Consider the following 121,896-nt stretch of genomic DNA (forward strand, 5'->3'; position numbering starts at 1 on the left):
CAAAATCTTGCCAATGATTTTATTTTGGCTATTCAACCCCCCTCCACCCTGGAACATCAGCTGCTTCACTGGGTAGTTTTGTGTCACTTTTTCCAGGGCTGGGGCATCACTCAGGACCAGGTTTAATCAACCAGATACTCCTCAGAGCTGCTCTTGGGTGCAGTTCCTGATGCAGTCTGAGTGAGCCTTCAGGTTGAGTCTTCCTACTGCAACCTCTGGGGAGTGAGCTGGCAATCTGGATGCTAGGTTTTTACAGCAGTTCTCCAATGATCTTGTTATGCTAGAAGCCTGTACATTTCTCAGGTAAGTTCATGTGTGAGGAGATTAACAATTCTTGTTTTGTCAGGACTATTGGCTTCCTCATAACCGAAGAAAGTGAAAAGTTCCTTCCTTCTGTGGAACCCCAAGGAGTATAGTATATGTCTCTAACTTGACAGGTTTCTTGCAAACTACCTTGATGTTTATTCAGCTGTCTCAGTGGAATTTTCCCTGAGTAAATTCGCTACTCAGATACTTGCTATGTGAATGGATTCAAAAGTGGATAAATACATAGTATCAGAGAAACAGGTTGGAGCCACTAACTCAGTTATTTCAAAAAACCAAATGAATAAGATTATAAAATACAAACCAAGGAAACTGCAAGAGAAAGCCCTGGGTTCAGCAATATATACTAAAGAAAGTGATGGAATAGAAATGACAGATGTGGGATGAAGTAATTTGTACACATTACCAAAGAAACCAAAAGTTGCTTTTGATTAAGAGGGAGTGTTGAATGAGAATTTAACCTTATTAGGAAAACATGACAAAATGAAGGAAGACTGTTGTTTTATTTTTCACTATTTATGAATCATCTTAGACTGCATTTTTTGAGGATGTGTATTCATAAGGCAGTTTCTTTGGGGAGAAAAAGCCTTCCAAAATTCAAAGCAGATTTGTTTGGTACTATATTCTACCATTGTTAAAAATCAGGTTTTTCTAGTAATAGTATTTGGATGGCATCAAAACATTTTTTGACTGTTTTATTTTTTTTATTTAGTAAATATAAATTTCCAAAGTACAGTTTATGGATTACAATGGCTTCCCCCCACATAATTTCCCTCCCACTCGCACCCCTCCCATCTCCCACTCCCTCTCCCATTCCATTCACATCAAGATTCATTTTCAATTATCTTTATATACAGAAGATTGATTTAGTATATATTAAGTAAAGATTTCATCAGTTTGCACCCACACAGAAACACAAAGTGTAAAATACTGTTTCAGTACTAGTTATAGCATTACTTCACATTGGACAACACATTAAGGACAGATCCCACATGAGAAGTAAATACACAAAATACACAGTGACTCCTGTTGTTGACTTAACAATTTGACACTCTTGTTTATGGCGTCAGTAATCTCCCTAGGCTCTAGTCATGAGTTGCCAAGGGTATGGAAGCCTTTTGAGTTCGCCAACTTTGATCTTATTCCAACAGGGTCATAGTCAAGGTGGAAGTTCTTTCCTCCCTTCAGAGAAAGTTACCTCCTTCTTTGATGGCACTGTTCTTTCCACTGGGATCTCACTTGCAGAGATCTTTCATTTAGGTCTTCTTTTTTGTTTGTTTGTTTGTTTTTTTCCAGAGTGTCTTGGCTTTCCACTTCTAAAATACTCTCATGGGCTCTTCAGCCATATCTGAATGCCTTAAGGGCTGATTCTGAGGCCAGAGTGCTGTTTAGGACATCCGCCATTCTATGAGTCTGCTGTGTATCTCGCTTCCCATGATGGATCATTCTCTCCCTTTTTGATTCTATCAGTTAGTATTAGCAGACACTAGTCTTGTTTGTGTGATCCCTTTGACTCTTAGACTTATCAGTATGATCCATTGTGAACTGAAATTGATCACTTGGACTAGTGAGATGGCATTGGTACATGCCACCTCGATGGGATTGAATTTGAATCCCCTGGCACGTTTCTAACTCCATCATTTGGGGCAAGTCTGATTGAGCATGTCCCAAATTGTACATCTCCTCCCTCTCTTATTCCCACTCTTATATTTAACAGGGATCACTTTTCAGTTAAAATTTAAAGACCTAAGAATAGTTGTGTGTTAATTACAGAGTTCAACCAATAGTACTAGAATAAAACAAAGAAAAAAATACTAAAATGGATAAAGTATTACATTGTACATCAACAGTCAGCACAAGAGCTGATCAAGTCACTGTTTCTCATAGTGTCCATTTCACTTCAACAGTTTTCCCCTTTGGTGCTCAGTTAGTTGTCACTGATCAGAGAGACCATATGATATTTGTCCCTTTGGGACTGGCTTAATTCACTTAGCATAATGTTTTCCAGATTCCTCCATCTTGTTGCAAATGACCGGGTTTTGTTGTTTTTGACTGCTGTATAGTATTCTATAGAGTACATGTCCCATAATTTCTTTATCCAGTCTACTGTTGATGGGCATTTGGGTTGGTTCCAGGTCTTAGCTATTGTGAATTGAGCTGCAATAAACATTAATGTGCAGACCGCTTGTTTGTTTGCCAATTTAATTTCCTTTGGGTAAATTTCAAGGAGTGGTATGGCTGGGTTGTATGGTAGGGTTATCTTCAGGTTTCTGAGGAATCTCCAAATTGACTTCCATAGTGGCTTAACCAGTTTGCATTCCCACAAACGTTGGGTTAGTGTCCCTTTTTCCCCACATCCTCTCCAGCATCTATTGTGCACAAAAATCAACAGCCTTTGTATACACAGGCAATGCCACAGCTGAGGAAGAACTTCTAAGATCAATCCCATTCACAATAGCTACAAAAACAATCAAATACCTTGGAATAAACTTAACCAAGGACGTTAAAGATCTCTACGATGAGAATTACAAAATCTTAAAAAAAGAAATAGAAGAGCATACCAAAAAATGGAAAAATCGTCCATGCTCATGGATTGGAAGAATCAACATCATCAAAATGTCCATTCTCCCAAAAGCAATTTACAGATTTTAAAGCAATACCAATCAAAATACCAAAGACATTCTTCTCAGATCTGGAAAAAATGATGCTGAAATTCATATGGAGGCACAAGAGACCTCGAATAGCTAAAGCAATCTTGTACAACAAAAACAAAGCTGGAGGCATCACAATACCAGATTTCAGGACATTCTACAGGGCAGTTGTAATCAAAACAGCATGGTACTGGTACAGAAACAGATGGATAGACCAATGGAACAGAATAGAAACACCAGAAATCAACCCAAACATCTACAGCCAACTTAATTTGATCAAGGATCTAAAACCAATTCCTGGAGTAAGGACAGCCTATTCAATAAACGGTGCTAGGAAAATTGGATTTCCCATGCAGAAGCATGAAGCAAGACCCCTACCTTACACCTTACACAAAAATGCACTCAACGTGGATTAAAGACCTAAATCTACAACCTGACACCATCAAGTTATTAGAGAACATTGGAGAAACCCTTCAAGATATTGGCACAGGCAAAGAGTTTCTGGAAAAGACCCGGGAGGCACAGACAGTCAAAGCCAAAATCAACTATTGGGATTGCATGAAATTGAGGAGTTTCTGTACTGCAAAAGAAACAGTCAGGAGAGTGAAGAGGCAACCGACAGAATGGGAAAAAATATTTGCAAACTATGCAACAGATAAAGGGTTAATAACCAGAATCTACAAAGAGATCAAGAAACTCCACAACAACAAAACCAACAACCCACTTAAAGATGGGCCAAAGACCTCAATAGACATTTTTCAAAAGAGGAAATCCAAATGGCCAACAGACACATGAAAAAATGTTTAAGGTCACTAGCAATCAGGGAAATGCAAATCAAAACCACAATGAGGTTTCACCTCACCCCGGTTAGAATGGCTCACATACAGAAATCTACCAACAAAAGATGCTGGAGAGGCATCAAAACATTTTAAGGCTGTATTTCTTTCACAAGTGGGAAAACAAGTGACCAGAAATTTGATATCATTATTTCAAATTATTTCTGTGGTGTAAATGTTCTGCATTTTACATTTCCAGTTTGATATTTTACGTTAGAATCTCTACCTTCCTGCATTTTGCATTTCTGTCTTATAAAACCTCACAGCAAATAAACTCTGCATGAAATCATTAGGTTGTCAATCTTCAGAAACATTTCATATTTAGAATTTGTATTTTAAAACCACTTTGCCCTCACATGGAATCCACTTAAGAGTTATAAGATAGGTCTTTCCAAATGTAATGGCTTATCTTTCAGATTATACCATTTTATACCACCAATATTTAATATAAGAAAAATAGCCTAATATTAAAAAATTTTATTTTAAAGATTGATTTAAAATATCTAGTTGTTGAAATAGCAGTATTGACCCAAGTAATGGTGGATGAAATTAAAACCATTTTGTATCTGGCCATAAAGTAACCTACAACTATTTCAGTATTTTAATATTTAATGACTATAATGCCCAATTGTATACTCTCCTTAATATTCATTTTAAAAAGAAGAAAAGCATTTTTTTTCTTAGGGAAATAATGTTTTATAAATAAGAAAATACTAAACAATGTTTTGCTGGAAATATTGAGCATAGAGTTTAAAAAAATGTCGAACATAAGAAAGTGGTATTTTATTGAACCTAGTAATCTACAAAGAAACATCCTTGTCTATACTCTTGAGGGACAGTGGTTTTCTGCTTATTATTTGTTGAATTCTTTATTTAGTGGAAGATTAAGCTTGTGATTATAAAGTAAATTGAATATATGTCATTATAAAAGTTAAAGGAGGCTGGCACTGCGGCTCACTAGGCTAATCCTCCGCCTGCGGCACTGGCACCCCGGATTCTAGTCCCGGTTGGGGCGCCAGTTCTGTCCCGGTTGCTCCTCTTCCAGTCCAGCTCTCTGCTGTGGCCTGGGAAGACAGTTGAGGATGACCCAAGTGCTTGGGCCCTGCATCTGCATGGGAGACCAGGAGGAAGCACCTGGCTCTTGGCTTTGGATTGGCACAGTGCACCGGCTGTAGCGGCCATTTTGGGGGTGAATCAATGGAAGGAAGACCTTTCTCTCTGTCTCTCTCTCTCACTGTCTAACTCTGCCTGTCAAAAAAAAAAAAAAAAAGTTAAATGAAAGAGGAAGAAAAAGTTGGAAGTATATTATGTTCTTAAAACTGAATATATGAGATACATGAAATTTGTTCTCTTTATATAAATAAAACATTTTTAAGATATCCTTGTAATTAAGTGATACATACGTATATAAGCAAGAAGGAAGGGAAAAACTTAAAACATTATTAGAGTCTTGTATTACCTGAACACAAGTATCAGTTAGCTTCAGAAAACATACTTAAAATAATTTTTCAGGTAACCACCAAGAGACAGAAACAATAAATATTCCCAAACTGACCTAAATCATTATTAAAAATATTCCACAAGTCCAAGAAATGCAACAAAGTAGCATAAGAGAAATTTAGAAGAGGTCCAACAAATGGAAACACCTAAATAAGGTGATAGATGTCACTGTACACAAATTAGTAATTACAGGAGATCTATATGTACTGAATGCCCAGTGAAAAACAACAATAATTATGCTGGATTAAAATTTTAAAAATCTTGTACCATTCTTGCAAGAAGTACATCAAAGCCACAAAGACACAGAAGTGTTGAAAGTAAAAAGTAGCCGTCGCCACGGCTCACTAGGCTAATCCTCTGCCTTGCGGCACCAGCACACCAGGTTCTAGTCCCGGTCATCGGGGCACCGGATTCTGTCCCGGTTGCCCCTCTTCCAGGCCAGCTCTCTGCTGTAGCCCGAAAGTGCAGTGGAGGATGGCCCGAGTACTTGGGCCCTGCACCCCATGGGAGACCAGGATAAGTACCTGGCTCCTACCATTGGATCAGCGCGGTGCACCGGCCGCAGTGCGCAAGCTGCGGCGGCCATTGGAGGGTGAATCAACGGCAAAGGAAGACCTTTCTCTCTGTGTCTCTCTCTGTCCCATCTGCCTGTCAAAAAAAAAAAAAAGTAGTATTTGTATTGGTATTTGGTTAATACTTTTTCAATAAACCTGAATACATATATTTTATACATTTAAAAAATATTTTAATTGAAAAAAACAGTATATCCTTATACTATACAAAATTGTTTTTTTAAAAAGATACAATTCTAATTTTTTAAAAAAATTTCAGAATAAACATATTACATAATATATTCAGAATACATTTTGATGGATTTTTTCTTCATGTTTTATATTTCTTTTTTTCAATGTTTTATTCATTCATTCATTTATTAAAGACTTACTTATATATCTGAAAGGCAGTTACAGAGAGTTAGAGATGTTCCATCTGCTGGTTCACTCCACATATGGCTGCAGTGGTTGTAGGTGGGCTGCTCCAAAGCCAGGAACACACAGGAGCCTCCCGCAGTCTCCTATGTGGGTACAGAGGCCCAAGTACTAGGTCATCCTCTGCTGTTCTCCCAGGCACACCATCAGGGAGCTAGACTGGAAGTGGAGCAGCTGGGATACAAACCGGCACCCCCACGGGGTGCTGATGTTGCATGCTGTGCCCTTACTCACTATAGCACAATTGCCAACCTCTATTTTATTTTATTAAATTTTTTTATATGAGATGGACAAATTTCATTAATTCGCTTATACAAATTTAAGAACATAATGATAGTACTCACCCTACCCTCCCTCTTACCCATGCTCCCAACTTTCCTTGTCTTTCCTTTCTTATTCTACTTTTAATTTTTATAATAATATACTTTTTGTTTATTGTCTAATCACAGGCTTAACCTTCCAGTAAATAAAGGACTCAACAATTAGTAAGCAGACAAATCACTGTTCCTTAAGATAAAAGACAAGGACTGTAAACAGTAAGTCCCAAAATGTCAATTTTGCATATATGCATTACATTTTTTGTATTCTGTATATTACCACAAATCAGGGAAAACCCATGATATTTGTCTTTTTGAGACTGGCATATTTCACTAAACATAATGGTTTCTAGTTGCATCCATTCCATTGCAAAATACAGGATTTCTTTTTTCATGGCAGAGTAGTATTGCATAGGGTATATTTACCATAATTTCTTTACCCAGTCATCAGTGTATGGACATCTGGATTGATTCCATATTTTAGCTATTGTGAATTGAACTGCAGTAAACATGGGAACAATACAGGTAACATTTTCATATGCTGATTTCATTTCATTTGGGTAAATTCCCAGGAGTGGGTCATATGGGTCATATGGCTAGGTCATATGTTACATCTATTTCCAGCTTTCTTAGGAATCTCCATACTGTATCATGGTTGTACTAGTTTGCATTCTTACCAACAGTGTATTAGGGTACCCTTTTCCCCATATTCTCTCCAACACTAATTCTTTTTTTGATTTTTGGATGATAGTCATTCTAACTAGGTAATATAACTGGTATAGTATAACCTCATTGTGATTTTTATTCTTTTATTCTCATATCCTGGATGGCTAGTGATCTTGAGCATTTTTCATGTGTCTGTTGGCCATTGGAATTCCATCCTTTGAAAAATGCCTATTCATATCCTTTGCTCATTTCTTAACTGGATTGTTTGTTTTGTTGATGTTGAGTTTCTTGAGTTCTTTACAGATTCTGGATATTAATCCTTTATCAGTTACATAGTTTGCAAATATTTTTTCCCATTCCATTGATTGCCTTTGCTGAGTATTTCTTTTGCTATAAAGAAGCTTCTGAGCTTGATATAATTCCATTTGTCTATTTTTGCTTTGTCTGTGCTTCTGGGGTCTCTTCCAAGAAGTCTTTGATTATACCAGTGTCTTGCAGTTTCCCCAGTATTTTTTGTGTAGTAATTTGATGGAATCAGATACTAGATTTAGATCCTTGATTCATTTTGAGTTTGTTCTTACATAAGGTGTAAGGTAGGGGTCTTGTTTCATACTTCTGCATGTGGAGATTATATTTTCCAGCACCATTTGTTGAAGAGACTGTCCTTTCTCCAAGGATTGATTTCAACTCCTTTGTCAAAGATTAGTTGGTTATTGATGTATTGATTAATTTCTGTGTTTTCTATTCTGTTCCATTGGACTACATATTTATTTTTGTGCCAGATTTTTATTATAATTGCCCTGTAGCATGTTTTGAAATCTGGTATTATGATGCCTCTGGCTTTGTTTTTGTTTAAGATTGCATTAGCAATTCAGGGTCTCTTGTGTTTCCATATTACATCAGATATGGGCTATTTGAAAATTATTTCACCATCACCATTCATTGCAACCATTTGTAATTTTCATTTCTTGAAAAATGCTGATATACAAAATTATGTGTGGCTTTGGCTATCTCATAAGGGTTAGAGTATTTGAAATTTCTTTTTTCTTTGGTAAAACCTAGATGTTCATAGAGTTCTGGAGATTTATGCTTGAGACAATTTTTTTTTCTTTTTCTATAGACCAGTGAAGGAAAATCACAATCTATTCATATATTAGCTATTTTCCTTCAAATTTTTGCTTGTTTCTGAATTCCTTCTCCTTTCTGAGCTTTTACTGAAATATCCATTTCTTCTTATATCACTCTACTGATGGTACGTTTTGGAAAATAGAATATTTTTGTCTTTTAAAATTTCTCTCCTTACTTTTCTCAAATGACAAAAACTGACATTTCAAGGTTCTTTTACCAAAAGTATAGCTGTTCATTGCTTCAGCAACCACGTGGCAATACCTTTAGACCCAAACTCAACAAAGGCACAGTCTCTGCTATTACCTGTTTTTCTTTCTGAGTAATATTCGCAGACTGGGAGAAATACAGCAGGACCTGAGGTTCAAAAAGTTCTCCTGTAGGCATCCTAAGAGATAACTCCAGAACTCCAGGAGCAAGTTTTTTTTTTTTTTTTTTTTTTTTTTTTTTTTTTTTTTTTTTTCTGGGTGCATGGCGTGTAGCCTTCCCTACTAAATCTCAAGGTCCAGTTGCTCCTGCAGGCTTGATTACTACAGCATCTAGTTGCATCCCTACATACCTGCCATATTTGTAGAATCTATGGTACTTCTGGAAAATATTTTTATACTCTTTTAAATAGTTTTGAAACAATAATTTGCAAACTGTTTCTACCTAATATAAAGAAACATTTAATTTATGTGTTAGACTTCCATCTTATGACCTTGGAAAATTTTTCTAGTAATTAAATGTTTAGATCAATTAGGATTTTCACATAAACTATTGGGTTGTCTGTGAACAGAGATAGCTTGAATTTTTCTTTATCAATTTGTATGCTTATATGGTTATAGTGCACTAGCTAGCATATTTAGTGGAAACTTGAAGAAAACTTGTAAGGGGAAACATCCTTTCTTAGTTCCTTAGGTGAAAATGTTCAGTGTTTCATCATTACCTCTTCTGTTGTCCATTGAATTGTAGAATTTTCATTCTAATTCCATGTTCTGAGAGTTTTTACCATAAGTGGATGTTGTGTCTTGTAAAGTGTGTTTTCTGCTATGATGGAGACAATTGCATGCTTTTCTGCTCTTTACCCGTTAATGTACAAACAAGTAAAACTAGCTTAGTGTGTAGAAGACATGGTTTCATATACAAATTCCTGAGAAATCTGCTAAAAACCTGTTAGAATGAATATTTGCTTGGTGAATGGTTTGACTATTTTAGTAAAATGTACTTACTCTGCAGTTGGAACCTTCTTATAATGCTTTTCAGGAAACAGAGTTTGGGTACACACACAAGATCCTTGGACACAGAAATCACTCTGGGATGTACACATTCCCCTGTACAGGCACACAGTCCCTCCGGGATGCACACAGCCATCCTGGGATGATATCATTCTTGGCAAGGCTCTCTCTGATTCTCTTTCCCAGATCACATACACCAGATATTAAACTTTATTAAAAATAATTTCAGCTGATTGTACTTTTGCTTTTGGCAATGCTGTGGGAATAAACTGCTTCGCAGATTGGTCAAATTAAGTGTGGGCTCATTTGACAGTTTAGTTTTTGAGTCAGTCTTTGAGGTTTGCTTTGACCCCAAGATGGCTCTTTTTAGCTGTCTGTTGCTGGTTCTTGCTGGTCAGTTAACTGGCCAATGGTTTAGCTGAAACTTCCATGAGGTTATCAATTTGTAGGCACCAAATTTGTTGCTTTTGAGAGTTCTATTAGACATTGACTTTGCCATACTAATTCCAAATAAAATTGCATTTGGGAAGATTTTGGGGGAGATTTCTGTTTTATAGCTGCCTCTACCTCAGGAAAAAAATGCATGAGCCATGGCTCCGGGTCTGGGACCAGACCATTGCTCTTCTCTCAAAGTGACAGTCTTGCATTGAGATTAGGGCACTGAAGAGTCCGGGAGCCTCTGGTTCTCTTTGTTTGCCTCTCCAGGCGTTGGATCTTCTTCACCCTACCAATAAGCTGGGCTGAGAGCAATGAAGCTCTTGGTATACTTCTGAGTGGGGCCTCTGTCCTGTGAGTGTGGCTTTGGTATAAGAAGGGATTCCTGAACCCTCCTCTTCAGTCATCTGAAATTCAGCCTCTACAATGTTTATCTGGAGATGGTGAGAAATGCTGGTGGCCTGTCCATCCAGTATATAGTCCTCAACTGAAACCTGAGAGAAAAAGTAACACTGTGTTCTTTTCCTCAGCCATCTGACATGACATTTCCATCATATTTAGTTGGAAGTAGTGAGGGGAGAGTTTTGTTTCTAATGCCACACACCTTCTCTGTTCTATAGAGCTTTTGATTTTCTTTTATATATATTTTGTTGTTGTTAATTTTCTGTGGCCCTTAGGATGATTTCCCAAGAATTTAAACAATTTTTTTTCTAGTAGGGCTCACCAGTTACATTTATTTCTGTAAGAGTTGTCCACAGTTCTCCTTATGCTACAAGCTTGGAACTGGAATTCCACAATAGACTCAATCCCATCTATTATTTCTTTAATTTTTAGGTTTTTAAATATTTTAATTTCAATTTCTTCCTGTTGATAGTTAACATTACTCTAGTGATATTTTCTTTATGTTCTTTTAGATCCTTAAACATAATTATGATAAGAGTTTTAATACTCTGCTAATTCTAACAATATGGTCATTTCAGGGTCTGTTTTTATTGCCTGTTTTCTTTCTCCTGTCAGTCACATTTTTCTCATTTTATTTTCACATCTAGCTTTTTTTCCTGTATGTACAACTTTTTGGATGGTTTGTCTTTCTTTAAGAATTGTTTTTCTTTTTTTGGGGGGGGTGGGTGGGACAGCAGTTAAATTGCTAGAACATCCTCATCAAATCTTCTGTAGTATATACCTTATTAAAGCAGACCTATATTGGACTTGCACTTTGCCTTATTTTGTTCTGTGGAGAATCCTGTGGTTCTCCAAGCATCACCTTTTTTGGTTCTCTACCTAACGTCCATGTTTTTTAATATTGTCCTTCTACTCTGACAGGACTGGAGTTTTCTCACCATTGTTGGCACGGCCTCTTTATCTCTGTATCCCTTTCATTCTAGGAACTGTTGTCTGCTGGGCATCATGCAGAGATCTTGCTCTGTGCATGCGCAGCTCAATCCCAGCCAGTTATTGAAGTGAAACCTCTCTGTAGACTGCAAGGTTCTACATACGTCTCCCTCTTGACTGCCGCAATACATAAAATTTCATCTGACTTAATGGCCAGGAATCCCTATCTTTTTCTTCTAAGCTTAGGATAACTCTTTTTTTTAAAAAAAATTTTTTTTTGGCATGAGCACCACTCTCTGTGTCGTGGCAAAGTAAGTCTAAAAGCTGAAACAAATGTGGAATTAACTTTGCATATTTTTCCTTTCTCAAGGATCACTGCACTTCAATGCCAATTGCTTCATGCCAGAAAATAGTTTTATAATATGTCTCAATCATTGTTTAATTTTGATATTGGAAGAATAAATATGAAAACACCTTCCCTTCATACCCAGAAACACAATTCTTGCCTTCTGACACTCAGTGTGTATTTTCAAAGATATCCTAAAATTTACTTATGAAATTTTACTATTTGTATTTACATATTTAATTTAAATTTATTTAGATATGAGTATCAGACATTTTTATGATTTTAGTCAATTAATGATTACTGGTAATATCCTACTGCAGAGAATAAACCAAAGCAGTATATAATTCAGTATATAAAGATAATTGAAAATCAATCATGATGAAGAATGGGATGGGAGGTAGGGTGGGAGATGGGATGGTTGTGGGTGGGAGGGAGGTTATGGGGGGAAAAGCTGCTATAATTCAAAAGTTGTACTTTGGAAATTTGTATTTATTAAATAAAAGTTGAAAAAAATAGTATACAAGGAAATTCGAATAGATGGTGCCATTGACTCTAAAACTCTTTTTATTCCTTGGGTATAAATCAAGGTCTAGGCAAAACATGTCTCACCTTTGTACACAAGAAGAGATATTTGAGAGGGGCACACATTTCGGAGAATTTTAAAGAGTATATTTTAGGCTGGTGCCACGGCTCAATAGGCTAATCCTCTGCCTGCGGCGCCAGCACACCGGGCTCTAGTCCCAGTCAGGGCGCCGGATTCTGTCCCAGTTGCTCCTCTTCCAGTCCAGCTCTCTGCTGTGTCTCAGGAGGGCAGTGGAGGATGGCCCAAATCCTTGGGCCCTGCACCTGCATGGGAGACCAGGAGAAGCACCTGGCTCCTGGCTTCAGATCAGCACGGTGTCCCGGCCACAGCATGCCTGCCGTAGCAGCCATTAGAGGGTGAACCAATGGTAAAAGGAAGACCTTTCTCTCTGTCTCTCTCTCACTGTCCACTCTGCCAGTCAAAAAAAAAAAAAAAAAAAGTATATTTTAATTCAGGAAGTTGGAAATGTAAGAGTAAGCTTAGCGAAACATCCAAACAAGTTCTTTTTTTTTTTACTTTTATTTAATGAATATAGATTTCCAAAGTACAGCTTATGTAATTACATTGGCTCCCCCCACCCAATGACTTCCCTTCCACCCACAACCATCCCCTTTCCCGCTCTCTCTCCCCACCCATTCTAATCAAGATTCATTTTCAATTTTCTTTATATACAGAAGATCAGTTTAGTATACATTAAGTAATATTTCAACAGTTTGCACCCACATAGAAACACAAAGTGAAAAATACTGTTTGAGTACTCGTTATAGCATTAAATCTCAATGTACAGCACATTAAGGACAGAGATCCTACATGAGGAGTAAGTGCACAGTGACTCCTGTTGTTTACTTTACAAATTGACACTCCTGTTTATGGCATCAGTAATCTCCCTATGCTCCAGTCATGAGTTTCCAAGGCTAGGAAGCCTTTTGAGTTCGCTGACTCTTATTTAGACAAGATCATAGTCAAAGTGGAAGTTCTCTTCTCCCTTCAGAGAAAGGTACCTCCTTCTTTGAAGACCTGTTCTTTCCACTGGGATCTCACTCACAGAGATCTTCTTTCATTTAGGTTTTGTGGTTTGTGTGTTTTTTTTTTTGTTTGTTTTGTTTTTTTTTTTTTTTTGCCAGAGTGTCTTGTTGGCTTTCCACGTCTAAAATATTCTCATGGGCTTTCAGCCAGATCCGAATGCCTTTAGGGCTGATTCTGAGGCCAGAGTGCTGTTTAGGACATCCGCCATTCTACGAGTCTGCTGTGTATCTCGCTTCCCATGTTGGATCACTCTCCCCTTTATTTATTCTATCGGTTAGCATTAGCAGGTACTAGACTTGTTTATGTGCTCCCTTTGACTCTTAGTCCTTTCATTATGATCAATTGTGAACAGAAATTGATCACTTGGACTAGTGAGATGGCATTGGTACATGCCACCTTGATGGGATTGAATTGGAATCCCCTGGTATGTTTCCAACTCTACCATTTGGGGAAAGTCAGCCTGAGCATGTCCCAAATTGTACATCTCTTCCCACTCTTATATTTAACAGGGATCACATTTCAGTTAAATTTCAACACTTAAGAATAACTGTGTATTAATTACAGAATTGAACCAGTAGTATTAAGTAGAACAGACAAAAAAAATACTAAGAGGGATAACGTATTAAGTTGTTCATTAACAGTCAGGGCTATGCTGATCAAGTCACCATTTCTCATAGTGTCCATCTCACTTCAACAGGTTTCCTTTTTGGTGTTCAGTCAGTTGTCACTGATCAGGGAGAACATATGATATTTGTCCCTTTGGGACTGGCTTATTTCACTCAGCATGATGTGTTCCAGATTCCTCCATTTTGTTGCAAATGACTGGATTTCATTGTTTCTTACTGCGGTATAGTATTCTAAAGAGTACATATCCCATAATTTCTTTATCCATTCTACCGTTGATGGGCATTTAGGTTGGTTCCAGGTCTTGGCTATTGTGAATTGTGCTGCAATAAACATTAGGGTGCAGACCGCTTTTTTGTTTGCCAATTTAATTTCCTTTGGGTAAATTCCAAGGAGTGGGATGGCTGAGTTGAACAGTAGAGTTATCTTCAGGTTTCTGAGGAATCTCCAGACTGACTTCCATAGTGGCTTGACCAGTTTGCATTCCCACCAACAGTGGGTTAGTGTCCCTTTTTCCCCACATCCTCGCCAGCATCTGTTGTTGGTAGATTTCTGTATGTGAGCCATTCTAACCGGGGTGAGGTGAAACCTTATTGTGGTTTTGATTTGCATTTCCCTGATTGCTAGTGACCTTAAACATTTTTTCATGTGTCTGTTGGCCATTTGGATTTCCTCTTTTGAAAAATGTCTATTGAGGTCTTTGGCCCATCTTTAAGTGGGTTGTTGGTTTTGTTGTTGTGGAGTTTCTTGATCTCTTTGTAGATTCTGGTTATTAACCCTTTATCTGTTGCATAGTTTGCAAATATTTTTTCCCATTCTGTCGGTTGCCTCTTCACTCTCCTGACTGTTTCTTTTGCAGTACAGAAACTCCTCAATTTCATGCAATCCCAATAGTTGATTTTGGCTTTGACTGTCTGTGCCTCCCGGGTCTTTTCCAGAAACTCTTTGCCTGTGCCAATATCTTGAAGGGTTTCTCCAATGTTCTCTAATAACTTGATGGTGTCAGGTTGTAGATTTAGGTCTTTAATCCACGTTGAGTGCATTTTTGTGTAAGGTGTAAGGTAGGGGTCTTGCTTCATGCTTCTGCATGGGAAATCCAGTTTTCCCAGCACCATTTATTGAATAGGCTGTCCTTACTCCAGGAATTGGTTTTAGATCCTTGATCAAATTAAGTTGGCTGTAGATGTTTGGGTTGATTTCTGGTGTTTCTATTCTGTTCCATTGGTCTATCCATCTGTTTCTGTACCAGTACCATGCTCTTTTGATTACAACTGCCCTGTAGAATGTCCTGAAATCTGGTATTGTGATGCCTCCAGCTTTGTTTTTGTTGTACAAGATTGCTTTAGCTATTCGAGGTCTCTTGTGCCTCCATATGAATTTCAGCATCATTTTTTCCAGATCTGAGAAGAATGTCTTTGGTATTTTGATTGGTATTGCTTTAAAATCTGTAAATTGCTTTTGGGAGAATGGACATTTTGATGATGTTGATTCTTCCAATCCATGAGCATGGATGATTTTTCCATTTTTTGGTATCCTCTTCTATTTCTTTTTTTAAGATTTTGTAATTCTCATCGTAGAGATCTTTAACGTCCTTGGTTAAGTTTATTCCAAGGTATTTGATTGTTTTTGTAGCTATCCAAACAAGTTCTTAACATTAAAGCATTAGAGGGAGAAAATACAAAATGTTTAGGTATCATAGCATTACTACAATGGGATAAGCTTTATTTATTATTTCAGTTACAAGTATGATGGAATTGATAGTGTCCAGACATGCTAAATGCTGGAAAAATGTTATTAGTGATGGAATTGAAGTGAATTGACTAAAAATTCTCTCACTTGTATATGTTAAAAATATTGCTGAGGAAATGTCAAAGCCATATAATCTCACTGCATCTTTATAAAATATTTCAGTATATAACATTGCTGCACACAGAGTGAAATGGAGTAGAATTGGAGTAGAAATGTTAAGATTGTGAAAGCCAATATTCTTTTATTTATTTTTTAACCTAGAAAACTTTTATTTAGGGTGTATTAACTTCATATAGAAGTTTAGGAACATAGTGATTCTTTTTTTTCCTGATTTATTTTATAGAAAGCTTTTATTTAATAAATATAAATGTCTTAGGTACAAATTTTGGCTTATAGTGGTTCTTCCCCCCAGACTCACCTTCCCACCTCCAAACCATCCCACCTCCTACTCCCTTTTCCATCCCATTCTTCGTTAAGATTCATCTTTAATTATCTTTATATACAGAAGATCAACTCTATACTAAGTAAAGATTTCAACAGTTTGCACCCACACAGACACACAACATGTAAAGTACTGTTTGAAGACTAGTTTTACCATTAATTCTCATAATACAACTCATTAAGAACAGGGGCCCTACATAGGGAGCAAGTGCACAGTGACTCCTGTTATTGATTTAACAACTGACACTCTTATTTCTTATTTATGATGTCAGTGATCATCCTAGGCTCTTGTCACGAGCTGCCAAGGCTATGGAAGCCTCTTGAGTCCACAAACTCTGACATTATTTAGACGGGGCCATAATCAAAATGGAGGTTCTCTCATCCCTTCAGAGAAAGATGCCTCCTTTAAAAAAAAAAGATTTATTTATTTATTTGAAAGTCAGAGTTACACAGAGAGAGAAGGAGAGGCAGAGAGAAAGGAGTGGGGGGAGAGGTCTTCTATCCGCTGGTTCACTCCCCAGTTGGCCGCAATAGCCGGAGCTATGTCAATCCGAAGCCAGGAGCCTCTTTCCGTGTTTCCCACATGGGTGCAGGGGCCCAAGGACTTGAGCCATCCTTCACTGCCCTCCCAGGCCATAGCAGAGAGCTAGATCGAAAGTAGAACAGCCAGGACTGGAACCTGTGCCCATATGGGAGGCAGGCACTGCAGGTGGTGGCTTTACCTGCTATGCCACAGCACCGGCCCCTGTACTTCCTTCTTTGATAGCCCCTTCTTTCCACCAGGATCTCACAGAGATTTCTTTATGTAGGTCATTTTTTGCCACAGTGTCTTGGCTTTCCATGTCTAAAATAATCTCATGGGCTTTTTAGCCAGATCCAAATGCCTTAAGGGCTTATTCTGAGCCCAGAGTGCTTTTGTCATTCTATGAGTCTGCTGTGTGGCCTGCTTCCCATGTTGGATTGTTCTCTCTTTTTTAATTCTATTATTTTTTTTTTTGACAGGCAGAGTTAGACAGTGAGAGAGAGAGACAGAGAGAAAGGTCTTCCTTCCATTGGTTCACCCACAAAATGGCCAACGTGCTGTGCCAATCTGAAGCCAGGTGCTTCCTCCTGGTCTCCCATGCAGGTGCAGGCCCAAGCACTTGGGTCATCCTCCACTGCCTTCTAGGGCCACAGCAGAGAGCTGGACTGGTAGAGGAGCAACCGGGACAGAACTGGTGCCCCAAATGGGACTAGAACCTGGAGTGCCGGTACCGCAGGCAGAGGATTAGCCTAGTGAGCCGCGGTGCCAGCTCTCTATCTATTATTATTAGCAGACACTTGGTCTTATTTATGTGATCCCTTTGACACTTATTCCTATCTTTATGATCAGTTAAGAACTTAAGCTGATCACTTTAACTAGTAAGATGTCATTGGGACCTGCCAACTTAATGGGATTTGGAGTCCAAGACAAGGAACATAGTGATTCTTCCTGCCTGCACTCCCACCCTTCCTCCTCCGTCTCCTATTCCCATTCTTATTTTTTACTAAGGTCCATTTTCAATTAACTTTATACACATAAAGATTAACCCTACACTAAGTAAAGAGTTCAACAAATAACATTAAAAAAAACCTGTTCTTCAGCATTCAAGACAAGGGTTATTCAAAATCATTGCATTTTGAATTATCAGTTTCACTTATAGGTACTCTTATTTACCACAGATCATGGGAAACATATGGTATTTTGGGGCGGGGGGACTGGCTTATTTCACTACGTATATTTTCCAGTCACATCCATTTTATTGCAAAAGACAGGATTTCATTTTTTAACCACTGTCTAGTATTTCATGGTGTGCATATACCTTAATTTCTTTATCCAGTCTTCAGTTGATGGACATCTTGGTTGATACCTTTTAAAGGAGTACTTTGTGGCATCTTTGCCTCTTGCTATAGATGAGTTGAAATGTCCTCTCTTTTTTGTTGTGTTTATATGAGAGAGAGGCAATTTTAGTTGTCACTTTCTAATTTAGGTACCAGATTTCCCATAGTAAAGAAAGAGTAGTTTTGCTAGGAACACTATCTCCTCCTAAAATGCTCTACCTTTGGTTCTCAATTTCACCTGGCTCATAAATTGCATCAGCTACTAATACTGTTAGTCACACAGGTGAAGTTGATATATAGGTAGTGAAAACACAAACTAGAACTTCTCATTTCAGAGCCATGGAAACAATCCATTTAACTCTGATTTTTATCTATTGGGTAGAGTATTTACCCTTTAATCACATAGAATATTCCATGCTAGAAGACTCCAGCATGACATGATTAATCAACTTTTGCAAATTGTTTTAATAATAAGCCTGATATTTGAGGAAGTTATTTTTCAAATTGCCCAAGTGCCAACTCTACATTAAACAGATGTGCAGATTATATTATCTTAGACTCCTCAATAAACACTTTTGCTAAGTAAAAAATACGTAATTATGTCCTCAGCCTATGAAAGTTACAAACTGAGAGGCATGCACATTGATCAGATAGATTTTCTGCATATTCAGCACATATGTAATCTAAAGTCCCTGTTTAATAACTCATTTGGAGTCTCCTAAAGAGGAATCTATCTTTTTTAGCCACTGGCAAAATGTGAGTCCTTGCAAGGTGTTCACAAATTTCCTTTGCCCAACAATGAATAACAGATCATGCCATGGATTTAATTTTCGTATGTGCTTCTCTTCCTACCTGCAACAACATAAGAAGGGCCCAAGAATGGTCAAGTGGCCATCTGATATTTTAGGAAGAGCAGCATACATAGAATCAAAGGCCCTGGGTTCAGTTCTTGATTCTGCTATTTACAATTAGAAGTTTTGAAGGAGTCACTTATTCTCTAGGTGTTTTCTCATCAGTATATATTTCTCATCAGTATATGTACTGATGTTTTCTCATCAGTAATATATGGATCATCATGTGGATCCTACAACATTTATAGCACAATGACTGGCACCCCATAGATGCTCCTTAAGGGTTTTGTGAATGTGCAAAATTAAAATGGCCCCAGATTAAGTTGAAAACATGTAATGATTGGGGTTTGAGAGAAAGGGGTACATGTTGGATTGTAGGCTTCAGAGTCTAGGTAGATCTCCTACTTTTGTTCCCTCCAGAACACTGGTAATGTTATTAGGAGACAAAAGAGACAGAGACAGCCTTATCTTCAGTAAAAGTACCCATAAAGCAAGAGGCAATCACCTACATTGAAAGAGTGAGTGTACTTTGCTTATCGGTGCAGTTTTGATGTATTCTAGAGTAAAGTAAAAATCTGCTTCACAGGTAAGTACCCTGTGGACAAAAAATCTAGCTCACAAAATAGTGATTTATTTTACCTGAGCCAAAGTAACTTATCATTTAATCTTGGTTTTTCTAATAATATCTATTCTGCTCCTGGAAGACAAAACCCATGCTAGTCCTTTTTAATAAAAACATACAAGAGTAAAAACAATTTATTAGGCTCATGAGAGAAAGCGAGAGGAATAGCGTGGACATCACTTGGTAACATGCAAGCAGTTTGTCATTCCAAAATGAGTTTTCAAAGACTAACACTTTCTACACAGAGACAAATGATGGACTACATAGAAAAGAGAACTTTACCAACAAAAAGTCAATTATTTAATTTCTTGGCTGTGGCAGCATGGGAACCTAGCTTGTATCACCCTTCCTCATTTTCTCTTAGACACGAATTACAGAACAAGAATGCTGTGAACACCTGGCTACCCACTCACTCTGAAATACCTGATTTACTTGAAAAGGAGCAAAAAAGCATCAGATGTCTTCAAGGGCATTTCCAAATGCTAGGGATGAAGTAAAGGATGATGGCACATCAGCCACAGAGAACTGAGATTTCTGAATTCCAGAATTTCACACTCATCAACCTTTTGTCCAGATGCAAACACGACCTGCAAACACATTGAACACCAGGAGAAGACTCCTCACAGCTCCATGCTGCTTGTCCTTACACTGCTGCTCCTCCCAGCAGCACAGATGCTTCCTCACCTGGTGCATTGGAAGAGGTGAATTCCCAAGCAGCCTGGGACTTGTGTACACTTTCCAAGTTTGCACAGGGCAATCCATTTGCCTGAAGGCATCTTAGAAGGAGCTGAGCAGGCATTGCAAAAGGGCATCTGCAGTGTTGGGAGCAACCAGATACAAAGAGTAAGAAGAGGCCGGCGCCGCGGCTCACTAGGCTAATCCTCCGCCTAGCGGCGCCGGCACACCGGGTTCTAGTCCCGGTCGGGGCGCCAGATTCTGTCCCGGTTGCCCCTCTTCCAGGCCAGCCCTCTGCTGTGGCCAGGGAGTGCAGGGGAGGATGGCCCAGGTGCTTGGGCCCTGCACCCCATGGGAGACCAGGAAAAGCACCTGGCTCCTGGCTCCTGCCATCGGATCAGCGCGGTGCGCCGGCCGCAGCGTGCCGGCCGCGGCGGCCATTGGAGGGTGAACCAACGGCAAAAGGAAGACCTTTCTCTCTGTCTCTCTCTCTCACTGTCCACTCTGCCTGTCAAAAAAAAATAAAAAAAAAAATAAATAAATAAAAAAAAACAAAGAGTAAGAAGAAATTGAGGGAAGCAGCATTAGCTTCAAAGTCAAAGCAACAGCAGCAGACACTTGAACTACACTCACATGTTTGGGTTTGTCTTCTTACATCTGTGCTGTCACCATGCAAACTCCCCCTCTGCATCCACCACCTGATTTTAGACCTCAGAATAAAAAAAATGGGGCATACCTGATTCAAATCTACAGTGGAACAGTTCAAAATGTATCAATTACGGGACTTCCATTTGCAAAAATCTTGGAGTTAGGCTTGATTCAGGCCTCAAACAGTGTCAACAGGCCCTAATTTCTCTTGATTCCTCTTAATGGTAGCTCTATTTTCTGGCTTCCTTAAATGAGTGGTAAATGATTGTCTTAGAAACAAATTTATTGAACACCATTGTGTGTTGTCAACTCCAGATTCCAAGTACAATTCCAACACAAATAATCTGCCTTTTCTAGGTACACCAACATACCCATTAGAGAACCCATTATTTCTGCTAGAGGAACACATAAGCAATACGCAAACCCTTGGGACTAACAGCAGAATCAACAACCCTTGAACAATAGTAGGGTGGAGAAGCACTGTTCCCCAAAGGGAAACTGAGGAACTTTCTTCCTGAGTGCTTGGTATAGTGCTGAAGACAAATCCTGTGGATCTACTCTACATAAACTATTAGCATTCTTGTTTTGTGGGGTTCTTTATTTAAGAACTTGCCCCACGTGTGCCATGTATTCAGGCACAAATGGTCACATTCTGGCACAAAATTTGTACTCATATTAAGTCACAGTGGCAATCAGAAGGGGGGCCACAATCTAAATGCTGAAGTTCAAAGTACCTTGCAGCTTGTTACCTAACTGTGTTTTCAGGGTTATACACTCCTGAACACATATGCAAACCTTCACTTCACTTCAGTGGCACTGGTAGTTCTTCATTTCCCCTAACACACCCTGCAACATTTCTGTCTCCATCATTGCGTTTGACATGCCGTCAGGGCCCCATCCAAATTCCAACCCTCAAATTGTACTTCTACCATGGCTTGTACCACAGTCAGCCCAATGTTGTGTCAAACACATATGTATTCACCAGATGGCTACCCTCTGGAGGATATAGGTAAAAATCCATCTCTGTATTCCCCAGAGTAACTTACACAGAACCTTTTGAATAGTCAATAAATGTTTGTTGAAATGTTGAGTTGTGGAATTACCTAGCCTCAGGCTCAAGAGCAAAAGTTGAGATTGGCATGGAGCTCAGTATTTTTAGCAAGTAATCTCTTTAGGCCCCTACAGGTGGCCAAATCCTGACAAACTGCTGGACAGGAAAGGTGATTTAAATTACTTATTTAAGGGGAGGTATAATTTAGCCCATATGTTGGGATGAAAAAAGAAAAAAAACAGGCAGCCAGAAACTTCACACAAATAACAAAGAGGCCCAGATTTAGCAGTGGGGGCCCAACTGAAATGCTTTTAAAACATACAGTCCAGTAGAATGGGGAGCGTCTCTTGTATTCAGAAGAGTCCTGGGCAGTTTGGAATTAACCAGTTGGGAGCTAGACCCTGAGTAAGAGATGCAGAAGCTCTCCTGCCTCATAAAAATCCCTTAATTCACGCAAATTCCTAGTAGCTCGAGGGACACTTGAACTACTTGAGAGGGGAGAGTGAAAGTAACCAGAAAATTTAGCATTAAGTTGCTTCTAAAATGCTTGCCTTTTATTCACTGCCATTTTTATGCACAAAGTACAACCAAAGAACTATAATAATTAGAGTGGTTAAAAAAGGAATAAAACATAATGAAGTCACATACACATAAATATGGGACAATATCACTTTTAGATAAAAAGAAAAATAGAGAGCTTCCATCTGCTGGTTCACTCCCCAAATGCCTGTCATAACTAGAGCTGGACTGGGCTGAATCTGGGAACCCAACCCAAGTCTTTCACATGGATACCAGGGACCTGACTACCTACTGCCTCCTAGGGTGTACATGTACACGAAGCTGGAGTTGGCAATGGAGCCATAACTTAAACTTGGGCACTCTGTTATGAGATCAGACATCCCAATCTGTGTGTTAACTGCTAGGCCAACTGCTCACCCCAGTATCACCTTTTGAAGTGATAGAAAGTACATTGATGGGGCCGGTGCTGTGGTGCAGTGGGTTAAAGCCCCAGTCTACAGTGCTGGTATCCCATATGGACACTGATTCAAGTCCTGGCTGTTCCACTTCTGATCCAGCTCTCTGCTATGGCCTGGGAAAACAGTAGAAGATGGCTCAAGTCCTTGGGCCCCTGCACCAACTTGGGAGACCCAGAAGATGATCCTGGCTCCTGGCTTCGGATTGGCACAATTCCTACTATTGCATCCATTTGGGGAGTGAACCAGCAGATGGAAGATTCACTCTCTCTCTCTCCCTCTCTCTTTCTCTCTCTCTGCCTCTCTGTAACTGCCTTTCTTTTTCTTTTTCTTTTCTTTTTTTTTTTTTTTTGACAGGGAGAGAGAGAGACAGACAGAGAGAAAGGTCTTCCTTTTTCCATTAGTTCACCCCCCAAGTGGCCACTACAGCCAGCATGTTGCAGCTGGCACACTGCGCTGATCTGAAACCAGGAGCCAGGTGCTTCCTCCTGGTCTCCCATGCAGGTGCAGGGCCCAAGGACCTGGGCCATCCTGCACTGCATTCCCGGGCCACAGCAGAGAGCTGGACTGGAAGAGGAGCAACCGGGACAGAATCTTGCGCCCTGACCGGGACTAGAACCCGGGGTGCCAGCACCGCAGGTGGAGGATTAACCTAGTGAGCTGCGGCACCAGCCCTGTAACTGCCTTTCAAATCAATAAATTTAAAAAAAGAAAGTACACTGAATAGAGAATCCTGGTATCTGGTCTAGCTGGAATAGTAGAACCAATTAGCTGTGTGGCCATAAAAGCATTTCTTAAATGCTCTGGGCCTCTCAACAAAATCTGAGAGGCTAAGCCATGGTTATAATTATCTTTAAAGTAACTTTTTGTATTTGAAAGGCAAAGCACACACACACACATCATCATCATCATCATCATCATCATCCATTTGCTGGTTCTCTCCCCTAATGGCCATAACAGACTGGGCCAGGCCTAGCCAAAGCCAGAAACCAGGACCTCCATCCTAATCTCACACATGGGTGGCCTTCCACTGCCTTCCCAGGTGCATTAGCAGGAAGCTGGATCTGAAGTGGATGGAGCAGCCATGACCCAAACCAACACTCCAATATGAGCTGCAGCCTCAACACACACAATGCCAGCACTTCCAATGTTTTGAGATCATGTGATCCTATATTTGATGATATTACAGATAAGATATATGAAATACCTTATTAAATTCTTAGGTGTTGGACCATATGTGACTCACTTGAGTGTCCTGCTTTCTTATTTATATCAGACAAACCATTCATCAGCAATTTGAGTGGCAGCCAAACCAACAAACTGTGGAGGAAGTTCTCAAGCAAGCTGTAGCATGTTCCTCTCACCATCGAGATCCCATAACCCCAATGACTCCTTTGAACTGTAAATCTCTGCAACCAATGATTTTATCATCTGGCATCAGGGGGCAGTCTCTGCTTGTATGTACGTCTTAGAAGTCTGAGCTTACTGCCTCCTTGACACAGCTACTAAACCTTACTTGTCCAATAGAAATGCAATGTTCAAAACATACTTGGCTGATACACTGGCATCCAAGTTTTCATGAAGTTGCAACAGGTGAACTTGTTTGTAAGCAAGATTAAATTTCAGATCCCTCACACTTCTTAACACACAGTAAGCAACATGCCTTCTGCTCTGGATGGAGATGCTATCTGTACCTTCTGAGGAGGCTAATGTATGAGCATCTTGAAAAGAGTTCTAGAGCAAAGTCCGCGAGTGACTATGCTCATGAGCCAACCAGAAATGCAAACAACCCACCCAGAATTGTTCCCCAAGAATATACTGTAGTTGGGTAAACATGGATGGCTGCATTGCACTTGATGGAAGGTGAAGGGAAGCCTTCCCAGTGAGCAGAACTTTGAAGATGATACCTGATTGTTTATCTTGCTGGGAAGCAGAGACCTCAGATTCAGTAGACTGGATGGTCAGAGACCTGGAAAAACGATTAGGAAAATGGTGACAAGAGGTTTTATGAAGGAGCTAATTTGGATAAATTTTTCTGGATGGACATGCTGTAAAGATGTTTTTGTTCCAAGTGAATGCTTGACAAAGAGCAGTGTGAGAGCTTAATAATCAGGTGAATTAGATGACTTGGGTTTTAGACACCAAGCAAACTCTTCCTCTGGGGTCTTAGTCTTTTGTTCCTCCATAGAAGAAAACCAGGTGTCTCAGTGTGTTAAGCTGCCACTTCAGAATGCTGATTCAAGTTCCATTTTTGCTTCCAGTCAAACTCCTGATCATGTATACCCTGGGAGGCAGCAGATAATGGCTCAAGTACTTGGGTATCTGCTACCCATTTGAGAGATCCAAAATTCAAGTCCTCACATGCAAAATATATTTATCCCATCCCAATAACCCTCAGTGTGTTAACTCTTTAGCATCCAAATCAGATATGGATTAGACCTAAGGTATGACTTATGTTGAGGCAAACTTCCCTCAGTTATGAACCTGCAGTGAAAACAAGTCCTGTGCCTCCAGAAGACAATGGTGGGATAGGGAGAGGATACACATTCTGAAGAATAAGCTAATCATCAACGATAGTTGTAGTAGTTAGCTTTTGGCTACTACAATGAAATACCTGAGACATGCTACTTATGAAGGAAAGATAGGTTCATTTAGTTCACTGTTTTAGGGGTTCAGGTCTAGGGTCAGGTGGCCCCACTTGTTTGGACTCTGTTGAGCGTGAGAATAGTAGAGCATGGAGCATGCAATGTGAAGTACACTGAATGGAGGATCCATTCATATGAAGATCCAGGAAACAGAGGTCAGACCTGGGCTTTTATAACAAACCTTTGTAAGCACTGTGTTCCTAGTGCTCACCCCCAGTGACTTCAGGACCTCCTATTAGGACCACTGCCTAAACACTGTTATTGGATTAGGTTTCCACCCTCTTAGTACTTTTAGCTTATAACATTTAATTCTGTTAGTTTATGACTTTGGAGTTTAAATATCTGCACGCGTTCAGGAGCTGAATCTTTCTCAAACAATAGCAGTAGTTTAGAGTGGATGTCTGTCTCCTTTGTTGTTACATGAAATTGATTTGTGTAAGTGAAAACTTTGGAGGTTAGTGATAGAATGAAAATATGGGTGAGAAAAGTTTTAGTACATAGCATAAATGATGACTTAATTCATAGTTCCTTGTAGCAAGAGGTAGACTCTATTTCCTTCCCTCTTGAATCAGGGCCATAATACTAACTTGCTTTGGCCAGTAAAATACAGCAGAAGTGAAACTGCACAAGTCCTAGGTCAAAACCTCTAAAGGCTTTCAGCTCCTGTTTTGGAACTCTGAGAGCACTATATTAGGAAGCTTGCACTAGTCTGCTAGATGACGAAAGACACAGAGCCCACTTACTACTGTGACACTGCATCACCAGTGCTGACACCAAGCACCCAGGAAAGACAACCAGGACCATCCAGCTGCCAGCTGACCATCTTGCTGGTAACGTAGGTGGGACGTGTTCCAGCACAGATCAGCCAACCCAGCTGTGATCAGAGGACTCGTCGAGCATCTGACCATGAAGTCAAGACTCTGTAAATGTTGTTTTAGGCTAATAGATGGTGAGGTGGTTTATTATACTGGAAAAGCTAACTGACACAGTGCTGTTTTTAACAAACTTGGTGAGCTGTAGAAGTCAGTAAGCACACGCAAGTTGTTAACACACATACTTCGCAGCCCCTGGGCAAACTCGGGAGGTTGATAATCAGACTTCTATGCTCCTGTAACTCATATTAAAACTATTTCTTGATATGGCCCATGTGTTTGATACTTATGAAGCCTAGAATAATTTTCTGGGGTGAATTTCAAAAAAATATCAAATAGTAAAATGAGACATTATAAAACTAAAGAAGATAAACTAGTCCCTGTCTGTTCAGGTGAAGAACAGGGTATAAATCCCAACATCTCAGAAGCAATGCAATGCCTCTAGTAAATCATATCAATACTTAAAAGCTTAACTTCATACATGCAGATATCAAGGCAAGAAAAGGTGGAGCCAGGGAAGCATTAAAAATGTTTATTTTTATTACCTTTGTAATTCCAGGAAGAATAATACTATTTGTAATGGATTTTTTTTCTTCACACTCTGAAAAGTTGGAAGCAACTTTCTAAAAGGAAATCAAGATATTATGAATCCAAGACTACATTTGTTTGAGTTGCTCACTTACTATATGACCTTGAACTAGTTTCTTATCATTTTCTCACCTATAAATTGAGGATCATGATATCTATTTAACAGGATCAAGTGAGGATTAAATAAGATATTGTGCATTAAAGGGACCAGCACATTGTAAATATTTAATGTGTATTAACTACCACTCTGTAATTCTGAAAGTCTTAATACTTGTTCTTTGCTATCTTTGGACAAGGAAAATGAAGGGTGAATTGATGTCAGAGCATTGCTAGACTGATAATTATAAATTAAAGAAGCAAATGTGTTCAAATTTCTTTATTGTTTTTATTAATAATGACCACAATTACCAAAAGTTGTAATTTTTGCAAAATTCTCTGTTCCACAGTAATAGCAAACATTTTTATTATTGTACCTTAAATAAAATGCAATGAAATAGTATTTTATATTTTTCAAGGGGCTTTCATATAAGTTATTTGATTGTGTCTTCAACATTTTAATATATGCAGGACAAATCTTATAATATCCATATTCTTTTTTTAAATTTCATTTATTTATTTGAAAGAGAGAGAGTGCTAATCTGTAGATTCACTCCAAAATGCCAGTGACAGGGCTGGCATTGTGGCATTGGGGGTAAAACTGATGCCTGCAACACTGGAATCCCGTAGAGACGTTGGTTCAAGTACTGCCTGCTCCACTTCTGATCTGGCTTCCTGCTAACGGCCTGGGAAAGCAGTAGATGATGGCCCAAATACTTGGGCAGCTGCCACCCCTGTGGGAGACCTAGAAGAGGCTCCTGGCAGCTGGCTTCTGCCTTGTCCACTCCTGGTCTTTTTTGGCCATATGGAGAGTGAACCAGTGGATGGAAATCTCTCACTCTCTCTGTAACTCTGCCTTTTAAATCAATCAATCAATCTTAAATAAACAAAATGCCAGTGACAGACAGTGCTGGGCCAGGTTGAAGTCAGGAGCCAGGAACTCAACCCAGGTCTTCCATGTGGGTGACAGGGATCCAACTACTTGAGTTGGGATCACTTGCTGCATTAGAAGGAAGCTAGATCTATACACCTATGAATAATTCTATGTTAAGTAAAGAGCTCAACCAATGGTATTAAACAGAAAAAGAAAATAATAAAAAAGTAAAATAGAATTGGCAACAGAGCTGGGGCATGAACTCAGGCACTCTGACATGAGGTATGGGCATCTCAAGTGGCATATTAACCACTAGGGCAGACACGTATCCCAAACTCCATATTCTTAATTGGGAAAGACAGAGACTATTACATGACTTACCTAAGGTCACCCAACAGTAGAAGGTCCTAAGACTTCTGCCTAGTTCCATACCATGTATCCAATATCTGTTTACAAATTAGTTGATCAGCTGATACATGCTGCCTATTGTCATTAGGAGTGCCATGTCTTGTTAGTTATTTTAGATCTGCTTCTACCTGGTATTTTCTGCTTATTTTGGAGAGCACAACTTATTTTGTTAATGTTTCTTTAGACACAACACAGAGATGACAGTTTTGGAGTTTGGACTCAAAATGGAAAATCTGGGTGTGTAAAATTTATTTACTCTTGGCAAATCACAGCTTCCTGTTATTTGCCTTTTCTTTAGAGTGTTCCCCCCCCCCCAAGGAAAGTACTTTAAAAAACTAATAAAAAAAACTTCTTGGACATTAGATAACTATGAAATAAACCAATTTCTAATGATTGAAGTGTAAATGAACCAAAAACATATGGGTGAAATTTTGTCTAAAATGCACATGGGTTTAAAAACAATAAAATTGCTTAGGGCCAAATACATCTGGAATTTTATTGAACCCCAAACATTTGGAAAGTAGTTTGTGACCTTCAACAGGCTGTTGCCATAGCTCAGTTCTAAACTCCTTTTTGCACGTATACAGTGGAATCTGGGGCAAGGGTGAGTTGCTCTCTGGTGAGGTTCAGTGTTCTGAGATAATGATCTCCCCCTCCCCCAAAGGACTTTCCGGGCTGCCCCATTCCAGTGCCTGAGATTTCTTTTTAGTTAGCTTTCACTTTCTGCTGAAGAGATTCATCATCTGAAAAAGCCAGATATCTTAAAAAGTTAATATTATCAGGAAAGAATAATAAAGCAGTTAACACTGAAATAGCCCTTAGAATGAATAAACCTTTCATATACATAACAACCTGAATGCTATTTTGAGAACTCACAAAATACATGAAAAATGCTTTGTCTGAGGCTCAGAAAGAGAAATGATTTAGCCAGGACCCTTAGCGGTTGATCCAGAATAAGAACTAAGCACTCCTGTATCTAGGACTTCTCTGTGCCAGGCTCACTCTTAGAGCGCAGATCTTTGCACTTGCAGAAGTACCATCCATTGGTTTGGCTTCTCTGCTTGTTAGCTGCCATCTCAAAACACTTAGAGCAAAGACCTGAAAACAATGGGACATGGAAAAACAGTTTGAGCAGGATTAGATTAGAATAGATGGACTGGATGGGTTCCAGGACAATAGATGGACACCCACCATGCCAGAGCTTCATTGCCATAGTGTTCACAACAACCCTTCCATGCAGGCTCCATTATCTTCTTTTTACAGAAAATGAAATTCCAAAAAACAAAGCTCAAACAACTTAAACATTTCCAGTTGGTGAAGCATAGGATCAAGATTCCTCCCAGTTCCACTGGGCTCTGAATCCTGTGACCATTCACAGGGTCTCTCTATTCAGGATCCCTGAGGTATTTCTCAATATCTTTCAAATGTTGATCTGAGTTATTCCATTAGAATGTAAACTTCATGACTGAAGTACTTTGATATGGTTCATTGCCTTATCCCTAGTGTTATGGGTGACAGAGGGGAGGATGGTTGTGAATAGAGTTTTGTGGGTTCTTTCCCTCAGCTAAGTATAGAAATAAAAAACCAGGAAACAATTTGCAAAAAAAAAAAAAAAAAAAAAAAAAAGCGCAGAACTATTTATTTGATTGGCAAGCAACAGAAAAGCATCTGGTCCAAGAGGAGACAGGCAGAGTGCCTGAACAGTACACTGGCTTTCAGGAAGTACCCTGAGTTTTTAAGGTATTTCTGTTCATTGTATCATTCTATGGAGGTGTCTGTTGGACAAGGATGTCAGATATAGTATGTTGACTGGCTTGGGGCTCATGGAGATAGTAGTCTTTTGGAGACAGCTCAATTTTCCTTAGGGTCTCAGACCCCTCCTCTGGTAGCTCTGGGTGGAAGAATGCAACTAACTTGAAGATGTGATTTAAAACCGCAAGGTCACAGATGCAGCACGTGAAGCTACAGTGGGGGAGATGCCAGCGGGTCTGGATACAAGCTTTCTAGCCACAGCTAGCAGCCCACTTGTGAAGGACATTTTACCTACATCTGAGGGGACCCCAGCCCTAAGACCCACTGAATGGGATCACCTAGTTACCAGCACAGTTCCTGGTCACAGCAAGTGTTCAATGAACATTTGTTGAATGAGTGAATGATACAATGACCCAATGGCTTTAAAAATTGCACAGAAGTGCTTTCAGGGCATTTGTGCCACATAGCCTCACCATGAGAGGGACTCACTTTTGGTTTTAAAGATTAGTTTTTTGTTTTCTTTCCTTTTTGGATCAACTCCCTATCTCTAAATATTATACTTTTATAATGTTATCTCTTGGTTTACATATCTTAGGTGATATTCATTGATTGATAATTGAAATAAAGATGAAATCTCTTATGTCAACTCTCCTCTAAATAATTATTTAGCATTTGAAGTCTTTCAGTTACCTTTGTATTACAACATATTGTGCTAATGCCTTTGTTTTTTCTTTAATCAATTATATACTATATATTTTAACTCTCCTGTTTTTAAAGTGGAAATATTGGCGACTTATTCTTTCTCCTATGTCATTTCTATTCTCTGTCCTAATCGCTACCTTTTACATATACAAAGTTAACAATATTTACATATTTTAATCATTAATTTAATGTGTCCTCCAGAATTCCTGTATTTGAAACTTAATCCGCAGTGTGACAGCTCTGGGAGGTGAGGTTCAATGGGAGGTGCTTGGGTCATGATGCATTTGGAGAAGGACTCCTGGGAACAGCTTTTCTCCTCCTGCCTTCTACCAGGAGATGATGCAACAAGAAGGCCCTTTCCAGATGGAGCAATTTAATCTTCCATTTCCCAGCTTCTGGACCTGTCAGCCAATAAACTACTGTTCATTATAAATCACCCAGTCTCGCTGTTCTGTTAGAGCATCACAAAATGGTCTAAGACACTTAACCTTTCCTTTCTTTGCCTGTGGGTTCCCTGTAAAGGGTGGACTATATAGATACTATTTGCATTCTAACAATGGTAGACTCTGGCTCACTGCATATTGCGAAATATATTTTTCTTATATATTTTTATTTTTTTCTGGAGTTTCTAATTTCCTTTTCTTTTCTTTGTGTTTGTGTATCATTCTCTTTTCCCAGACTTAAGTATATCTGACATCTCAAAAAAATATCAACACTCTGAATCCTTTGTAATTTTCTTTGGATGTCTCTCCCTAGCCAGAGCATATTTTCAAAGTCAGTATGTAGGCAGAAAAATTTCTTCAGTTTAAATACATGAAAATATATCTAATATGTTGTTAGAAAATCATTAATGAGCAAGTTAAACTGGAAAGGAAATTCTAGGTGAAAAATACATGTTTCTTTTCCCCTCCATTGGTTCATTTCCTTCAGAGCTGGTGTTGCTGGTGGGAAGCTGAATGCTAATATGATGCACATTACTTTGTAGTTGACTTTTTGGTTCTTTTTTTGGGAACTTTGAGGAATCTCTGTTTATTCTTGGCTTTTGGTGATTTTGTAATGATGTTTTTATGTTGGAGGTGACTTCCACTCATTTGTTCAACATTGAGATGAACTGTGTAGTTGAAAATCTCTCATCCTGCTTTAGGTTTAAAATTTCTAGTATTTTTTCTTTCTAAGTAACTGCCCTTCTGTGTTTTCTCTGTTACCTCCATTTAGAAATCTGATTAAGTTAAGTTCTGGGCTTTCATAATTGATTCTCTTCGGTTTTATCTTCTTTATCATATTTTCAAATTTTCTCCATTAGATTGACCCTTTCAGAAAGATTTCTTTGATGTTACCTCCCAACTCTTCCATAAAAACCCTTAGGAAGTATGGCAATAGTCATAAGTGATTTAAGGGGTGGTTGTAATCACTAAATATTTGGTAAGCATTTAGCACAGTGGCTATCACATACTAAGTATTTGTTGGGGAATAATGGAGAAGAAATCAAATCAGAAAAGCAAATGAAAGGGAAAAATCAACAATTTGAATACATCAATATGGAGTATGTAGAAAGGAAGTGATTCAACTATACCAACATTTTAAACTGGGTCACAGGAAACATGTTAAAATGAAGAAGTGGGCAGTGAAAATAAGACAGCGGGGAATGGGTGTTTTGAGATGAAGAGTGTGAATTATTTTAAGATGTCTGAATGTCCCTAAGGTAGTTGGGAATGGAAAGTTGGCCATGGAGTGAGAGTACAATATAGTCAAACATCTGCCTGCAAGGCAAGACAAGTGGTGAATTACTCTAAGAGATAAAATTGAGGAAATTGCACTTCAATGCACATGTGCTTTCTGTATCTCATCTGTCCTCTGGCTTTGCTCTATAGTTCTCACAAGTTCAAAAATCACAAATTGTTTAGGAAGGGTTGCCTTCCTCTTGGCAGGAATGACTATACTCAAAGGCTAATCTGAGTGTGCCCTCTGTTTTCTTACAGTGCAGACTGATACACATTTATATTTGCTTAAGAGAAATATCTTCCTATTTGTAATACACAGTTTGTTCCTTGTTTCTCCAGCTATAAAAAAGAGTTAACCTATAGATAGTATAACTCCTTGCCCACTCCTTGGCTCCCAGTCTGCTACTTCTTGCCATTGACAGGATAAAATATTTAAGTTCTTAAGTCGTAAATGCTACTTTTCCCATCAGTGAGCAAACTGAGATTTTTTTTTTTTTTATTCACAGCAACAAAGATGTAAGTATTCTGGCTGGATCCGATCTTACAATAAGTTATGTATTAAAATCACAGTTTAAAAGTTTTTATTATTTTATATTCACAAGACAGAGACCTTGAAGTGTACCTAGAGTCTGGGTAATAGGAATGAATCATTCTAAGGATATGTAGACTAATTAATTGAAAAATGTTTTTTAAAGATTTTATTGGGCTGGTGCCATGGCTCAATAGGTTCTAGTCCACCTCCACCAGGTTCTAGTCGTGGTCGGGGCGCCGGATTCTGTCCCGGTTGCTCCTGTTCCAGTCCAGCTCTCTGCTGTGGCCCAGGAGTGCAGTGGAGGATGGCCCAAGTGCTTGGGCCCTGCACCCGCATGGGAGACCAGGAGAAGCACCTAGCTCCTGGCTTCGAATCAGCGCAGTGCGCTGGCTGCAGTGTGCCGGCCGCAGCGGCCATTGCGGGGTGAACCAACTGAAAAAGGATGACCTTTCTCTCTGTCTCTGTCTCTCTCTCTCACTGTCTACTCTGCCTGTCAAAAAAAAAAAAAAAAGATTTTATTTATTTGAGAGGTAGAGTTATGGACAGAGAAAGGGAGAGTCAGAGAGAAAGGTCTTCCTTTCATACGGTTCACTCCCCATATGGCCACTGGGGCTACACCAATCTGAAGCCAGGAGCCAAGTGCTTCCTCCTGGTCTCTCACGCAGGTACAGGGTTCCAACGACTTGGGCCATCTTCTGCTTTCCCATGCCACAGCAGAGGGCTAGATTGGAAGAGGAGCAGCCAGGACTAGAACCAGTGCTGGCCCCCAATTGAAAAATATTTATTAAAGGGTATTATAGGATGAGCTGTGTCAGCTTTTTAAGAGGTAGGTTGGAGTACCAACCCTCAGGATCTTAGAAGGTGATCTTATTTGGAAACAGAGTATTCCAGAGATAATCAAGTTAAATGAGTTCATTAGAATGGTCAATAATCCAATATGATTATAAAAAGGAGTGTCTTTATGAAAAGGAGACAGACAAGGAAAAGCAATGGGAAGATGCACAGGGAGAAGACATCCATGTGACAAGAAATACACAGCTAGAAGCCAAGGAATGCCAGGGACTGCCAGAAAATACTAGAAGCTTGAAGTGGCGAGGAGGCATTCTCTCCTGGAGTTGTATGACCTGGCTGATGGAGTGATTTCTGATTCCATGTCCCCAGAACTGTAAGATGATAATGCCTACATCCCATATCAGAGTGCCACTAATATGCACCCAGGGAGGCAGCAGGCAATGACTCAAGGACTTGGGTCCCTGCCACCCACTTGAAAGAGTTCTGAGTCCTGGCTTTGAACTGGCCCAACCCTGGCTGTTGTGCACTTCGGAGGATTGAACCAGTAGGTGGGAGATCTCTATGTGTCTGTCTGTCTCTGTTTATCTGTGCCTCTATGACTTTTAAATAAAACAAACAATTTTTTTAAAAATTATAAATTTCTGATGTTTTAAGCCACTCAGGTTTTGGATGTCACTGCAGCCATAGATAACTAGTAAGGGGACCACTGTGATTCTTGAATAGGGTGAGAGGGAAGAGGGGAGTAGGGGGAGAAATTGGAGCTAGTGGTGGTATTAAATGGAAATGCAATGAGAAGAGGGGCTCTGACAGCTAAGTCCAGTCCCTCCTGCAAGGACTAGTCAGCCCATGAAGACCCTGGGGCTCTATTGCAATTCTCACTATTCACAAGGGTGTTGGTTGCATTTCCCATCTCTGCTATCTTTCAGCAACCCACTAGCCTCCTTGGCTCCCAGTCTGCATCTTTCTTCCCCCTGGAAATTCCACATTTTTGATGGAGATTTGGCCTCCTTCTGCAGACTAGACCTGATCTTTAGTCATCCCAACTTTACCTCATTGCTTTTCTCCTTATATATCTGTTAACCCCTCCACTCATAACTGCCTGCTTTAATCAGTTCCGCACATCTCTTTTCCCAAGAGTGATCATTCCATTGGCCTCATATCCCTGTTTGATCATAATTTTTTGCTCTAGACCTTGGAAAATGGATACCATTGATTATAGCAGGGACTCCACAAACACCTAAGATCTGCTTGTCAAATTGCACTGGGCAATGTATTAGAAACAAGAATTTCCTTTCTCAAATTAAAGGCAGAGTAGTAGGCTTAAGCAATACTCACCATGTCTCATCTCTCTTGATTTTAGTGTTTGCCCTTAAAAGTCAAGGAGATGCCTGTTCTTACATGTACAGCCACTGATACTCTATCTGAACAATGAGACAAATAAGAGCAAAAGCAAGCAAAAAAAATTTTTTTTAAAAGATTTATTTATCAATTGAAAGTCAGAGTTACACAGAGAGAGGAGATGAAGCAGAAAGAGAGAGGTCTTTCATCCACTGGTTCATGGCCCCAACGGCCAGAGCTGTGCCGATCAGAAGCCAGGAGCCTGGAGCTTCTTCCAGGTTTCCCAAACGGGAAACCTGGGTCATCTTCCACTGCTTTCTCAGGTCACAGCAGAGAGATATTGCAGGTGAGTGAGCTAGTGGATGGAAGATCTGTCTCTGTCTCTTTTATTCAGCTTTTCAAGTAGATTGAGAAGGACCTGGCACCATTACATATTCCTATCTTTTCCTTTGCTGTTTATTAAAGCCTCCTATAGGTGCCTGCCTGCATGCTTCCTGCAGACTACTAAGCAGCAAACATGAATATCTGAACCATGTTACTTCCTAGTCCCTCCTAAATAACCTCTCTCAGTGGCTTAGCTGACCCATAAGGTCTCTGAAACTGAAGGGCTACTGAGGACTTTGTGAAAAGAAAGGCCCCTTAAACTTGGAACTGAAGTCCAAGATTTCTCCATGAAAAATTTCAGTGGCTTAGGTATTGTTGTAATATAGTCAGCTCATCAATCTTTTATAATCTCAAAGTTATCACAAATTACACTAGGCAAGGAAATCCAACCAGGAAGCAGATGGATGGTGTAATTTATCAGATTTTAAATTAAACAGTAAAAATTATCTCTTCTTGTCCACTCAATCTTTAGTTCCAGAGATAAATTTCTTAATGTGTTTCCTGTCCTTCACTTGTATTTTTCTTAGGTTTCTCAGTTACACCAGAAGTCTCCTGGTGTCAGATAAGCAAGTACTGATCGGAGCTTTATATTTTTTTGAATAAGCATAGCCTGAAAATTGCTACTGGGGCCCAAGCTATCCCCTGCAGCACCTTCGATTTCAGGTTGCTCCATTCCAAGTATCCGATATCTTTTCAAGGTCCCTGTAAGTTTTGATACAAAACAATATCCTAGTATTTCTATGCAACATTGCTAAAGAAGTATTAGAGACCCCAAATTCTAGAAATATGACTAATACAAAAATAAACAATAAAAACACCAATTAGTTTAATAGCAGCTTCTCCAAGATTCAGTGCACCTGAAAACCAAAACCTGAACAATTGTGTATGTTGTTCTGAACCATGGACTTGAGCCAATGTTTATTGCATCAGACAGAATTGGTAGACCAAGGGAATGTTTTCCTGGTAGGGGAGAATATGTCCTTGAAAGTGAAACTATGGGTTGTCACCCTTTAGATGATCTGGCTCCATCTATGGAAATCATTTTATAACACAGGAAATTTTAACCAATAGAGATGCAAATGACTTTTACCAATAGATGTGCAAATTCTGCCCTCTTTGGTAATTGATTTCAATTGGAAGAAGCTAGTTTAGCTCCCAATCATTATTCATTTCAGCAATTCTTTGCTTCATATAACTATTTTTCTATTCTCTCTTCTGCTGTGCTTATACCAGCCGTCTGTTTCCTTCACTGATTAATGAGTTCAATAAAATCTTCAACATGTGCTCAATTTATATTTCATATAATTGTACAGTTGAAAATTATCTTTTAGGAAACTTCACAGGGTGCTGGACAATGCATAATAGCAACATTGATATACCAGTCACAGAGTACAGTCTCTGGTCCAGGAGATTTTACATACTAACTCAGTGAATTCTCACTTGTCTCTTATAAAGTGGGTACTGTCATTATTCCCATCAGAGAGGGGAGGAAACTGAGGAGCAGAGAGATCATATATCATGCTAACATCACATAGAAGTACCTGGCTAGTGCCAAGGTCGGAATTTGAAATCCAGCCTATTTCCAGGGCCAGTGATTTCAATTCTTCTCCTTCTCTTGCCAGATATTTAGAAATTATCATTTTGAAATTTAAAATTGACATTATGTTGTTTCTGCGTGTGTGTGTGCGTGTTTGTGTGTGCAGTGTGCCTACTAATTGGAAAGATTCTGCCCTTTGTCAGAAAATGACTTTTAATTCATTCTGATTTTCTTGACAACATGAGAATTGGCTATAGTGTTTCCCTGGTTTCTGGCTCTTTGCTGAGGCTCTTTTCTGACCTTAATTTTATATAATAAGCTTCGAAGTCTTTACATGTTCTCTCTGACTCTACTTTCCTGGCACTGGAGGAGTACTGAGGTGTATGTTGGCTATGTCTGGACAGTAATTTCCTCTCCTAATTTTAAGTAGGGTGATTAATACACATACTAGGAGGTTCTCCAAGCAAGATGTTTGATTTTGGTTTTCCTAGAATCCATCAATCATACATACCCTTAAAAGTTTCATTTCAGATGAATCTAAACATCATTCTCTGCTCCTATGAGTACATTGCTGAACACTGGTTGGAAAAAACCATTTTCTCGGCTGCAAAGATGCTAGCCAGAACTTAAACAACTCCATCCTCAGCAGAGTGCATGGGCTTTCTTGACCTGTGCTGCTGGTGGTGGAGCTTTATAAATGTTTTCAGCAATGCTAATGATGTATGTCATAGCCCGTAGGATCTTCCAAACATATTTGTTTAGTTGTTATCTTTCCAGTAAGTCATTATGTTTCACTCCTTTAATAATAGCACAAATTACCCCCTCTCAAGCCGTCTTTTTTCTTGAAGGCACAGAAAAGAAACTTGGCTGCTTCTGTAGTAACAAGCCAGCACAGGATGAGAAATAGGAGAAAAGAGGAAAAGGAATTCAGGAGTTGAGAACACCAAACCCCCTGTGTACCACAGCTCCAGACCAGAACTCTGTCCTTGAGTACTGCCTTCTTTGAAGGGAGGTTTGCCAAACTCTATACCAAGAACCTGATGGTCTCTGTTGCCTCCATAGAGAAACCCAGATCCTCTTCTAGGATGGAAGCCTGTTTTACCCACTGAGAGCTGTGTCTAGCATTGGACCCTTGCTCTGGTCATGTTGAATTCTGTTATTCAGAATCAAAACTATTTTTCAAATTTGATGACTGTGAGTGATCTCAACTCCAAATTCTCAGTGTATTTCAAATAGGATATTAATAATTTTGGCATAGAAAAAAGGTAATTTCAAAGGCAACACTTTCTTAGCCTTGAACTTATTTTTAAAAAGATTTATTTATTTGAAAGTCAGAGTTACACAGAGAATGAGAGGCAGAGAGAGAGAAAGAGAGAAGGAGGTCTTCCATCTGCTGATTCACTCCCCAATTGGCCACAACAGCCGGAGCTATGCTGATCTAAAGCCAGGAGCTAGGAATCTCTTCCAGGTCTTGTGGGGAGCAACTCAGACTAGACTGTTACTCGAATTAAGACTTATTCTATGCATCTGCTCTCCCACAATATGGCGCTGGGAGAGGAGTAAACAGCTTCTACACAGCTGCCTCCAGTTCAACCAATAAACTGTAGGACCTGCTCCTGATTGGAGGAGAGCAGCGTACTCGGCGTGTGGGTAGCAGAGTTGGGATTGGTGGAAGAGGACTATAAAGGAGGAGAGAGACAACATGCACTGGGGAACATCTAAAGGGAACATCTGAGCAGCCCCCGAGAGAGCCGGTCGGCGGTGTGCCGCTCCCCCGCGGAAGTGGGGAAAGTGGCAGGGGGGCCCTCCCTTCCACGGAGGTGGAAGGGACAGTGCCAACCCGGGAAGAACCAGCAGCAAACCCGGGGAGGGCCGAGCAGACAAAAGAACAGCGCAGGGTCCTGTGTCGTTCCTCCACAAAGAGGGGGAGCGACAAAGTCTCCCATGTGGGTGCAGGAGCCCAACGACTTGGGCCATCTTCTACTGCTTTCCCAGGCCATAGCAGAGAGCTGGATTGGAAGTGGAGCAGCCAGGACTTGAACTGGCACCCATATGGAATGCCGACATTGAAGGCGGTGGCTTTACCCTCTATGCCACAGTGCTAGCCCCAGCCTTGAACTTTTGGCCAGCCCTCTGTTAACAATCAAGTATACCTCCTGTAGGCCCAAGGACACATTTAAAAAAAAAAAAAAAGTTCTTTTTCATTGTGGTCTCTTTGACTTCCAGTGTGTGGGGAGCAACTCGGACTAGACTAAGTTACTGGAATTAAGACTTATTCTATGCATCTGCTTTCCCACAATATGGCGCTGAGAAGGGAAACAGCTTCTACACAGCTGCCTCCAGTTCAACCAATAAACTGTGGGACCTGCTCCTGATTGGAGGAGAGCAGCGTACTCGGCGTGTGGGTAGCAGAGTTGGGATTGGTGGAAGAGGACTATAAAGGAGGAGAGAGACGGCATGCACCAGGAACATCTAAGGGGAACATCTAAGGGGAACACCTGAGGAACACCTGTGCAGCCCCCGAGAGAGCCGGCCGGCGGTGTGCCGCTCCCCTGCGGAAGTGGGGAAAGTGGCCAGGGGGAACCGCCCTTCCACGGAGGTGGAAGGGACAGTAGCCAACCCGGGAAGAACCAGCAGCAAACCCGGGGAGGGCCGAGCAGACAAAAGAACAGCGCAGGGTCCTGTGTCGTTCCTCCACGAAGACGGGGAGCGACATAATGGTGCCGTGACTCGGATATGAAGCCTAGGCAGGGTTTAGTGTCGTTCCTCCATGAAGAGGGGGAGCGACACAGTGGACATTTTAACAGTATTTAGAGACATTTCAGTGTTATAACTGGGGGCAAGGGATATTACTGGCATTTAGTGATTACAGGGTATGGATGGTACTAAACACCCTATAATGTATATACAGGACAGTGAAAGATAACAAATTATCAGGCTCAAATTGTCAATATTACTGAGGTTGAAAAATTCTGCAGTAAACCTGTTCTCTATTACTATCAGAAGCTATATGGATATTGCCTCTTATCTCATGCATTGGACTAGACCTCTGTGAGTTCCAATCTTCCATTTTGCCAACCCAGAGCTAGCTTAGGGACATGTTGTGTGTGGCCTCTACATCTTTTCTAAATTTGGAATCCACTGTGGACCCCACTGGTGGGGTGGGCAACGTAGGGTGAAAGGTCATTTCAAACCACAAAGGAAAAGCTTTGACCCTTCTTATTCTGCAAGTTGTATTGAAGTAAAGCACAACTGAAGAGAAATTATTTACAGAGGGAAAGATCATCTAAAGAGCAGAATCTTATTCTACAGCATGTGACAGCATTTGACTTCTTTACAACTCTCTCATAAAGTTCCCTACCCAGCCCCATATATCAGATATGATTACCCCACTAGAGTTCTGTCATTGCCATCAAAATGATACACTCTATTTGTAGCATGTTGACTCAAGGACTCTTCCTTGAGTAATCCAAGTGAACAGTTAAATTTGGGATCCAGAAATCTGAGCTATGATAGGAGGTCACTGAAGGTAGAAGTAAGTAAGTTCAGAACAGTGAAGGGTATATAAAGGACTATGGGCACAGCATATTATTAGAAGTGGAAAAAGAGGTTCCCCAGGGGTAAAATCAAGAAAGAACAGAAAGAGAGAGAGAGAGACAGAGAGAGAGAGAGAGACAGAGAGAGAGAGAGACAGAGAGAGAGAGAGACAGAGAGAGAGAACGCAAGGGAGACAGGATGATTCCACAGAGTCAAGTACCGCAGTATCCTAAGTAAAGAAAACTCCCTTGATCTGGAATTGTGATCACTGGTCACAAAGTTAGGGTCATTTTGGTGGTGTGAGAGCTTCAAAGCCAAGTGGTGGGAGCTTGAGGAGTTAAATGAGAAAAGCCTATGGAGATTGCAAGCAAAAATTACTCTTTATGTCTGTGCTGCAAGGTTGGAGATAGGGATGTAGCCTGAGGTGTTTTGTGTGTTGATGTGGAGGAGTCAATAGAAAACAGAATTTGAAGGCCAAGTATAGAATTGGGACAGCTGGTGGAACAAAATCCCTGAGGAGATGTGGGGAGCAACTCGGACTAGACTAAGTTACTGGAATTAAGACTTATTCTATGCATCTGCTCTCCCACAATATGGCGCTGGGAGAGGAGTAAACAGCTTCTACGCAGCTGCCTCTCGCCAACTTGAGTGATGACCTGCAGGAGCTGATCCTGCTCCTGATTGGAGAAGAGCAGCATACTCGGCATGTGGGTAGCAGAGTTGGGATTGGTGGAAGAGGACTATAAAGGAGGAGAGAGACAACATGCACCAGGAACATCTATCTGAAGGAACACCTGAGCAGCCCCTGAGAGAGCCAGCCGGCGGTGTGCCGCTCTCCCGTGGAAGTGGGGAAAGTGGCAGGGGGGCCCGCCCCTCCACAGAGGTGGAAGGGACGGTAGCCAACCCGGGAAGAACCAGCAGCAAACCCGGGGAGGGCCGAGCAGACAAAAGAACAGCGCAGGGTCCTGTGTCGTTCCTCCGCGAAGAGGGGGAGCGACAAGGAGACAGAGATGGGAACAGGCTGAGGGATGGCTTTGCCTTATCCTGAATCAGCAGAACATGAGCAAGGATATTTCTACATGCATGAATACTGATAAGATAGATGGGGAGTGGGTCATGGGCGTTACTGACTGGTGGGAACTTCTCACAACAAGCCAAGGATATCGAAGAGAGTAGAAAGAAAAGGTTAGTATGCAATCATAATATGAATTTTTTAAATGTTCACTTACTTTCATCTACTTGAAAGAGTGACAGTGAGAGGGAATGAGGAAGAGAAAATGAGACAGAGAGAGAGAAAGTGAGAAAGAGAGAGGTTTTCCAGTCACTGTTTCACTCCCCAGATACCCACAATGGTCAAGGTTGCACTGGGCTGAGGTCAGGAGCCCAGAACTCCATCTGGGTCTGCCACTTGGGTGGCAGGAGCCCAGTCTCCGAGCCAGCATCTGCTGCCCCCTAGGCTGTATCGGCAGGAAGCTGTCATTGGGTCTAGGGTTCTGAGCTCAAAGATGGTTTTGAATGATGATATAATACCATGAAAGCAGCTTTATGGCCCGAGAACCCTGCCACCACTTCCACATCCTGAGATTCATGGTAGGTAATAGAAGCACATTCTCAGGAGGCAATAAGGAAGCAGGCGTAGGAGGGGGATTCCCAAAATCAGGCCAAAGGGTGGTGACTCCAGACGATGTGACACAAGTGTCACAGATATGGCAGCCTTGGTGCAAGGACAGGGAGAGGAAACAGAGGGCAGAGAAGACCAGCCTGGATGTGTATACATGTTCAAGGCTGCCTTTCAGGGAGCAACGTGGAACTCAGCTGCATTCACAATTCTGCTTGAAACTCTGAGTGGCATTCTTCTGGTGACCATCTGACCAGCAGTCCTGATCCTTTACTCAAAGTTCTAGGTGGAATGTGGGTGCAATCTTGTTTTTTGTCTCCATCACAGGTATGGATACAGCAAGTGTAAAGTTTACAGCATCCTGTACATTGTTTATTGTTTTTTTTGTTTCTGGGTTCTGTGTATGTGTGTGTTCTGTTTTGTTTTTTTTTCCCAATCCCTCAACAAAGTAGAAACTCAAGTACTGTTGAATGATGTGTTGTATTTTTTGTTAGGTCACTTCCTGATTTCTTGTTCTATATTCTGAAGAGCTGAAGGGATTTTTAATCTTTCCTATTTAAATAATTTCACTCTCTGTCCATTTCTAGGAAACCCAGTTTGATATCTTTTCCCCTGGGATCTTACAGCTACTCGTTTTTCTAAAGAAATAAGACCTTCCTTCCTTCCTTCCTTCCTTCCTTCCTTCCTTCCTTCCTTCCTTCCTTCCTTCCTTCCTTCTTCTTCCTTCTTCTTCCCTCTTCTTCTTCCCTCTTCTTCTTCCCTCTTCTTCTTCCCTCTTCCCTCCTCCTCCTCCTCCTCCTCCTCCTCCTCCTTCTTCTTCTTCAATAGGAGCTTTTAATTCTGAAATGGTTGGGCTTTGTGATGCTTTATACATGAACATTTAGTTCTACAATTTAGTTGGATCCATTTTTATAAAATATTCATAAGAAACATGTTTTTAGGAGTATGTTTAGAAGTTTGTCCAATGTATTTTTGTATTTAACATTTATAAAAGCATTTGCAAATATCATTTACATAGAAAATTTGTCATAAAATATTTGTATATGAGGCAATGTTAATTTTTTCTGTGTGGCATGCATTTGTTTCTTTGGGCTGTTCATTCCTTAGGACTTAGCAATCCTAGAAATAAAGTATTATATGCTGATATTGCCAAGAGTTCATTGAAACATATTGCTATAAAGGAATCAGCAGTAGCTAGTGTTGTGGCACAGCAAGCCTAGCTGCTGCCTGCCATGCTGGTATCCCCATATTGAAGTGTTGGTTCGAGTCCCAGCTCTTTTACTCCCAATCCAGCTCCCAGATACTGTGCCTGGGAAAGCCATGGAAATTGGCCCAAGTTCTCTCCATGTGGGAGACCCAGATGGAGTTCCTCGTTCCTGACTTCAGCATGGACCAGCCCCAGCAATTGTGGCCATTTGAGGAGTGAACCAGCAGATAGAAGCACCCTCTCTCTTTCCTTCAAACAGATGGATAAATCTTTTTAAAAAAAAAATCAGAAAAAATATGAAAACCCTAAATAATTCACTTCTAATTTATGATAGAAATGGCATATTTGGAGAATGTTACATTGCAAACTACAGTTATAAAACAGAGGGAGTTTTATCCCACTTCCAAATTATTTACAAATTATTTGAGAAATATTTCCTGAACACCAACAATGAAGATACAATAGTGAACAAAATAGACAAAGTCCTGTTTTCATAATTTGTAGTCTAAAGAAAAACAGGCAGGCTTTTTTAAAATTTTACTTTTTTAAAAAAATATTTATTTATTTATTTATTTGAAAGTCAGAGTTACTCAGAGAGAGAAGGAAAGGCAGAAAGAGTCTTCCATCCACTGGTTCACTCCCCAGTTGGCCACAACGGCTGGAGCCGCACCGGAGCAAAGGCCAGGAGTCAGGAGCTTCTTCCAGGTCTCCCACACGGGTGCAGGGGTGCAAGGATTTGGGCCATCCTCTACTGCCTTCCCAGGCCATAGCAGAGAGCTGGATGGGAAGTGGAGCAGCTGGGATTTGAACCGACACTCATATGAGATGTCGGCACTGCAGGCAGCAGCTTTACCCACTAAGCCTGGAGGTTCAGGATCTCCACTGGTGCCAGGGCTGGTCAGGAGACTAGATTGTAGGGGCCTGTCTGGCGTTGAGTTTTACTGTAACAAGGTACCCTAGGCTGGATGTTTTAAACAACTGATATCTATTTTCTCATGGTTCTGGTGTGCAGTGAGGGCACTCTCTTCTGGTTGCAGGTGGCCCCCTTCTTGTGTCTCACACAGCAGGGAAAGCAAGTGAAACAGCTCTGATACCTCTTCCTGTTATAAGGGCCCCAGTCCTACTGGTGCCCTTAGTACCTCATTTGATCTTGTTTGCTTCCTCTTAGGTTTTATGTCAAAACATAGTTACAATGAATGCTAGGGCTTCAGAATATAAGTTTAGAGCACACAAATATTCCGTCTATAACAAAGTAGAGGCTCACCTCTTTGGGTTTACTAAGTGTGTCCAGCTAGTACAAAAGAAGAAAGAGCAGTTCCTCAGTACCAGCCAAAGAGATGAGGCAGTGCACTCATTCATCCCGTGGGACTGGGTGAGTGGCTCTTGTTCCCGAGAGGGTCGGTGCTATGCACAAGGTCATACAACCAATGGCTCAGACTCAGTTTTGAACCAGTTTTTCTTTTATTCTTTTTAAAAAATATTTATTTATTTATTTGAAAGGCAGAATCACAGAGAGGTGCAGAGAGAGAGAGAGAAAGAGAAAGTCTTCCATCTGTTGGTTCACTCACCAGATGGCTGCAACAGCCAGAGCTGTACCAGTCCGAAGAACCAGTTTTTCTAACCGTAAATTTCATGCTATTTGCAGACCAAATACATTAAAAATTCTACAGACTCTTCCTTCCCTGTTCAAAAATCCTATGAAAGTCTATTTGCCCTCATGGCATGGAACATACTCAAACAGGGAGAAAGTCTTTGTGTTTGATCAAATCATGATTTTTTTATATAAAAATATTTCTCACAGATAGAACAGCAGCAACCCCGTGCATTTATCTTCTTCCCTGCATGCAAGACTTTCAGGCTCTCAGCTCCCAGCTGTATGAGGGAAGGTATCAGACCCACCATCCCAACTGAGAAAGAGAAAATGAGTAGAGGTTTCCAGTATACAGAAGTTGTAGAGGAACATTTCATTACAAGAAATCCTGGAAAATCATATTTTAAAAATATGTGCCACAGTGCTATTCCATTCTTTAAAATAAAACACACCTGTTCTTGCTAGTTAGAAGACTTGGGCTCTATAGCTCAGAGGAAGGCAACCAACTCTAACTCCCTCCAGGGCTTTCATGCACCTACCCATCTCACAGAGCACAAGAAGGATGCCTTTCCCAGCTCTTCATCTTCCTATCGGTTGAAGATTAATGTGTAGATAAATATTCCAGCAAAGATCAGAGATTTCTTAAGGCTCTGCTCAATTTGATGAAACTCACGAGTCATCTGTTAGCTGGAGTAGATGAGTCTGTCTGCTTCCCCTGACATGGAACAATCCCCTCTTTTCATCTTTCTGGCACGCAATGGCTCTGAACCTCTGCAGCGCGGGTCTGGGGATGGCTGATGTCATTGCAACACATGGGCGAAGCCCACTCAGCATACATTATGGAAAGCAGCTCGTGTTAGTATTTAAATTCGCCTTGTCTCCCTGCCAAGAGAAATGCAGGGCCCCTAATAAGCCCCATGTGTGGGGGAAACTTGTTTGGAAGTTTGGAATTTGCCAGTCTCTATAGAGGAATGTGCTATGAAAACACAGTTCTGTGTTTGTCTCTGCGGCATCACCTTGTCACAGTACGAGTGCATTTGGGGGTTTAAGATTCTTTGAGGAATGCCTTTCCTTTTACACTCATATAGCATGGTGCCAGACCAGAAGGAGGTGACCAGTTCGTCCCGGTTTGCTAGGGACTCCCAGTCTGAGGTCATCTCTGAGCCTCACTGGCTTCACCTGACTCCTGTAGGGCTTTTAGCTAAATGAGCTTTATGGTTTGTTAGCCATAATTGGTTTCAACTGCTTTGCTAACCATTACTCTTAAAAGTTCCAGTTCTCAACTGTTTACTCTGTCTTGTGCACCTTCAGCTCTCAGTAAAATGTTCCCTTTATTTTCCTACACTTTTGCCCCAGCATTTCTACCTGGTAGGGAAAATTGTTGCACCTGGCTGGTGGCTCTGTTAGCAAGCCCCATTCACTTCTCCTGGAGCTCTAGAGAGCTTTGTAATACAGGACTTCTGTCTGTAGAAGCCTTGTTCAGGTCACTTTTAGGCTAAGCCTAAATGTTTGCCTAGTGGAAAACCAAGCAGCACATAAGGTCCTCCCCACCCTCCTTTTGCACCACAGACAGCCACAGATCTTCTAGAACAGACCGAGAAGAACAAAGCTAACAAGCACAGCAGCACAGATACCTGAAGCAATGGCAGATGGGAAATTAAGCAGGCATTGTGCAGAGAGCACCCACGCTGGAACAAGGCAAACTTCTCAGGTGATAAAGTTTCACTACCTCCCTAAAGAGGAAGGATTTAAGTTAATGCTAGCACCACACGTATTACTTGCTGTTTGTTATAGGTAGATTTATGGTTATATTAACAATTTGTACACATGTTCCATGTTTAGGTTTAGACATTCTAAATTAATCCTGTTTTCTTTAAAATTTCTAGATTAGAAATGTGTTTTCAATATCAAGCATTAAATTTTATTGAGCACGTACTCTAAGCCAGGCACCATACTTACTGCCTTACATTTCTTGGCAGTTAGGGCTGAGGAGAGAGGAATAAACACAACCCTGTCTTCTGGCTTTGTCCCTGGCAGAGACCACTCACCCACTAGAACCCTAACTTGTTCTAGCCCCCACAGCAGAAAGTTTTCATTTAAGCTACCCATAAACACATTATAAGCTTGTGAATTCTTGCTCAGCAAGCCTGATCATGTTTTCCAAATGAATTCCAAACAGTTGCATGGTACATGAAGGGCTCCTGTGGCTTCTCCGTCAATCTTCACTGCTGGGCAGAGACCAGTGGGTCCGCACACAAGGCCCCGTTGGTGTGCTAGGGGATGAGTTAGTGTTGTCACACGTTGATAGTGTTCAGAGGCAGGGTCTTTGGGAGGTAATTACGGTTAGATGAAGTCATGAGTGTAGGACCCCCATGGCTTTTTAAAAAAGATGTATTTATTTATTTGAAAGGTAGAGTTACAGAGAGGAGAGACAGAGAATCCTCCATCCACTGGTTTACTACCAAATGGCTGCAACAGCCAGGGCTGGGCTAGTCCAAAACCAGGAGACAGGAGCTTCATCTGGGTCTCCTGTGTGGGTGCAGGAGCCCAGGGATTTGGGCCATCTTCTGCTGTGTTCCCAGGCACATTCGCAGGAAGCTAGAACAAAAGTGGAGCAGCCAGGACTTGAACCAGCACTTCAATATGGGAACAGCGGCCTGTCTTTGCTGGCCACACTGCCGGCCCCCACAGCTTTTTAAGAAGAGGAAGTGAGACCAGACCTAGTACACTTATTCTGCCTGGTGACACGACATTTTCAGCAGTGCTGTGTTGCAGTAAAAGGCCCTCACCAGATGCCAGCGCCAGGCTCCTGGACTCCCCAGCTTCTAGAACCGTGATCTAAATAACTGTTCGTTAGTTCTTTCTTTCTTTCTTTTTTTTTTTAATTTGACAGATAGAGTTAGACAGTGAGAGAGAGACAGATAGAAGGGTCTTCCTTCCGTTGGTTCACTCCCCAAATAGTCGCTACGGCCAGAGCTTTGCCGATCCGAAGCCAGGAGCCAGGTGCTTCTTTGTGGTCTCCCACGTGGGTACAGGTGCCTAAGTACTCGGGCCATCCTTCACTGCCCTCCCGGGCCACAGCAGAGGGCTGGACTGGAAGAGGAGCAACCGGGACTAGAACCGGCACCCATATGGGATGCCGGCACCACAGGCAGAGGATTAACCAAGTGAGCCCCGGTGCTGGTCCCTCTATGTTCTTTCTTAAAAGTTACCTGGTCTTGGATATGTTACAGAGACAGACGACGGACTAGGATGGTGGACCAGTAGAAGGAGGCTGGGAGAGAAATGGCACCCTGACCTCCTCCTGTCCCTGTGTCTGGACCTTGTCCAGAGCACACAGCAACACTTCCTGTATCCTTTCACAACTGAAATTTCTTGCTTTTTAAAAAACTTTTTAAAAAAATTATTTGAAAGGTACTGTTACAAAGCGAGGGAGGGAGAGAAAGAAAGAGAGGGAAAAAGAGAAATATTTGCCATCCGCTGGTTCACTACCCAAAATGGTCACAACAGCCAGGGATGTGCCAAGCTGAAGCCAGGAGCCAGGAGCTTCTTTCAAGTCTCCCACGTGAGTGCAGGGGCCCAAGCACTTGGGCCATCTTCTGTTGCTTTCCCAGGCCATTAGCAAGGAGGGGGATAGGAAATGGAGCAGCCAGGACTCGAACCAGTGCCCAAATAGGATGCTTGCATTGCAGGCAGCAGCTTAACCCACTGTACCACAGTGCCGCCCCCTGGAATTTTGTTTGTAAAACACTTTCAATCTTAAAGAAAAAATAAACTCACAAGATAATAAAATGTTCTTGGATAGATTAAACTGATGATTTTCTGTTGTATGGAAGAACAAATACAAGAGTACTTCAAAATGGTTTGCAGAAAAATGGAATTAAATGATCACATGCATTTTCCATGAACTTTCCAAGTCCCCCCCCCCCTTTTTTTTTCAAGTCACTCATTTGGAATGACAAAAACATGAATGATCTACACTTCTAATTAAGACACTGAGAATGTCTACTATACATTTTCTTTTCCCTAGGACCTTGAAAAGGGTAAGATTTGCTGTGGTAATTGCCCACACAGTATAGATTCAATTTGTTTTGAAGGGAGAATTTAAGAACCCAAGTTCAGCAGGCCAAACCTCACAAAAGATTTAAATCTTGAAATAAAGACCCGGGCTGCAGCCATCTCATTAATGCTGCTGGGCTCTTTGCTTGTGCCTGTGCCTTAGGGACAAGCACCACGAAATCAGCTATGAGCTCCCACCATTAACCTCTGTGCCTGGTTATTTCACTGGAGGGGGAAAATAATAAGGGGCTGCTGGTTTTAGGGAAGTCAATGGAGCAGGTACTTCCAAAGGGAGCCTCGACGGTGCAATGTGAGGCACAGGGCCATTCATGGAAATGACATGTCCCCAGGAGGACAGGACAAAAGGGCTCAGGAGTGAGAATTCTCCCAGGGTGTTTTTGCATGAATTACACGGCACCTTAAGTGTTCCTAAGGCACCCACAAATAAGAATTATTCATGCTTCCTTGATCATGTCAGCCTGACAGCATCAACCAGGACAAAAACAAGGGGTGGGGGCTGTGGTGCAACGCCATGGGCCTCGAAGACTTGGCTGGGTATTTTAAATTCTCTAAAGGGCATTGGAGTTGGGGAAATTGCTGCGCATTAATTGTGAAGCCATTCCAAGAATTAGAATTGGCAGGCAGAGGGTGCCGGAGGGACAAAGATTAGGTGGGGAGGTGCCTGGGCTGGCGAGGGGGAAAGCTGAGTATAAAAGCAAGGAGGTTGCCAGGGGTTCTGCTCCTTGCCAGGAGCTCTGAATGTGAGAAAAGGATGCACTCATAAGGAAGAAAATCCTTCAGATACTAAGAGCAAGAAAGCGTGCCATTCAAACCTGAAAGAAAATTTGCGGACGGAGGTATGAGACCAACTCTGGTACCGTTCAAAGCATTGCGGGGCAGGGGGAATCAACGGGAAATCTCTTCCTAGCAGTTGGTGTCTCTCGGTGGCTTTTCAGCAAATCCATCTTAGTGATTCAGCTCTGTAGCTTTCTTTTTAAAGCCGCTTTCTCTAATACCTGACGCTCAACAGTCCTGTCCATCAACTAGACTATTTAGAGACAATCTATTCTTTGGAACAGTCCATAACTATTTTAGGGTCTAAAATCCTGTGTCTCTTAGATTATATTTTGTGTGTTTGCAAAGTAATTTCCATTGTTTATCAAGCTGGAACAAAAATAAAGCATATGAGAATCGATTGCACTGATAATCAAATCAGCGAGTTTCTGTTTGGAGAACAAATACTCTTTAGAGCAAAGCTGGGAAATAAAAAACCTTCAGAGAGAACTAATTTTTATAGAACATAAAGTGAATTAATTATAATCTTTTCATGCACATTTTCCAGCAAAATAATATGATGGTAAGGTAGACAATTTTTATCTCTCATTTAACTTATGAATATTTTCAAATCAGATGACACCTGCAACTTTCCTCCTGCCTGCATTGATCTGGTTGGCCCCTCCTAAGATATACTTTCCTCCTTTTTCTCCACATCCAGGTCTGTTTAGCTCTCACTGACTTTCCCCTCCTAGATAAAACTGTTCTTTGTAAACTCTGTCTATAGTGAGCTATCACTTTCTCTGGTTTTATTTTCTCCTATAATCTTTTAACATATTATAAATAAATGCTTTGTCTTCATAACTACAAAAAGCTATTGGTAGAAAGAGAACCCTTTGAAATGATAATTCGTTGAACCTCTAAATTCTCCTCTCCATTTAGCCTTGCAAATTGTTGATAGGGAGGTAAACTTAGTTAATTGATTGAATTGGAAAACTAACAGAATAGGAATGCTAACAGAATTTCCTTAATAAACTGGTATAAATCAGCATTTTCTCTACCAAAATGAACGTTTCTATGTATATGATTCATTTTATTGCCTGAGGTTAAAAAGGTCTCATTTTCCCCCCTTGGGGAAGTCAATGAATTACAGAGTAATATGCCTGTCTTCTCTGATCTAAGTATTGGGAAAGTTTCATGGCATCCACATTGCCTGGAATGTGTAACTCTGTACTGGTTTCCACTCAAAAATAATGAGCAGGTTTAGAGGTGCCCAGCTCTAGTAACAGCATTTCTTAGTTTGTAGATTTCACTTGCTCATCACTTCATATAATGTTGTACTCAAGTAAGAAGCATGAAATTCAAGTATGAAATGATTACACCAATGAGAAAGAAATAATCCCAAAAATACTGGCTAAAATACGGAGACTGAGAAAAATGCTTTCCAATATTGCTCTCTTTTTGAAATCATTCATACTGTAATTATATCTCTATCTCTATCCCTCTTGGCTCTTCTTTGCTGAGAGGCAGGAGCTAAGCATCCTTCAAAATAAAATATAAACATTATACAAGTCAATTTTAGTGAAAATTGCAAGTCTTGCAAAAGATTCAATATTTCATGAAGTCAATGAAAGTGATGTTGAAGAAAGTATGATTCAATCCCTAGCTCTACCCTACCTTATGGAGTATACCTCACAGAAAAATAAATTCTCCTTGGACGTAATGTTTTAATTTTAAGAAGCTTAAGTTAGAAAATAAAAAGCAATCTTTCATAATTTGGAGATGGTAAAGAGTTCAGTGATACAGAGAATCCAGAATGCATAAACATAAAGACTAAGACAAGCCGGCACCGCGGCTCACTAGGCTAATCCTCCGCCTGTGGCGCTGGCACCCCGGGTTCTAGTCCTGGTTGGGGCGCTGGATTCTCTCCCAGTTGCTCCTCTTCCAGTCCAGCTCTCTGCTATGGCCCGGGAAGGCAGTGGAGGATGGCCCAGGTCCTTGGGCCCTGTACCCACATGTGAGACCAGGAGGAAGCACCTGGCTCCTGGCTTCAGATCAGCACAGCGCGCCAGCCATAGCAGCCACTTGGGGGGTGAACCAATGGAAAAAGGAAGACCTTTCTCTCTGTCTCTCTCTCTCTCTCACTGTCTAACTCTGCCTGTCAAAAATAAATAAATAAATTAAATTAAAAAAAGACTAAGACACTTCACTCTGCTAAAATAAAAACAAATACCACTAGGCAATTAGGGACACAAAAAAGAGTAGGACATGGTATTAGAGATGAGTTATTTAAGGTGAATTTTACATGATTTTAAACCCCCCCCCCTTTATATGGTGGTTATACAGAAAAGCTATTTCTTTTCCTTTCCAAAGTCTACAGAGAAAAACTCTAAGAAATGCACCTGTAGAAAAGCCATTTGCAAGAAGAGAAACATGTTGAATTCCTGGTTGGATTTGGGCATGGGCATTATGCTTGCTAACTGTCACCTTGCTACTCCTTCAGGAAAACATGCACTGGTGAGAAATAATAAGGAAAATGACCAGATGGAAGAGGAGCAAGGTTGCTTTTCAGGTCTTTGCTGTTGAGAAATATGGAAGATTTGTCCTGCAAATCATTGATAGATACAAATCTAGAGATTGTAATGGCAAGGAAGACTTGAGTGTGTATAGATCCTCAAACAGCATGAATATTTTTCACTGACTGATTAGAATATCTGGACTGAGAGTCATTTGGGCTTCAGACAGTGACCTTATGGAGTATAGTTTTGAATACCACTAGAAGGTGTTAAGAATGAGTAACTCAGAGTCCTTGGAAAACAAAAAGTGTTGGGGATAAAAGAGTTTATTTGAGTTGCTGAAGCCAATTTTTCTATGACCATCAACATGTTTTATGTGATAATAGTGAAGGTGAATAGATAGAAAAAATATTTTTAACACCCTCATCTTAGATCATTGCACTGAGCTGGGAATGTCCATCAGAGACATGGCTATCACACTGACAGGGGATCTAGGTAAGTCATGTTGTCTTCACAGGAAATGCCAACATACCAGAAATGGAAGGTACTCAAGTGATGAAACAGCGACCCTGGGAGAAAAGACATTTGAACCTTGGCTGACCCAGCCTAACAGAAATCTGCGCAAATGACAGTGAGTGGATGATGGGACTTGTGGAAGGATTTCATAGTCTGCATTACCTGCATCAACCACCTAACATGCTAAGTGTTTTAAAAAATTATCAAAGGATAAGAAGGAAGGCAATGACTTTGCAGAGGTTTGGCTCCATATTGTTGTTGAAAGTGTTGTTTTGCAAAGCAAGTAGGGATTATTTGTCACTGGAGTACTCTCACCAAAAGGTTGTCTTGCAAATCTCGTTAGCAGAAAAAGTTCCTGATCATTATCTAGAACTTGGGAGTCAATTTGGCTATGGCTTAGCAAATCTGACCATTGTTCAGTCATGAACTTCAAAGACCCTTAATAATCAGCAGACTCACTGTCCTGCCTTGAAAAGTATTTCTGTGATAACTGTTGGGAGTTTAAGGGAATAAAACTGTCCATGTAGGGCAAACAGAAATGATTCAGTGTTCTTTGAATGATCCTTGTAGGAGGGAGCAGGAGGGTCAAGGCTGGAAACAGGAATGTGACACCAGAATATTAGAGTGGAGCAGGGCTCTCAAATCTGGAAAAGGCAAGGATATGGCTGATGTCCCAGAGACTCCAGAAGCAAAGCAGCCCTGCTGACCCACTTAGGACTGTGGCCTCCAGAACTGCAAGTACATACATTTATGTTATTTCAGGCCAGTAAGTGGGCATTAATTTGTTACAGCAGCAGAGCAGGAATCTAACGAAGGTAGAAGAGACCAGGATGCTCAGGAAGTGAACAGAAACTGCTGCTGAGAGGGGCGGAGCTCGTCCTCACAGACCACCTTTCCTAGCACCCCTCCAGGTAATCTGAAAGTAAATCTCACTGCCTATGCCCTGAGCCCCACAACAGGGCCCCCACATAGGGGCAAGAGCTCCACTGCTAGATGCCGTTCCTGGGCCTGTCACTCTGGAGCTGACTCTGACTTTGACTACAAAAAGGAGGAAGCCAGAGGTTCACTGGGGACCAATCCAGTCCACAGGACACAGCGTAGTCCTCAGACAGGGGGCTGGGACTCCAGGAAGCAGCACGCCCTCATCCCCCTTGGCTTATATAATCGCCTTCATGCCAGGGGAATCTGAGCAGAAGCAGCCAGAACCGGGGAGCTCTTGTCACCATGAAGAAAGAAGTGTAACCCTGAAGAGCTACCTGCAGAGGCACTGGGGAAACCCCAGATAGGAGACCTGATACTGCTGTGCATGTGAGAGGTGCCATGGACAGGTGGCCAAGGACCTCCTAATGCACAAACAGCCCGGGCACATATGGAAGCTGAACTAAGGCTGACTTCCTGATGAGTCATGCCCTGACTCTCAGGTTCACCCCAAAGCCCAGCTTCCCACCCTCCGACTCGGAGTCTGTGAAATCTGCTCTATATCCTACCAAATCTAGCTCTAGGTTGAAACTTTGTGACACACTCCACAAAACCCAGCTTCTTAGAAAGCAGCACCACCAATTTCCCTCTAGGGCACCTTATATAACACTTTGTGTCTCCCTTGACAGAAATGGACTAGACTTGAAATGTGGGGTACTCTGTGTGTAGGGACTGGGGAAAGAAAGAGGATACAGAGTCTTTGGGAATGCCTTTTATGGAAGAGTCAGTTTAAGGTTTGCTATGTGATATCTACTGACCTGATAAAATCCTTGGGAAAATCTACTCATGAATGGATTTTGGATTTAGGTTTCTCTTTGGAAGCTACAAAAATTGCTGGATCTTTGTCTTGTCAAGGCTATGTTTGCTTGGTATGAATATTGAAACTCTGAAGCATAGCTTAAAACATTTATCTGTTACATGCTTTCAATGCACACTTGTCATCTCCAAAAATAAAGAGGTGTTAGCAAACATTTGCCTTTTTTAAAGAACTCTTTAAATAACCTAAGTGTTCATCAATGAATGGATAAAGAAGATGTCTGATACACATACAATGGAACAATACTCAACATTGAAAAGGAAGGAGATCCCATTTGCAACACTATGGATAAAGCTGAAGGACATGCTCACTGAATAAGCTACAGTCAGAAAGACAAATATTGTATGTTCTCTCATGTGTACAATCTAAAGAAGTCAAATTCATAGAAGCAGAGGGCAGAATGAGATTGCCAGAGGTGAGGCATGGGAAAAATGGGGAGACCCTGATCAAAGAGTACATATTTTCAGGAATAAGATGAATATACTCTGGGAATCTTATATACAGCATGATGACTATAGTTCATAACCACATACTGTATTGTTTACTTAAAATTGTAGGAAAGTAGATATTTTAAGCATCTGAGTCTCTGCTCCCTCCCCCTCCCCCCACAGAGTGGTAACTGTATGGTGATGAATATGTTTATTAGTTTCTCTGTGGTAATCAGTATGCAATATATATATGTATATTAATTCATCACATTCAACACCTTAGTATTGTAATTTTGCCAATTATAACTTTGCCAGTCATAACTTAATAAAGCTGGAGAAAGGAAATAATTATCAACTGTATACTTACTGAATTGAATAAATATCTACCAAGCACTAAGAAGTAAAAAGTGTTCCCTGCCCCCTCAATTTAAGTTGATCAAGGTTTTAAAAACATAGCATGATTCACTTGGCTGTGCATTTCCGTCTCCCCATTGCATTTGTACAGCCAAGGCCATCTTAATATTGAGAAGCCAAGTTTTGGGTCAAAGTCACTTTGCATGTCTGGTTCAGCCTTCAAGAAAGCTAGTGTCTAACCAGACATTTCTCATTTCCTATTTTCAAATTGCAGGGCTTGCATATGTTTTTAGGAGCCTTAGCACACCAATGTTATCAATTGAAAGAAGCATTTGTTTTGTAAAGTCAACCAAAAACCATCAAAAATTGAAGTAGAAAGAAATAATCACATGGTGTGTGGCATGTGAATTGGCACAGTCTTCAGAGGCCAGTTTACTTGTCACAAAATATCTTCCAAAGTGCCTATTATCACCCAAATGCCTGTGTTTTTGTAGGATATAAATACAGGCAGAGCACCCTCCAGGAAAAAGAATAAAGCAAACTCAGACAACTCCTGAAATAAAAATACAGTTATATGAACTCCAAGAAGGACAAGGAAGGGAGGAATGGAGGAAAGAGAAAACCCAAACTTTTTTCTTCAGAACTTGAAAAGACCACTTAAACTTTAGGAGTTAAATACAAACATAAAAATAAACATATACAAAATGTATGCTCTTTCTCCTAAGTAGACAAAGCAATGGATTCCGATCATAGTTGAAAGGTGATACTGGTTTCTTACTAGGCAGAACTGAAGTTTCACAGTATATATATATATATATATATATATACACACACACACACACACACACACACACATCCAATGCTAAACATATTTGCACAGAGAACCAAAATCAGAGAAACACATAGGGGCTCGCCTCCCACAGAACAAGCCAGTTGAGGTACATAAACTCCAAGATGCTGGTTTACATACATTGTGATTGAGAGAAAGCTAAATGCAGTGTGTTCCAATTTGTCATGGGAGGAGATCTCAAAAGATCCAAGCAGCAGCTCAGGTCAAGCAGCGACATCTTAGTTTGTAGCCACCAGAAGTGACAATGCCTCCAATGACAAGGCTGACAGAAATGGAATGTTAATCAAGAAAGATTGTAAAAGGATGTGGCTACAGTGATTTGTTGCTGACCTTGTTCTCTGCCTCATTGCCACCAGATCTGGCTACAGCCAAAGCCCCGGAACCACCTGTAAGATGAGATCAGACGACCTGGAAGCAGTTGCTAAGCAGAGTTTTTCAGTCTCTTCTGTGTGGAAGAGACTTTGGTGGATGCTCTGGGTAGGGGAGGGAGGTTATAATGCAGTCTGCACCTTCAAGGAATTTATGAAACCAGATTTCCATGCTTGCTCCTGGGCACATGCACCTTGGTTAGAAAGCAGAGCCCATTCAGAATTGTAGAAGAAAAACCAAGTGGTCTATGAGTTGAGGACATTCTTAGTCTCCCCAGGCTTTTACACTCTCCTCTAAATTCCACTAGCATTTCATGCCTGTCTTAGATCTCTTGATTTAGAAGAAAAACAACTGTTTTGGCCTTATGGAACAGAGGATGAATGTGTGAAGCATGTTTATGTAGAATATGAAAAACAGAATCAGATGTGAATGTCACCAAGCTTAGTTTAACTGAGCATTAAGGAGTATCTGCTATCTGTCAGGCACTGCCTCAGGTGCTGGGCACACTGCGAGTTTTCTTGTGTACTCTTTGAGCTCTCTTGTGTATTCTGTGATACAGTCTCCTAATAGAATCCAAGTTTACTGATGCCAATACCTCCTTATTGAACAATGGGAACATGCAATAATTGGAGGGCAGCACATTCACTTTGTGAAGTGAAAGTAGTTTCTTTCTAAAAGGGATAACATATTCCCATATCATGGAGACCACCAGCATGCTTCCTGCCTGAGGTCCCCAGCCTCTTAAGGACTAAAAAAACAAGGAAAGATAGCCTAGCATTGATTTCCTGTATTGGAAAATTCCTAAGAGAGACCATCCATTTATCCACCATCATATCAGCAGATCCCTTGGCATAGCCATATAATGTGGAAATGAATTATTAGTAACTGCAGGTCCTTTGATGACACAGTCCATCTGCCATTAATATCTGAAGTCAAGCCTCAACGCAGTATGAGTGAGGGCACCCACGGGAATGTAGGTCCATGAGAGGATTTCAGAAAGTTTGTGGAAAAATCAAAAGATAAATTTATTTTTGTTCAAAAAACTTTGAAATCCATACAATTGTACGTGTATTATACATTTCCCATAACTTTTTGAGAGCCTTCATAGGAGTTTCCTGGGACTGCTGTAATAAATTATCTACAAATGGGTTAGTTTAAAACCATAGACATCCTCTTCTCGTGGCTCTGGAGACCGAAGTTTGAGTCAAGAGCGTGGCAAGGCTGTGCTCCCTCCAGAGGCTCCGAGGGAGAGTCCTTTCTTGCCTCTTTCATCCTCTAGTGGCTGATGATGTTCCTCAGCTTGGGGTTGCATCACTCCATGGCATGACTCTGTCTTTACCCAGCCCTCTCCTCTCTTTGTCTTTCTGTTTCTGTGCCTATGTCTTTTGCCACTGGATTTAGGACCCACTCACAAAATCCAGGATGGCCTCATCTCAAGATCATAATATTTCAACAGCCTTTTTATTTTTTCCCAAATAAGATCACACTCATGCTTTCTAGAGATTACAACATGGATGCATCTTTTAAGAGGCCAACAATTCAACCTCTATAGTGAGCAAGGAGCCTTGCAGGGTACAGCTCATTCTGTAGGAAGAAAGAACTCAAACTCATAAGTTTGGCTTCAGGACAATGGATGAAAAGTATGAGTCATTTAATAGTAAAAGATTGTGTCAAACTTTATTAATTCTGATATCTCTAATATTGAATCCTTGAAGTTTTTGTGATGATATTTGAAAGTATCTTTAAAACAGGGAGACTAGTGGACATCTGTTTTTTCACAGCTGCCCATGTGTGGAGTCTGCTGCCTCACAGCTTGGAAATAGGGAGAACTTTATACAATGTCTTTGTATTCTTAGAATCAGCTCAGACCCTAACTCCTGGGAAGGGTGGGTAAATACATTAGTGGATGATCAGAACACAGAGGCTAAGCCCAACACTCTACAGGCAGCAACAGGAATAAGAATCATTTCACTCACAGGAAAAGAGTAAATGACTAGATGAATGGAAAATTTCTGAACCCAGCAATTAGTAAGGTCAGGTTTCGTGGAATTCTTTATTCATGGAATGTCAAGTTCTATATCTTACTTCATAGGAATATCCTAGTGTGATGTGCTATTATCATGTTGTGGGGAAAAGAGCACAGCACTGCAAGTCAGATGACAAGAGATCTAGTTGCATGCATTTCTACTCACATCACCTTGAGAAACAAGATGTCTACCACTTCCCTCGATGGTTGACAATGTGCCTCAAGCCATATGCACAGTGTAAACGTAGCTGACACCTCTTACTTGCAGGTTCTGGCAGCAGAATGACAGTGCTACTCTTCTTGTGTTGTGTCCAGGTGTTTTCTCGGCTTCTGAGTATCTTGAGGTTAGAGGTTGTCCTCTGATCTGCCCATCAATGTTAATCATGGAGAAGTTGCTGGCAGCTTGTTAGATTCTATACAGATGAGTTGTGTCTTACACATACATAAAGTTCTCTTCAGCACTTACTGTGGGCAGAGGAGTTGGCATGTTTGATTTCTTGCAGTGTCCATAGTAAGGGACCTTCACTGCTGACCTTCAGATGTCGGCAGAATTTGTGATAGATGCTAGGTCTTCTTTTCCATATGCTCCCCATCTAACACCCTCTTATAGTATTTCTTTGTTCAGTTCAACCACACAGCCTTGTTCCACCATGCAAAGTGGGACAAGTAGGACAAGATATCAGAGTTGTTGCCAACAACAGACCTATATCACTGACCTTTGCTTTTCCCTGGCAGTTCCCCAGATGTTAAATAGTTTTTGTATTAGAAACACAAAGAGTCAGTAGAATCCTTTTCATCTGGTAATGGGTCACTCACCCTTTATCTATCCTCCCAAGCTGGGCTGGCACATGATAATATGGTGATGCCAGTTGCTTTACACTAAAATGCTTCCATTTTGGTTACACTCTATGGCTTCTCTCCTGTATTTCTCCATGTCCTATCCCTGACTGCTCTAATGCCTATCTCATTCTTCACTCCTTTTAATTATTAGTAGCTAAAATTTCATGCCCAGCACAGGAGGTATTCACAATCTAACTCCATCCATGTGGTCAATGTCCATTCTGCCTGGTCAGTTCCTGTCCTGTGCCGATTTTTAATTTTTTGAGTACCACTCCTACACCTGTGATCTCTGGGCACTTTCCTCTCCCTGGCTTCCAAAGTTTCCTATCACCTGCCTTGCTGAAAATGAGAGAGAGACAGAGAGAGAGAGAGAGAGAGAGAGAGAGAACACTTAAGAGAAGTGAAATCACTATTTGCCCCCTGTGACCCTCACTGAATCACTTATAGATTATCTACTCTTGATGTTAGATTCTTCATCTGTATAGGACAGAACTCAGATCTCAAAACCACTCCAAACACTGATATTTTATGATCCCATGTTATTTCTAGAAGAAAGATAAAAACTGGTCCCAAAAAAGTTAATGAATGATGAATCAATCATCAGTATACAACAGGAAGCTGGCATTGATAGACTTCTATAACAGCACTGGAACAAATGAGAAATGGAATTCTGAACATGTAGGCATTAGACTGACCCAGGGTGTTTGCCACTCTGTAGACCATTCCGAAAAATAGGAGTAAAGGAGCTGAATCAGTAAACAGTTCTCATTTACATCACAATACGCCTTTAAGTCAAGTCCTGACAGTCTCAGTTAAGAAATAAAAAAAAAAAGAAGAAGATACCCTCAGATTGATAGTACACACATGTTTATTTGTTGACAATTTGCACCTATCTCTTTAGAATACTTTCCCTTTTGTGTCCACAGAAAATTATTTGATGACAATTGTGTTTACATGACAAACATAGGGAGACTTTTATCAGGAAGGGGGTTGGGGAGAAAGGATTCAGAGAATATTCTTGCAACCTGTAGCAGTCCCAGCTTGAACAAAGGCCTTCTGTGCACTGGCTTCAAATGTCAACTGCTCTTGGAAACGGAAAACCTATTATCATGATTCATGGATGCTGTTCCATTTAATGGGCTCTGACTGAGATGCCAGGGTCCAGAAATTTCCATTGTTTAATTGAGGCAGAGTGACATGGAAAACAAAAAGAAATAAAACCTTGTAATAAAAACAAATACTTCTATGCCATCCTGTCTTCCTAACGTTGCTATTTCCTAGCCCTTGCATAAAACGAGGGAGCTGGGAAAGATAAGTCAGTTGGTGTCATCTACTGTACAGAACTTCTGAATTTTTGCTGTCATAATGGATTTGAATTATGAGAAAAGAACAAGAGAAATGGATTGTTGTCTTGTCATTGGTAACCAGGGTTGCACATGCAGCTGGTTCCCAAGTTGGAGTATGACAGTTAATGACAAGGGTTGTAGAATCATATTTATGTTGGATTAACATATGATTAGTAATCAATGGGCTTGAGTTCCTTGCATCAGTAAAACTTTTAAGAACAGCTGGACAGATTCATGTTAGAGGGATTAAATGACTTAAAGTATATGATAAATAATAGTTAATTCGGGTTGGGTATTTCATGCTTTCTGTAACAAATGAGTCTAGTTTTTCCATGCCTTCTACGAGTGCCTGAAATTCTGGGTTCTATCGAGCAAGGGTGTTGTAAGAATTACTACATGTAGAACAATGCTGGCAACTGCCAAGTGCTCAACAGTCATCAAAAGAACAAACAAGATGCTTATTCATATTTAAAAATGGATACCAAATAACACAGACCAGATGAAAGTGACATTTTACTGAATAATAGCACAACAGCATCTGGAATGGTTTCTCCATCTTTGGTAGGATCATTTTAGGATAGAAAGAGCTGAGAAAAATGATAGAGTTGTTTCAAAGCTGTATGTGTTGTTATTATTTTGCTTCAAATATGTGATATTCAATGAATAATCCTATAGTCTCAATGGAACAGTGCCATTTTTCTTTCTTTTTTAGGTAATTCTTAGTACTAATCCCAAATGGTAGTTAGGACATTTCAGACTTCAGCATCTGGTTATCTTATAACTATTTCCAGTCTCTTATAGGGCAGTGTTTGCCTTGCAAAAGGTTAAACCAACTGACAGTAATTCCCTGACTTCTGAATGAGATGGATGTATCTACATATATCAGTGACAACTGTATAAGACATGACCCACAAAGAAAGGGAAGTACCATGCATTTTATTGCTATTTTTAATTGACAAGTAATAACTACATATAGGAGTATGATGTGATGTTATGATATATGTATATATTATCCTGATGAAACTAAGCTAATTAACATATCCATCACCTGACCTTTTTATCTTTTTTTTGTGATACAGACATTTACAATCTACTTTTAACAAATTTGAAATATTTATTATGGCTAACTGTAGTCAGCATGTTTGTGCAAGAAGTCATTAAAACTTATTCTTCCTGTCTACCTGAAACTCACCATCCCCTACTCTCCTGCTCTCCCTGTCCCTTTCCCTCAGTCCCTGGACCACTCTACTCTCTACTTCCATTGACTTTGACATTTTTAGATTCAAAATATAAGTGAGATCATGCAATATATGCCTTTTTATGTCTGACTTATTTCATTTAGCAAATTGTTCTCTTTGCTGTCCCAGGTAATGGCATTTCCTTCTTCTTTAAGGTTGCATTGTATTCTCTAGATACATGTGTTCTGGTAAATTGTGCTTCCATGGCTGTAGCATAGAAAGAGAAATATTCCGTGAACTTAGTATCTTCAAGAACAGAGGTCATCATATTTCACTGTACGAGGGTGGGAGCCTAGGACAATGGACTCTGATGCCCCAACCCACAAGTTCCTGGATGCAGTTTCTGCTCTGCATCAAACAGGTAATAAAGAGAATATGGGGAGGGAAGTCATCACAATGCTGTATGGAATGCAGGGATTTAAGAGGGTGACTATCCATCCAGTAGGAAAGCAGGTTCCGTCCCTGGAGAATGAACATCTTGAATTAAAATATGCATGAAACAGAGACTCAGGATGCATCTTAGAAGTAAAATCAACAGGAATCCCTGCCTATGGAGAGACAAGATTGTCTCCCAGCTGTCCATCTTGAGCAATGGAGTAGCTGAGAAAGACTAGGATTAGCACAGACTTACAAGTAAAACAAACATCCAGTTTTGAACACATTAGAATAGAGAAGAATGTGGATGCTACATCAACATTTGGATGTGTGGCATTGTTTGTCACACAGACAGGGGCTGAAGACAAAATTGGGAGGCTCAGCATCTGAGTAGTATGTTAAACCACGGTGATGGAAGACACGACCCAGGAAGAGTAGGGCCAGGGAAGGAAAGTGTTTGGGCAGACTCCTAGGAAACTCCAACACCTGACGATGAGGCAAGAACAATGAGGCTGACAGTGATGAAGCAGAAAGGCTGAAAGGAAATCAGGAGCGCGGTGTTCACAGAACCTGTCTGTGAAGGGAGCAGAGAGCACACTTGAGGGCTCCGAGAATCACATCAAGGCGCTTGTGCAGGAAGGCGCTCGCCCTGGCCTTCAGAGGGAGGTGAGCACCTACTTTTGTTTGTCAGGGAAGAAGAACAAAGATATATCTGAATCAGGGGCCCAAGAATAAATATTTTAAGGTTTTCACGCCACATGGTCTCTGTTGATAGGACATTGCTATTACAGCACAAGGGCAATCACAGAAAATAAGAACACAAATGATCATGGATGGATTGCAGTGAGATTTATTTATGGACATTGAAATTTGAGTTTCATAGAATTTTTACGTGTCATGAAATATTATTCATTGTTTTTTCCATCTACTTAAAATGGAAAAACCATTGTATGCTGGTGGGCTGTTCAAAAATGGGCAGAGGGGCAGTTTTGGCTGGTGAGCCATGTTGTATTCTATCCTGCTCTAGGTGCTGTGAGGGAAATAGAAACACTTATCAAAATTTGTGCATGGAATTTGGGAGGGTGGGGAGCAGCATGTTTTGCTGAGAACTCTGTTCCTTGATGAGGCAGTCTTAAACTGAGATAAAAAGCAGGTTTGAATCACCGAAGAAGTGAAGAAGAAGTGTGTGGTTCACACAGCAGTGCGTGTGCAGAGGGCAGGGTTAAAATCCAACAGAACAGTGGCGATGTCAACCCAATGGAAGGGACGAGGCTGCCTGGAGACCCCGAGTTGCAAACCGGATCTTCAAGGAGGGTCAGAGATTATGAATTCAGTTAAAAATATGATGCAGTATTAAAGCACTGAAGAGACAACACAGAAGCGATGACGTGCCACATCATGGCTGCTTTCAAGTGACAATAATCACATTTAGTAATTTCTGGTTTAAGCAAATTGCCTCTGAATGATACAAAAACAGAGACTGGTTGTGGTGTAAATGTCCAGGCATTCCCAACCAGGCCAGCGGGCTGCAGTGCACGCACATCTGGTCGGCATCTGGCGTGCACACAGGAGAACATGCATCATATTTGTTCTGCATGTTAAACTCGGGTGTAGCTGGAGAAGTTCATGCTCATTCCAGGTTCAGGAAAATTCGGTCAGTTTGGGAACAGAGTTTATAAGGCCCTAAATGCAGGTCCTACTTACAGTTTCTGTGGCGTCTAGTGTAAGCTCCTGGAGCATGATCGCACCTTAACACCAACTCAGCCTTCATTTCTTCTGGAATGGTGCAAGACAGGTAAGTCAAACTTCGGGTGAGCAAGCTGTAATTTGATAACAGAGATCCACTGTTCTGTGTCTTAAATTCATATTTACATATCAGGATGTCTGCTATAGTTTGAAAACATTATAAAATTGAGTTTATTTTTAGCAGACTATTTAATAGCTATATTTAAATTTGAGTTCATTTTAGGTTGCAATAGAAATTCAATTTAAGCCCACATTCAAAAGAAATGGAATCATTTAGGGAGAGAGATGAGTTTATAATTGTCCTTGCCTGTACCTCATATCAAAACAAAGCTTAGGGTCCTTGCTTCAGCTTCAGTGTTTTCACTAGAAGAAGGTCTCTTGTTTCCTCATTTTTATAATCCATCCTTCTTTCTTTCCTTCCTCCTTCCTCCTTCCTCCCCTCCTGCTGAGCTAATGATAGGTCCTGGCTTTGTAAATTGTCCACTCTAGAATGTCTCCAATAATCAATTAAAACTTCCCACAATGTGGGGATGCCAGGTCCCTCTGAGTGGCAGATGTTAACAGGTTGGATTCACGTGGCAGGGCAGACTTCCTGGACATGGAAGGAACTAGTCTCTAACTAGAGTCAATATTCAGAGATTCATACATCCTCAGTTTAGACTCCCTTTACCAACTACTTGAGCAAAAGGGAGAGAAGATGTTTCAACCTCCTCTGGATTATTTTTTTAGCTTCATTGAGTATTAAAACAACTTAAAATAGATAAAGCAAAGTAAAATTCCTGGGATTTCCATGAGCACAGAAGATGGAGATGAATCCAGAGAGAACTTAGCTTCTTTCCCCAGGGGTCCTCAAAGGATGGGAGTCCCATGAAATGAAAATAGAAAGTCTTACCTCCTAAACTGATCTTAAGTCCTGGGACAGATGGCTTCCCAGGAACAAACCTGACAGGGTTTTGACAAATGTCTTTGTTTTATGTATTCTGAACACTGGAACATTAGAATAGTTTTATGCTCATTTTTGTTTCTGGCAAAGGGAAACTGGTTTGGCTGAAGAGTTATTTTGGAGGGCATTGGCATGTTCATACGTATAGGATTTGTCTTTTAGCCCAAGCTAAATAAAAAGTCAGACAATTATGGTTTTGGGGTTCTCTTCCAGGAGGCAAATCAATATTTTTTTAAAGACAACATGTAGGCTCTACTTATTAAAAGATTTGTTCAAGAATCTTCATATTCCACAACCTCATGGAAGAAAAATTCAAGCAGTAAGATGTCTGAAGAAAGGGTTCCTTTTTGCAGTTTTACCCTTTTCCTTGTTAGCACTTCATAAAAAGTGATAATTCAAATATTCTTCAGCCTTCATGCATTGACTTCAAACTCTGCCTTCTAGTGGTTTTTCTTCTTTAGATAAGCCCGCCTTTATATTTCCTTTTTTTCTCTTTTTAAAATGGGTTTATGCCTTACACATTAATTTTGTTTTGATTAGCAATAATTAGACATTTAATGGGGTATAGCAGGACATTCCTATATACATATAGAATGTGTACTGATCAAATCAGGACAATTAACATTTTCCCCTCTACGACATCACTTTATCATTAGAATCTTGGAACTCCTTGCTTCTATTTGCATAAAAATATTATGTAATAGATTGTAAAGTATACTCACCCCAGTATGCTGTATAATACTAGGAATTTCTTCCTTCAATCCCACTCTGATTTGGTACTTATTACCCTCTTCTCCACCCCTCCCAGCTTCTAGTAATTACTATTCTATGGCCACACAAATAGTTTTGCTTTTTAGCTTCCATAAATGAGGAAGAACATGGAGTGTTTAATTTTCCTGTGCTTGGCTTATTTCATTTAATATAATGACATCCAGGTCCATCCACTTTGCAACGAATGACAGGATTTCATTTTTATGGCTAATATTTCATTGCAGATATGTGTCATGTTTTCTTTATTCTGTATCTATTGATGGATACTTTATTTGATTCCATAGCTTGGCTGTTGTAAATATGGCTGAAATAAATATGGTAGTGCAAGTGTTCCATTGTTATAATGATTTCACAATGGTAGAATGGATGGATTGCATTGAAGTTCTCTTTCTAGTTTTATGAAGGAATCTCCATACTTCTCTGTGTTAAAATGTATTTGAAATCCATTTTCAATGTGAGACATATCATTGGTTTTCAAGAATAAAGGGATAACAATGTTTTTTCACTGACAGAGTACATAAAATCAAACAGTCACAATATTTTTCTTGGTTTTCTACCCATCACACAAAAATACTGATGCTATAAATGTTCTTGATTTGATAAGCATCAAGAAAACATTAAGTTTCATTTCAAGGGCCAATAAATTAAATTTGGCACAAAATAAGGTTTTCTTTTTTAAGAATCCTTTTGAGAGTAAAGAACTTTAAAGCTATCTTGAAGAAACATTTTTTTGCATTTGGGGATATGCAAAGGGAACAATCAAGGACAATAAAATACCTTTAGAAAGTTTAGCTAATACTTCTGATATCTGAACTGTATTCTTTCAGAACTAAAATAGGAGGCTACTTATAAAGTTCTTGGGAAATGGAATGAAAAGATAAGTCTGCTTTATTGCAAAACATTGTTTTGACATTTATGCATTGTTTTTTCATAATAAATATTTTCCATGAACTTTTAGAAATTTGACACCGAAATAAATTTATTTTTATCCCATTTTTTCATGAACTTTCAAATGAAATTCATAGGTCATGGCTTCTAACTTAAAGGTAGAATAATCTGTTTTCTTGTATAATTGAATACAGGATTTTTAGTGGTTTTGTCCAGATAGAAATACAATTAAACTTTCAGTTGTATGAGGGATATTTTTATTTGGGATAAGGGAAAAGGCAAAGGGAAGTCACATGTCAGAAAATTAAAGAATTATACTTCTTGCTTGGTGTGGGGGAGGTTGGTAAAAGAAGAATGCATTTTTAACTTTCTCAAAGTACTAGGATGATGCACCAATTGTTTTTCTGACAATTCAAAGCTGACTTTTGGAGAGGCAACATCGCATACATAGGTGAAATATTTGACACCAAAAAAAAAAAAAAAACACTTTAAGTGTTTCCGTATTTTGTTTCTGTAGAATGCTTTTTCTACTTTTTAAAAAGACTGTTCCTTGGTTGTTTAGCCAAATTTCCAACCAAGCACATCTAACAGCAGTGAGGACAAATGGTTTTTTTCAAAACTGAAAGGTTTAGCTCAGCTGTATATCCTGGTTTTTGATAAGAAAGTCCCAATAAGGATGACTGTGTTGTTTTTTACAGATAATTTCTCACTTTCATGTTTCTGTTGGCAGCACAAGGTCTAACTGGGCTGCTGCCTGCACAGCACCGCAGGGGCCGTGAAGAAACAGGGCTCTCGCATTCTTTGGGAGATTCCCTGGTGTTGGGAATATTTTAGGCAATGATTTTACAATACTGACTTTTGAACTATGCATCTGGTTGAGGATTTTCAATTCTTCTTTTCCACTCAGAAAAACCCAAGATAGTGATATAAATTACAGCATGTCTGAGAGGAAGAAAAGGATTAATGAAAGCATTTTTATTTTGGGGGGGGCATTTATTTGAACTTTACTCTCTTGAAAGCATATATAGTTTGTGCCTCTATACTTTGCGTTTAAACTGAAGAATAAAAATAGCTTTTGATAACTGCACTGATACCACTATTCTTAGAATGAATTCATTAGAAAAAAAACCAGAAATCTCTTCAAAATAGCATTATGTTAAATTTCTCTATCTTGTTCAAATAAGAGACTCTATATTAATATGCCCACAAGTGATTTAATTAATCAATTTAACAATTTATCAATAAAGTAAGTGAATAAATAAATAGATTCCACAAGAGTAAGTATACTATCTGTCCTGCTTTGGTCTCAACAATTGGAATAGTACCTGGAACATGATAAACACTCACTAGAGATTTTTTTTCATAAAAAATGAATATTGATATTGGGGGAACTGCATAAAGAATATGCTTGCAGGCCTTGAACTATTGTATCTTGTGATTCCTAGGCTAGACTTACTTACAAGAGCTTATGATGGGTTGTCTTTTTACTTTATACTTTTATGTTCCTTCTTCTTCTTCACCTTTTTTTCTGTTCAGCTTTGATGTTATATGATGATTTTTTTCTCCGGACTATGCCAACACTCACAACTAACAGGAATCTTTGACTCGATTAAACCAATTTCTGTTTTTGTTTTGTTTGGCTTTGCTTTTCTTATGTAGTCTTTTCAGATTCTTTGATTCTTAACTGGATTGTTTGATTTTCTTTCTTTCTTTCTTTATTTATTTTTTGACAGGCAGAGTGGACAGTGAGAAAGAGAGACAGAGAGAAAGGTCTTCCTTTTGCCATTGGTTCACCCTCCAATGGCCGCCGCGGCCGGTGCACCGTGCTGATCGGATGGCAAGAGCCAGGTACTTCTCCTGGTCTCCCATGGGGTGCAGGGCCCAAGCACTTGGGCCATCCTCCACTGTACTCCCTGGCCACAGCAGAGAGCTGTCCTGGAAGAGGGGCAACCGGGACAGAATCTGGCGCCCCGACCGGGACTAGAACCCGGTGTGCCGGCGCCACAAGGCAGAGGATTAGCCTAGTGAGCCGCGGCACTGGCCTGATTTTCGTTTTTGAGTTCCTTATATATCCTAGATATTAGTACTTTGCCAGATGAATAGTTTACAAGTATTTTCTCCAATTCTGTTGGCTGTCTCTCCATTTCTGTTAGCTATTTCCTTTGTTGTTTAGACGCTTCTTACATGATATAATCCCATTTATGTTTTGAGGGTATTATTTAAGAAATTATTGTCTATATCAATGTCTTGAAGTAGTTCCCCTGTATTTGATTCTAGTATTTTCATAGTTTTCAGGTCTTACATTTATATATTTGATCCATTGTGAGTTGATTTTTGTGTAGGATGCGAGGTGTGTGAGGGGGTCATGTGCCAATCTTTTGTGTATGGATAACCAGTTTCTCTGGTACCATTTGTTCAAGAGACTGCTTTTCCTCCTGTGTTGCTTCCTGCAAACCTTTGTCAAAGATCAATTGGCTATAAATTATTTGACTCATTTCTGGTATTTCTATTCTGCTCAGTTGGTCTATGTGTCATGCCAGTATCATGTTCTTTTTGTTACACTAGCTCTATGGTATGTTTTGAAATCTGGTGTTGTGATTCCTCCAGCTTTGTTTTTTTGGGTCAAGATTGTTTTTGTTATTCAGAGTTTTCTATGTTTCCATATGAATTTTAGGATTGCTTTTTCTAGTTCTGTGAAAAATTTTATTGGTATTTTGATGAGAGCTGATTGTTTCTGTAAATTGCTCTGGATAATATAGATACCTTAATATTAATGTTACTAATCCATGAAAGTGGGAGATTTTTCCATTTGTGTCTGTGTGTGTGTGTTATTCAATTTTTTCCTTAGTGTTTTGTAATTTTCACTGTAGACATCTTTCACATCTTTGGTTAAATTTATTCAAGGTAGATTTTGTAGATATGGTGAATGAGATTACTCTTTTAATTTCTTTCTCAGGACATTAGTCATTGTTATATTGAAAGTATGTTATTGCATAAATTAAAAGAAAAATAAGAAAAGAAGGAGGAAGGAGGGTGGGAAGTATCATTATGTTCTTAAAACTGTATATATGATATATATGTATATATGATACAGTAAATCTATTCTGTTTACATAAATAATTATGTATTCTGCAACTTTCATCAATTTGTTTATAAGTTCTAATAGTTTCTTGGTGGACCCTTTACATTTCTATCTAAATACAATCATGTCAGCTTACAATGCGGGATTATTTGACTGCTTCCTTTCCTATTTTTATGCCTTTTTTCCCTTTATCTTGCTTGATGGCTCTGGCTAAAATTTTCGGTACCCTGTTGAATAAGAGGGTACATTGCAGTCTTGTTCCAGATCTTAGAATTGAAATGCATTCATTAACATACCTCAACATGTTAAAGGCTATAAATGACAAGCCCACAGCCAACATCACATGGAATCAACTAACAATAATCCAGCAATGAGTCTATATCCAACTGAAATGAAATCAGTATATTAAAGAGATGTCTGCACTCCCTTATCCATTACATTGCTAGTCATATGAGCCAAGACATGTAATTAACGTAAATGTCCAACCGAGGAATAAAGAAAATGTGGTATCTATACAATGGGATATTATTCAGCTACAAAAAAGGGGAGCTATTCTATGATTTGCCACAATATTGATGAACCTGGAGGACATTATGCTAAATCAAGTCAGTCAGGCATGGAAAGGTAGATGCTTGATGGTCTCACTAATATGTGGAATCTAAAATAGTCCAACTGAAGGAAGCAGAGCGTAGAGGCGGCTGTCACGAGGCTGGATGGCTGGGGAAGTGGAAAGATACTGACCAATGGATACAGATTTTCAATTGCAAGATGAATGCAAGAGGATGTTCCAAAGGTTCCTGGAAATGTAGAGTATGGAGAAACTACACATGGAGCTCCATTTTTTTTTCCACAAAGATAAATATCTTTTGATTCCGTTTCCCACAAACTTTTCAAAGTAGTTTGGTAATTCTGGGTATCTAATGTACAGCACAGTAGTTAAAAAATACTGTAGTTAAAAAATACCACCAAGAAAAATTGAAGTCATATTTGTACTTTGAGTAGCAGTTGCATAATTCTGTGAAGCCAAATGTTTTGGAAAACCAGTGATATGGTAGCAAAATACTGAATTGAATTTGATATTCTTAAAATGAAATCACCTCTTGGAAGGATTGCAAAGGCTATTGGAATGTTTTGAAATCATGAACAGGCTAGTACAATATTTGGTAAACATCTAGGAACACACACTTTGTACACAGATCTTCAGGTTGTCAAAATCTGAACTGAAGAGAAGGTTCTACTCTATTAAGCCCATGAGCTTAATTGGTGTCAACCTGTGAAGAAAATTAAACAGTGTCCAAAATTCTGATGCAAAAGCCTTATTCTCTGAAATAGAGTAAAAAGTTACAGAAAGAATAAACATTTAATCATTCTAACATATAGTATAAACAGCAACTTTCCTCTAAAAAAGATAGCCATGTTTTTTCTGTAAAGGACAAGTAGTAATATTTTGAGCTTTGCCAGCCTTATAGAGTGACAATTACTCAGTCCTGGCCTAAGGCCATCACTGACAATCTCTAAACAAATGAGTGTGCTGTGTTCCATTATAACTATTTATATTAAATGTAAATGAATTAAAATTGTATAACATTTAATATTGAGTTTCCTAGGGACATTAGCTACATTTCACAAGCTCAATAGTTGTATATGGCTTTGTAGCTACTGTGCAAGAGATCTTCTAAAATTTCTTGGAGATTGTGTATTATTAAAACATTCTGCATGGATTTAAAAAATATTGCACAAAAATAAATTCTGGATTCAACTTTTCCATAAACCTTTTTGAAGTCTCTTCACATTACATATCACAGAATATAAAATATTTCTATGTGAGAATTTTACTGGATAGCTCTGTTCTAGATAAAACAATATATAGGTTTAAAAATACCTAACTGGGCATTCAGAGATATTATAAAAAATGTATATTTTAGACTGGTTTTTGGAAGCAGATAGGATGTTAATTATGCTAGCCATGTAATAGAAACAGCTTGCACCTTTTTTTTTCCTGTAATTAAATTTTGTTAGTGGTTTGTTGCACTATATGTAAAATAATGTATTTTTATATTAACTGAAGCTTAGAGGTAGAACATCTTGTGACAAGCTATAGGGTAGTTTGGAAAACACTAGCTGCAGAACTAAGTTCTTCTATCTCCTGTTATCTGCTGCACAATAGGAGATAATAAACCAACACAAAACAAAGAACAGAGCTCTGAAAATGCAATGTGGAGCGAGGCCAGACAGAAGTCAACAAAATAATGTTATTAAGGCAGCATCATTTAATAATGCCACTGACCTACAAAGTTGAGGCACAGAATCTGGGTGAAATCCATGCTGTTCTAAATATCTCAGAAAAAATGTAGACATGTTCTTGCCATGGACTTTACAGACAACATAAAGATGAAGACAGAAAACTCTGTTATAAGTGAAGTACTTTGTTAGTGAATTTATGGTAGGGATCTGTCTAATATTAATGTCAAATACTTATTTTCTAAAGAGAAGAGAAAGTCCCATCCAAGGGTGGTTTAAAGAGGATTGTTTGACTTGCTTTATAAGGGAAAATATCTGGCTTTTCTATATTATTTAGATTCTGCCTTCAGTCTGCCCCGAGATGTTTGGGCTCCTATCACTCTGGAAAGTCCCTTTCATGCCTAATTGTCCTTCTTCTTACAGCCCCTGGAAACTTACCGTTAAAATAACATGGGTGGTCTCCTATAATAGTATCTACCTCCTTTCACTTTTCCCATAATGTTTTCTAGTATCTTCTGTTAAGATGGGATTTTTCAGGCTAAGTAATATAAGTTTTGTTTTTCTCAATTTCTGTATTCTGGTTCTGCTCTGATGACTGGAGAGTTCCTTCGATCTCTACTTATTTTGGTAGAGAGAGTGGAGCCAACTGGGGGACTGTTGGCTCCGAGGCAGAGGCACTGTCTCAAGAGCACTGTCTGCACATGCTGAGGATGCTGTTGCTGTTTAATAACTCCATTCTCACTGAACTTTTGCAAAATTTCTTTGGAAAACTTTTCTTTGCTAAAGTATTAGCTCGATCCTAACAATTTTAAAAGAGGTACTTCACTTGCCATAGACAACAAGTGTTATGTTTAATATTAAATGGAGTTCTTCGGTTAGACTCCATGGAAGAGATGTGGGGAGCAAGGTTTGCATGCAGGAACAAGGCTGACTGGAGAAGGTAGCATGAGGCAGAGAAAGATATTGAGCTGAAATGTTGGTCCCGCATAGACCAGCCTTTCAGGATTACCTAAATTAAAGCAAAGTGAGACGATCTCTGCCCAGCTGCCTATTGATGATTGCCCCAGAAAGAAGAGCCTAAGCTTTGGTTAAGCAGCCCCTTTATACCAAGATCAATTCCTGAGGCCAGAAGTGCCTGTCAACACTCTTAGTATCTGGGGAAAAGCAAGTGTCACTGCTGAAGGAGCCCTTGAGAAATGCCCATAGCATCCACTAGCATGAGGTAATGTAGCAAGTCTCTAGCATGGAACCTAACAAAAGGAGACACTCAATGCACGTTTATTTTTAAAAATTGTACATTAACTTGTTTTGATAGCTTAATTTAACTTTAGTCACATCTTAGATACAGAATCTTAGATTGGGAAGACAGCTTAGACACAATTCATCCCAACCTAGTATTAAAAAATGTTCTCAGGACCGGTGTTGTGATGCAGTGAGTTATGCCACAGTCTGCTATGCTGGGATCCATACTAGCACTGATTCAAGTTCCATCTGCTCCAGCTCTGATCCAGCTTCCTGGTAATGTGCCAGGGAAGGCCACGGAAATGGCCCAAGTGCTGGGCACCTGCCAACGATGTGCTCCAGGCGCCTGGCTTTGGCACAGCTCAGCCCCAACCATAGTGGCCAACTGGGGACTAAACCAACAGATAGAAGACCTCTCTGTCTCTCTGTCTATCTCTGTCTTTCCCTCTCTGTAACTCTGCCTTTTAAATAAATCTGTAAAAAAAAAGAATATTCTCACAAGTTTGCACTAGTTCCTGAAGAATTGGTCATGTAAAATACACACTTGTTAGGTGTAGTAGTTCTCCCTCTACCTGCAGTTTTTCTTACTCACTCACTGACAATAGCAGTTCTAGAATATTAAATGGAAAGTCTCCAAAATAAATAATTCATAAGTTTTAAATAACATTTAGTATAGTATCTTACTGTGATTGTTCTATTTTATTGTTAGTTATTGCTTTTCACCTCTTACTGTGCCTAATTTATAAACTAAATTGTATCATAAGTATGTATGAGGAGGAAAAAATGCTTTTTTAGGGTCTGGTGCTATTTGGCAATCAGAGGTGTCTTGCATCAACCTATCCCCCTGTGTATGGGGCAAGGCATTGTGTATTCATGAACAACAATCTCTCTGATTAGTACCTGAAATTCTCAATGGATAGAGAACATCAGTCTATATAATGTACAACCCGATACTTAACATTTACATGAAATCAGAAACTTTTGGTCTAACTATAGTATAGATATGTCTGGAATATACAATATTACAAATCCTTTCTCATAGCTGTAACATTAAATTATTTCTTTTTAAGTTACCTTTTTCATTCCAGCTATTTGACATTGTGTAAAAGTAGGCTTTGAATTCCTTTTAAGGGTATTTGGAGCCAAGTTATATGAAATTTTAATTTAGCTTTTTTTGTGATTGGCATTGTATAAATTAACATATTTATATCTAAGAGAATTTTTAAAAATACAATGTGTTTATATAGGGTATCTTTTTTAAAAGATTATTTATTTATTTGAGAGGTAGAGTTATAGATAGTGAGAGGGAGAAACAGAGAGAAAGGTCTTCCATCCATTGGTTCATTCTCCAGTGGCCATAACAGTCGGAACTGCGCCAGTCTGAAGCCAGGAGCCACGTGCTTCTTCCGGGTCTCCCATGCAGGTGCAGGGGCCCAAGGACTTGGGCCATCTTCCGCTGCTTTCCCAGGCTATAGCAGAGAGCTGGATTGGAAGAAGAGCAGCAGGGACTAGAACCTGGCATCCATATGGGATGTCGGCGCTGCAGGTAGAGGATTAACCTACTGTGTCACAACGCTGGCCTTGGGGGTATCATTTATGTAAGATGTGCCAGCTGCTTTCTTGGTTCCAAAATAGCATGCAATATTGTAGATAAAAATGGCTAGAGATACTCAAAGAAATATGCAGACTCTATCCAGATATAGAACTTGAATCTATGTTTTTACTCTGCTTAAAAAATAACTTATACTAAATAGCTTTCTGAGTTCATTCAAACTGTGTCTGTTTTCAAGTCAAGAATCCACATGACTGAATGAAAACAAAATAATTTTATCTAAATTTATGGAAAGGATCTAAAAATGGTAAAGAATGCAAAAAATTAGTCTTTCAGCATATAAACTGCAATTTTATTACATTCTTAGAAGTCCCATGAACTTATGAAGGACTCTGCAAATGCTGACAATGTGACTGTCTGCAGAGATAGCTGGAGTCTAAACTCTAGGGATTAAAACACAATGCAGATCAAAAGAAATGAACTACATTTGCTATCTCTGGATGCTGTCTCTACAGAATTCACACAGTGGTCTAGCTTGCTGAACAGATCACTAGGGACTTATTCACACTCATAGGTGATAGTTCTTTGACCCCTAAATTAGTAGACTTGTACCTCTCCCAGGACACTTCTCTAACTTCTGTTTAAATTTGTCCTTAAAACTTGTTTCACAATCTTTTAACGCATTCATTGTTTGCCCCGGGCTTACTTTGGGGAATAACCAAAGTAAGGGATAAAATTTAACTTTATTTATTGAAGATTTTTAAAAATGAATATGTAATACTTGTATATTTCTATGGGATACGGTATAACATGTCACTACATATACAAACTTAATTGATCAAATCAGGCAAGTAGCCTTTCCATTTCCTTATCTTTTCTTCATGATTGGAGCCTACCAGCTCCTATTATCCAGTTTTATAGAGTATCTAGCACATTATTGTGATCTCTACTCACTTCATTTTGCTATGGAATGCTAGAACTTATTATGTCTAACTGCAAAATCAACCTTAGAAATATGAGAGAATTTTCAAAGATTTGTTCATGAAAATGGAATTGAAATATAAAAAATAAACTTTCTCAACATAGGCTCCATCAAGATCAAGACACTTTTGTAGGTAATGATACAAGCCTATCACTTAAGAACTGAGGGTCCTAGGAATTTTAACACATCTGTGAAGTCTTTTTAAAATTAATAGCTGAAAAAAATGGTGCCCTTTGAAGATGTTTTTAAGATTAGGAAACAAAGAGAAATCTTACAGATCTAAATCAAGCTGTAAGGTTGATGTGTAATGATTTTCCACTGAAACTCTAGCAAATCGCCCCTATTTGATGAAACAAATGAGCAGGAGCATAGTCCTGGTAATGTATGATTCCCATTCCCGCCAAAACTTTGGCTGCCTTTTTCAAAATTCTCTCTTAGTAAGCAGTAGTATTGTTCTTTGGCCCTCCAGAAACTCAACAAGGAAACTGCCTTTTGCCTCTCCGCTGAGAAGCTGCCATTGTTCTGGACCAGTCCACTTTTGCTTAGACTGGATCACTCTCAGCTTTTGGCAGCCATTGCTCTGATTGTGCTTTGTCTTCAGGATTGTACTGTGGAATCTTCTACAGTGCTTCATCATCCATCCCAATTCTTCAAAGAAGTTCTTTCAAATCTTAATTCCACTTGTTTAAATTTCCATGGAAACTCTGCTCCTGTCTGCAGCTGATCTGGGCACTACAGTTTTGGCAATGATTGAGTTAAAAGTCTGCCTCACTTTATTTATTCAAAAATGTGTGAACTGAACCAGTTGAGTTGTCTGTGGTACTATTGTTTCTGATGTTACTCACTGGTTGTCTTCAATTAGGGCATGAATAAAATTGATTTTTTCCTCACTAATGTAGATTACCTGGCACTCTACACTTCATCTTCAACATCATCTCATTTCTTCTTAAAATGAATTATGAATTTGTAAGCTGCCCATTTCTTTGTAGGAATTTTCCCTATAACTTTTTCATCAATCATTAATGACTTCATAATTTTCCACTCAAGTTTTATCACTGATTTAATGTTTGTTCTTGCTTCAATTTCAGCAGAATTTGCATTACTACAAGAGGGGCTCACTTCAAACTTATATCTTTCTTAGTGTTTCAAACAAGATCCTGTTCAGAGATATCATAATAAGTTAGTACATGTTGCCAGCACCGCGGCTCACTAGGCTAATCCTCTGCCTTGCGGTGCCGGCACACCGGGTTCTAGTCCCGGTCGGGGTGCCAGATTCTGTCCCGGTTGCCCCTCTTCCAGGACAGCTCTCTGCTGTGGCCAGGGAGTACAGTGGAGGATGGCCCAAGTACTTGGGCCCTGCACCCCATGGGAGACCAGGATAAGTACCTGGCTCCTGCCATCGGATCAGCACGGTGCACCGGCTGCGGCAGCCATTGGAGGGTGAACCAATGGCAAAGGAAGACCTTTCTCTCTGTCTCTCTCTCTCTCTCACTGTCCACTCTGTCCAAAAACAAACAAACAAAAAAGATTGAAGATGATATTCAAAGCATTTAACAATCAATGTGATCTTGCCACTAGTTATTTAGAAATGCTTCCCAACCAATCAGAATGCTCATTGGTCCATATGCCCCTTTAGTGTAGATGTCAGCCCTGAGAGGGGCTCCTAAACCAGGGATATACTTTAAAATTGCATGAATGATTTAATACCTTTGGAACAATTATCTGAGATTCCCTCCATTGGTATCTGTTAGGGACCTATCATTGCTGCAACATATTACCACAACTTGAGAAGCTTAAAACGACAAACATTTACTCTCCTGCTGTCCTGCAGGCCAGCAGTCAGATGCCTGAAGTTATGGTCAGACAACTATTCCCCTCACCTGCCTCGCCCCCACCCTCCATTGCATGGTAACAGGTATAGACAGTGTCTCAAGGAAGTTGTTGGAGTTAGTGGTACTGGTCAAACCTGAGTTCTTGAAGGGTCAAATTATGAGCTAAATCTCTCATTATATGAGGTGAAGGGCACTGGAGACAGAGGAAATGTGGGGAAATAAATGTAAGTGAGGGGAATGAGGTGGGCACAGGCCAGGGTGGTGGACAAGATGGACATCAACTGAGGATTCAATCTTTTTTTCCAAAACGTTCATGCTGCATCATGTTAGAGATGCACAGGTATGACTCACTCCCATGGGTCACCCAGACACCTGGACATACAGATCATTGCCTAATTCCCAGTGCTCATGTTTTGACTGTCCCGCATTCTCTTCCATTGATGGGGATCCATGTGTGTATCCCAGCACTGCCATTTAAAGCAGCCCACTGAACCTCAGACAAGAAAGGTGCAGAAGAGAGTTTAAGGAGGATTCCTGGATGGTGAGGACTGGGTAGAGGAGTACCTGGGGCTTCCTGAGTCAGAGAAATTAGACCTGAAAGGAGGTATAAATTTGGAAATCCTGATTAAAAAAAATCCTCTATTAAATGCCTCAATTCCTCCTTTTAATTATGGATTCAGAAAAATTATGTGAATCAGAAACAATAAGGATAATGAACAAAAAGGAAGTAAAAAAGAAGGATTGGGGAGTATGCAGATAATGCCAAATAGGGTCACTAGATGCTACAATAATTAGAATGGGAATAAACACACATTCCAGAAGTCTCCAAAGGATCAATTTTTGACACAATTAATTTTATTTGCTTTGGAAATCTGAAGTGGATTTGGTCCTCATCTGGATGCAATTGAGTCTTCCCAGTCCTAGGCTAGATAGTTATTATTTTTTTTTTGCTCATTTTAATATGCTGCTCGTGCCAAAAGTCCTCTGGGTAAATATATCGGATTTATAAAAATGCCCAACAAAATCAAATTAACCAAACCCTGCTGAATGGGTGACTTACAAAATGTGATATTTTCACTGAATACATGATTTTCATTTTTCACTATATTTAGCTAAAAATGCAAATAAATATCAGTTTATGGTGTTTATTATGATCATGTGAATAATGCAGCATCAGCATTTCACATATATGTAGATGGAGTATGTGACCAAAGATCTATATTCTTTGACGGACTCCAGAATACTTTTTTTTTCTGGACACTCGAAAATTTTTATTCAGTATTCAGAGATTCTCTGAAGGTTAAAATGCATTTTGGTTGGGAAAATGTTATGTGGCTTTCAGGATAGACTGTTGAAAAAGTTTGGTAAACTAGAAAAATATCTTAAGCTTGACATTTATCAGCTCTTAGCAGAGGGCCCTTTTGATTCGCATTCAATCTGTCAAGCAAATCATTCCCAGTTTCATGGGTAGAAGCAAGGAGTGACAGCTAGCACTGGTGACTACTTCTAGGACAGACTGAGTGCCACTTTACCAAAAGGTACTCAGTGAATTAAAATTGCTTAAGTGTTTTTTCAACATGAACAGTTTGAATCAGTGACTGAAATCTCCATGTCTGTACTCACATCCATAACTGTCACATTACAAACAGCTCAGTGAAGTCCCATGGAGTCATAGAAGAGTGACAGAGACCCAAGTGGAAAAGAGCCAAAGAAAAGGCAGGTGCTATGTTGGGAAGAACTAGGAAAATAAAAAGACTATGGGTTGTATGATGAGGATATTTGGGGATACCAGAGAGATACTTCACTGAGAACTTAGAGGTAACTTTGAAACGATTCTGCCCAGAGCCTTAAGAGGAAACTGCACTATTTCATTGAAAACCAAAACTCTCAGGGAAGATGTTTAGCCTAGTAGTTAACATGCTGGTTAAGGCACCACACCCCCCACCAGAGTACCAAGACTCCCTACCTAGCTCTGCCTTCTAACTTCAGCCTCCTGCTAGTTTGGACTCCTGGAGGCAATAGCAATGATGGCTCTAACCTAAACGGAAACCTGTAGATGTGAAACGGACACTAGGAGAAGCAATGACTGGAGCAGCCCTTGTCCTGACTGTCGAGGAACAGCTATTTTATTCCTTTTAGTATTTTCTTTTTCTACTTAATCCCATTGGTTGAACTCTTAACACAGAATTATTCTTAGGTGTTTAAATCCAATTGAAAATTGAGCTCTGTTAAAAATAAGAGTAGGAATAAGAGAGGGAGGAGATATACAGTTTGGCACACACTCCCTTGGTCTTACCCCTAACAATAAAGCTAAAAACTTGCCATGGGACTCCAAATCCCATTAAGTTGGCAGGTACCAATGCCATCTTACTAGCTAAAGTGATCAGCTTAACTTCATAACCTATCATAAAGATAGGATTGTCAAAGTGATCTCATAAATAAGACCACTGACTGCTAATAATAACTGATAGAATTAAAAGGAGAGAATGATCCACCATGAAAAGCAGGACACACAGCAGACTCACAGAATGACAAGTGCCCTATACAGCACTATGGCCTCAGAATCAGCCCTTAAGGCATTCAGATCTAGCTCAAAAGCCCATGAGAGTATTCCAAGCATGCACAGCCAAGACACTGTGGCAAAAAGTGACCTACATGAATGATCCCTGTGAGTGAGATCCCAGCGGAAAGAATAGGCCATCAAAGAAGGAGGTACCTTTCTCTGAAGGGAGGAGAGAACCTCCACTTTGATTATGGCCTTGTCTAAATAAGGTCAGAATTTGTGGACTCAAGAGGCTTCCATAGCCTTGGCAGCTCATGACAAGAGCCTCAGTGATCACTGACATCATAAATAAGAGTGTCAATTGTTAAATCAACAAAAGGAGTCACTGTGCACTTTTTCCCCATGTAGGTCCTCCGTCCTTGTTGTACTATGAGAATTAACAGTAAAACTAGTATTCAAACAGTATTTTATACTTTGTGTGTCTGTGTGGGTGCAAATTTTTTTTTTTTGACAGGTAGAGTTAGTGAGAGAGACAGAGAGAAAGGTCTTCCTTCCATTTGTTCACTCCCCAAATGGCCACTATGGCCGCTGTGGTTGTCGCGCTGCGGCCAGCGCACCATGCTGATCCGAAGCCAGGAGCCAGGTGCTTCCTCCTGGTCTCCCATGCGGGTGCAGGGCCCAAGGACTTGGGTCATCCTCCACTGCCTTCCCAGGCTACAGCAGAGAGTTGGACTGGAAGAGGAGCAATCGGGACAGAATCCGGCGCCCCAACCCCGGGGTGCTAGCGCCGCAGGCGGAGGATTAGCCTAGTGAGCCGTGGCACTATCCAAAATCTTTACTTTAGTATACAGTTGATCTCCTGTATATAAAGATAATTAAAAATGAATCTTAATGAAGAATGGGATGGGAGAGGGAGTAAGAAGTGGGATGGTTTGGGAGTGGGAGGGCAGGTATGGGGGGAAGAACCACTATAATCCAAAAGTTGTAATTATTAGATTTGTATGTATTAAATAAAACTTTCTATAATAATAAAAAAATTATTCTAGTAATTGGGTTATCAGTGTGGGAGACCTGGATTGTGTTCCCAGTGTCTGGCTTCCTGCCCACTCGCAGGAAGTGCAGTTATCCAGGAAGTGAACTGGGCTGGGGGATCTCTTTCTCTCTTTCACACACACACACACACACACAGACACATACACACACACACTTTTTCCCACCCTCTCTCAAATAAATAAATAAAAAAGAAAACCAAAGCTATTAAATCTCAGAAGATAATTCGCCCCGGACCTATAAATCCTCACATCACAATCTTTACCATCACAATCTTTTTTCATATAATAAATACAATTTAAAATCCCCCCTAAATTATTATTCCAATTGTGGGAATGTACTTCAAATATTTTTATGTTAATTTTGACAAATTCATCTAGGAATTTTCAAATTTCGCCTATGAATAAACCTTTTATTTGACCAACAGTCTTGCTTTCTTAGAAGAACATTATCCTCTAGGTGGTCTGCCACCTTATAATTTCATTTACCTTTGCTCTTTTGTCCTGTATCATCTCCCCTTCTCCACATGGGATTGCAAATTTTTGATATGACATGTTACAGGTACACTTTGCTTTATGCTCATTTTCCAGAAAACCTAGGCTAAAACAGTCTTCAAAATTTATTTTCTGTTTAATGACTCCAAGGCCCCTTTCAATTTGAATCCACTTGCCTAAGGCCACACTGCTAGAACCAAGTGAGACTCAGAGCCAGGCCAGTCTGTCTCTCCACTGTCGCCATGATGCCACTAGCCAAAGCATGGGGTCTCTTCTTGTCTGCCCTAACTCCATTCTGTGAAGGATTCTTTGCAACTGATTAGAATAAAAAATAATGCTTTTTTCTAATGAATAAACAGCTGTGGGCAGAACTTGTCTTGTGTTCTTCAAATAAGGGGGGAAAAACTATTCAGAAGTTAATCCTCAGAACGAATGGATATCTTACCACATAATCTTTATTGGCAAGCCGTTTCCTATTTGAAATCCTTTTTCTTTCTTAGCTTCTATGTTGCCATCACTTCTTCCTTGCAAACTTCTCTAAACATGTGTAATTAATATCTTAACCTACCATATCCTCTGGTTTCAAAAATTACTGTGTGCATTCAATCCTATCCCCACCCTCATTTTTGGAAGCTTTCTCCATCTATGCTGTCGCCTCAAATCTCTGTAATGTTCCACCATAACAAAGAGACCAGGGAGGCCTTTTAGTTCTAATTAAATCAGTGTCAATGAAAAATCCCCGTGTAAAAACTGTCTTGAGTATTTATTCTCCTTTCCCTAGTGCATGGCTCCCTGGAATTGTCCATAATCCCCTTCGGGAAAGAAGGAAGGAAAAATGCTGCCTGTTCACTTTGCTTCACTTATCAAACCTCCTGTAGAGGAAGCAGAGGGAACCTTGGATTTCCATTATATCTACTAACACCATCCTTCAACCCATCGCACTGATTTTTTATTATATCAATCAAGAAATTTCATGGTCATCCCAAGAGCTCTTTGTCTCTGCCCACTGCAAACAACATTGCCTTAGATTCCCATAGATCACGGTCTGATTCTCGCTCCTGTTCCAGCCTTCTTGTTACAGTAATTACATCTACTTTACTCAATTAGATGGTGCCATTTAACATGGTTACAGTGAGGGGTAGCAAGGAAAACTGAGAAACAAGGATGAATCATGCTGAGAGACACCTGCTTTGGGGAGGCCTCTGCACAAACAGGCAAAGGGAGATTTCTCCTCTTCTGGTATGTGAGGATGGAACTTCTGTCGGTGACTAGGTTTTGGAAGAATGAGGAGATTGAGATTGACTGTCAGACGTGTAAACCTAACATCCCCCATGCCTACCCTTTTCCCAACGTGTCTGAGTTTCATTATAGGAGACACGTGCTATGCATTTTGTCTCCTTCCTAACTGTCATCCTGATAATCTGACACCAGGCCTGATTTTCAATGATCTTCCCTGCCTCTGAAGGATAGAAACAGACCCTCAGGCTTTCAAAGTACAATTTAAATTGGCAATTTGATGCCTGAAGTCCATCATTTTTTTTTCTCACAAGTCCTCCATTGTTACTAAAGTACCCGCACCTCACTGTGATTTTATTATTACCATATCCCATATTTTAACTAAGTCGAGCAATTCCCTGCTTTTCACCTAATATCACAATTGTCAATAGATGAAAGCCTAGTCACTCTTACTACCACACCTGTCATCCATATGACTTCTGGACAGGGAGGAGAAATTGAGCTCCAAAAACCCAACCTGATCGACTACTTTCTATGATTGATTGTCTTAGCCTTAGTGCCTAGAATTAACTTAGAGCAAAGATTACATTCTGATCCTGTGAAGCAAAAATGAGGGGTAAAGGGAGAGTGGGAAAAGATGAAAAGAAGTCTAAGTTTCTGCATTTCCAAGCTGGCAACAGCTTCACAGGAAACCCCAGTTGGTATGTGGCCATATGGAGGACCCCAGTAAGGCACTAAGTTACTGTCACCTCTCAGAGCATTCTGTTGGGGGGAAGAAATGATAACCAGTAACTCTGTCCACAATTCCCCATCTTCAACATCAGTCCATCTGTGTAGCTACTGAGGAAGTCAGGATTTCTGTGGCTCCAGTGGGGTAGGACTAACATGCAAGAACTCCTATATCTCCCCCTGCTGAAGTTCTTTGTCTCATTAAACAGTGGGGTTGAGAATTTATCAATGCGGTCTCCTGTCATAGGAGAAACAGGGAATATGACTGGTTCTGGGGAGCAGGACAAGTTTCCACGTCCCTTGCAAAAGCCAGATCTGCAAATCTATAGAGGCGCATAAATAAGGTCCAGTGCATGCTATTTCCCCTTGTAAGTCCACATTCTAATTATTTAGAAATTGCTTCTTGTGAGATGGCACATTCTCCTTTAATATTTTCTCTTGTGACCATGAGGCCACTGTCATTTAATGAGTAAGTCAATCTCTGGCTTCTTTGTGTATTTTGATAATTTGTCTGCAGGTTATCAGAGAGTAGTGAACAATTCTAAGAGCCTGTCCCTCCCTCTCTCCATCCCAGAGTAACCTTCCAGGGGGAGCGAGACAGTAAACAAATAGAGATGTAAGCTATATGTTCACGTTCTGGCATGTTACAGTGTAGGAAAAGAGGTCTGTAGATAGAGTGAGAGCTGCTGGCATGAGATAGGGAAGGTTTTGCTCTAACAGAAGTGGAAGGTAAAATGACAATCCATCCAGAGCATTTGTTCAATACAGCTTTGTTGGTACAAAGGATCTATCAGCCATTGAAAATAAGTCATAGAAAAAATATGGGTTTTGCCTGGAAAAACAAGAGAAAGAGGAAAATAGGTATAGATATATAGGTTTTAAATGATTTCAAGGTTTTTCATGATAACCTCACAGATTTGATGTGTGTCGATATATACCCTTTTGTGACCGTATTTTATAAAACAAACATAAGACTGTGTGTTCCGTTACAGCGGTAGTTGTATGTCCAGAGGTGGTTAACACCTGGTGAAGGAGGAAGGGATTCTAAAGAGAGGCTCAGAGATGCCAATCAGTCTGAGCTCTTGAACTTAACTCGAGCTGTTAGTGTAAGCTTTTTTCTTTGTTTCAGCAAAGAGTATTGCCTTGAAATTGTGTTTAATATAATACAGCAACTTTTCCATATCATGACCTTGCTTATGCTCTGTGATATACCAAGCATTCATAGTTCTGTGTGTGGGTACCTGAATTGCCTGTATCTTCCAATATAAGTAGAAATGTACTCATGGCAAGTATGTAATGGATGGAAAAACCAGCTGTGTTTTGGTTTATTAAATGTCTCAATTTATTTTTCAAATGTTTTGGATTAGATAAAACCCAACTAGGTTTTGCCAAAAACGTTTCTCCCTTAATTTTTGAAATCATGTGCAATTTTGCAGAAATTTACTACATATGTTTCTGTTTCATTTATATTTAAATCACCAAAATATCACTTTGTAAGATCTATTTGATGCCCAAGAAGCCATTTGAATTAGTCTAATACAGTTTTTAAAAGTTGAAATGTAACTCATATACCATAAAATTCACTTTTTAAAAGTTCACAATTTAGTAATTTTTAGTATCTTCTCAAAGTCGGGTAACCATTACCACTGTCTAATTCTAAAACCTAGTGCAGGTTTGAAGCACCTTCTGTTATGAACAGGAGGAATGGTCCATATGAGCTGCACAGTGGGATTCACCTTGAAACTCCTGCTCTGAAACTTGGTGTGAGCTTTTGCTGCAGACAGAGACTTGCTCTGGTTCCAACACCGTGGTTGTAAATTGGAACAACTCTGTATTTCACAAAGTGGATGCCGGGCTCTGGGGTTATTGTCAGGGTGAGTTTCCCTGCTGTGACCAATCTACCACCATGGCCCAAGCTGAATGTTCTACTGCCTTCTTCCTTAGATCTTTTCTCCCACTCATGAGGTTTTTGATAGTTTTTTGACCTGGAAAATCTGAGGCTGCTTGGTCCCAATCACATAATGTTTGGCTCCAAAGTTCTCCTAACTCTCACTATCCCACCCAGCTAAGTCACTGCCAGAAAAATGAGAGACTACATAAGGCCGACTTTGAAGACTAAATGTTCCCCTAGTGACCTCTGTATATTGAATTTGGATCTGTCTACTTAAGAAACAATGGGAATAGTGAGTCATAAAACTTAATTTGTTATCTCAGCAAGTCCTTTCTGAAGGTATTTAAGATGATTGTCCTATCAGGTTCTTTAAGAATAAAACAAATATTCCTGTCCAATACTAGTATCCTCTTTCATCAAGTTTAATTCTTGATTAGGTATATTAGATTTAGAACATGCAAAAATAATGATACTGACATGTGAAATAAAACAGCATGCTGTAGCACAGTTAGCCATAATGTTCAGCTTTGTAGGGGTTGTGACACCCAAGCTTTGGAAATGTGGTGTTCTAAACCCTCCTCCACATGAAATAAGGCAGGAAAATGAAAAAAAAAAAAGGTTTATTTTTTCTTTTACAAACATCATGTTACTGGTAGAAATAATCAAGCTGTGAGATATTGTAAGTTTTCCTTCCTCTTTAGGATCTAATATTCTATTTATAAAATGGAAAGACAATCACTACTAAATACAATTAATGTAAAAAAAAATTTAAATGTTGGCCTGCATATGAAAACATGATCAGCACTGTCCCTGGCTCCCCGAAAGTAAATATATATATATATATATATATATATATATATTTAAATTTGTACTGAATTCAGGCTATTAACTTGACTTATGATTAGACAACTAGAACTAGTTTCCATTTTTATTCTTCCAGGAGATAAAGATGTTCTTGTCTATGAATGCAGGGCTTTCTCTATAAAATAAACAGTGTTGAATAAACAGTGGCTTGTGTGTTTCCTGTTAAAAATTCCATACTACAATCACCATTTGTTATCACCACCATGAACCTGTAGTAAGAAGCTCTTCCAATACAGCCCAACACTTTTGAAAACTCTGACACAGTGGTCATTCTTTGCCTTCCCTGCCCAAGTCAAGCTTGGGAACAATTCTCACATTCTGAGAATCCAGTGAGTTTTCCTATGCCCTGTTTTTTCTCTTCTGCTCCTAAGTTGGCAGTGCTTTTTGTCCTCATAACAACAACATGTCTACATGGAAAGTGAAATGTTCAACCATCGGATGTTTTGTCTATGCACTCCTACACGTTCTGATATGTAGACAAAACACTAAGATAATTGATTCTTTTCTTTTTCATCCAGATGTTCTGCAATTATTTATTCAAAGCTTGTGTCTAGTTTATCAGCTATTGAAACAGAGGAAATAAACCCTACAAATGTGAAGACTGACTTCCAATGACATAAAGAATGGAGTGGGCATTAGATCACAGGTGGATATTTTTCTGCAATTAAATCATTCATTGATTATTTAAGGTGCACACTTTGTGTTTTGTATATATATGAGACATTACAGAGAAAAAAGTGTTTGGATGTACACAATGTCTAAAATATTGATTGCAAATTACTTAGAATGGATAAGGACAAAGTAAGAACATCTATTTTGATGAAACAAACCCTTTGAAGTCATAAATATGGAAGACACTAATGATTGCTTACAAAAGCCATTCTGAACCCCTTTCTATCTACCTTTTAATATTGAGGCTGAAAAGAGGAAATCTTGTTTTCTTGGTCTCTTAGTTAGGAGTGGGTAATCATAGGACCTTATTTTAGATAATGAGACTGTAAAGGGAAGTATGTTATGGGATTTCTGATCAGCGTAGCTTGCTTAATGGTGAAAAGAATAGGTGCAAGAGTGCTTATTGGTTCTGTTCCTTCCTCAGTAAGTCTAGAGCCACAGCAACCGTTTTGTAAGCATGAGACAACAACCACAGAGGAAAATCTGGCAAGTGATGGAGCAGAATGGTATAAAAGCACTGATCTTGATACCACTGTAGAGTTGCTGATCAATCTGTAGGCCTCCAACCTTCACACTTTTATTAAGTAAAGATCATTATTCTTTCAGTTACTGTTACTCATGTATTTTGTTATTTGCATCTGAAAATGTAACTAAGAGATAAATATAGAGACCATAGATCTATTGTTCCTTTGACATACAATAGAACTGAAGCACAAGTGCTACACTGGCTTGTCCAGTGTTGTAACACTAAAATCAGTGTGAGAACAAGACTTGAGCCCAAGTCTCCTGATTCCTGCCACTAAGTTTCTAAGGGCAGCAAGAACTGACCAGCTGAATGTGCAGGACTTAACTTTGAAAATGAGAGACAATAAAGGTAACACTGAAACACTGTTCACAGGTGCTTACATCAGCATAGTAGACTTCTCTTATTTGCCATAAGTGCTGGGAGTACATCAGAGCTGTTCTTGAGGTTTTGCTCATTTTTAAAGATTCATTTTAAAGGAAGGGTGACATACAGAGAAGGAAAGACACAGAGAGAAAGAGATCTTCCATGTATTGGTTCACTCTCTCCTGCAACCGCAGGAGCTGGGCCAGGCCAGTGCCAAGAGCCCAGAATACTGGGCTCTTTCCTGATCCCTGACTTGGATGGCAGGGGCCACATTACCTGGGGCATCTGCTGCTGCTTTCCCAGGAGCATTAGCAGGGAGCTGCATCAGAAGCAGAACAACCAGGTTTTAAACTGCCACTCTGATATGGGATGTCACTGCGGCATACAGTAGCTTAATTCATCTGCCAAAGAATCAATCCCATTTCCTGAAGTTTTAAACACTGCAGGGACCAAGAACCAGAACTCAGTTCTGACACTGCCACAACACATTTTTTTTCTGGATCACTTAATGATTTAGCTCTAGAAGAGATTCAGTGTTGTGACATAATATTGAATGAGGGAAAAATCCTAGTCCTTAAAATCCAGACTTGTGTGCAATTCCAATCTCTGAATTTGCCAGAGATGCAACCTCTGGACAAGTACTTACCTGCCTAGTTTTCTCATCTGTAATGATGATAATCCAATCCAGCTCTTCAGTTCTCGTGAAGATTAGATGAAATAAGACATACAATCACAATCACTGTATCACATATAGATACAATTTAGCAAATAGTAGCTATTATTATTAAGGACAACTGAGAAACTACCAGGTCCAGATGCTATGAAGGCTCTGAATTATCACTCTCTTATACCCAAGTGGCATTCTCAAGTGTGACCATGATGACATCAGATTTGACAGCCTTGATGAACTATCTGAGCAAAGACTGTGTTAACCAGTGCCCCATGATGAACAAATTTGATGACATGTGGACTATGGCTTGTGATACTTCCTATAGGTAGTTTGATATCAGGGATCATCTGAAGACTTAGTCCTCTTGTAATGTGAAAGGTCCAAGTGAGCCATCAGATCACCTGAACGCTAACTTCTGCATCTTATAGCTAAACTGACCACAGTGAATTTAAGATGCTTCTTGTCAAAGCCCCTTGGTGGTTTATATCCAGAGAAGGGAAATTAAAGTAGGAATGGGAGCCAAATGCCATGACTGGTCACACATGCACATACCAATCTCTAAATTCAAGTGGGTTCTTTGTTTCAGTAAATTCAGCTTACCATGTGTTTTCACAAAATAACAACTATACAGGAAGTTGTCTGGATTCTAAATTCTCAAATGCAAAATGATACCTTGGGCTCTTGGCTGAAAGGTGCAACTTGCTATTCGATTCCCAACTTGGGGAATGCAGCTGGAATGAGAGAACACAAAGCCCCACTCCGCTATTTTTGCCTTGTCAAATGTTTTCTACAAAACTGGCAGAGGCCCACAAAAGAAAGACAGTGGGTTTCTAAGACCTGGCCTTGATTTTCTGCTTTAGACAGTAAGTATCAGGAATCCATTCCTAATGAAAAGCAAACAGACAATCACTACATTTCTCCATACATTCCTGGCATATTTATACTTGAGCGCATTCTGTGGAGGCAACTTTTTTTCTACACACTACATTCAAAGTTTGTGCACAGGAAAGCCTCATCTGGAGGGCTAGGGCTGGAATAAGGAGCTGGGAGTTAACCCCTGTGTGCTAATGGAGCCCTCAGACCTGCAACTCCTTTGTCTTCTTAGTTATTCAGTGTCCAGATGCACCTTTAGTGATGGAACCATCATGTTCTCCTGCTCTTTGTGTGGGATGGAAAGTCACACGGCTCCTGATCTTGTCAGTGTAGCCCTAAGTAAGACATTTCTTTTTTTTTTTTTTTTTTTTGACAGGCAGAGTGGACAGTGAGAGAGAGACAGAGAGAAAGGTCTTCCTTTGCCGTTGGTTCATCCTCCAGTGGCCGCCGCGGCTGGCGCGCTGCGGCCGGCGCACTGCGCTGATCCGATGGCAGGAGCCAGGTACTTATCCTGGTCTCCCATGGGGTGCAGGGCCCGAGTATTTGGGCCATCCTCCACTGCACTCCCGGGCCACAGCAGAGAGCTGGCCTGGAAGAGGGGCAACCGGGACAGAATCCGGCGCCCCGACCCAGACTAGAACCCGGTGTGCTGGCGCCGCAAGGTGGAGGATTAGCCTAGTGAGCCGCGGTGTCAGCCCTAAGACATTTCTACATAACTCTCTAATGATTTTTGTGTTATCCTTTGGGGTTTAGAGGTGATTCCTCCTTTTCTATGGCCAGGTGAATTCATGACATCCAAGGTAGGCTTGCTGAAATAGAGTAAGTCCTTGAGAATGTGTCACAACCTCACTATCTTATTTTTTGTACAATTATTGTCAAGCTAGCTTATCTCTGGCAGGTTCTGTCATCTCTAAAAAGGAAACAGTGACTGACTAACAGGTAAGAGGGTGAAGAGTGTGTGTAAAAAGTATCATTTGGATGGGAGGCATTGCCTTATGGCGTACCAAGACATTTCAAAGAATAGTTCCAAACCTAAATTAATTTTAACATAGTTATGTGAAAGTGCACCCTGTTAAGTGAATGCTTTTATTTTGAGATTCGCATGAGGTTGTTAGAAATAATACATAGACATGTAGTACACCTTTACCCAGTTTTACCCTGTTTTACTTCAGGCTGTGATTAAATACCATAGATTGGGTGGTTTAAGCCACAGAAATTCATTTATTTTCCCACAGTTCTGGAGGCCAGGAATCCAAGACCAAGTGCCAGCATGGTTGGTTTTTGGTGAAGGCCATCTTCCTGGCCTGGAGGCAGCCACATTCTCATGGGTCCTCACATGGTAGAGCAAGCTCTGGCATCTCTTCTTATAAGGGTGCTAATCCTATCATGAGTGCCCACCCTCCTGAATCATCTCCCACAGGTCGTACCTCCAAATAATATCACATTGGCAGTTGTGCATTAACATGATTTTTACAGGAGATGCCATCAGCCCCAGCATTCCCAACGGTAACATCTTGCAAATCTATAATGAACTATCACATCTAGGAATTTTACATGTTACATGTAAGAAGCACAGATTTCAATCTGAGTTTCCCAAATGGGCAGCAGTACCTACCAGTTTCATCATCAAAGGGATCCATGCTATCCTTTTATAACCAGCACAAACTCTTTGCCACTCACACCCTGTAAGGCCGCCACAAAACACACCAAACATCAGAGTAAGGGAAAGAGTTTATTGGCGGGGAAACCCAACAGACCAGAGGGAAGCGGCAAAGAAGGAAAAGAGGGAGAAGGTGAACGTAAAAGAGAGATTGAGAGAGAGAGAGAGAGAGAGAGAGAGCGAGCACCACATGTTCAGGAACAAGTCCTGTTAAACCTTTGCTGGGGGGTGGGCAGAGAAGTAGGAGCAGAGAGATGGAGCTGACACCAGTGGTTGGGCCATAAATTCACCTGGCTTCCAGCCATGGCTGCGGGCTAGAGCCTAGGATGGTGTCCAGGGAGCAGATCACGCCATAGATAAGACTGCACCATTTTACTAACACACCCTCTCCTTAAAACCTAAAACCATTAATATTCTCTCCATGTCTAGCTGTTGTAGGCATTTGTGAACCAGTGATAGATTAGAAGATTCATTCTCTCTCCCCCCTCTCTCTCCACTTCAAATAAATACATTAATTAATATTTCTTAAAACTGATAGATTAAATTTCATTAAAATTTTATGTCCCTGTTCTGAAAAATATTTTGTTAAAAGTATGGACATAATGAAAATTATTTGCAAATCCAAAATCTGACATATCGAGAGTACATACTCAAAAATATTCAAACCTCTATAGCAAAAGCAAGCAATCCAATTAGATAATGCATAAAAGACATGAAGAGACATATAACTGAAGAACATACACAAATGTCACATAAGTACATAAAAAAGCTGTTCAACATCGCTATCCATTAAAGAAATGAAAAATAAACCACAAGGAGACTTATCACACACCTACTAGAATGGTTTAAAAATAGCAAAAACACCTAATGGTGCCAAGAATGAAAAGACACTGTGTGATACATCACTACTGAGTTTGTAAAATGGTTCCATCTCTAGAAAAGAGTGATAGTCGTTTTTTGTTTGGTTTTGTTTTAAGAAATTAAAGTTGCAGCTATCAGGTGATCTAGCAATTGTTTGTGCCTTTATCTAAGAAAAAAACACTCTTATTTTAATATATAATCATTTAGAATTAAGTCCCAAACTAGAAACAACCTAGACGCCCTTCACTGGTTCACAAATGCCTACAACAGCTGGTGCTGGGCCAGGTACACAGAACTCAATCTGACTCTCCCATATGGGTGGCAGGCACCTACCTATTTGAGCCATAAGCTGCTGTCTCCCAGAGTGTGAATTAGTAGGAATCTGAGACTCAAACCCAGGCATGCCAATATGGGATGTGTTTCAAGAAGCATCTTAACTGCTGTGCCAAACATCAGTCCCTAACTTAGCATTATCTTTACATAGTCCATGCTTTTGTTTTCATGTCTAAGAATTTACTGTCTATCACTAGATTATGAATATTTTCTTCTCTGATTTTTTAAGTTGTAAGTTTTATATTTTATATTTAAATCTGTGATTTATTTTGGGTTAAATTTTATAGAAGGTGTAAGACTTCCATTGAGGTTTGTTTGTTTTGCATACAAATATCCAATTGCTCTAGCTCCATTTGTTAAAAGGCTATTGTTTCTTCACCAAATCTTTGCATTTTAACCAAAATCCAGTTGGGCATACTTATGCAGCTCTATTTCTGGATTCTGGATTCTGTCCATCAACCAAATGCATTTATCATTCTAAAACTACCACACGATCTTGAAGACTGAGACAACATCGAAAGCCCTGAAATTCAACAGACTCGTTCCTCCTACTTTCTTCATTTTCAAAATAGTTTTAATATTTTTTCATGTCCATATACACTTTGGAATAATATTGATTATACTTACAAAAGATTATGGTGGGACTTTATGAGAAATTGCATTAAACTGGTGTATCAGTTGGGAGGAGAATTAATATGATTCTTTCAGTTGATGAATACTGTATGTTTCCTATTTATTTAGATTTTCAAAATGTATCAGTGTTTTGTGGTTTTCACATAGAGATTCTGAATGAGTTTCTTAAGATTTATCACTAAGAATTTCATTTTGGGGGACTTGTAGATGGTATTATATTTGTACTTAGCCTGATGTGTTTATTGCTAAAATACAATAGAATTTGGTATTTAACTTGTGTCCTGCCACTATGCTAAACTCACTTAATGCTGGTAGTCTAAGTTTTCCTTCATTTGAGAATGTTTTGATGTCTTTTTCATCCCTATAGGGCATTTTTAATAGTTATGGAATTTTAGGTTGACAGCTACTTTGATTCAGCCCTTGAAAAACATTGTTTCACTTTCTCTCCCCTCCATATGTCTAATCATAAATCTACTGCCATTTGAATTGTTTTCCTTAAGGATAAAGTACTGCTTCTCAATTTCATGCTTTACACATTTTTTTCTTTGTTTTTAGTTTGTAGGAGATTGATTATGATGTTCTTAGTGTGGATTTCTTTAGATTTATCCAGTTTGGGGTTCACTCATCTTGTATTTATATGTTTATGCCTTCTGATAAATTTGTAGTTTTCAGCCATTATTTCTTTGAGTCCTATTTTAGCCCCACTTCTTTTTCCTCTCCTTCTGAGACTCAGAATGTTAATGTTAGATTTTCCCCTTTATTCTTGTATTAGGATTATCCAGAAAGATTGAACCAAGAAATGCATCAGTTTGAAAATTTTAAGGAATTTGTTCATGCAATTGTGGAGTTTTGGCAAGTCCAAAATTAGCAAGGTGGGTTGGTGGCTGGAAATCTAGAGAGAAGTTACAGTTTGAATTCAAAATCAGGCCTCTGGAAGAACTCCCCTTCTTCTAGGGAAGTCAGTTTATTAGCCTTGGATTGGGTGAGTTCTACGTATAACATGAAAGATAACCTTACTCAAAGCTCAATATGTTAACATCTGAAAAGTACATTCACAGAAAAATGCAGAATAATGTTTAACCAAATATCTTGGTGTCATAATCTAGCAAAGTTGACATAAAATTAGCAATCTGAATTGCATAGTTACCTTTGCTTGCTTGCTTGCTTGCTTTATTTATTTATTTATTTTCTTGGTTTATATTCTCCTTACTCTTCTAATGGGAAATTCCTGTCATCCTATCTTCCCCTTACTCTTTCTCTTCTATGTTTCCTCCATTCTGCTTTGGATATTGATATGACTCCCCCCCATTGAGTTTTTTACTTGTTGTTGTATTTTTAGTTCTAATTTTTACATTTGGTTCTTCTTTATGTATTATAGCTCTTTTCTGGGACTTTCTTTTTCTCTGTTGAAGTCCTCTATTTTTCACTTGCTTCAAGAATGTTCATAACTGCTCATTGAAGCATTTTTTTAGGGTAGATATTCTAAATTCTTAACAGATAACTCTCTAACATTGTCATCTTGGTATTGGTACCTATTGATGGTCCTTTTCATTCAGGGTAGCATCTTCACAGTTCTTGGTATGATGTGTGATTTCCTGTTGAAACCTGGAAAATTTCATATTATATCATAAAACTCTGGCCTCTTTCTTGGTCACCAGTTTGGCAGGGAAGTGGGGTTGGGAATTCCCACATTATTTCTGGGTGGGAATAAATACTCAGTCTCCCCAGTGATCCTCTTTTGATATCAGAGATTATCATATATTAGTGCTGGGCATAGGTGGCTGTCTCCACTCCCAGCAAAGTATCTCAACCTTGGTGGGAGGGTTAAAGCTGGTTTAGTACTGCTACCCATTTTGCCTCCATAGAGCAAGGACTGCCTTGTTATTGCTCAGCAGTGGTACAAGTTCTGACTACAAACAATGCTTCCTTTGAATTCACTCCAGCTGGGAGGTGAGGTGGAGGGTCTGTCATTATTGGTGGGTTGGAATGAAATCCAGTCTCATATTCAGCCTTTTCTGGTACCTTCCCACCTGAAGCTTCTGCCTGGTAAAGTTGTATACCAGTCTCTCAACGCACAGGTTGCTAGGAGATATCCATCTTCCTGACCCTTTGGCTAAGAAGGGTGAGATTTTGTTAGACTTGCTTGGTTTACCTCTTCTAATGGGTCTGGGTTACTGGCTTCTTGCACTCCAAGTCTGGGCTATATAAGGAGGAAACCAAAACCAAGAGAACTTACCTCTGAGTCATTCCTTGAATCCTGAAATCCTAGCCTGACTATTGCCTTCTCGTCAACTTTCAAAGTATTATTTTGTTTTATATTTAACATAGTTGTACAAAAAAGCAAGAATAGAGAAGAGTGCATCTATTCCATATTTCTGGAATCTTAAGTCTATAAAACTTGCTTTTAAAGAGAGGCAGTAAGAGGGCAAATAACAGTAAATAACAGTTTAATATTGTAACTACAAAGAGATTATAGCTTACGACTAAGCTGAAAATCATAAAAATGGATCCTAGCCAAGTTTTCTTACTGGAATTATATGTTTACTTTGGGATTCTATTGAATTTCCATTTGAAGTTTTCCCAGTAACAAATATTTTAAGTGTTTTATAGTAGTTGTATCTTATGTTTATGATGACATTTGAATTTATTCATCTCAAATTGTGGTATAGAATATGGGGAATATTTAGCACTGTAGGTTTTATCATCAATTCCTACTCTCTCTAAGGGACAATGAGTTTGCCTCTGTATTCCTGGCCAGTTCTCAACTTCATCACCAAAGCACACTAGCAAAGAATTTAGGGTCCCACTGACTGTTCATTTTGTTTTTTCAAAAATGTTTATTTATTTATTTATTTTTATTCTAAAGGCAGAAAGAGAGGGAGAGAAATGTATCATCTGCTGGTTTACTCCCCAAACGTCCACAACTGCTGGGGCTGGGCCAGGCCAGATTCAGGAGCTGTGAAACATATCTGGGTCCCCAAATAGGTGGCAAGGACTCAAATTTGAGCTGCCTCCCAGGCGCATTAGCAGGAAGCAGGATTGGAAGTACAGGTGGAACTTGATCCCAGGAATTCTGATATGAGATCAGAGTGGTGTCAATCTCTTGCTTCACAATGTCCACCCTTGACTATTCATTTTCAATGATATCCTATCCAATACTAAGATTCTCCCTTTGTCTCTTGAAATATTCAAATTTTAAGAAGATTTTACATTCTTCTTTGTTAAAACTTGAAGTATATCTTAAAAGTATTTTTATTTCTAAGTCCTAAATCCTGGAATAATTTTACTAGTAAAAATTATAAACAATATAAAAATATTCAAAGTAATAATACTTTTCTTGTTTATAAATTAAATGCATTAAAATTTATTAATTATAAAGGCCTTCCAATGATTAACTTTCTGTGGGTACAGTTGACAAAGCATGCTAGTGGTAATTACGGAAATGGAAATTTTCTTATCTTGACTTCTATGCATCTGATCAATATTATATCCTAATTGTTTTCCCAGGAGAGAGGTAGTTTTATCATAATTTTCCAGGTGATCAAATAAGTTCATTGACCAATACCAGGCATTTAGTAAGTATTGCATTAAACTTTTTAAGGTAATATAATTAGTAACTGACAGAATTGGAACTCTGTTATTTTAGCATTCCAAATGCAGGGTTATTTCTGCATCAAAGTTACCTTCCAAGCTCTGTTGCCTCTAAAAGGATTAAATAAACACCAGCAAAGCTTGAGAGAAAGTGTTCCAAACTATCTTTTTCTCAATTTTCTTTGACTACACCGTGCTCCTTTTTGATACCTTACTATGGCTTGTGTTTGCACATGGAAAGAAAAAGATTGTTATAGCCTGCACCAAAGTTCTTATCAGGAGGCTTATGCCTCTTCTCACAATGGAGTAATGACTACCCTTTGGTAAACTGGAAAACAGGACAAATATATTATACAATGGTTTTCAGACATCAGATCAAAGGCAATATGGCACCACGGTTCCTGAGAAATGGAAATGAATGAAGTGAGCCAGGTGATTGCATCAGCTCACTACCTGGAGGCAGGTAGGCTGTAGAGCAGGTAGAAGGAATTCAAACTGAGCCAAGTGTTTTTGAATTGAGCAGTTTGGAGTCTCAGTCCCTTTGATGGAAGCAGGGGTGGGTAGAATCCTCAGGGAAGAGTGCTAGCTAGGAGGGCTTTCCATAAAGAAAAGCCTAGGTATTCCTGAAGGCTAAAGTTGAGCCTTTGAGTCTTTTACTGACATTAATCTGCATATGCAGGAGACGAAAATACCCAAAGCTAAGGAAAGGACAACTGAGAACCTCTAGGCAGAACAATCCCCCAAACTTCACACAGAACTCGGAATAATTCAACAAAGTAGAAAGGTCCAATAGTATGCAGTTCATCAAGTAGATTCCAGAAAATGGTGTCAATTTAGCAGTGGGATTAAATTATCACAAACTATCAGGTAGTTTAGGCATACTTCAGCAAAGCATGAAACCATGATTTAGGGGGGCTGGTGTTGTGGCACAGGGGGAGAAGCTGCTACCTGCAATACTGGCATCCCCTATGGGTGCCAGATTTTGTCCTGGCTGCTCCGCTTCTGATCCAGCTCTCTGCTAATGGCCTGGGAGAGTAATGCAAGATGGCCAGGTGTTGGGGCCCCTGCCACCCACATGGGAGACCTGGATGAAGCTCCTGGCTCCTGGGGGCAGCCTGGCTCAGTCATGGTCATTAGAGCCACATGGGCAGAGAACCAGCAGATGGAAGACCTTTCTCACTCTCATTCTCTAACTCTGACTTTTAAATAAATAAGTAATTTTAAAAAAAGAAAATATGCCTTAGAAGAATCATACTATTCCAAATGATGTTAAATATGAACCACAGTTCAAAACTATATAAACAACAAAAACTTAGCAATGAAAATCACAATGTAAATTTCATGATATCTAGCATCAAAAAGAAAATGATCAAGCATGCAAGGAAATAAAAAACTATGAGCCATAGCCGTAAGAAAAAAGAAATCACTCAATAGGCAGAGACTCAGCAGTGTCAGAGACAATGGAACAAGCTGACAAAGACAGTAAAACAGCTATTATCAACATGATCCATGTGTTCCCCAAGGAAGTAGTAAGTAAAATTAGGATGAACACAGTAATCTTTAAAAAGAAAAAAGAAAAGAAATTCAAGGGCCGACACTGTGGTGTAGCAGGTTAAAGCCCTGGCCTGCAGTGCCTGCATCCCATATGGATGCCAGTTTGAGTCTTGGCTGCTCCACTTTCGATCCAGCTCTCTGCTATGGCCTGGGATAGCAGTAAAAGATGGCCCAAGTCCTTGGGCCCCTGCACCCACGTGGGAGACCCAGAAGGAGCTCCTGGCTCCTGGCTTCATTTCAGCTCAGCTGTGGCTGTTATGGCCATTTAGGGAGTGAACCAGTGGTTGGAAGACCTCTCTCTCTCTGGCTCTACCTCCCTCTGTAATTTTGTCTTTCAAGTAAATATTTTTTTAAAAAAAGAAACTGAAAACATTTAAAGATGTTATATCTATTTTATTTTGTTTATTTTAAAGGCAGACACACATATATATACACAGAGCTCCCATCCACTGGTTCATTCCCCAAGTGCCTGCATTGGCTGGGACAGAGCTGTGTTAAAGCTGGGCACAAGGAACTCAGTCCAGGCTTCCCATGTGGGTGGCAGGGACACAATCGCTTGAAACAATATTGCTGCCTTCCAGGGTCTGCATTAGCAGGAAGCAGGGTTAGGAACTGGAGGCGGATATTGAAGTCAGATGCTCAGATGCTCAGTTGTGGCACCAGCCTCTTAATCAGCTTTGTAACCATGAAGCTAAATACCCACTCCTGAAAAAAGTAATGTCTAAAATGAATATTTCATAGGATAGAATTAGACAAATAGTCAGGAAAAAATACTTACTTTGAAGACAGCAATGGAAGCTACCCAAAATGAAGCACAAACAGTAAAAAATACAAAAAAAGTCAACAGTGACCCTAATTACAATATTAAACAATTTAATGAGTATGAAATTGGAGTTCTGAAAAGAGAAAGGAAAAAATTGAATAACGATTAGCCAAAGTTTTACAAACTTGATGAAATCTATAAGCTCACAGATTAAAGAAGGTCAATAAATTTCCTATCAGAGGAAATTGTAGAAGATCATGCCAAGAAAATCATTGTCAAACCCTGGAAACAAGTGAATAGGATATAATTTTCAAAGCAGTCAAAGAGAGAAAGATATATAGCTTAGGTACAGAGGAAAAATATATATATAAAAAAATCATACTTCTTATCAAAATAAAGAGTGAAGCCAGAAAACAATGGAGCAATGTATTTAAAGCAATTAGAAAAATGTCAACCAAAAATTCTATACTCAGCAAAAATGTATTTCAAATTAAAATATATAAAGGCAAAACAAACACTTTTTTAGACTAAGCAAAGTTGGAGAAGTTATTGCCAACAAACCTGTTCTACAAGCACTTTTAAGAGAAGTTTTTCAGATAGGGAGAAATTGATAACAGATGGAGATCTGAGTATGCACGAAGGAATGAAGACATTTAGATATGAAATATATAGAACGTATCTTTCTTATTTTAATCTCTTTAGGAGATGATTATTTAAAAGTAAAAACACTGTGCAATTCATAGCATATGCAGAATTACAATGCTTGAGAAAAATAGCGGCATGGAAGAACATATTGCAGTACTCATTTGCTATACAAACAGTGATACAATAATATTTTGAGGTATGTGTGTGAAGAATATACTATGTTAAAAATGCTACTGGAAATCTTAGGACATACACACAAAATCTAAAAATAAATCATACATTAAGAGACAGTAGTTGAGACCAAATGTAATTATTAAAATATATAAGTAATTTAAAACAACGCAGGAAATGGTGTAAAAAGGATGAATTAGCGATGGGACATAGAGAATATTAGTTGAAATAGTCATGATCCTATCAATTATTACATTAAATGCAAATGATGTAAGCCATCTAAAAGGAAGAAATTTTGAGATTAAAAATTTTTAAATGCTATCATTATATCTAAAATTAAAAGGATGGAAATATATTTTATGAAAATGCCAATGAAAGATGGAGATGTTTTACCAAATCATGCAAAGTAAATTTAAGAACAAGGAATATGATTAGGGAAAAAGAAATATACTTTATAATGAAAAATAGATCAACCCATCAAGGTGAAATACCTGAATGTCTTTTTAGCAGAGTTCACTCCTGTGACAAAATCCAATAGAACAGCAGGCAAAGAAGAAAACCTGAAGTTACAGTTGCAGACATCAACACTCCTCTCAATAATGAGTAGAACAAGTGGGCGGATTATCAGTAACCATACATCTGACCTTAACTTAACCTAGTTGATATTTAGAAGGACTCCAAGAAACAGAGGAACCATAGATCATATTAAAGGAAGTATTATATTCTTAAAATTGCATTATGAACTACATTAAACCTGTTCTGTTTGTATTAATATCACATTAAAAAGGAGCCATATAAAATCTGATGAAATCTAGGAGAACTGTAATCATAATCATGCTAAGTATGTTCTGTGGCCCAAGGAAATTAAATTAGAAATCAATAACAAATAGATTTCTAGAATATATCAGAATATTTAGAAATTGAAACACACATTGCTAAATAACCTATGGGTCAGAAAAGCAGTAGAACAGGTTGCTAGAAAGCATTTCAAAGTGAAATGCCATTTCTAAGATGCAGTTAATGTAGGCCTTTGAAGGGAATACATGGAATCACATGTTTCTTTTTCTTGCCTCATTACACAAAACAGAATCCCCATTATGGGGTTGACCCACAGAACAAGGGTCTCAAAGCAATATTTTTAGGCCCAATTTTAAAGAAACTAGAAAAAGAGCAGCTACACTGAAAGCAAGTGGAAGGAAATGCTACATATAAACACAGAAATTGATAAAATAGAAAACAAGAATGTAATGAAGAAAAATATCAATGCAATTTAAAGCTGGTTTTACGACAAATATCAATGAAATTCATAAGCTTCTATCCAATTTACCCAAAAATGGAGGAAAACCAGTGCTGTTTCCTCACCACAGATTCAACAAACATTACAAGACTAAGAAGGAGATATTATCAACAATCCTATAAACCAATAAATATGAAAAATTTAGCAAAATGGAAGTACTGTGTAAAAGGAACAGACTACTGAAGTTTACTTAAAAAGAAACAACTCGAATAGGCTCAGCATAGCAAAAAAAACGCCCAAAAAGAAGAACTCCAGGAACAGATGGCTTCACTGCTGAATTCTAGCAAATGTTTAGTGAACAAACTAGAACAATTCTGCATGAACTCTTGTGGAAAATGGAGGAGGGGGCACACTTCTTTCTCATGAAGCAAACATTATACCACACCAAAGTCAGACAAGGTGTTACAAAACAGGAAAATAACAGAATATTCATGCAAGCACAAATGAAAAAGATCCTTAATAAAATGTTCAGAATTTAACTCAGATAAATTTAAATTTATCTTTTAAGCAGATATGTGTACATGGAAATGTTCATGGAACTATAAATCACAAGAAAGTGGGATTTATGCCAGAACTGCCAAATTGGCTTAACCCTTGAAAGTCCTCTCAATAGATGCAGAAAAATTATTTGGGAAAAAATCAATCTCCATTCATGATAGAAAATTTTCAGTAAACGAAGATGAGAAGAGATTTGTATGACAGCAGCTTTGAAAAAATCAACAGCTAATATCACCAACCTTGTGAAAGACTTAACACTTTGCTCTGACACCTGGAACGAGGCCATTGTTTACCCTCCTATTTAACCTTGCAATGAAGATTCTCTTCAGTGAAATGAGGCAAGGAGAACTAAAAAGCATGCACATTAGGAAATTGAATTATCCATAGATATCTTACATAGAAAATCCCATAGATTCCAAAACAGATGCTAAATTTAGGAAATTCACAGAATCTAAGATAAATATACAAAAATTAATTGTACTTCTAAACACCGGGAACAAATGTTTGGAAATTGAAGTTTCAAAAACTGTCATTTACAAAAGTATTAAAATATGAAATATTTAGCTAAAAGACTTTTGTAAGACTTTGCCCTGAAAATAACAAATAGAAAAACAGCCAAAATTAATGGAGAGATATATTATGTTTCTGGCTCAGAAAACTTGATGTCATTAAGGTTTCAATTTTTCCATTAATTGAAATATGTTTTTGGTACAATTCCAGTCAAAAAAAAAAAAACCCACAGGCTTTTTTGGTTCACATTAAAAAGATTATTTTGTAGACAGTGAAAAGTTTATCTGTACAAAAATGGAAAAAACCTAAAATTACCAAAATGATTTTGAATGAGAAAAACAAAATTGGAGGATTTATACAACTTGATTTTAAGTGTTTCTATGAAACTAGGGTAATAAAGCAGTGTGGTATTGATTTAAGAGAGACCTCAATCAATGAACAGAATAGACTAAAAAACTGAGTATATGTATTACATATATATATATCAAATATATATTTGATTTTTGACAAGGTGCCAAGACCATTCAACAAGGAAAAGATAGTCTTTTAAATAAATGATACTGAAAACATCAGTTATCCACATAAAAATCTCAGTCTTTCATGCATACAATATACAAAAATTCATCTCAAGTTGTCATAGACCTATATGTAAATGCAAAACTATTAAAATTCAATAAGAAAACATGAGATTATCTGGAGATACACTAACTATTCATCAGTTTTAAGGGTAGGTAAAGATTTGTAACTTGAACAGAAAAAGCCCAAACTACTAAAAAAAAAAAAAAAAACTGAATTGGACTTTTTAAAAAATGAAAAATATTTACTCTCCAAAAGTACTGTAAGAAAGTACAGGTGTTGTGGCACACCAGGTTAAGCTTCAGCTTGAGACGCCCATATCCCACATTGGAATGTTTGTCACATCCTGGCTGTTCCACTTCCTATCCAGCTTCCTGCTAATGTGCCTGAGAGGCAGTGGAAGATGGCCCAAGTACTTGAGTTCCTGTCACCCCTGTGGGATATCCAGATGGAATCCCTGGCTCCTGGCTTCAATTGAGCCTCACCCTGGCTATTGAAGGCTCAAGTGTAGTAAACAAGCAGATGGAAGCTCTAGCTCTGTCTCCATCTCTGTTACTCTGCTTTTCAAATAAATAAATAAATCTGCCAATCTTAAAAATATTGTAAATGATGTCAAGTCACAGACTGGGATAAGATATTCACAAAATGTGTATCTGGACTGTAGTTCAAACACATAGAGAAGTCTTAAAAGCCAATTAAAAAGTGGGGAACTGGCGCCGCGGCTCACTAGGCTAATCCTCCGCCGTGTGGTGCTGGCACACCGGGTTCTAGTCCCGGTCGGGGCGCCAGATTCTGTCCCGGTTGCCCCTCTTCCAGGCCAGCTCTCTGCTCTGGCCAGGGAGTGCAGTGGAGGATGGCCCAAGTGCTTGGGCCCTGCACCCCATGGGAGACCAGGAGAAGCACCTGGCTCCTGGCTTCGGATCAGCGCAGTGCGCCAGCCACAGCGCACCAGCCGCGGAGGCCATTGGAGGGTGAACCAACGGCAAAAGGAAGACCTTTCTCTCTGTCTCTCTCTCTCTCACTGTCCACTCTGCCTGTCAAAAAATTAAAAAAAAAAGTGGGGAAAATATTTGAATATATTTATAAACACTTATAAAGCAAATGTCAATGAACACACAAAAAGATGCTCAGCACCATTAGCATCAGGATATTGCCCATTAAATCTACATGAAATGCTGCTACAGAAGAACTAGGTTAGCTAAAATCAAAAGCAATATGGGATAGAAGGTGAGAAGAGCCATAATTAACTGGGACCGATGTTGATGAGGATGTGAAACAGGTGGAATTCTTACTCATTGCTGGTGGGAATTCAAGTTGGTTCAGCTTCTTTGGAATTCATTTTGATACTTTATTACAAAGATAACTATATAAACATTGAAATAAACATAATTCCCTTGTATTCTGGGGAATGTATCTATACAAAGACTTGTACTGGATGTTCATAGCAATTTTATTCATAAAAGCCTTAAACTGGAGAGATCTTAAATCCCCATCAACTGATGAATGGAAAACCGAATTGTGGGTTAGTCTTATAAAAACATACAGCCAAGCAGTAAAAGGGAAAAAAAATACTGACCCACATAGCACTTCATCCACATAAAGGAAACTCAAAATCATTGTACAAAGTGAAAGGCTCTAGACACCAAAAACTACATACTAGATAGTTTTACCTGCATGAAATTTTAGAAAATGCAAAGCTACCAGAGTAGAGAGCAAGATCAGTGTTGACAGGGTTCAGAGGAAAGGGAAGGGGGCTGAGCCAAAGGGACATGAAAGAACTTCATGGAGTGAAGGAAATCTGTGCTATCTTTGTATAGAGGGTTATGCACACATGCACACATGCCTTGGTTGAAACTCTTCAAATTGAACCCTAAAGATTGGTGAATATTTTGTTTGTAAATTATACTTCAATAAAGTTTATTCTTTTTCTTAATTATTTATTAATATATAGAGAGCAGACTTCATGGATTTCATAGATATGATTCCAAGAATACAATGGTATTTTTTATAAATTATGCTATTTTTCTGAAAGGCAGAGAGAGACAAAGACACATAGACAGATAAGAGCTTTCCAATCCGTATGGTGGTTCACTTCCCAAATGCTTGCAACAGCTGGGGCTAGGACAGATTGAAGCCAGAGTAGACAACTCAGTTTGAGTCTCCCACATGGGTGTCAGGAATCCAACCACTTGTACAATCATCTGCTGCCTCCCAGGATACACGTTAGCAGGAAGCTGGAATCAGGAGTGATGCTGGTATGCAAACCCAGCCCTCTGATGTGAGTGTGGCAAGCAGCATCTTAGCCACTATGCCAAACACTTGCCCCCAGGCTGCATCTTTTTAAAGTAAAAAGGTATAAAAATGATACCCCATGCACACACTAATTCAAAGCAAGTTAGGGTGACAACACAGAAAGTAGATTTCCAAATAAGGAATTTTGTTAGGAATAAATAGGCACATTTCATAATAGTAAAGAGATTAATTCATCAAAAGGACACACTGTGATTTACTTTACTATCCATTGTCATGGCTCTTAAAATATTCCTTCATAAATTTACTTTCCTTAAGAAATAAATGCTCTAATTTTTTATATTTCTTTAATATCTGCTGGAGTAAGGAGTGCTTTTCTTTTCTGAAATTGCTTGCTAGAATAGTTTGTCAATTTTTTGAATTATATTTTAAGTATTTTGGCTTGCTAGATATACTTTAATTGTCTTTTATTCAGATACTAGCTATGTTTTAATTTTGTTTGCCTACTAGATATATTTTAATTATATTTTATTTAGAACTCAAGCAAGCTTTAATGACAGATTTACAATGTTATTCAGCAAAAAAGTAAATATATCTGAAAAGTTCCCCACTTTGCCACATATTTAAAAATATTTCTGATACACATAATATTAGAATACTAATATATTTACATCACTTCACTGTAACTATTATAATTATTTTATTATTTATTTAATGTTAATAAGTAGAACCAATATTGAGTATTTAGAAAGATTTACAAACTTGAATCATCCCTGTGGGTCAAAATGATGGCCAAGGTTAAGGCATGTTTTCAGAATGGTTGTTAAATCTTGAAGCTTTCCTGTTTTCAAAACATTGCAATGTGATAGCCCCTCATTACAACCCAAAATGACTGCTAAAGCTCTGCTCTCACACAGTGTGGGGCGAGGTGGTGGTGTCTGCTCTCACATATCTTTACTGCATTCTGTCATTGCCTACCCCCAGATCCCACTTCTGCTCTGTTCCCTTCCTGTTGTATGTCCACGTTCTGTCTGAGCTTCTGCTACAGGGTTCTCTTTCGTATGTCTTTGCATCCTCTTCTTGCCGAGGTCATGACAACATGGCTCAGTAGGTTCATAATTTGCCTTTGTTTCATGGGACTTATAAAATGTAGATTCAGATGTTTACTGAGTCACACAATCTGTTGAAATGGAGAAAATGTAAATTGGCTTCAACCCATACAGAATGGGAAGTCCAAAGTCTCCCATAAATTTGTTAATCCCAGGAGGCTCATGTTCTCCTGGTCACCCTTGGCTCCTACCAAACACTAGTTCTCATCTCCCAGCATTGCTCTTATTTCTGGGCTCCTTGCAGACTTTTTTTTTTTTTTTTTTTTTTTTGGACAGGCAGAGTAGACAGTGAGAGAGAGAGAGAAAGAGAGAAAGGTCTTCCTTTTGCCATTGGTTCACCCTCCAATGGCCACCGCGCTGATCCGATGGCAGGAGCCAGGTACTTATCCTGGTCTCCCATGGGATGCAGGGCCCAAGCACTTGGGCCATCCTCCACTGCACTCCCTGGCCACAGCAGAGAGCTGGCCTGGAAGAGGGGCAACCGGGAAAGAATCCGGCACCCTGAATGGGACTAGAACCCGGTGTGCCGGCGCCGCAAGGTGGAGGATTAGCCTAGTGAGCCGCGGTGCCGGCGGTCCTTGCAGACTTAAATGTGGAACATCACTCACTTTCTGATTACCCTCACTAGTATAAAAACACTCACACCTATCCTATAAATAACTAGCACAGGTTTTGTGTTGCAGAACCACCTCGCTCAACCCTTCAGCTCCCTCTAAATTCCTCTTGCATTGTCTCTTTTACTCCAGAGCCCAACCTTTAAGGGGCTCCAAAGAACTCTTCCATTTAACCACATTGTTTGAATCCATTTAGTGTATAGCAATCAATAAAGCCACATGTCTTGCCTCCAGGGGGCGCCATCTCCACGGAGTCTGATCTGCATAGTGCAGCCCTCCCTCCAGCCTCTGGGTGGTAAAAAAGCTGACAGAACTTGAGAGAATGGAAGACTCCAATCTTCTGCCTTTGGTAGCCTCCTCCTCCTTCTTTGGCTGCTACACAGGGGCAGGGCTGTTTCCCTGTCCAGGCACTGGGGAGGCAGATGTTGTCTCCTACCACACCATCGTCTCAGCCTAGGTGCACACTGACCCAGGAGTTGGAAAAGATTTATTGAAGAGCTTGGCAAGCACCCAGAAATAATGCCAACAGTAAGATAAGCACGAGGGCACCTTATGTAATTAGCTCACTTCCTCGCGGAAGGGGAAACGACTCCCAGGAGCAGTCTTCGGAGAATTTCCTATCTCTTCAGCCCTCTCCTCCTTGTACATTCCTCCTCAAACTCATCATCCCTTTCAGTCTGGGAACCCCACCAGTACCCTCACAATCCCCAGAAAACCCATCTGTCTGAAAAAGGAGTCCCAGCCAGCTCTCCCAGGGTGTGATTTACAAGCTCACTCTTCCAGTGGTTCCTCATTGCTTTATGGGGCCTCTTGTGCTAAAAAGGAAGGGAAAGGTAGATGTGTTGTATCCAGTTTGGTCTCACTGACAACACAGCAGGAGGTCAGCTGGCCCCAAGTGACTGGTGAACAAACATACTTGGTTTCAGATTTGTTCTTTCCCAAAGAGTGCGCAGTCTGACACATGTGAGCCAAAGTCTTCCCATTGCCAAGAGTTGGGCCCTCCCCCTCAGGTAAATGTCGCACAGGTCCATGTGCTTGAGAGCAGTGACTCCCTGCCATGACTTCCTTCATCAAAGACCACCACACTAGCAGAGTAATCCAGACACAACCATCCAGGACGTGTGGTACCATCTCTGTAGATGCATTCTGACTCTCCCCATGTCCCTCCTCATGGAAGGCAAGAAATGGCCCATTACTTGGCCCAGAAAAGAAGCAGAGGACCAGAATCTATAGACTTCTCATGGAAACTAGAGGAATGGGAACACATGCTCACATGCAAGATCCCCAATAATGCCTTTTTGAATGAGATGGGAAGACAGTTAGGGAAGCTAAATGTCTTGTAATCCCAAGGTCAAGGCCTGGGTTACAAAAACACATTCAGTTACTTGCTTTCAAAACTGCATTTCCTCGGGGTTGCTGTTATCTGGAGAAACACATGTTACATATGTTATTTTTCACAATGCACTGGTAAATGTAATTGCAGTTTGTTTTTACTTTATTTTCCCCAAGTTTTCATTCATTGTAACAACATAGTGCAATAACAATAAAATAAGCTTAAAAATGAAGGAAATTACCTAGAAATCTGCCTACAAAAGCAAGTGTTTTTATTTTCTGTGTTTCTTCCCAGGAATTATCTATATGCTGGCAATGCAGTTCTAATGCTGCTTCCCAGAATGGAAGATTTGGAAGAAAGACAGAGGCCTGCTTCTAAAAACTGTCAGACACTGACCACATATCTTAAAATCCTGAGTGTCAGTTTCCTTATATTTCAAACTTTAAAAATGGACTAGTTGGCTTTTTAACAGCTTCTTCCAGTTCTAAAACGATTTGCTTCTGTGCTTGCAACAGAATGAGTTTTACTTGGAAGCATCATGTTTGGAAAACTGGAAATTTTTAAAAGCTGAGAGAATTGTACTGGCAAGTAAATATTGCAATTAGCAATACCACAAACAAAAGACAGGAGGAGAGACTGAAATTCAATAGTGACCTTTTGATAAACATACTTTAAAATAACTACTCTTTTTGTTCTAAGTTCTATAACTTCTCAAACTTGTTTACAAGGCTTAAAGTTTTTCAAGCTGCATCGTAACCTCCTGTAATGAAAACAAAACAAAACCCTCCATTAACCACAGAAGTATCTATTAAATGTCGATGATGTTCCTCCTTTTAAGATTCTGTGGTTGCCTGCCATCGTGTTTGGAATGGTACTGGACCAAAATGGCTATTTTCCCTTCACTGGCCAGTTGTTGAAGGCATACTTTTCTTTTGCCTGTTTTTGCTACTACTGTGAACCAAGCTATTCTGGAAATAAGCATGAGACATTAATAAAAAAAATAAAAAAAGATGAAAATAACAGTTGGTAGAAACCTTTCAAGTGCTTTTGCAGGCAGCTGAGTGTTTGCTCTCCCTAGCAATTTGGAGAGAATCTGTGTTTAAGTAGATGGATCACAGACCTGTTACAGAGTACAGTATAGTCAGTGAACATGTGCTAAGACCCGTGGACTGCAAGACTTTCTACATGCTAGGCAGAAAGCCTGGAAAATACTGTTATTCTGCCCACTTGAGAATTAATTATACACTGGCAGTCCTTCCTTTGCACAATAATTTAAAAAAAAAAGCTTTTACTTATTTTCATTTTATCTTCAAGGCAAAGAGAGAAAGACTGGCAGATGGACACACATAGACCTTCCACCCTCTGGTTCACTCCTCAGATGCCTGCAACTGTCAGAGCTGGAGCAAACTAAAGCCAGGATCCCAGAATTCAATTCAAGTCTCCCAGATGGGTGACAGGACCCAAGTACTTGAATCATCACTGAATGCGTCTCTGGGTGTGCACCAGCAGGAAGCTGGATCAGAAGCTGAGGATCTGGGATTCAAAGTAGTCACTCCAGTAAGGGATACAAGTGCCCCACAGTGCATTTTAACAGCTGCACCAGATGTCTGCCCCATGCAACCCTCTGTTAATTGAAATGTGTGTACCCCAGAATCTTGTCTTTCCTTTGAGGGTTCACTATTAATGCAGATTAAATCTCAGGGACCACAGAATTGTACAAATAGGCTGTGGTTCCAATGTGCACATACTTTGTTATACACAGTACTGTTATAAAGCATGGACTGTCATATTACAACATGGATTTTCAAGTTCTATTTCAAACCCCATGAACTTGTAGGATTGGTGTATGTGCAAGGCTTACCACTGTCACCGTTGGGTTCAGAGATGGAAGGTATGCACAGAGAACAAACAGCATAGTGAGAGTCACTGTGGTTGTATTACCAAGCATTGCTCTCTGTCTTCACATATGGGCTCTGGCAATTTTTTGATGCTCTGGTGCTTTTGGAGTTGTCAATGAGACATTTTGCAATTGAATAAAGTTGATGATTATGGCAATATAAGAAATGATATGATGCTATAAATTGTAAGTGCACTATAACTGAAATGCCTGCTTGGAGGACTGTGTTGAGAAGCATTCTGGGGCTGCATCTGGAGTCCATGGGGAAATGTGCCCTAGTTGGGGAGTTATATAAGATATTTCAGCTTGTGGAAAAATGGAATTAAAAGATAAGTTTATTTTGGCGCAAAAATGCTTGAAGTCAAGTCACAGTTTTTCATAACACGTTTTCTATGAACTTTCTGATGACCCATATTATGCAAGGATTTCAAAATATTTTGCAGCAAAATAAATTTATCTTTCAATTTAATTTTCCATAAAATGTGTGTGCAAGTGCACTCATACATACATGTGTATCCATACTCTTGTATATTCTATTGACTGGAGAGCAAAACAGTGGGAAATTATAAGTTAAGGAGCATCTGTGCATGCATAGAAAACTTCTAGAATTATGTACCCACAAAAAGGAGACTATTGACACAACTGTTTTTCAGAGGCCTCTGCTTGCCCAGGCAAGAGGAAAATGTAATTTTCATTATTTGCTCATTGAAGTGATTGTTTTTTGCTTTTACTATGAGCATGAATTCTTTTTGACAATTTTTTTTTTTTTTTTTTTGACAGGCAGAGTGGACAGTGAGAGAGAGAGAGAGAAAGGTCTTCCTTTGCCGTTGGTTCACCCTCCAATGGCCGCCTCGGCCGGCGCACGGCGCCTATCCGAAGGCAGGAGCCAGGTGCTTCTCCTGGTCTCCCATGGGGTGCAGGGCCCAAGCACTTGGGCCATCCTCCACTGCACTCCTGGGCCAGAGCAGAGAGCTGGCCTGGAAGAGGGGCAACCGGGACAGAATCTGGTGCCCCGACCGGGACTAGAACCCGGTGTGCTGGCGCCGCAAGGCAGAGGATTAGCCTACTGAGCTGCAGTGCTGGCTCTTTTTGACAAATTTTTAAAAATTAATCTCTCATTATTAACCTCAGAAAGCTAAGGCAGTATAGACCCTATCTAGAATGTTAATATAAAATAAGCTATTAGAAATTTGGGAAATGAGAAAAATGCCATCATTAAGATAAAAAAGAACTAAGCAGGTGGTGTAGAAAATTAACTAGGTGAAGACAAAATTCAAAATCTAAAACCTTCCACTGTAAATTTTCACAGAATGTATACAAATTAGCAAAGAAGTAGAATAAATACAAGAAAAAGTGTAAAAATGTAGACATTCCATTATCAGTCTAATAGGAGCTCTGTTAGAAGACAATAAACATCAATGCAGAAGAAAAATATTTAAAGAGTTCATGGCTGACAAGTTGCCTTAGTTTCAGATTGGAAGGAGCATTATTAATTCCAAACAGTTTGGGCAAAACAACATCTTCACTTAGATACCCTCCAGTGCAAATGAAAATCCACACTAGCAGGGTAAACACTGGGGTCTTTCAAAAAGTAAGAGAATTTTTTTAGCCCTAAAGGGGCGAAAATCAGCATGATGTATGGATGCTCATAAAAAACAGGGGGTACTGGAGACAATGGAGTGATATAGTCATGCTTTTTTGTTGGTTTGTTTTTAAAGAAAAGGATTCTTACTTAGTACCTGGGGACCAGTATCTTCTTAACCTACACATTTGCCTTTAGCATTGGCAAGTGTGAAGTCAGGTGTCTACCCCATGCAATTTCAGTTATTGAAGAGTTCACTTTAAAAAACACAGCAATATACATGTACATACATACACATATGTACAGCTAAATATTAACAGAAGAAGAGCAAGGGCACTTAAAAGGCAGAATAGTTCTTATTTTGCTTTTTTAAAATTAGTGGTCCCTAAAAGTACTCTTTGTGGCAGTTATAAAAGAACTCAGACTTTATTCAGGCTTTTAAGTACTCAATGGATGATTCAGTGTGCACACAGTGTACCTATGGTTACTGACCAATTTATTCTTGGAGAAAAGAGCTTCTCAAGACTTTGTTGACCCAGCTTGTCAACAGCAGTGTGTCGGTGACCTTCCCACGGACATATTTGAAAGTAATGTGGCATATGGAGAGACGGTCCAGATCAGCAACTTCCATTTAGAATTTTCCAATGATTCAGAAGAACTACTTGCTAGATTGACTCCATAGTATAGTGAATAATTAATTCACAGAAACATTTCAGCACAGTGCTACTGGTGATTACTTGAAATCATGCCTAAAGTATAATGTAACTGCTCAAAATAGCAAAAACAATAATAATACCTTCAAATTATCAGGTCTCCTTTTTTTAAGATTTTATTTATTTATTTGACAGGTAGAGTTACAGACAGTGAGAGAGAGAGAGAGAGAGAGAGAGAGAGAGAGGAAGGTCTTCCTTCCATTGGTTCACTCCCCAAATGCCCGCAATGGCTGGAGCTGCGCCAATCCAAAGCCAGGAGTCAGGTGCTTCCTCCCAGTCTTCCATGTGGGTGCAGGGGCCCAAGCACTTGGGTCACATTCTACTGCTTTCCCAGGCCTTAGCAAAGAGCTGGTTGGAAGAGTAGCAGCAGGGACTAGAACCGGCGCCCATATAGGATGCTGGTGCTGCAGGCGGAGGGTTAACCTACTACGCCATGGCGCCGGCCCCTAATTATCATAAATTTTTCCAATGCCCTTGTTTTTCCAATAAAGACAGCCGTTACCAAGCCTCTTCATGCCTGCTAGGAAAAAGGCCATCTGTGGTGTTGAACTTGTCTGTTTGTGTGTACTTTTTGGACTGTGAAACAATGTTGACTCTCAAGCCTGTAGAGGAACACACTGTTGTAACAAAATTCCCATTTCCTACCACCTATCCTAAGGTGTCAACTTAATGTTATCAAGTAGCCATGAGGGTGTATTAATAGAGAAGCAGTTCTGAGTGATTATATCAATGATCACTTCACACAAAGCGACAGAGGTGAAAATCTTCCAGATTCTCATCTATTGTCAATATTTTAGTAGTGATCGTAATCTTTTGAAAACATGCTGCATGTTTTATCAGGAAGTAGTAACACACCCTTGATTGCATTACCACATAGATCATGCTAGTTCCTTTCTCTCATTTCTTAGGTTTGCATAATGTTCCCCAAGATTGGAAAAATAACAGTAAATGCCAGGGCAGTCCCTATGTGTATTGGAAACAGGTTCTTGGTGAAGCCACCACATTGAATGTAAGTGAACACCATGGGGCAGGATGGTGGGGTTGTTTCTTGATTGTGAAAGGCCAAGTTCAAAGATGTATTAGCTCCAACTCAGATCTTTCTCTAAAAGACAACATTTAAGTTTTAAAAGTATATTTATTTATGAGAAATAGAGAAAGAGAAATTGACTAAAGAGCTTCCACCTGCTGGTTCACTCCCTAAATTCCTATGACAGTTAGGACTGTGCCAGGCTGAAGCCAAGAGATGGGAACTCAATCCAAGTCTCCCACATGGGTGGCAAGAACCCAATTATTCAAGCCCTCACTGCCACCTCACAGTGTCTGCAATAGCAGGAAGCTGGAACAAGGAGTCAGTAGCTGCAGATGGGTTTCGAAGACTGGTTCTCAGATGTGGGAATCAGGCATCATAACTGCTAGGCTCACTGTTCACTCTTCCATCTCAAATTCTGATGACTGTATCTCTCTGCCAATTACATGGAACTCTGGAGTGTGTCACCATAGTCACTGAAAGTGGGTCACTCATTATATATGCAGGTTTTGAGGGATATTTTTGGCCGAAAACTTATATGATCTTTCACCACCTGATTTTTCTCATTGCCCTGAAGTCAAGTGCTATACAGTTGGTGATTAGCTGATCAAATTTATATTCTTGTTCAGTGTACACTTTTATATAATAACAGAAGTTGATCATGCTGAGATAATAACAGAGCAGTTCCTCAAATGTGTTTTTATTGCCCTCACTTATACTTTCGGTGTAAATGTGCATATTTTTTCCACGTATCACATTTAAAACAGCTGAGTTGAAATATATTTCATAGAACATACATTCACCTTGTAAAAGCATGCAATTGAATACTTTTTAGTATATTCACAGATATGTGTAAGTATCACCAAATTCAATTTTAAAACATTTCATTGCCTTTAATTATCAATCCCTGTCACACGCTTCCTTCCAGCCCTGAGCAACGAGAATCTACCTTGTCTATGTGTAGACTTCCCTGTTCTGGGCAATTCATATAGCATTTTGCAGTATGTGGACTTTTGTAACTATTTTCTTCCCCTTGGCATCAGTTCAAGGTCCATCCACATTGTAGCATGCACCAGCACTTCACTGTTCACTATGGTTGAATAATACTATGTTTTGTTGTTTCATTTATCAGTTGGTGGACATTAATGTTTCTATATTCGGGATATAATGAATAAAGCTACTAAGATATTTATATTCAGCCATTTCGTGTGCATGTATTTTCATTTATTTGGGATACATGACCTAGAACGGGGTCATATTGTTGGGTTGTATGGTAACTATTGTTTATCCTTTTGAACAACTGCCAACTTGTTTTCCAAAGTGGTTGCAGTGTTTTTATTTTCACTGAAAGTGTGTGAAGGTTCTGACTACTCCACATTCTTATCTATACCTATTAGGATCTTCCTTTTTAATTCAAATAACTTTATTGGATATGAAATGATATTTCACTGTGGATTGCAAGTGGAGCAGCAGGGACTTGAACCGATGCCCATATGGGATGCTGGCACCACAGGTGGTGGCATTACCTGCTACTCCACTACACCGTAGCACTAGTCTCTCTGCATTATCTTTTAATTGTATTCCACACGAACATTTTAAAGTCCCTTGTATGTTTATATATCTGAGTACTTCAAAAATTCTATGGGAAAATGAAATTAAGAGATAACTTTATTTTGGTGCAAAAAGTATTGAAATCCATATATGGTTTTTATGGTATATATTTTCCACAAATTTTTAAGGCTCTGCATATGCAAAGATATATGTGTATGTATATATATGTGTGTATATAGATATAACTGTGTATATAGATATGTGTATATAGATATAGCTATATATAAGAAAATTTCTGAGGCATCCTAAATTTAATTATAGGAGCCAGAAGTAGGAAGAGATGAGAGAAGTTAATCAGTTGACAGCTACAAGTCCAAACCAAGACTTCTCTACTTTCCTGAATGCGTATTGAATCTTTAACTTAAACCCCCTAGTGGCCAATGGCCCAGACACCAGTGCTTCCTGTTTAGATACAAACTTCCAGGATTGCTAACCCCAACTAATTCAGAACAAGCAATCTCTTCTTATGCACTGTCCTCCTATCCCCAAACCTCCCTCACTTGGTTTCATCCTGTCCCTCTTTCTATTGCCAATGAAAGTTCAATGTAAAGAGTTCATGCATTACTTCCCAAACTTTTATTATAAAAACGCTCTGAACTCTAAGGTTCAGCACACATATTTCCAGGTGTTACCTAGCTTTGGTGCTGGCAGTTGTGGGACTTGTCCCAGGACCCTTTCCTTTTCTGGCATCTATAACAGCTCCATAAACCCTTTTGTTTCAGAAAAGAGTTTTGGGGCATGTGTGTATGTTCCATTTGTTTTGTTTCTCTGGAGAGCCTTCAGCATAGTTCACCTGTACAGTTCATCTTGTCTCTTGAAACTGTTTGCCAATGATTTAAATGGACTGCCCAAGTATGCAATAGGAAAGTAGTACCTTATGGTCAAAATGTAACAAAAAATAGTTTCTGTGGTCAGAAATGCAGCTCCAAATATTTTGTACCCCCTTTTCTGTTCGAGTTCGAGTGTTCTTATACTGTTTCCCTCCACCAAAATAGTAGAAACATCTGTGTCTCCTCCCTCCCCAGTGCAACACTTTATGAGTCCCAGATTTACAAATAGTATCGTTTACATGCAGTAAACCTTACTCTTCGTCTTATTAATTACTTTCCATCAACTTATCCCCCAGGATTTTGGTTACAAAAGCATGTGATAATCAACAGTAATGGTTTTAAGTTATTTATTTGATAAGTAGATCCCTTTGCAAGGAGTGTCTTGTTAATTATGTAAAGAAGTATGTCATGAGGAGATGTTGCTTGTTTTCTTGTGTTAAGTCATATTCATTTACTTCCTCATAATTATTTCTCTCCCCTTCTCTCTTCTCACCTGTCTACAGAGTTTTTAGAAATCTAAGATGTAGACCCTAGGTTGTTCCACATGGTAAATTCATCCCAAGTATTAGATCAGGCCCTGATCTTTAAGACTTAGTTATTCTATGCACATTTCTCTGTCATTATGTAGAAGGGGAAAAAAAGAATACCATTTCAGAGATCTTTTAGATTGTATTCTCCCTGCATCTCAGTTTCTGAGGAAGATGATGATTAATGAATCACAAAAATGCATATGATCAGAAGTTCACATGGGGAAAAGGTAAAATGAGAAACCTTCTATTCAAAGGTTGTGGGGAAATGATGTGTGAAATTGTTGACAAATTGTCTTCATTAAGATTTTGAAGTGGACGTTTTTTCATAAACTTGGCTTCTTTTCAAGTATAACTGTGCAGCTTTTTAAGACATTCATTGTAGAGTCACAATATGCAGTAAAGTTTGTCCTTGAAAACATTTGTGCTAAGAAAAGTGATAGTTTAAAGTAGAGTTCTCCTGGAGAGTATTTCCATGGACAACACTCACTTTTGAGCAAAGCACAAATTAAAACGATGTCTTATTATCTCCTATGGACACAAAGGGAACAAGACTGAAGCAGGAAGAACATTTTGTGAATATGAACCTCTCAATAACACAGTTCTTTCAACAAGGGGTCCCATACTGACCCTTAACATTGCAGTGTATTCCAGTGTAATTGTCTTTCCAGCACAGTGTTTAGTAGTGTAGCAGACAAGACTCTCATCTTAGGGATGCAAAATCTAGCTCTGTTACTTACCCTCAGTGTGATCCTATACAACTACATTAATCTCTCTCTACCTCACTATCCTCATCTATAACTGAAAATAATAATCTCTACATATTAGGACTGGGCTGAGAATTAACATTTAACATAAGAATACATATAAAATATTTTGTGCTTATGTTTCATACAATATGCTATCAAAAACTGTATAATCATACATTGGAGAATCAGCACAAGCTTGGCTTTGTACTTTGAATGTGAAGGCCAACCATTACCCAGCTTTCTATAAACTTTTATTTTTATCTCTGAACGCATTATTTGTAGATTTCACATTTAATTCCTTTCTGACCTGCCCACATTTAGTCATTTTCTTCTTTGATAATCTTATCGGTGTAGGATAGTTGATTATGATGCTGTACTTATGCAATGGTTCCTACTTCTTAAAATGGTTCCTGCAAATCTTCTTTTTTCTCCTTCACACATCTCTGCAGAGTAAAAACAAAAAAAGCTAGGCAGGCAATCAGTACCCCACGATAGGTGCTGGATAAATGACCGAACAGATTCTGATTTTCCAGATAAGAAAACCGTATCACAGGGAAATAAAGCAACTTGCCAAGGACACATGCATCCAATGTCTAAAAGTATTATTAGAAAGTTGAAACCTACAAGTGATGCAGTTCTGTAGTAAGTTTATCTGACATAGTGTATGCTTCCTAATAGTTCATGTTCTGAGAAACATAGAGGTATGACTCAGATCCCTTCAAAGAATCTGGTATCATTTTCCAAAATTGACTGCCTTTTCCAGTCCTCAATTTTGCAGATGAGTACCCTGTAATCTGAGATGTAGGACTAAACATAAACTGAACAGTAAGCAAAATGCCTGTTTCTAGCCCTTGGTAAGAAGAATTGTTTGTTAAATTGCTGTCAATTTCTCATTGTTTTAGTCTATAACAGTTTACCTTTTCTTTTTTTGTACTATAGTTTTAGAAAACCTCTTTTCTTGGAGCTTATGTTTCAAGAGTGAATTCAGAGTTTGAACTCTACTGTTTGGCGTCTGGAATGTTCTTCAGTGATCAAACTTACCATATTTCAATAGAAGGAGTAGCAGCAATGTTTGAGAGGTTAGTAACACCGACTTCAAGAAAGTAACTATTGGACTTACCAAAGTATCGTGTGGTGATAGTGATCTTATCAAGTGTTTTCTAGATTGTGAGATTTTTAAGTCAGAGTGAACTGAAAAATCCATATCTTCATGTTTCTTTCATTTGAGTGCCAAGGTCGAGGGGATTGCTAAGATCCAAACTAACAGGGGTGTGTTTTCACTCTGTGCTGTCATGGTATTGGTTTGGAAGAAAGATGAAACTGTGATGCTTTATGAGGGATCACTAATCTCTAGGCAGTCTAGATGAGAAGCAGATCTACTCTAGTGATGGTTAAAAATGCCTAATTCTTGATGTGTATTCCACTGGCCAACCAGCTGTTAAATATTTTGCACATACTAGGAGTGGTAGCCTGGCTCTTCACTGCCTACTTTGGGAAAGCCACTCACTGACTCTGGGCCCCTGTTTCTTTTCTGCAATCTAGTAGTAAGAACAGTTGGCTTGAATATATGCAAAGGGTATTTGGAAAGTTCATGGAAATCACATATTATATAGAAAGTGTATATGGATTTCAATTATTTGCAACAAATAACCTTATCTTTTAATTCCATTTTACATGAACTTTTTGGAATTCCCTTATACATTCCCTGTCCCTTTATTGGCCTTCTCTCCTTCCACAGATCCCTGTCAGATGATGATGAGAATTTGTGCTTATCTTGTATTTAATTCTCCTTTTAATTTCTCTTGAAATTCATTTCTACCATATTTTTGTAAGGTAAAAGAAATTCGTGCACTAGTATCAGTGGGAAATGTGCAAGCATCTGCCCACAACACTACATATTAAACTAGAAGGACCTGGTAGGCAACCTCCAGCTACTAACCTGAGCTTTAAAAGTTCAGTATAACCACAATTTCACATATTCAGTCTACCCAGTGGCTTTCATCTTGAAGTAATGTATTTTCTCTTTAATTTAAAAAGGTAACAAAGCTAAACATTGTTAATGATTCTTGGTAAATAAGTTTTCTGAAGTTTTGGGTTGAAAATTGATATACTTTACAATTTCTTGACATCATTATTAACTTGTCCATGTGATATTGCAGTTAACTAAAGGATGAAATAGAGAAGTAATTTTCTGACTGGTGTGTAGAGGTTATTATGCACAGGAGAGTGACCAGTGATTCTGGGCAGGAAGAGAAAGAAAATGTTCAGCAGGTCCCTTGTGAAGTATTTATCAGAAGGGATTCACTATGGAGTTCTCTACCCCTTTCTGAAGACCTTTTACACTAAGATAAATAGCCATCTATCCAGGGGACAATAGAGTTCCAAATGGTTTCTATTGGAGAAAGCTGGATTAACATAAAACCAAGAGATCATTTCTTTTAGCTTTTCTCCATCAAGTCTGTATTCCTCTATTGCATTGTGAATTAATCTGTCTAAGTAATAACAAAAACTACTGTTAATTTCAATAAATAAGAAACAAATCAACTTAGAAAACAAGTCAGTTTGAGGTTTGGATGGCATTACTCATTTGTTATTTAATTTCAAAAATAATAGAAAAATGTAACTTTATTTAGACCCTAAACTAATCATTGTCTTGGTTCTAGTTTATTTCTATGTATCTGAAAGATATAAAGAGGTTGAGACAGAGAGAAAGTTCTTCTATCTGCTGGTTCTCTCCCCAGTGCTTGTAATAGCCAGGGTTGGGCCAGGCTGATGCCAGGAACTGGAAACTCAATACAGGTCTCTCCTGTGGGTTACCGGAACCTAAGTACCTGAGCTACTATCTGCTGCCTCCCAGGATGCACATCAGCAGGGAGCTGGACTCAGGAGCAGAGCCAGCACATAAACACAGGTACTCTGATGTGGGATGTGGCTATCCCAAGTGGAATCTTAACTACTGTGCCAAACACCTGCCACTGACTTTCTTTTCTGAATATCAGATTCTCTACTGGGATGCCATTTTCCTATACAGATCATTTTTCTTTATTTGCTGCATGCCATGTACTTTGTAAAAGATTTGATCTTCCCGATTTCCAGGCAGAACTCCAGCTAGCTCATGACACCATGCTCTGATTTTCCTCAGCGATCTGAAGTTCCAGAACTATTGCAACTGTGATGACTTCATGAGCATTTTCATCTTGCTGCAGCCATCCCATCATTTTGTTCTCTTTGATAAATCATAGCAGCTATGAGAATGTGCTGCATGCTCAGCAATGTATCATTATGTTTGGAGAAGCACATCTTTGCCAACACTGACTTTCAAGGTGCAAGGATCAACACCTGTGAAAGAATCGCTCCACAGCCATCAAACATGAACATACTTGAATATCAGTGTCGTTACAGCACTTCCTCTGGTTTATGAATGGGACTGATTATTTTTCCAGACAGTTCATAGCATCTGCTAGTGCCTAAAACTCTCACTGATTTCAGGATTGCACTTTTGGTTATGTAATATGTACTCTGAATACACCAGGCTACTTTCCAGTTTACTTCCAGATACAATTTTTTTTTTAAATTTATTTGACAGGTAGAGATATAGAGATAGTGAGAGAGAGATACAGAGAGAAAGGTCTTCCTTCCATTGGTTCACTCCTCAAATGGCTGCTACAGCCGGCGCTGTGCCAATCCGAAGCCAGGAGCCAGGTGCTTCTTCCTGGTCTCTATGCAGGTGCAGGGGCCTAAGCACTTGGGCCATCCTCCACTGTCTTCCTGGGCCACAGCAGAGAGCTGGACTGGAAGAGGAGAAACCGGGACTAGAACCCGGCGCCCATATGGGATGCCAGCACCACAGGCAGAGGATTAACCAAGTAAGCTACAGTGCCGACCCCTCCAGATGCAATTTTAAGGTCTGAGGTTAATCAATAAGAGCACAGGGGATCTGGAGTTTGGCGATCCTAAAGACAGCCTCCATCTCTACATATCTTCGTGATGGTTTACGTAGATCAGTGGGTACTGTATTTTACCTCCTGCAAACTGGCAATTCCTAACCAATTAACTTCAACTATGGAACTGGCTCCTGCCATTGGTTTGACGAAGTCATATCTACTGTTTTAAGTCTATGACCCTGAGCATACTGAGATCATTACAGGGGAGGGAGGGAGATGTTTTCTGTATATTACAGTAGAGGCTCCTTACTGTAAAAATCCTTATTGTTAACTGAATTTTTTAAAGACAAACCAATAAACCAATTGGTCATACAACTCTAATTATCCTGAAAGTGATGGAAAACAGTAATAGCTATTGTCAGAAATTTTCAGTATTAAAAGAATGACTGGTGTCAGTAAACATTTGCTAGAATACAATTAATGCAGATGAGGGTGTGCTTTCTTTCCAGTGCTCTAAATCAGACGAAATTAGCATTTGAAGATATTTCCTGTTTGGTTAAGTAACTCGCAGGATATGAGAAACACTTAAAATTTGAAATTATTTTAAATAAATGGATGCTTTTTCTGTCTAAGGTTCATTTAAGATTTCTAAAATTAGTTTCAGTCCTGTACAACTTTAATACAGATCGGGTGTTTTAAAATATTTATGATAAAGAAAATGATTCCATCTGGGTAGGGAATTTTTATTACTAGAATATCATACCAATTTGAATTAAAGCCACTGTGAGATTAATTTCTTCTCTGCTGTTGGAATATAAATGTGTTCTGACAGCTGCTTTCTGTAACTGAAGTATACTTATTTGCATGCAATAGCTTCTACTCAATGAAATAATATATATCAAAGAAACTTTGAATGGTTTAAGCAACAAACAAAGATTGATTATCAATGCAAATGCCAATCAGGGATTTATTATAAATAACAAAATATTGGCAAGTCCATGGTCTGAAG

General features: G+C 39.5%; 1 long non-coding RNA gene across 1 annotated transcript; it reads left to right on the forward strand.

The window, feature by feature from the left end:
• The first annotated feature begins 62,563 nt into the window (after positions 1-62,563).
• Positions 62,564-121,342, forward strand: LOC127492843 (uncharacterized). Its single transcript, XR_007922645.2, has 4 exons — positions 62,564-64,314; positions 113,168-113,268; positions 117,943-118,082; positions 120,100-121,342. It is a non-coding gene; the product is annotated as an uncharacterized lncRNA (long non-coding RNA).
• Positions 121,343-121,896: the final 554 nt, after the last annotated feature.

This window comes from Oryctolagus cuniculus, chromosome 14 (genome assembly GCF_964237555.1).
Source record: "Oryctolagus cuniculus chromosome 14, mOryCun1.1, whole genome shotgun sequence".
Classification (NCBI taxonomy): domain Eukaryota; kingdom Metazoa; phylum Chordata; class Mammalia; order Lagomorpha; family Leporidae; genus Oryctolagus; species Oryctolagus cuniculus.